This window comes from Sorex araneus, chromosome 11 (genome assembly GCF_027595985.1).
Source record: "Sorex araneus isolate mSorAra2 chromosome 11, mSorAra2.pri, whole genome shotgun sequence".
Classification (NCBI taxonomy): domain Eukaryota; kingdom Metazoa; phylum Chordata; class Mammalia; order Eulipotyphla; family Soricidae; genus Sorex; species Sorex araneus.
The window spans coordinates 22,167,608-22,311,786 of NC_073312.1; the positions used below are offsets into that span (position 1 = coordinate 22,167,608).

General features: G+C 41.2%; 2 protein-coding genes across 4 annotated transcripts; one reads left to right on the forward strand and one right to left on the reverse strand.

Annotated features, from left to right (window-relative positions):
• Nucleotides 1-6,173: 6,173 nt before the first annotated feature.
• Nucleotides 6,174-114,574, forward strand: CFAP43 (cilia and flagella associated protein 43). The gene is made up of 38 exons (XM_055119179.1): nt 6,174-6,253; nt 7,673-7,926; nt 10,416-10,512; nt 14,916-15,083; nt 17,801-17,951; nt 28,068-28,224; nt 28,824-28,894; nt 31,075-31,206; nt 34,414-34,533; nt 41,243-41,323; nt 43,917-44,065; nt 46,421-46,524; nt 50,520-50,657; nt 51,429-51,601; nt 52,654-52,803; nt 53,642-53,772; nt 61,970-62,105; nt 64,968-65,069; nt 65,249-65,326; nt 67,170-67,295; nt 70,043-70,147; nt 71,098-71,214; nt 72,619-72,849; nt 75,717-75,923; nt 76,863-76,952; nt 77,227-77,307; nt 78,256-78,381; nt 85,093-85,212; nt 87,715-87,822; nt 90,038-90,124; nt 91,713-91,801; nt 94,115-94,328; nt 95,568-95,680; nt 96,820-96,979; nt 98,684-98,848; nt 112,407-112,487; nt 113,983-114,136; nt 114,317-114,574. The coding sequence occupies exons 1-38, from the start codon at nt 6,174-6,176 to the stop codon at nt 114,481-114,483; spliced, it is 5,013 nt and encodes a 1,670-aa protein (XP_054975154.1). The 3' UTR covers nt 114,484-114,574.
• An 8,688-nt stretch (nt 114,575-123,262) lies between these two features.
• On the reverse strand, nt 123,263-127,417 carry SFR1 (SWI5 dependent homologous recombination repair protein 1). Of its 3 annotated transcripts, none has more exons than XM_055119477.1 (4): nt 127,289-127,417; nt 126,635-126,726; nt 125,729-126,133; nt 123,263-123,830 (listed from the first exon to the last, which is right to left on the reverse strand). In XM_055119477.1, exons 2-4 carry the CDS (start codon nt 126,698-126,700, stop codon nt 123,639-123,641), a joined length of 663 nt encoding a protein of 220 aa, XP_054975452.1. In that variant the 5' UTR covers nt 126,701-126,726; nt 127,289-127,417; the 3' UTR covers nt 123,263-123,638. The 3 variants fall into 3 exon arrangements, with proteins under 3 accessions (XP_054975452.1, XP_054975451.1, XP_054975450.1); XM_055119476.1 differs by having other exon boundaries at nt 127,200-127,411; XM_055119475.1 differs by lacking the exon at nt 127,289-127,417 and having other exon boundaries at nt 126,635-127,002.
• Nucleotides 127,418-144,179: the final 16,762 nt, after the last annotated feature.

Here is a 144,179-nt window from a genome sequence, read left to right on the forward strand (position 1 = left end):
AGATCGTGAGGATAAAATACATCCTTTTGACTAGAGCCATAGTACAGCGGGTAGAATGCTTGCTTGTTTTGTTTCTATATACTAGACCCTATATATTTGTGTAGATCTGACTACCCTCTCAGGAGCATACCCACACAAGACTCTTTGAAAGTGTACAATTACTCTTTGTAAACTTTAGAAAGAAATGATGCTACTCGCTCTTTGAATCTCGTGTGTATTATTCCTTTTCTTTGGCAGGGTTGGGAGAGGGTTGGGGCTACACACCGGGTGCTCAGGGCTTATTCCTGGAATGTCCCCAGATATGCTCAAGGAGCCATATGTAGTGCCAAAATCAAACTGGGGTCAGCTGAGTGCAAAGTAACTTTTACCATCTCTCCAGCGACTAGAAAATGAACTTTTAGCACATGAATCTTAACATATACATTAACCCTGGAGAGCTATTTATTTTGCTTGCTTTTTGAGCCTCTCTCCAACTAGCTCTCAGGAGACCTAGGGCCCCTCTTATTAAACCACGGAACCATTGAGCCGGGCCAATCAAGCCAATGGTCCAATGCAAAAGTCTGAGGACACAGCTGCATGAGTCCTGTGGTGTCCATGCCTGGGATTACTTGGGTGACCCCTTGTAGTGCTGGTTGCACAGGAAGGGGGCTTTAGGGTTACATCTAGAGATGGATCCCCAGGACTGACCACATGGAAGACATGAGCTATACCACACACACACACACACACACACACACACATATATATGTCTTCCACATATATATGTATGTGTGTGTATATATATATCCTTATACTTTTTTTTTTGCTTTTTTTTGGGGGGGCGGTCACACCCAGCGATGCATAGGGGTTACTTCTGGCTTTGCACTCAGGAATCACTCCTGGCGGTGCTGGGGATCATATGGGATGCTGGGACTCGAACCTGGGTCAGCCATGTGCAAGGCAAATGCCCTACCCCCTGTATTATCATTCCAGCCCCTATATCCCTATACTATTGTTCCTGTCTTCTACCCTGTACACTCAAACTCTTAAAATAAAACTTCTGACTGGTCATTGTTTGCTTGTGTGGAGGCAATATCCTTCTCCCACAGAAAGATCAAAATAGTTAAATGACCTCAGCATATGCTTTGCATTGGTAGAGGCTTGGGTCTAATCCCCAGTTAACACATCTGGTCTCCTGAGAACAGCCAGGAATAGTCCTGAGCACTGTGGAGTGTGGCCTCCATTTTTTTTTAAGTTAATGGTCCTATGTATAAGAAATAGTTTCTATGTCCTCTGCACCAGTTATCTTCTCTTGTAGGATAACATTCATTTGTCCTTTCTCCCTTGCTGCAGGGAGCTTAGTTTTATTGGGTTACATTCTTCACAGTACTCCTAAGGCACTCCTATTCCTCTGGGCTTAACCTCTTCTCTGTGCTCTGCCTCCCCAACCGGTCAATCACCTTTATCCCCAAATCAGACTGTTGATTTGTATTTGTAAGTAAAATACTGCTTTTCTCCTTTCCTTATGTCCTTCACATAGCTTATTTCAGAAATTGTCCTTTGTGTATGGACCAGGAAGATAGTTAATGCTATACTTTTGTAACTTCGGAGTTAATTGACTCCAAATTATATTCACTCCTGGGCATCTATTTTCTCAACTTCAGTCTGAGTTGCCCTTACTTCTTAGCACCCCAAAAACAGGGTCCCGACGAGGGAGTGGATGGACTCAGGGCAAGCTATTAGCTACCCTGGCATTGAAACAGGTCAGGCCAAGTGCCATACTACTTAACTATAAATTAAGATTGCAGTCATGGACGAATTCTGTCATGACCCAAAGAGTAACAACTGGATTAGGACCCTGTTTAGGGTTAGGAAAGACTAATATGGCCTTAGCAGTGTAGTCTGAGATCTATAGCGAGATATCCCCAGGAAGGTCACCCTATAAGCTTAATGTATCTCTTATTGTGTCCATACAAAATGGCTAACATTAAGAAGTAGAATTAAGATGAATGTTTAAATGGTTATTGGACTAAGGAAAGGAGAAACACACCCCCAGGTGGTATTTTGCTCTTGAGCAGATCTCTTGACTGCTGGAGATCTTTGTCTTATTGGAAGGAAGGGCTTTCATATGTTGATTGTGCTATGTGACCTAGGTGTAGTTGCTACCCCCAGTGCTTAGAGGTGGCGGTCTAGACAGGAATGAGAGGCAGTGTGAGACTGGGATGGAGTGCTTAGTGAGACTGGACCAGGCACATGGGGAGAATTGAATAAACGGCAACTGATCATCAACGATCCTGGTGGCCCTGTTCCCTCCTTCATGCGTCTGCTGGCGGTGGCGGTAGGATGAGGTGGGGAAGCAGCTCATGGCCACTGAACGCACGTGGTGGGTGAAAGAGACCATGCCACAGCTCACTTATTTATTTTGTGATTACACATGAATGAGTAAGTGAAAGAGTAAGTAGAGCCAAGTGAGATTAAAATAACATTGTAATCCTCACTCACAATAAAAAAATATACAAGAGTAAATGAAGAGTAAATGGTCCATAAAGAAAAGAGCATAAAGAGAGAAAAAAGGGTGGTGGGGTGGAGTGGTGGATATTAAAAGTGCATTGAAAGTAGAAAGGATAAATAAATTATGGTTGTGTTAACATAATAAGCAACTCTATATAAGTGAAAACACAAGCGATAGCTTTCAACATCAATATATCCCCCAACTTTAATATTGAGTCATAAAAACAAGTCATGAAATAAAATATGGGATGATGCTGACTCTACATGTATTAACTTTAAACATATGCAAAGTGAAGCAGAGGGACGCAAAGGCACATCATATGTGCTAATACTGAAAAGCAAGTAATAAACAGCATTCAGGAGGGGTGGGAGTCATAGTACAGTGTGCCCATGGCCACGTGGGTTCAATCCCTTGCATCCATATGGTACCCCAAGCACCACCAGGATTGATCTCTGAACACAGAGACAGAAGCGCTGAGCACATCTAGGTGTAGTCCTCCCCCCCAACCAACAAACCCTAAACAAACAAAAACAAAATTCAGAGGTGTCTACAGAGCAGTATTTACCAAAGTGTGTGATGGAGTTTAGACCAGGATGCAAGTGGGAGTCTGAGATATTTTCTATTTTCCTTGCTAAAGGAAGGTAGATTTCCAGGGAGGTGCTGAGTCATTTCCCTATTGAAGAGGGGCAGAGGGTGGGGGCAGGGAACATAGACCAAATAACAGTGATAGAGGGAGGGAAGAGAAAGAAAAGAAGGGTTTGAGGCAGGAGGAGTGCGGGGTCCTCTAAGGTTAGTCTTGAGCTCCATTTCTCCAGCTGGAATAGCTTCTGAATAGTGGGATCAGGCAAAAAGGGATAAAGTGGGAAGACAGGAGACAGAATCTGCTGTCATTTACAAACCCATCCAAACAGTGAGTTTTGGTTACTTCCAGAAGCTTCTGCTTCTTCCAAATAGAAAATTTACATTTGAAAATTTAATGCAGGAATTAAGGGTTTTGAGCTGTCACTCAGCTTAGGTTCAACTCAATTTCGCAGCTTGGGGAACTTCTCTTATCCTCTTTCCCACAAGAGCTCTGTAAAATAGAGCTCTAGGATTTTTAAGATATAAAAAAGTATGCTCAGAGCCTAAAACAATATCTATTGGAAAACAATATGGACATTCCTCAAAAAAACTAGAAACTAAGTTCCCATTTGACCCAGCAATACCACTTCTGGGAATATACCCTGGGAGCCCCCAAACACAGCACAGACCATCTGCACTCCTACGATCATTGCAGCACTATTTACAATAGCCAGAATCTAGAAACAACCTGGGTGCCTGAGAACAGATGAATAGATAGAGAAACTATGGAATACTATACAGTTGTTAGGAGAAATGAAGTCATCAAATAAATGGGTAGACATGGAGAGTATCATGTTGAGTGAAATGAGTCAGGAGAGGGACAGATATAGAATAACTGCATTCATTTGTGATTAAAAGACTAATATCCATGGCCAGAGAAAACACAGGCTGGGAGAACTTGGTCAGTTGTTGGAATCAAGCCAAGTGTGTGTGGGGTTGAGGGTAGGTAAGATAGAAAAGAGAACAGTTTGACAATAATAGCTGGAAATGGGGTCGGCAAAACCCTCCACGATATTGAAGATAAAGGTATCTTCCAAGATGACACGGAACTAAGCAATCTAGCAGAAACAGAGATCAACAAATGGGACTACATTAAACTAAAAAGCTTCTGCACTGCAAAAGATACAATGACCAAAATACAAAGACTATCTACAGAATGGGAAAGGATATTTACACAATACCCATCAGATAAGGGGTTGATATCAAGGGTATATAAAGCACTGGTTGAACTCTACAAGAAGAAAACATCCAACCCCATCAGAAAATGGGGCGAGGAAATGAACAGAAACTTTCCCAAGGAAGAGATACGAATGTCCAAAAGGCACATGAAAAAGTGCTCTACATCACTAATCATCAGAGAGATGCAGATCAAAACAACCATGAGATACCACCTCACACCACAGAGACTAGCACACATCCAAAAGAACAAAAGCAACCGCTGTTGGAGAGGATGTGGGGAGAAAGGGACCCTTCTACACTGCTGGTGGGAATGACGACTAGTTCAGCCCTTTTGGAAAACAATATGGACGATACTCAAAAAACTAGAGGTTGAGCTTCCATTTGACCCAGCAATACCACTGCTGGGAATATATCCCAGAGGAGCAAAAAAGTATAGTCGAAATGACATCTGCACTTATATGTTCATCGCAGCACTTTTTACAATAGCCAGAATCTGGAAAAAACCTGAGTGCCCTAGAACAGATGACTGGCTGAAGAAACTTTGGTACATCTATACAATGGAATACTATGCAGCTGTTAGAAAAAAATGAGGTCATGACGTTTGCATATAAGTGGATCAGCATGGAAAGTATCATGCTAAGTGAAATGAGTCAGAAAGAGAGAGACAGACATAGAAAGATTGCGCTCATCTGTGGAATATAGAATAATAGAATAGGAGTCTAACACCCAAGAAAAGTAGAAATAAGTACCTGGAGGCTGTCTCCATGGCTTGGAGGCTGGTCTCTCATTCTGGGCAACTCAGAGAAGGGAACACCAAGTAAAATGTGGTCGGAGGTCATACGGGGGAAGGGTGACGCGTGCTGAATGTAGACTAGAGACTGAACACAATGGCCACTCAACACCTTTATTGCAAACCACAACACCTAATCAGAGAGAGAGAACAAAAGGGAATACCCTGCCATAGTGGCAGTGTGGGGTAGCGGGAGACGGGACTGGGGAGGGTGGGAGGGATGCTGGGTTTACTGGTGGTGGAGAATGGGCACTGGTGAAGGGATGGGTTCTCGAACTTTGTATGGGGGAAACATGAACACAAAAAATGTATAAATCTGTAACTGTACCCTCACAGTGATTCACTAATAAAAAATAAATAAATAAAAATTAAAAAAGAAAAAAAATAATAGCTGGAAATGATCATACTGGACAAGAACTGAGTGCTAAAGGAAATAAAAGGATATTCCTGATAACCTTTCAGCATCTGTATTGCAAACCACAATGAGAGAGAGAGAGAGAGACAGACAGACAGAGACAGAGACAGAAAGACAGAGACAGAAAGACAGAGACAGAGACAGAGAAGAAAAGCACCTGTCATAGAGATAGGCTGGTGGGGGTGAGGGGGTGATGGGAAGAAAACTAAGGACACTGGTGCTGGGAAATGTACACTGGTGGGGGCTGAAGGGGTTTTGGAACACTTTTATGACTGAAACCTAATCATGAACAGTTTTATAAGGATCTATCTCATAGTGATTACATTAAAACAACAACAACAACAACAAAACAGAAACCCGTCTGGCCTGGCTAACCCTCCACTGTGCTTTCAACTCTTCACAGGTATTCCTACTATAATTACTTGTCCCTGCTGGACAGATCCGGCGCTCACCCACGGGCCCCGCCCTCTCGCTTCACTCGCCAATCACCCATTGGCCAGCCGGCTGCGCCTCCACCAATCCGCAGGGCTCTGGGGAGGCGGAGCCAATGGGCGCCCAGGGCAGGGTCTCCCGGGAGAAGGACGCAAACTGTGCCGCGGCCGGCCCGGCTGCCCAGCCACCGGCTCCGAGCGACCGTTGCAGAGCCGCGCGGGGCCCGGCGGAGAAAAACATCCCCCATGGCGCAGGAAAAGGAGCGCGACGAGGCCGCCAACACCGCCGCCGCCCCCTCCTCCCTCAGCCCTACGCTGTCTGTGAGGTGCGGCGCCCTCGGGCCCCGCGGAAAGCCCCTGGTGGCCGTCTCCGCGCCCTCCTAGACCCCCTAGGCCCGCTTCCGGGGCCCCGGGCCTCTCCTTCGCCCCCACCCCCGGTCCTCAGACCCCTTCCCGCCGTGTCCTCTTCCCCTCACCCCCGCCGCCCTGTTAGATGGCCACATGCGCAGGTGGCGTCCCGGACCCCGGCCGTTTCTCAGGCCGTTTCTCAGGCCGTCCCGTCTCGTCCCTCCGCGCTGCTTGCCTCCCCCCTCCGTCTCCGCGTCCCTGTCGTGACCCGCCCTCCCCTCAGAGGCCAAGAACAGGAGTATGCTTCCGCGTGTGACTGGAACTGTGGGTGTCCCCTTGACCTTTCTCACGGTCCCCCCCACCCGACGCCCAGCGCCCCATCCCACCCGCGTCGACTGGGGTGACTTCTCCCCACGCGACGGCTGTGGTTCCTGTCCCTTCCTCCCCAACTCCTAGCACCCAACTTGAGATTTATTAGCATTTGTGTCAGCCTTTGGAAAAATGCTGCACAGCACCGACGTCCAATGGCATTAGGGCTTTCCGTCCACATTCTAGAATGTTCCCCAAGCTCTGTTCCACACCGCATTGTGCAGCCCGGCCCTGGTGTCTCTTGAGTCTACTCATCATCCCAGTGTGCTTCCTTCCTTTGCCTTCTCCACCGTCTTTCTGCGTGTTTCTACTCTCCTAAGAGCTCAAACTGACCAGATTCTAGTACATAGCCACACTTTCCTTACTTAAAAGTATGGGTGTGTGTGAGTGTGTGTGAGTGTGTGTGTGTGTGTGTGTGTGTGTTCTCGTGTTCTTGGTGTTCTTTGCATTCCTGTTGACTTACTTCCTTTTATTTTTCTGCCCGTACCTGTATTTTTTAGATGGAAACTATGACTACAATGGCTTCATTCTTTGGAAAGCATCAGTTTTCCCACACAGCTCACACAGTTTGCAGAGCGTGCTATCCTACTCAGAGTTGATCTCTAATGTTCATTTTTTTTTTTTTCAAATCAAAACTAATCCTAAAAGGGTGACCCGGGGCTATGTCTTGTTTTCTGTTAGGAACCAGTTCTTTTCTCTGTCGTTTTCACTTTTTCCTTCAAGCATACAACACCGCGAAAGTCCTTCAGAAATGTTTCTCACGTTTAATCAAATGATTTGCATTCCCAACCAAGTCACTGGAGAAGGCTCTTGAGACCCAAGGAAATTTTGGTATACATTTAAAATTCGATAGTGCACAGACTGAAACTATGCTTGTGGCTGGCCTGTGTTCTTTTACTTCATAGATTGTTTTGGTCACAGAGGGGGTGAAAATGGTAGTGTTTCAAAGATTTTGATGACCTTGTATTTATTTATTTTTTAAGTATTTGAAATGTGCCTTATTGATCTTGCCATATCTTTTCCTAAAGATGGGTGCTAGGATTCCCTAAACAGAAAGTCCAGTTTATGAATGACAAAACCATTTGCTATCCTTGTGGAAACTTCATAGTGTTTATTAATATTGAGACCAAGAAAAGGAGTATGCTTCAGTGTATGAATGGAATTGTGGGTGTCACGGCAACGAACATTCCTTATCAAGTTGTGGCTTTTTCTGACCGGAAACTCAAACCCGTCATCTACATATACAACTTTCCAGAATTGACCAGAAAGATGAAATTGAAAGGTATCCTACAAGACCCTTCTTCTGCCCTAACTAGAGGATTTTGTTATAAGATGTGACCAAATATAGTTCTTAGAAATCAAGGGTTGGGAGGAGGGCCTCATGCATCTTATTTTTTATGATGTGCATTGTGAAAGGAGTCTGGCTGCTCACAGAGTACTTCATGCAGTGGGCCAGAGCCTTGCCATTCTAAGTCTGCACCACTTTCCTACAGTACTTGGACGCTGGCTATCCCTGCAGAAACTCTGCTCCCACTGGGATCTACTGAATCAGAATCTAGATTTTAACAAGGTTTCCCCAGGGTGATTCATAAGCATATTTGGCTGAGAAGCAATGGGGAAGAAGCTACCGAAGCATTAAATGCAGTTTTAAAAAAATTTTTTTGGAAATTTTTTTCCTTTCCTGATGATTGATGGTGAATTGATGGTGAATTGATGTTGAATCTTTAGACATAGTCCCAATTTCCTTTTCTGACTAATAGGGGAAATTCGGTAATGAGGGTAATGTGGTCGTAACTATTATTGAGACTTTGGTGGTGATAAGTGACATCTATCATTGTTACCTACCATTTGAAGTGTTATTGACTCATTTATCGATAACAGCTGACCCATACTGGGCTGATACTCATCTACTATTATGAGACTAGACGAGTCTCAGAATACTAGACACTAGCCCCATCTCATGATTAGATTGAAAACATCATGGACAGAAAGCTCTAAAAAGATTGAAGCTCTCTTATTTTTGTAGCCTATAGGTAAATAAGTGTTCAGTCATACCAGGGAATTTGACTGTAACTTGTAATATTTTATTTGTGTTGAAATTTGGTATTATAGTTTTTGATGAAGGTGGGAGTACAAATTAATATGGTCCTTGAGGGAAGTGACTATTTCCTCTATTTTACCAACTTAAAACTGTTTTAAGAACTACAGTTCAATTTTTAGGATATAATGAGAAATATTGAAATATTGGAAATAGTGTATATTTCCAGTAATACGAATATAATTGGGTAAAACATTCCACAGAAGGGGTATCATAAGAACATTAAAATCAATATTTCAAATATCTATTAAGTGTTAAAGGTAAATAAAAGCTCAATAGGAATAATGTTATATGATCCAATTTTATTTAAAATTAATTATGTAGTAATTCATTAATACTATATAACTTAGCAAAATTATATTAGAAGAAATAATACATCTGTAGTTTTACAAGCAAACAAACACAAACAGTAAGAAATAGACTAAATTTATTAATCTTATAAATGATGTTTTTCATTTTTTCCTCTTTTGTGTTTTTTTTGGGCCACATCTGGAGATGTACAGGGGTTACTCCTGGCTCTGCACTCAGGCATTACTACTAGTGGTCCTCAGGAAACCATATAGGATGCTGGGATAGAATCTAGGTTGAATATATGCAAGGCAAACGTTTTACCCACTGTACTATCGCTCCAACCCCTAAAAGATATATTGCTGTTCTTATGCTTTTTAAGGGATATTTTCTTCAAAAATGAATGTATTTTAAAAATTCAAAACAAGTGTAAAGAAAATATCAAATGACTAATAGGGGAAATTTGGTAAGGAAAGGGTAGAAAATCATTCTGCTAAGGCTGCTATATTACAGACAAGATAATTTTTGCACCAATTTACCAGTAAATATAGGTTGGTTTCTTTGTTGGATTATGCTAAATAAATTTCACAGATGTTAAACTTTAGCATTATATTCTAGTTAAAGTGAGAATAAGAGAGAGAGAGAGGAAGAGAGAGAGAAGGAGGGAGGGAGGGGAGAGGACAGGAATTAAAAAGTACACAAATTAGCAGAGTAATGAGGGTAAAAAAGACAGACTTAGGAACAGGCCAACTTGCCTGTAGGAGCCACCCTGCAGAGAAACCCAGGAAAGAGGGGAGCCAGGGCTTCTACATAGGGAGCAGAAGCTCTCCTTAACATCCTCTGGTGTGTGCATGCGCGGTATGCACAAATAGCCCAAAGCATAGAGGAGTAAATTATTACAGCTCTCCAAGGTATTTAAGAAACAAATTAAGCTATGGGTAGTATATTTGTGTATGTGTGTGTGTGTGTGTGTGTGTGTGTGTGCCTGCCTGTGCATGTCCCCAGGCATTGGCAAGTTATTACAGCTCCCCAAGGTATTTCAGCTGTCTTAATAACTTTTCTAATTACAGCGCGCCATATAGTTATGGACTTACTTGTAGTTCTGGGATTATTTCAAATCCTACCAGGACAGACATGAGGCCAAGTGATCATTTCTGTACTGAAGTCCAGACATAGTGACTTAATGGTCTTTATTCACTATCTATTCAAAACAGACCTTCACTTTGCTTGTGGTTTTCTGTTTATAGTCGGAAACCAGCTAGGAGATATCTTAATCCAAGAGCAAAATATTTTTGCATTCATGTAAAAATTATTAGGAAAATAAATGATGAAAAGCTGTAATCTGGATACAATCACTAAATCCTTGGAATGCATTTCTGTTATAGGCAATGTTCTTCTAGACTATACAATACTTTCATTCAGTTACTGTGGCACCTACCTGGCAAGTTACTCCTCTCTCCCAGAATTTGAACTGGCCATTTGGTGAGTTGGTATATATCTTGCACAGTTTTATTTTTTCCCATTGGGTTACAGTTTAACCTTGTCCTTGTAGGTTGTTTGTTTGTTTGTTTTTGTTTTTTATGGTTTGGGGCAGTGCTCAGGGGGTACCCCTGGCTCTATGCTCAGAATTACTCCTAAAGGGCTTGGGGACCATATGGAATGCTGAGAATTAAATCTGGGTTGGCTATGTGCAAAGCAAATGCCCTAACCGCTGTGCTATCACTCTGGCTCCTCCTCGCTCTAGTAGGTTTTATCAGAGGACATTATCTATGAGAATTCTGAAATAAGAAAGACCAAAAGAAATAAAAGCCCTAATAATAAAGTTTGATATAATTGCTACTTCTAAGCATAAAATTTGACAGGGCAAAATCTAGATGAGAGCTTAATTATAATCTTTATTCTTTTTTGTTTTTATTTCATCTTTATCTTTTTATTAAGGTATTTCTTTCATCTGGTAAAACATCATTTGAAAAATATGTACACATTCATCTTTCCCTGAAATAAATGATACCTTTGAGTTGTGTATTCTTCACTAGTGTTGAAATTAAGATGCTCTTAGAGCTCAGTTGGCTAATTTTTTTTCCTTTACCTTTCCTATTGTTATTGTTTTTGTGATGTTTAGGGACATGAGGCTGTTTCAGGAATTTGGCCCTTGGCCTTTGCCTGAAAGTCACCTCCCCCCCGCACCTCACTGAGTCATGTCCAAGGGGTCCTGATGGATTTCAAAGCTATTAGAATAATTCCATGTTAAAAGAGAGGAACATCACATCATGTTTGCCAGATGCATAGGAAATGTCTGTTAATAAGGCATAGCTCTGATCTCTACTGGGCCCCTCTGCCACCCATAGTAGAAATAATAATACAAACCCTGCAGGGCGAATTTAGGAGAAATACAAAATGTTCTAGGAATAAGTTTGGCTATACCTATACATCAGAATTCCCTATGTAAATGTAATGATGTCATTCAGAGTTTAGATTACACAATTTTTTTTTTTCATTAAAGAACAGCTTTATTGGGTTTGGAGCGATAGTACAGTGGGTAGGGCGTTTGCCTTGCACTCGGCCAACCCATGTTTGATTTCCACCATCCCACATGGTCCCCTGAGCACCACCAGGGGTAATTCCTGAGTGCAAAGCCAGGAGTAACCCCTGTGCATTGCTGGGTGTGACCCAGAAAGAAAAAAAAGTAAAAAAAAAAGAACAGCTTTATTGAGGGTATAATTGATATCTTATAAACTGCTCATATGTCACTGTCGCTGTCACTGTCATCCCGTTCCTCATTGATTTGCTTGAGCGGGTACCAGTAATGTCTCCATTGTGAGACTTGTTGTTACTGCTTTTGGCATATCGAATATGCCATGGGGAGCTTGCCAGGCTCTGCCTTGCGAGTGAGATACTCTCCGTAGCTTGCCGGGCTCTCCAAGAGGGGTGGAGGAATCGAACCCAGGTGAGCCACGTGCAAGGAAAATGCCCTACCCGCTGTGCTATCACTCCAGCCCTAATTTAAAACTAAGCTAATCATGTAATTAGCTAAGTTTTAAATTATGTATACATCTGTATTATAACCAGAATCAAGATAATAAATGTATCTGTATCTATCACGCCCCCCAAATTTTCTTGGGCTTCCTCAGATGCTTCCCTTATTGGTCCTGCCACACAGACATTTACCCCATCTACACCCCTTGTTCCAACATCCGCCTAAGGTTTTTCTGTCACTCTGCATTAGTTTTGCCATTTCTAGTATTTCATACATAAGGAGTCATACATTATATGCTCTATTTTGGTCTGACTTATTTCATGTGGCATCACAATCAGTTTGGGTTTTTAAATTTCTTTTGGAGCTACACACAGTGATGATGTTCAGGGGTTACTCTTGGCTCTGTGTTCATAGGTCACTTCTGGAGACACTCAAGGGACCATGCGGGGCTGGGATCAAACCTGATTGGCAGCATAATTATTTAAAAATCCTTTTATGTTTCTCTGTGTATCAGTAGTTGAGTCCTTCTGATTTCATGGGGTGGCCATTATCACACTTTGTTTTTTCACTCACCTTTTTTAAAAAAAAATTTTTTTTTTTTTTGCTTTTTGGGTCACACCCAGCGATGCTCAGGGGTTACTCCTGGCTTTTGCACTCAGGAATTGCTCCTGGCAGTTCTTGGGGGACCATATGGGATGCCGGGGATCGAACCCAGGTTGGCCGCGTGCAAGGCAAACGCCCTACCGGCTGTGCTATCGCTCTGGCCCCTAAAAAAATTTTTTTTTTGCTCTTGGGGTCACACCCAGTGATGCTCAGGGGTTACTCCTGGCTTTGCACTCAGGAATTACTCTTAGTGGTGTGTGGGATACCAGGGATTGAACCCGGGTCGGCCGCGTTCAAGGCAAACTCCCTACCAACTGTACTATCCCTCCAGCTTCTTTCACTCACCTGTTGCTGGATATACTTATTGCTGCAACCATTAACAAAGTGCCCAAGTAACCACAAAGCCAAACAACAGAAATTTCATAAGAGGCGAGGTGTCGGGGCTGAATCAATAGTACAACCAGTAGGGTGCTTGCCTTGTATGCAGCTGACCAGGCTTTGATCCCCAGCATCCCATATGGTCCCCTGAACACTGCTAAGAATGATTCCTGAGTCAGAGCATGAACATCGCCTGATATAACCCCCACAATGAGCCAGAAAAAATAGAAGTGAGGTTTCTATGACCATGTGTCAGAGAGGCTCTGTGGGGGAGCATGTATGAGAAGTTTAGAAGGATATTTTACTATGTTGGAGTAAAACCATACCAAATTACCTCATTTAACCTTGTAAAACCCTTCTTTCCAAAGATGGCCATATTTTGAGATATTGAATCTAGCAGGGGTTAACAAGTTTTGTCAGGCATCTGAGGTAGAAAAATTGGAAAAAACAACAACAACAACAACAACACAAAACCCTGGTAAGCAGGCTTTTACTCTTCAAGCTCATGTTCTCCCTTGAACAAGTATCTCACTTATCTCTATGTCTCTCTGCTTGCTTTTTCCATTCTGGAGAAGTTCATGTTATTTCTTGAACATGTGCTTTCTGTCCTTTTCTCCCCTCACATCTTTTCACATCTTTCTAAATAAGTTTTACTCGGTAAAGTCTATCTTACTTCACACACACACACACACACACACACCCTAGGGCACAGGAAATTGCATCAGACATTAATATGGCAGACGGACATTGTGATGGGGGTGACAGGAACAGGAGCCAAGGGACATGGTGTCTCCTCATCTTTCAGCTTCCTGTTCACAAGTAGAAGAGGAATCTTGTCTCCTGCATGAGAGTGAGAGCTAAAGCGAGTTCTTCCCTCTCCTTCCACAGAGAGCCCCCTCATGGAAAGGACTGAGAACATTCTCTCTAATGGGTGGGTGGATGACTTTGTTTAAAGTGTAGTACTAGGAAATTTTTAAGTGATCACTGGGAACCACTGTGGTTTTGTTTGGCTTTGGAGTCACAGCTAGTGGTGCTCGGACTTATTCCTCACCCTGCTCAGGGATCCTTCTGGGGACCATATGCAATGCTGAGAACCAAACCTGGGTAGATATTCAAAGGAAGCACCTTAACCCTTTCCTATCTCTCTGGCCCCAGTGGACACCATTGTGTATAGAATATTTACCCTTCAGAGACCCACACATATGCCAGGGCTTACTCCTGGTTCTATACTCAGGGATCACTCCTGGCAAGATCAGAGGACCATGTGGGGGGTTGAGGATTAAACCTGGGTCAGCTTTGTGCAAAGCAAGTGCCCTATTCACTATGCTATCATTCCAACCCTTTGAGACATCCTTAGTTTATAGAAATTGTTATCAAATAATTGAATAAATGTTCTTTTTTTTTTTTTTTTTTTTGCTTTTTTGGGTCATACCCGGCGATGCGCAGGGGTTACTCCTGGCTCTGCACTCAGGAATTACCCCTGGCCGTGCTCAGGGGACCATATGGGATGCTGGGATTTGAACCCGGGTCGGCCGCGTGCAAGGCAAATGCCCTACCCGCTGTGCTATCTCTCCAGCCCCTGAATAAATGTTCTTGAGACATGAAATCTAAGGGGCTGGAGAGACAGTACAGAGATTAAGTTCCTTCTGATTTCATGGTGTGACCATTATCACACTGTTTTTTCACTCACCTTTTTAAAAGAAAAAATTTTTTTAAAAGGGTCTGGGATAGGGTGTCCCCGGTGCTTACCTGATGTACAGCCAGTCCTAGTCCAATCCCTGGCACCATGTATGTTCTCCCAATCACTGTCAGGAGTCACTCCCCCTGAGCACTGTTAAGTGTGTCCTACTGTCCCCTTGCTTTCCCCCCAAAGAATGAGATCCAAATGAGGTGTTGTTGTTGTTCTTGTTTCTTTTTTCCTTCTCAGGGACTGGAAAATGAGTGTCATTCTGTGCAAGAAGACACAGCCTGGCACAGATGTGAACCAGATGACATTCAACCCCATGAACTGGCGTCAGCTGTGCTTATCAAGCACCAGTGCAGTGACTCTCTGGACCATTGAACGCTGTAACCAGGTGCATCATTTGAAATCAAAGTAAGAGCATTTGTTTCCACACAGAGTTGGTGTTCTTCACTGGTGTTCGTGCAAATGAGCACTTTGGTGAATTAAGTGGCTTTATACTTACCGTAATAATACATTTTCTTTTTTCTTTTTATATTTATTTGTGATTTATATTTTTTACTTTTGTTCATTTTTACCCCTTTTGCTAGATATTGGAAAGATCCTCCTCCTCACCCTGTGAAGACCATTTTATTCACTTATTAAATTTTTTCATCACAATATTATAGTTTACAATATTATTGAAGTCATCATTTTATAGTTGTAGCACCATCCTCCTCCCATCAATGTTTCTTCCTGTAGTCCCCTTCAGTACTTCACCCACCCAATTTCCAATTCTATTAATCATATTTTAGGATTTGCAGCAGTACTACTCCTCCCATCAATGTTTCTTCCTGTAGTCCCCTTCAGTACTTCACCCACCCAATTTCCAATTCTATTAATCATATTTTAGGATTTGTTTGCCATGAGGATTGTCTCACCCCTTTCATTGTTTCTTTTTTTTTTCTTTTTGGGTCACACCCATTTGGTGATGCACAGGGGTTCCTCCTGGCTCTGCACTCAGAAACTACCCCTAGTGGTACTCAGGGGACCATATGAGATGCTGGGAATCGAACCCGGGTCTGCTGCGTGCAAGGCAAACGCCCTACCCACTGTGCTATCACTCCAGCCCCTCATTGTTTCTTTATACTCTGCATATATACGTATATCTTAATTCAGAATTTTGGCATATATAATTATGTTGATATCATTTGCACTCTGAAAAAATTCTCTATGACATGATTTCCCCATGATTTTCTTTAAATATTGTCTTCCTAGAACTTTTTCCAACCATGTTTCATCTCCCAAATTTTGATGTATGTTTACTTCTTCAGAATATGCTCAGTGTATATAAGAGCTCTTTGCTATAAGTTTAATGCTCTGCCTAAACAAAAAAAGAAATTTTTAGATATGAAAAATATATAAATATTATTCCTTCAGTTTCATTATCTGTAATTAAAGGGTAACTCCAGATAATGGAGTCAAGGAAGTTACTTGCTTAAATAGAACTGGGTCAAAGAGAAATTATGCTATGAATGATGACAGTGGGTCCATTTATGAAAAAGAATTAAATGACTTAATGCTCTTGGTCTACTCTAAGAAATACCAGGCTAAAGAGATAGACAGTAGACATGTGCTTCCTTGAAACTGCAATTTTTGAAAAACTGCCTTTTTAAGAGAACGATAAAACCAGTCAATAAAGTTTTCTAAATGGAGGGTCCTCAGGAAGGCACTTATTCCTGGCCAATACACTTTATGTTTTCATTTCCTTTTTACAAGCACCATTGAACAGCCTGATCTGTCTCTAGGCAGAGTTGACAGCATAACCTGTTCCTGAACGGGGAGAGGGCTCGCCCCGATCCCTTAGGGGTGGGCAAGTCATCTGGCCCAACTTCTCTGCTCTTCCTTTCCTGGGATATTTTGTTCCAAATGTTGCAGAGTGATTTTTCCATGATAAATCAAGTGGAAGACAAAATGAGTGGGTTTCTGTGGTTTAGAAAGCAATGCAGGCTTCAAAAATATTTGCGTCTGAATTGGGGTAGCAGGTAATGTTTTCATGTCCTCATTTTTTTCCCAAATCATGCTACTTTTTTGAAAAACATAACCAAGGAAGTTTTGAATGTAATGCAGAGAGCCAAGAATTTTCCAAACTTAACTCTTTGCCTCATCATGATCAAAGAATTGATTGGTGGGACATTTGAAAATGAATCAAGACCAGAGTTTATAGAAGAATAACCTCCACACAGGCTTGTTTTAGTCCACAGTACCTTTTATTTTAATTAGTCACCAATGTGTAAATTTTGAGAATTTTCTAAGTATACAGATGAGCAACGGGATGACAGTGATACAGTGATACAGATTATGATTGTATCTTTGACATTTGTGATCAAAAACTCACTTGTTGGTAAACCCTTTGGCTGTGGCTACTGCTGCCTCAAGGGAAAACGGTTTCCCATTGGTCACAGTCCCCAGCTGGCAGACATTACCTGCCAGACCCTTATCAGTGCTTAAAAGTCTAATTTCTGCTTTAGACAATAACTTTGGACATTAAAACAAAAAATCCATATGGATTTAAGGAGCTGAAGAGATATAGTACATTGAGTAGGGTGCTTGCCTTACACACAGCTGACTGGGGTTCAATCCCCAGCACCCCAGATGGTCTCCCAAGCTCTGCCAGGAATGATCCCTGAGCACAGAGCCAGGAGTAAGTCCTGAGCACCTCTGAATGTAGCCCCCAAACAAACAAAAATACCTATAGGCTTAATTTATAACAGCATGTTACTTGGCCTTTAGTCTCTATTATCTCTTTTTGGGGAGTCCTCCCAAGAAGTTCTCAGGGGTTGGGGGTCATCCCTGGAGATAATTGATGGTGCTGGGAAATTCATTGCTCTGCTCTGAGGATGCAGAGCTGCTTGGGTCCTGCAGAGCTGGGGGACTCCAGGACCACACTGTGTTGCTTGTAGGACCATGTGGTACCCGGATTCAGACTTGGGTCCCAGAATCTGGAGCAAACACCTAGCCACAGAGTCTGTATTTTGGAATCTGCTACTTGGCTTTGTCTGGTTGACTGGTTGTGAGTGACATCAACTCCCACCTTGCTTACCACTCACACTTCTTTCTGTCAGTCTGATTATTCTTTTTCTGTGCTGCAGAGCAATAAAACTGCCTTTGGAAGATGGGAGCTTTGACAATGAGACAGACAATGTATTCCCCCAGTCGCTGCCCAAGGACCTGATCTATGGTCCAGTGCTCCCACTGTCAGCCATTGCTGGGCTCGTGGACAAAGAGGCAGAAACATTCAAGGTAATCACCTGGCCCCCTGTCCTGCCTGCCCTTTGGCTTCTCCCAGTCATCCCTTGAGACAGCTAGCTTGATAGCACCGTACTGGTTTTCAGTGGCTGAGTAATGGACTCTGAGTTCTAGCCTATGTGATGAGGAGAACAGGGTATCCAGGTGTAAATTCAGTTCTGAGAATCCCAACTTTGGGGTGTGGGGAAGGCTAGTCTGGTTGGGATGCTAGATGAGTGGTAATGAAGTGACTTGGTGTATGGCAGGAGGAGTCTAGGCTGGAGACACGTAGTCTGGGTCATTGCCCAGAGAAGATGGTGGAGTGCTGGGGCAGGAGGCTGGAGAGAGACAGGGAGGGGGTGGGAAAGGAAAGAGGAAGGAGGAAGAAAGGAAGGAAAGAGAGAAAGAGAAAGGAAAGAAGGAAGGAAGGAAGGAAGGAAGGAAGGAAGGAAGGAAGGAAGGAAGGAAGGAAGGAAGGAAGGAAGGAAGGAAGGAAGGAAGGAAGGAGAGGGACAGAGGGAGAAGGGAGAGAGTCTGGAAAGAAGTCCTGAAGGACAAGGAGACCTTCATCCTACCACTAACAGGGTGAAAGGGTGCCAGCAGAGGGAACTGTTTGTCCAAAGACCATGGGAAGAAATCAGCATATCAGAGGAGCTGGAAGTGAGAAAAGATCAGAGGCCTGAGCACAATCTTTGAAGGGAGATGAGGAGGAAGTGATGTTCAAGAGATGAGCATAGGTAGTACCTATGAGATGAAGTAAATGAGGTTGGTTCTGCTAACCTTCTGTGATCTGCTATACTGACCCTTGTATGAAAACTCCAAGCCATGGATGAAGCAGGCAGAGGTTCTCAAATGTGTATGACAATGACTCTAGATGTTAAAAATAATTCTTATTTGTGGGGAGAGCCTGGCAAGCTCCCCATGGTGTATTCATATCCCAAATACAGTAACAAATATATACATACCTCTCGGAGAGCCTGGCCAGCTACTGAGAGTATCCTGCCCACAATGACAGAGCCTGGCAAGCTACTCCTGGCATATCCAATATGCCAAAAACATTAATGATAGGTCTCATTCCCCTGACCCGGAAAGAGCCTCCAATCGTTGGGAAAGACAAGTAAGGAGAGGTTGCTAAAACCTCAGGGCTGAGATGAATAGAAACATTACTGGTGCCCACTTGAGTAAATCGAGGAACAACGGGATGGCAGTGATACAGTGATACAGTGGTAAGTAGTATGGTAATAAACTTGTGTTTAAAATCTCTGGCATAAGAGACTATATGCACTTATTACTTCCTTTAAAGTGGCAATCTCCTCAAAGAAATGGGGCAAGCACTCCTGAAATTCATATGGAACAATAAGCCCTGACGAATAGCCAAAGCAATTCTTGGGAAAAAGAAAATGGGAGGAATCAACCTTCCCAACTTCAAACTCTACTACAAAGCGGTAGTAATTAAAACAGCATGGTACTGGAACAAAGGCAGAGCCGCAGACCAAAGGAATAGGGTTGAATATTCTGACACCCCCCCCAATATATGATCATTAATCTTTGATAAGGAAGCAAGAAATGTGAAGTGGAGCAAGGAAAGCATGTTTAACAAATTGTGCTGGCAAAACTGGACAGCTATATGCAAAAAAAATGGACTCAGATCTCCACTATCACCATGTACAAAAGTCAGATCAAAATGGATTAAATACCTCAACATCAGATCAGAATCCCTAAAGTACATAGAAGACAAGGTTGGCAAAACCCTCCACGAAATTGTAGCCAACGGTATCTTCAAAGATGACACGCCACTGGCCAAGCAAGTGAAAACAGAGATAAATAAATGGGACTACCTTAAACTAAGAAGCTTCTGTACCTCAAAAGATACAGTGACCAAAGTACAAAGACAGTCTACAGAATGGGAAAAGATATTTACCCAATACCCATCCGATAAGGGGTTGATATCAAGGATATACAATGCACTGGTTGAACTCCACAAGAAGAAAACTGCCAACCCGATCAAAAAATGGGGTGATGAAATGAACAGAAACTTTCCCAAAGAAGAAATCCGAATGGCTGAGAGGCACATGAGAAAATGCTCTACATCACTAATCATCAAGGAAATGCAGATCAAAACAACAATGAGATATCATCTCACACCACAGAGACTGGCCCACAGCCCAAAAAACAAAAGCAACCGGTGTTGGCGTGGATGTGGGGACAAAGGGACTCTCCTTCACTGCTGGTGGGAATGCCGACTAGTTCAGCCCTTTTGGAAAACAATATGGACGATTCTCAAAAAGTTAGAAATTGAGCTCCCATTTGACCCAGCAATACCACTCCTGGGAATACATCCCAAAGAGTCAAAAAGGTATAGTAGAGATGACATCTGCATTTCCATGTTCATTGCTGCACTGTTTACAATAGCCACAATATGGAAAAAACCAGAGTGCCTGAAAACAGATGATTGGCTAAAGAAACTCTGGTATATCTACACAATGGAATACTACGTAGCTGTCAGAAAACATGAAGTCATGAAATTTGCATATAAGTGGATCGACATGGAAAGTATCATGCTAAGTGAAATGAGTCAGAAAGAAAGAGACAGACATAGAAATATTGCACTCATATGTGGAATATAAAGTAGCTGAGAGGTACAAGCTTACAATGTTGCAATTTCTGGTAGATATTTCTCTGGACTTAGTTATTAAAATACTAAAATACAGAAATCCAAACTCGTGTGGCTGCTAGTGCGGCCTTTCGACCTCATATCTCTTCATACTCAGCAATGGAAAACATTATCAGATGCTTTATTTTCAAAAGGTCGACTTTAGGGGGAGAAACTCCAAATCAATAATAGTGAATTTTTTGTTGAAATATTGAATGTAATCAAAGTAAAGTGAAAGTAAAGTGAAATTTACCAGTTATACATGCAGGGTGGGGGGCTGGGGAGGTGGATGGGAGGGGGGTATACTGTGATTCTTGGTGGTGGAATATGTGTACTGGTGAAGGGATGGGTGTTTGAGCATTGTATAACTGAGACTTAAACCTGAAGGCTTTGTAACTTTCCACATGGTGATTCTATAAAAGAATAAAAAATTAAAAAAAAAGATACAGTGACTAAAGTACAAAGACAGTTTACAGAATGGGAAAAGATATTTACCCAATACCCATCCGATAAGGGGTTGATATCGAGGATATACAAGGCACTGGTTGAACTCCACAAGAAGAAAACTGCTGACCCGATCAAAAAATGGGGTGATGAAATGAACAGAAACTTCCCCAAAGAAGAAATTCGAATGGCTGAGAGGCACATGAGAAAATGCTCTACATCACTAATCATCAGGGAGACGCAGATCAAAACAACAATGAAATACCATCTCACACCACAGAGACTGGCCCACATCCAAAAAAGCAACTGGTGTTGGCGCGGATGTGGGAGAAAGGGACTCTTCTTCACTGCTGGTGGGAATGCCAACTGGTTCAGCCCTTTTGAAAACAATATGGACGATTCTCAAACAATTAGAAATTGAGCTCCCATTTGACCCAGCAATACCACTCCTGGGAATATATCCCAGAGAGGCAAAAAGTACAGTAGAATTGACATCTGCACTTGTATGTTCATTGCAGCACTGTTTACAATAGCCAAAATCTGGAAAAAACCGGAGTGCCCCAAAACAGATGACTGTTAAAGAAACTTTGGTACATCTACACAATGGAATACTATGCAGCTGTTAGAAAAGATGAAGTCATGAAATTTGTTTATATACAAATTTCAATATGTGGATCAATATGGAAAGTATCATGTTGAGTGAAATGAGTCAGAAAGAAAGAGACAGACATAGAAAGATCGCACTCATATGTGGAATATAAAGTAGCAGAATGGGACACTAACACGCAGGAGTAGTAGAGATAAGAACCAGAGGTCTGCCCCAAAGCTTGGAAATTGGCCTCAGATGCTGGGGGAAAAGGCAGCAGAGATTGAGAAGGGAACACCTAGTAGAGAATTTTGGGAGGACCCACTCAAGTTGAAAGCTGCATACCAAAAGTAGACTATAGACTGAATATGATGGCCACTCAATACCTCTGTTGCAAACTACAACACCCAACAGGAGAAAGGAACAAAAGGGAATGCCCTGCTGCAGAGTTAGGTCGGGGTGGTGGGGATGGTGGGAGGGATACTGGAAACATTGGTGGGGGAGAATGAGCACTGGTGGAGGGATGTAAATAAAATGCAAACATGAAAGTTCATAAGTTTGTAACTGTACCTCACGGTGATTTATTAATAAAAAAAATAAAAGAGAAAAAAATTTTAAAAAATAAATAAATAAAGTGGCAGTCTCCAATCATCAGTCCATGGGCCTGTGCCAGTCCTCAGTCAAGAAAGGTCAAAAACCGCTTGTCTACAGCCCTGGCTATAGCTGTTGGTTTGTGGACTGGTATGCAGGGCAGGTTCTGGCATGAGGTGCAAGAAGGCTGAAGAATGCCACTTTGAAGGATGACAATTATTCAGTTGTTTAACTACAGAAAAACGACTTGTTCCTTGTCATAGCACAGATCTTAGCCATTCTTAGCCACACTGGGGCAGCAGAGTCCAAACATACATCAGACTTTAAACTTCTTCAATTTGAAAAAATGGCTCTGTGTTTAATGTTTGATGTTCAGGACCTCAATTTTTCAACTATCTCAAATATTTTTGTTTTTCTGCAGTAAATTTCCATAGGAGCCCTCATCTTTCACATGCTTATAAATAAAGGGACTTCCTGGGTATCTTGTACTCAATATATTTTAACTTTTTTCAAAAAAAATTTAATGTTAAAGTTTGACATCTCTAAATCACACAGAGGCTGGCATTTAAATTAGAAATTCATTTTGCTCATGTTATTTTTTTTTTGTGGATAAAGAAGAATGGCTCAGTTTTTTTTTTCGTTATGGGTCACACCCGGCAATGCACAGAGGTTACTCCTGGCTCTGCACTCAGGAGTGACTCCTGGCGGTGCTCAGGGGACCACATGGGATGCTGGGAATCGAACCCAGGTTAGTTGCAAGCAAGACAAACGCCCTACCTGCTGTGCTATCGCTCCAGCCCCTGACTCAAATTTTATTTATTTATTTTTTTTTGCTTTTTGGGTCACACCTGGCGATGCACAGGGGTTACTCCTGGCTCTGCACTCAGGAATTACCCCTGGCCGTTCTCAGGGGACCATATGGGATGCTGGGATTTGAACCCAGGTCGGCCACGTGCAAGGCAAACGCCCTACCCGCTGTGCTATCTCTCCAGCCCCCTCAAATTTTTTTGATTCTGTTCTTTCCTTTGAATGACATTTATGTGACCTGGACACCAATGGCAAGGAAATTAGTAATGACTTGGATTATATATATCTTAAAAATTGACAAACTGTGACTTTTACAAAATTATAAACATTCATGTTCCCATGACCACTTGAAGCTAGTATTAGAAGAGCAAATTATATAGGCATTAAAATAAGCCTGTGTTGGGGTGAGAGAGAGTGCAGCAGGTAAGGTTCTTGCCTCGCACAGGGCAAACCTGGGTTAGATTCTTGGCACCCCAGATGGTCTCCCGAGCACAGCCAAAAGTGATCCCTGAGCACATCTGTGTGTGGCTCCCCAAAACAAAAATCAATAAATAGGCCTCTGTCACAAGACACTTACTTAGGGGGAGAAACAGCATCCTCTGTGGAAAAGGGGAAATAAAAGATGTCACCTGGGAAGAAACTGTATCCCAGGTAATGAATCTCAAGTGTATGGAGTTTCCTTTTCTTATTGGCTTCTCCTGTCCCCAACATTTTAAAACAAGTTGCTGAGTAGAAATCTCTTTTATGAACTCCTGTTTTCAAGACCTATTCAGGTGCTAATGCATTTTAAAGCCACATGAAGGAGTTATACATCAATTGTTCATATTTAAATTTCAAGTGATCAGAATGTTTGGCTTATGATTTCAGGTAACTGAACAATGGAGTAGCATTTTCAACAAATATTCTATTACTAATCTCTCTCTCTCTCTTTTTTTTGTAATGTCCATACCCTTGCAGTGTGTATTTACTAAATAAAATCACTAAATAAAATTTACTAAATAAAATCCCGAGGTGGCTCTCTTTGTTCAGTAGTCTCCACCGCTTCCCCTACCCCAGGGAGGCCAATGGGGAAGGGAGGACAAAGGAGGGAATGAGGGCCAGGCTGGTTGGTGTCAGTTGCAGTTTATTCCAGTCTCCTCTCCATTCTCCTCTGATTCTCCCCTTCGTGATCCCTCTCATCCTACTCTTGGGTCCTACTCCTTCATCCTTCTCTTCCCGGCTTCTGCCTCCCCATTCTACTTCATTCACCTCCTGGATCCCACTTCAATCTCCTCCTCGCCTCCCCCCCACACCCACTCTTACAGTCTTAGTTAAATCACAAAGCATTAGGAGTTGGGGTTTACACATAGGTGTGGTCTCACAATCAACAGAGATAAAGTCCTTCCTCAGGGGAAGCTTCTTCTAGGACAGATTTTCATCCAATATAATGACTCTCCCAAGACTGAAATTCCAAGTATGGGTGTTTTTCTCCTTTCCTTAGTCCAACAAACATACATTCATAATATTAGTCATTTTGTATGGACACAGTGAGAGATACATTAAACTTATAGAATCGCTCTCCTGTGGCCATCTCAATCACAGACTACAGTGCTCAGGCCGGATTAGTTTTTCCTATCCCTAGCAGGATCCTAATCTCGTTGTTACTTTTGGATCATGACAGCGTTTATCCATGACCATGCTCTTATAGTTGAATATTGTGGTGCTTTGGCCTGGCCCATTTTGATGCCAGGGTAGCTCACAGCTTGCCCTGGGTCCATTCCGTCTCTTGTCTGGACACTGTTTTTGGGGTGCTAGGAACTAAGGGCAACTGAGGCTTAAGTTGAGAAAGCAGATGCCCGGGAGTGAATGTTATTTGGAATCAATTAACTCCCAAGTTACAAAAGCATAATATTAACCATCTTCGTGTGTCTACACAAAAAGGACATTGCTTTAAAGTAAACTATGCAAAAGACATAAGGAGAGGAGAAAGGAAATATATAACTTACAATACAAGTTCTGTGTTCTTAGAAGGATCTGACCTTAAAGTTAACAGAGTCTGATTAGGGGAAAAAGGTGGTAAGACTGGTTGGGGAAGAGAGCACAGAGAAGAGTTTACAGATAAGCAAAGGAATGGGAGTGACTCGGGAGCACTGTGATGGGTGGGTGTAACCCAATAAACCTAACCTTCCAGTGGCAAGGGAGAAAAGACAAACCAATGTTATTCTATATTGCAGGACCTAGCCTACTGATGCAAACTAAAGTTTGGACCAGTGGTGTTGGGAGACTCCCAATTCTATCCTCAGAGGTGTTCAAGGGGCCATGTGATGCCAGGGATCGAACTCAGGGTCTAGAGTGTATCAGGCATGTGCTCTTGCCCCCTCAATATTTCAACAAATATTTTATTTCAACAAATATTTTAAAACTAGATTGGCACCTCTTTTTTAGTGATTCTCAGAATTTTCAGAATTGACATTACTGTTTCTGATTACATAATATTGATTATGCTTCTTTCACCAGAAATCAGTTGCTTTCTCAATGATGTTCCCCTCCTGTATTTTCTAATTCTGGAATTTGTTGATAATATTTTTTTCAGTAGGGGTTATTCTACTGAGAAAATGGACCCTTCAATCTTGGCATATTGCCTAGTACATAACCAACAATTAATAGCTGTTAAAATTACACAACAGACTTATACAATTGAGAACCTAAAAATTAGAACTCGTTACTTTGGCAGTACTACTTTGGGTTTATCTTGTATCTAAAAACCTTCCCATGTTTTAACTCAGTATTTAATATTTAGATAACTTTGTATGTATTAGAAAGGTGGCATTTGCCTACTCTGAAGAGCTTCGAATAAAAAATTACAGGTTTCACTATTTTCCAAATCTGGAGCCAATTCCAACACTTCCTTTTTCTCCATAGCATTTTCAACCAACATTCTATATATTTAACTTCTTATTTTCACTCTGTTTCATATTACCACAAAGATGTAAGATCCTTGAAATTCATGATTTTGTGGTTGGTTTTCTTCACTGCTGATTTCCTATGCCTAGAATGTGCCTAAATGTTATGTGTCTACTATTTGTTGGATAAACTACAAACTGAAAGAATACAATAAACATGGAACACTCAAGAAATTTAAGACTCCCTGTTAATTTGACCAATAGCTTATTTAAATTCTTTTTGGGGCCAGAGAAATAGTATAAAGGTTAAGCACTTGCACATGACCGAAACTGGTTTGAACTCCCACAGTTTTATATGGTCCTCTGAGCACTGCCAGGGGTCACTCCTAAGTACAGAGCCAGGAGTAAGCCCTGAGCACCACCAAGTGAGACCCAACTTCCCACCAGTAGAATGTCTATGGTATACTAGAAATTCTATAATACTGTAAAATAATGATGGGTGACTGATAATAAATGGAGGGGAGTGCTTTCTTTTTTAATGGGCAAAGAATGACTAGGGTAAAAATAGACATGTAGTTAATGAAATTCTAAATAATAGTATACCACATTAGTAGCTCTAAATGTTATGGGAGAAGCAAGAAGGGAGGGAGGGAGAGAGAGAAAGAGAAAGAGAGATTGTTTAAGTAGAAAGAAAGGGATACCACGGTGCTAAAAATGTTAATCAAGGCCAGAGAGATAATACAGTAGGTATGGCACTTGTCTTGCAAGCAAACCTGGGTTCAATCCCCTGCACCCCATATGTGATCCTGGAGCACAGAGCCAGGAGTAAGTCTTGAACACCAGATATAGTCCCCAAACCAAGAATAAAATATTAATGCTATGACGGACACTGTCACTGTCATCCCATTGCTCATCGATTTGTTTGAGCGGGCACCAGTAACATCCCTCATTGAGAGACTTATTGCTACTGTTTTTGGCATATCCAATATGCACGGGTAGCTTGCCCGGCTCTGCCGCGAGGCTATGAGGGACACATGCCCATAATAGGTGCCACAGCTACCTAGAACTTCAGGAACCAGAGCAAAGTGGTTCTAGGAACCCCCAAAGGCCTGCCCTCTGCAGACAGAAAGATGGAGCAGCCTCTGCCTTGCAGGACACACTGGGGTATTGCCATGGAAGGCAGAGTTTCGTTCTTTTTGTTTTTACTTTGGCTTTTTAAAATTATTATTTTCCTCCTCTTCTTCCTCCTCTTTGCCTCCTCCTCCTCCTCTCCTTTTTCTCCTACTCTTTCCCTCCTGTTCCTCTTCCTCCTCCTCTTCCTCTTCTTCCTCCCCTTTACATTTCAAGTTAGTAAAAAAAAAAAAATGGGGGGTGAGTGGAGTAGGTCCACGCTCTTTTTTGTCACCTAGGCCAGCTTTTCTTTAAGCACATACCATATATATTTTGTACATTTATCTTTGAGTTTTTTATGGAGTCAAAATCAAGTCAGGGTCAGAATTTTAGGCACTTGTTTTGTATGCAGCTGACCCCAATTTGAACCCTGCACTGCAAAAACTCCAAACACTGCTAAGAGTGATCCCTAAGCATAGAGCCAGACTAAGCCCTGAGCACAGCTATTCCCCCCAGAAAAAGAACAAAATCTAGTCAGATGTTTCCTGAGCCTAATTAAAGAGATAGCAAGAAAAGGACAAGAAATTTTCTGTTCATGCTCCATGGAAACTACCCAGCAGGTGAAGGAGGCCAAGCTCTCCACAGAAACACAAGGAGAACCACATTCATCTCTGCCGAGAGCCAGGAGAGAAATGTTGACAGGTTTTCCCCAAAAGGGATGATTTTAGCTAGAAAATGACTTTTGAGATTGAAATTAATAAAGTTCACCAAGAAACAGTCTAAACATAATTACTCATAACTTTCACAAAAGTTTGTGACAATAGAACTTGATTTGTGGCAAGAACAAGGTTTTATTTCTGATGAATTAAAATGGGGGCAGAGTAGAGAAAGGAGAGAGAGGGAGCAAGGAAGTGTCTCCCTTAGTTCTGGGAGATAGCAGGACTCATGAATGTAAGTTCAAATTTATGTTTCTTTTCAGGAATCATTCTGATAGCTATTTCTCTGGTACTTAAACCATGATGCTGTTGTTAACACAAAATTTTTATCTTTTCCTGAAGCCTAAAGATGATTTGTTTTCTTTAATTCATCCTACTGTACATTGCTGGACTCCATCAAGCGACCTATATATTGGCTCTGAAGAGGGTCTTATTTTAGTGTTTAATGGAGAAAGCTCACAAGTGACTATCCTTAATATGATAGAAGAATCACAAAAGAGTAAGAAAATGCTTTATTCATTTGCCCAGAAATGTAGCCTACAGTTGATGATGGATGTTTTGTTCTATATTTTTCTCTTAAAGACATAGTTATTCTTCCTCTTTTATTCTATACTTAGTTGCCTTCTCCTGTAAGTCTTCTTTATAGCTACTTAATGTTTATTAAGTGTTCTGTGTTCTAGGCATTCTGATATTCTAATTGCATGTTTCATGTAATCCTCAAAATAGTCTTATAAGGAGTTAAAGTTTTGGGGAGGCATATATTAAATTTATTTCATTTACTTACTACTTGCAGGTTGATAATGTAGTTTTCGTTTTACCTGACCTGTTAAAATTTGAATGTTTACCTAAAAACTAAAAATGCATGTATTATGTAATTCCACAATGTTAGTTACACAGATCTGATGAACTTTTAAAAACTCCTGTGATTTGTGTAAGAAGTTTTTATTATTCATTAGATGGAATACATTCTACATATATTCTTAAATGAAGATGATTTTTGAAATGAAATGAATATTTCTAGAAAAACAAATGAAATGAATACTTTGTATTGCATTTTTAATTCCATGGCACCTGTTTGACCTTACTTTTCTTTTCCAGATCTAGGTAGAACTCTGATAGCTCCAGTGACTATGGTATATCAGAAGGGAGGAATGCTTGCTTCTGGACTTGTAATGTATTTTTAATTCAAAAAATTCTAAATATGTATATATAATTTAATTTGCTGCCATATACAATCATGAGTCTGAATTTGGAATGTCAGATTCTGCAAATGTATTAATTAAAGTTGTTTTTTGTAGGATGGTATGTCAAATTTTTGTATCATAAATTTTAAAATAATGTAAAAGAATGTTAAAATGAATGTCCATATACTTATTTTTTTTGCAAGTAAATAAAAATAGAATTTTATAAACCTACATGTACCTCTGAGTCTCCAAAGATAGTATAGTGAGTAGGGAACTTGTCTTGCATGTGACTGACCTGGGTTCAGTTCCTGGCACTCCATATGTTTCCCCAAGCTCTGCCCGGAGTGATCCCTGAGTGTAGATACAGGAGTCAGCCCTGAACACTGCTGGATGTGCCCCCTCCTCCCCAGAAAACAACAACAAAGCTTACAAAACAAAGCTAACACCCAGTATCTGTCACTCAATGACATGCCTGATTGTACATTTGATATTTGAGTTCAGTCATAATGGGCTTTTTGTCTAAACTTCAGTTTAGCCACTTGTACATGCTCATTTAACTCAATGTCCCATCTGTTTTAGAGTTTATAGTCTTAATTGATATTGATAGCCTTCATCTTCTTGTGCCAAGCAACAAACTTGGTGCTTTGTTTAGTATTCTCATTGGTTCTCCCAAGGATTATGTTAAGTCAGAATTGGGGAAGATAAAGGAACCAAGTCTCTCAGTCTTTCCAGCCAATTAGTAGAGAAGCTAGGATTGAACTGAGGAGTGTCAAATTCCAAAGTTTTTGCTTAGATTTGTTAGAGCACATAGTTTCAGTAAGCAGTAAAGGGGGCCATTCTTATTACTTTTCCATGCTCATGTCATCCATTGTTGCTGAGGTTTGTAGTGGACCAACCAATACCCAGGTCCACTGGCATCTCTCTAGAGACCCCTATTTGCTTTGTCTCTAATGTGCATATCATATTTCCAGGACTCAGGGATGCCAGGCATGTAGTCAAGATAAGAGTCATAGTTCCACCAATGGGAAGCAATCTGGAGTTCATAAACTTAACTCATTATGAACACTAACTCACACAACCTACAAGCACCCCATATTGAAACAAACTACCTTCCCTATTTGATCTGCATTTGTGGTTTTTATGACTCTTGTCCTCTGCAAGGCTATGCTTGGTGTTTGATTTTAAAAAGTGTTCGCATTTATCTGCTCTAACGAAGAAGGAAGGGTGGTTGTGAGTGTCACAAAAGTATCTTGCACTTATTCTCAATCCTCAAGTCCTAAATGCCTCAACTGTTCTGCAAATACTATTATTATAACAGGGTTTGTCTGATCGGTAAATTATGGGTGAATTTGTCCAAACCTTCTTCACAATTTAAATGTTTGCCTTGCATGTAGCCAACTTGGGCTTGATCCCCAGTATTCCATATGGTTCCCTGAGGCTTCCAGCAGTGATCCCTGAGCACAGAGCCAGAAGTAAGCCCTGAGCACCACCAAGTGTGGCCCAAAAACAAAACAAAACAAAACAAAAACCCGAAAAACATAATAAATAACATAAAACCCCAACCTGTCCCCCTTACCCCCAGCCGCCCCCCCCCCAAAAAAAAAACCCACCACACCTTGAGAGTAGTTTCAATCAACTTAAATCTCCATCTGTATTGGACATTTGAGCTGATTTTAGCTGTGTTTGAGAATAGATTAGGAGAAAACTAAGGAGCAAATAGCATACTCCCTACCTTCAGGTCATCTAGGGAGATAAGAAATGCACATAGTAGTAATTAAATAACAGATATTAACTAGTGTCCTTTGAAGTGAGGTGACTGTTCTGAATAAGCCATGATAAACTCCCTCTTTCAGTCCACCTTCTGTGTAATGAAGGATACAGTAAGATAGATGCTAAAGAAGTCTCAGAGAGGAGAGTTCAACAAAATTTTAGGTACTCCAAAAACCGTATCACTAAAGAGATAAAATTGAAACTTAGCCATATAACATGGTTAAAAGTTTCCTAAAAAAGGTAACGGCACAGCACATTCTGGACCATGCAAGCATAGATGACAATTCCAAAAACAAACAATAAATAGTGATCAATAAGTCCTAACTTATCTGATAAGAAAAGTATAATATTCTTTTGACTGATTTTCTGCATTTATCTCATTTTTTTGTCTCTAGGATGGCTTAGTATATTCTTGTACTATTAAAGATTTTAATTGTACTGTCAAAGATTTTCTTGAGATTGAAGAATCTTTGCAACATATGACATTTTCTCCTAATTACAAAGTGCTTTTGTTACAATCAAGTAAGGTATGCTAAATAGTGATTTCTTTAAAAAAAATAGTGATTTCTTGAAATAAATTTTTCAGTTATTTTATTGTTATTATTACTAATATAATTTCTTTTTTGTTTTGTTCTGTTTGGGAGCACGGGGGGGTGTGGCTCATGCTCATGTCAGGGGTTACTCTTGGGTTTCTGTTTAGGAATTGCTGCTGGCAGTGCTCAGGGGACCACATGGGATGCCAGGGAAAGTTCCCTACCCACTCTACTATCTCTCTGGCCCCTACTATTACAGTTTCTGAGGAATGAACTCATGGTGCATACTCTACTATTAACTATCCTTTCCTTCAGACATTGTGACACATGAAAGTAGAGTGTGTTGCATGATTTCCTACTATCTAGAACTTCTTAGGCTTCATATGACAATAAATAACCCATTGAAAAGGCTAAATAACAAATGAATTTTGTTTGTTTTGTGCTTGTAATTGATATTCATAGAACAAGGAAGTTCTGTGAACCCAGATAGCTACAGTGCAGCCACTTACCTAATTTTCTTTGTCATTTATTGCCTGTTTTTCTTATCTGCTGCCTCCCTTTTCATGCACACACTTCGGCATGGTATCAGGAGAGACTCCTGAAAACTCCCCAAACTCTATCCTTTTAGTGACCTGATGAAAGATGCCTTCTGGAAAATAAGCCCTGGAGCCTAGGCTCATTATAACTTGAAGCACTTCTCTTACTGGTGGGTCAGTTCAGGGAGATTTTAAGCCCTAGGTGAATCAAACCTAAGTCACCTGCTTACCTCTAGATTCTGGGACGACTTAAAATACCCAGAGACAGGCTGTGATTGGACATATAAAGATACTTCTCGAAGGAAAACAGTCTCTATAAGAGAGGAAGAGTAGAAGGGTGGGAGGTGGAGGTGGAGGTTGGAAATAAATCAGAATAAAAACTTAATGCTCACCTCAATTATACCATTAGGAAAGCTCCTAATTAATGATATAATCCTCAAAGGTCTGGGTGAGTAGTACTTTATATTGTTAGGTAAATATTTTAGCTGTATTGCAAATAAATGTGAATAGTTTTCCACCTAGAGGAATTTTAAGCATGGAAAGATTTTAGTTTCAGATAGTCTATGCTAACTAGGCCTTGATAAATAATGAGCTCAAAATATCTATGGTGAGTAGGAAACAATAAAAAAAAACATTCAAGTAAAAATTCATAGAAAAATGTACTAAGTTATAATTAAATGAATATGTTTAACAGAAGAATGAACATAGTTAAAGAATAAATGAGTTAGATAATGCACCAGAAGATGTTTCCAGAATGTAATTCAGAGATAGGAAATATAAGCGTGTAAGAAACATGACAGTTAACGGTGAAAAGATATAACATGTTTGATTGGAACCTCAGAAAGGTGAGATAACTGATTGCATGAATCAACAATTTAAGAAAATGAACCAATTCAAGGAGGGGTTATAAAGAGATATCTATACTTTGGATTAAGCAAAATTTGTTGAAAATTAAAGACAGAGAGGAATATCTTAAAAGCAAGCAAATGGCCAATAAAACCCCCAAAACCATGGTTATTTAAAGGGCTTTAAACTAGACTAACAAATGACTTCTCTGGTGTAGTAATGTCAAAAAGAGAAAGGTCAAATGATAGTTTCCATAGAGTGGTCATCAGCAAATTATGTCTTCATGGGTCAGAAACAGTCTGCTGCTTGTTTTTGTAAATAAAGTTTTATTTGAGGCACATTAAAAATACATTTTAATGTATTTTCTTTGTATAGTTAAGTAGTTGTGACAGAGTTCACATATTCTGCAAAGCTTAACACATCTGTTAATTTATAGACAAAGTTCACTGACCCCCATGTAGTGAAATAAGAGAACAATCACCTGGACTTCTATACCCATCTAAAAATACCTTTTTTTTTAAAAAAAAAATAAGTAAAAGGAAGAAAAAAAGGAATTTTTGACTTGGATCTGTTTTGTCCAGATTTTAGAACAATCCCGAACAATAACAAATAAAACATGAAAACCAGCAATTATCTACCAATTTGGAGATGCTATGGAGTTGTAACTTTTAAGTAAGCAAGAACAAAGCTATTTATTTTTAACTCATGAACTGAAGAACTCATGACTGGTCAAGAGCAGACCTCTGATTGCCAGCGCAGTGATCATATCACATAGCATAGTTACTTGGTAGAGATGATAGGATTTTGCCAAATGATAAATTTAGGATCTGAAAATAATGGAAGTAAAAAAGTGACAGTTTCAGTCATACCACAGTTTCCACAGAGACTTGTTAAAAGTTTACATTTGTGCCCACCAGGCTTTAGTATACGATAGGATTTGGTTAATCTGAACAACTTTCCCGATGTTCTAGATTTTCTACATAAATAGACAATTATTTTTGAAGTTCAGAACAAAAGTGTTTTATTCTGTTTTATAAATTAAAAATAGAGTTGAAAACAAGAAAGTTCTATATTCTTTTCACCGATTTTTAAAAAATGATGAATGAGTAGATAAATGAATCAATAAACAAGTTAAAATCTAGGTTCTATGTTCTTCGTGGCCAGGGACTTCTAGAGTTGAAGTTTGACTTCCCATCATCAATTCCATACTGCCTTGCTCACTATCACTATCACTATCACTATCACTATCACTATCATCCTGTTGATCATCGATTTGCTCGAGCAGACCCAGTCATGTCTCCCTTCGTCCTAGCCCTGAGATTTTAGCAGCCTCTCTTTACTCATCCTTCCCAACAGTGCCACATTAGAGGATCTTTCAGGGTCAGGAGAATGAGGCCCATCATTGTTACTGTATTTGGCATCTGAATACTCCACGGGGAGCTTGCCAGGCTCTCCCGTGCGGGCAGGAAACTTTCAGTAGCTTGCCAGTTTCTCTGAGAGGGAGAACTAGGCTATAAGATGTCATGCTGTCGCAAAGCAGCCGTGTGCACTTCCAAGAGCTTGGTTTTATAGTCTCTGGATATTGGCTGTTGATGGGATTACAGGGCACCAGGGGCAGTTTGTGGGTGTGGCTTCCTAGCTACTGGAAAATGGGGGATCTGCTCACAATAGGCATTTAATGAATAGAACTACGTACATAATTATGTTTTTTTTCCTCCCTATGTCTCTGTGTCTGTGTCTGTGTCTGTGTCTGTGTCTGTGTCTGTGTCTGTCTCTGTCTCTCTCTCTCTCTCTCTCTCTCTCTCTCTCTCTTTTTCAGGGATGTGTCTATATCTGCCCTGTGACTGAATCAGAGCCAGTCCTTGATAAAATCCTAGACTCTTGTGAAGATAAGTTTCACTCAGTCGACTTTATCATGCCTGGAAATGAATTCTTCTTGGTAAGGTATATACTGTTGCTTCACAGTAGGATTTTATTTTTTTATTTTTATTTATTTTTTTTTGCTTTTTGGGTCACACCCAGCGATGCTCAGGGGTTACTCCTGGCTTTGCACTCAGGAATTACTCCTGGCAGTGCTTGGGGGACCATATGGGATGCCGGGGATCGAACCCGGGTCGGCCGCGTGCAAGGCAAACGCCCTACCCGCTGTGCTATCGCTCCGGCCCCTCACAGTAGGATTTTAAAGTCTACTTTTTTGTTGTTGTTTTGTTTGTTTGGGGCACACGTGGTGGTACACAGGGATTACTTCTGGCTCTGTGCTCAGGTTTCATCAAACTGGATGACTGCATGCAAGGCAAACAACCCCTGTGCTATCACTCTAGTACTACAGTAGGATTCAAAGATGAAACTTTGTAAGTTTCTGTGCAACCTAATTTAAGTAGGAGGCAAATATGATAGAAATGTCCATCACTTCCATTATCAAATCTTACTCTCCAGTTAGAGTCTTCATATTATGACTTTATGAAAGCGAGTCTTTTAAAACGGCCAAAATAGTTGAAATTTTAGACACCATTCTGTTTGGTATCCATCATCTAAGCTTTTCAAATCTGATATTGAAACATTCACCAGAGGACACTTTTTCTGATACTCAATTGTTTGACTTTGGTCAAATTTTTAAAAATCTTTAACTTTAAAGATTATTAACAAATCCACTAAGATTGGGAGTTGTAAAAAAATACATAGGCAATAGAACAGATAAAATTTAGGGCTTCTTAGAATATTGAATCCTGACTATATGATTTTTTTCTTTGAGATGTTCACTGATAAGAATTATATATGTTTGGGGGACTGGAGAGATAATACAAGGGATATAGCATACTTGTCTTGCATGCAACTAGCCCTGGTTGAAATACCCAGCACCTTTTATGGTTCCTTCCAAGTACTACCAGGAGTCACTCCTTAGCACAGGTCCAGAAATAGTGTCTGACTACTGCAGGGTTGGCTAACACATCTCCAAAGAATGACTAATTATTAATGATTTTTTAGCTAATAACAAAAACCCATACAAAACTTTTATGTTTAGGATTTACATTTTCGATTTTGATCCTCATTTTTCTTCTATCTTCTGTAGTATTCAAGAAATAGCACTTAAATAGTATCCCATTGCAATTACTTTGAGCTGAGTTCAGTCTTGATCCTATAAAGAATAAAAGGTATTTTTAAAAGATAACAATATGAACTATGGATTTCTAGTCTGTCAGGTAAGAAACCTCATAACAGAGAAAAAATCCTGCACACTCTTAAAATCGAAAAGCTTAGACTCACCAGAGAATTGAGATTGTTCGGCAAAATACTTTCTACAAAATGTTAGAACAGACAAACTCACTGAGGAATGCCATCTCCAACAGCAAATGCCCAGAAATAGGAATTTCTATTGAACCAGGGGATTACAGCAGAGGGAAACTGCACATCTGAATCTTTATATGGGTAATCTCATGGGAAATGTAGTAACAAGAAGGGAAGTAAAATTAAGGACTCCCAGGGGCTGAAGTGATAGCACAGCGGGTAGGGCGTTTGTCTTGCATGCGGCCGACCCCCCGACCCGGGTTCGATTCCCAGCATCCCATATGTTCCCCCGAACACTGCCAGGAGTAATTCCTGAGTGCATGAGCCAGGAATAACCCCTGTGATTGCCGGGTGTGACCCAAAAAGAAAAAAAATTAAGGACTCCCAGAGGAAATTTTAGCTCTTTACACTAAAAATTACAACTCAGAAACAAAAACCATAACACCAGACAACACTTATAGCAAGTAGAAAATTCAACTTCTCAATATGTGTGGGATTTTGTACGTGAGTAGTATTTTGAGAGAAATTTATAGCATTGAATACTTGCACGAATTGGAAAAGAGACTTTAAAGTCAAGGATCTGGGGCTAGAGAGATGGTACAGTATGTGGGGTGCTTGCCCTGCACAAGGCCTGCCAGAGTTCATTCCCTGCATCCCATATGGTCCCCCGATCATTGCCAGGAGTAATTCCTGTGTACAGGAATAAGCCCTGTGCATTGCTGGGTGTGGCCCCCAGACAAAACAAACAAACAGAAATCAATGAAGGGGGAAATCAAAGTAGAAATGAAAAGATCCCTCAAAATGAACAAGGATGAAGGTACAAATGAAGTACAAGCTGTCATAAACCATGGAACACTGTGCGGCTGAGTGCACAGAAGTGTAGGTTTACATGAAGAAAGGGAAGAAGATAACTCAAATCAATGAACTAACCTCGCAGCTTGAGAAACTAGGACATGTACAACAAAACCCAAAGAAACTAGAAGGAAAGAAAATAATATAAACTGGAGCAGAAATTAATGACATATCAATTAGAAAACAATACAAAGGGTTAATAAAATCAGAAGTTTTTTTTTTTAAATAAACAGGATTGCCAAATTCTTCTTTAGGCTCAAGGGGGAAAAGAAAAAACTGGATTAAGGTAAATGAGGAAAAGTTACAACTCAGAAACCAAATATTATAAGAGGTTTCTATGAGTGACATATCTTTAAATTGAAGAACCTAAATGATGTGGATGAATGCCTAGAATCATATGTCCTACCAAGACTGAATTGGGAGGCAGTGGAAAACCTGAACGGATTAATCACAAATAAAGAAATTGAAATAGTAATGAAATTTTTTTCCAAGAACAAAATCCCTGGTTTAAATTAGTGACTTCTACCAATACAAGGAAGACTTACTACCTATACTCCTTAATTGCTTTCAAAATATTTAAGAAGCAGGAATCTTTCCTAAGAGCTTTTGTAAGGCCAACATTACTATAATACCAAAAGCAAGACAGATATTACTAAAGCAGAAGATTACAGACTAATATCCCCAATGAACATTGATGCAATGATCCTCAACAAAATTTTAGCGAATCAAATCCAACATTATAGCAAAAGGGATTATTATACTGTGACTAATCATTCCAGGAATGCAAGGATAACTCAATATATGCAAATTAGGTGATGTAATATGCCACATCAATAGGCAAGGTAAAAATCATATGATCATATCAATAGATGCAGAGAGAAAGCTTTTGAGAAGGTTCACCTTTCATGATAAAGAAAAAAAAAACTTCAACAGGCCAGAGAGAAAGTACAGTGGGTAGCCTTGCATGCGGATGACCCAGGTTCAATCTTCAGCATCCCCTATGGTCTCCTGAGTCAGCCAGAAGTAAGCCCTGAGCACTGCTGGGTGTGGCCTCAAAACAAACACCCCCCCCCAATAAAAATTTCAACAGAATAGGGATTGAAGAAAGGTACCTCAAGATAGTAATGGTCATTTATAATAAACCAACAATGAACATAATGCTCATTGGTGAAAAACTGAAGCCTTCCCTCTCAGATAAGGCACAAGACAAGGATTTCATTTCTCCCCTACTATTTAATATGGTTTTGGAAGTCCTTGCAGTCAGGCAAGATAAATTAAAGGCATCCAAGTTGGAAAAGAAGTTAAACTATCAAATTAAGAAGTTGTTAAACTATCACTATCTGCAGCAGTAGTGGCTCATCAGTATGCAGCAAATGTCTGGGTCCAGGATGAACTCAGTGGTAGAACACCTGTTTTATGTGTATGAGGTTGCAAATTTGATCAGAGGCTTAACCATACATCACTAAGTGTGATCCCCTGCATGAGGTCTCTAGGTCACACCAAGTTCAGCCCTCAACAGACAGCAACCAAATCTACAAACAGCAAACCAGGGTACAAATGCTGCTACCAAATGTGCAGCCCCCAGCACAATGCAACCAGGTGTTCAAGCACCAACCCCCCGGATATTGGAAAAATTACTGCTGCCAACACCACAAGGCAGGCATAGAACAAAGGGAAGGGGAAGGGAAAATAGAGAAATTGTGAAGGTGTGTGTGTATCTGTGTGTACGTGTGTGTGTGTGTGTGTGTGTGTGTGTAAGAGTGGAGAATATAAAACTCAATTTTTCTCTCATCTTAAAACTTACCTTTAATGGGGCTGGAGTGATAGCACAGCGGGGAGGGCGTTTGCCTTGCACGCAGCTGACCCGGGTTTGATTCCCAGCATCCCATATGGTCCCTCAAGCACCGCCAGGAGTAATTCCTGAGTGCAGAGCCAGGAGTAACCCCTGAGCATCGCCAGGTGGACCCAAAAAGCGAAAAAAAAAAACCGTTATCTTTAGAATGTCAAGAAATTAAAAATGTAACTGTATAATTTCATATTCCTGGCCTCTGTCACTAAATAGTAATCCCATTGAAATTCCAAGTCACTTTTATCTCCAGTATGTTACACTGAAAGGCTTTAAGCTTTCTAATATTAATGTTTTTTTATATGTCATTAAAATATTAAAAATAATGTTTAAGGGGGTATGATGCCACCAGCAGGTCAACCTGTACCTGCAGAACCAGTGCACCAGCAGCCTGATGGTGCCTTCAGGCTTCCTGATACCCCAAAATTGCTGCTGTGCCTTTGGCCAGACCCCAACAACTTGAGGCCAAATTTACCAAAAATTAAATGGCCAAAAGTTTGAGGTGTGTGGAAGCCATACACACAAACCATCTCCAGCTCAGCTATACAAGCTCATTTATTGGCCTTATTTCAGAGAGCCATAAATAAATCTCGAAAGAGATCAAAAGCCGCAGTTAAGCTTGAACCCGTGCATGACTGAACAGACTGGGGTTAGTCAGAGGGAAACAGGTTGGCCTGTGCCCACCCAATCAGAGCAGCTGGCAGCCACTAGCTTCCACAGTCCAAAATCACCGCCATATCCCCAGCCTGACTCCACCATCTCAGGACGGACCCCACCAAGATATAATCTGCTGGAAATTTGGGTATGCGGGTTTTGTGATTGAAATCTCCAGGCTTTCTTTGGGTCAGGATCGGCCACTTCCCCCCACCTCCCTGTACTTCTGGAAGCCTCAGAAGTCACATCCACATTTCAAAGCAGCCACCCAATTGAAAAGCTACTCCAGCCTGACTGTCCCGATAAAAATACTGCATGCCCTGAACAAACACTATGATCTCTTGGCACCTGTACTGCAGACCATAATGCACAAAAGAAAAAGGAGAGAGAGAACAAGAAAGAAAGTGCCTCCTATAGACAGGCTGGGGGTGGGGAAGGCGGGGGGATGTTGGGGGATGGTGTTAGGGAAATGGGACATTGGTGGTGGGAAATGTATACTAGTAGAGGAATGGGTGCTGGATCGTTGTATGACTGAAACCCAATTATGAATAGTTTTGTAATGGTCTATCTCACAGATAATTCAATTAAATTTTTTTTAATGAACATCTCAATTTAATGAAATGACTGTCCACATGACTCAGCTATAGGAAATTCTCGTTCCACTGTACCTCTCATTCATCCTGTGTTTCTGTTACTTTCAGGAGCAGAGAGAACATATGCTCTCTCCAATTGCTTTGTACTTGCTGGAGGAGAAAAATTTGTTAATTTTTTTTTTATTTGGCAGTGTTTTTAACTTTTTTTAAAATTAATTAATTTATTTTTAATTAGTGAATCACCGTGAGGGCACACTTACAGATTTATACACTTTTGTGCTTATGCTTCCCTCATACAAAGTTCGGGAACCCATCCCTTCACCAGTGCCCATTCTCCACCACCAGTAAACCCAGCATCCCTCCCACCCTCCCCAATCCCATCTCCCCCCACCCCACCCTGCCACTGTGGCAGGGCATTCCCTTCTGTTCTCTCTCTCTAATTAGCTGTTGTGGTTTGCAATAAAGGTGTTGAGTGGCCACTGTGCTCAGTCTCTAGCCCTCATTCAGCCCGCAACTCCCTTCCCCCACATGGCCTTCGACTACATTATAGTTGGTGATCCCTTCTCTGAGTTTCCCTTTCCCCAGAATGTGAGGCCAGCCTCCAAGCCATGGAGTCAACCTCCTGGTACTTATTTCTACAATTCTTGGGTGTTAGTCTCCCACTCTGTTATTCTATATACCATAGATGAGTGCAGTCTTTCTATGTCTGTCTCTCAATTTCTGACTCATTTCACTCAGCATGAAACTTTTCATGCCAATCCACTTAAATACAAAATTCATGACCTCCTTTTTTCTGACAGCTGCATAGTATTCCATTGTATAGATGTACCAAAGTTTCCTCAACCAGTCATCCGTTCTAGGGCATTCGGGTTTTTTCCAGATTCTGGCTATTGTAAACAGTGCTGCGATGAACATACATGTGCAGATGTTGTTTCGATTATACTTTTTTGCCTCTCTGGGATATATTCCCAGCAGTGGTATTGCTGGGTCAAATGGGAGCTCAATATCCAATTTTTTGAGAATCGTCCATATTGTTTTCCAGAAGGGCTGAACCAGTCGGCATTCCCACCAGCAGTGTAGAAGGGTCCCTTTCTCCCCACATCCTCTCCAACAGCGGTTGCTTTTGTTCTTTTGGATGTGTGTCAATTAAATTTTTTTTAAAAATTAAAAAGTAATGTGGAGTTCATACCCAATTCAATCAGCATAATCAATAGCTGATTAAAAAGCATTACTCCTACATTTAAGAAATGTTTATTCAAATCAGTATTGATGTTGAAGTTGTGATTATAATACAAATGAGTAAAATGAATATTTATATTAAGCATCATTGTGACTGACATACTTGAAAAAGGGAGATAGACTATGTTTGTATAGCAAAAATTTGTTTTACACCTGGAATTTTGTTTTTTCTTTTACAGACCCTCACACCTATTGGGGAAGTTTCTGTTTGGAATATAGAAGATGCTTCAAATGTTAGCAAGATTTGTCTAAATACCCCAGTAAGTGTTTTAATAAATGGATTTTTAAAAATACTGAATTCAAGTATAGTGACACTCCCCGCCTCCCCTTCACTGTATCACTGTCATCACTATCCTCCTGTTGTTCATCGATTTGCTCAAGTGGGTGCCAGTAATGTCTCCATTTGTCCCAGCCCTGAGATTTTAGCAGCCTCTCCTTACTTGTCCTTCTCAATGGGGTCATATTGGAGGCTCTTTCAGGGTCAGGGGAATGAGACCCGGTATTGTTACTATTTTTGGCATATCGAATATGCCACAGGGAGCTTTCCAGGCTCTGCTATGCAGGTGGGATACTCTCGGTAGCTTGCTGGGCTCTCCCAAGAGGGGCGGAGGATGTATATAAGAGAATGCAAGAAAGTATGTTAAAACCAAACACATGTGTGCTGCTTTAGGCACATCAATGGGCTAGACTATAAGAGGTTGTGCGGCCGCAAATGTGGCTGCATGCTTCCAGGAGCTTTGTTTTATAGTCTCTGCATCTTGACCATTGATGGGATTACATGACTGCCAAGCTATTGGAAAATGGGGAACCTGGGTGGAGGAGGCCCAGTCCCAATTCAAGCAGGCTTGGAGATCTTAGCCCTGGGTCCCATACCTGGGTTCCTCTGCCGGTTCCTTTATGTGTGAGGCTCATCCGACATGTGGAGAGTGGCCTTGAGCATGGCTGTGGTTGTGTTCTGGAGGTTTTCGACTGCTGGGGTTCTTCTTGGGGCTGGGAGGGAAACTCAACCTGCCCCCCTCTGAGGGGCCCCAGTGGAGACAGCCAGGTGCGGGGGCAAGAGATTCTGCATCGTCGCTCTCTTCTGGATGCTTTGTCTTATAGTCTCTGAATCTTGGCCATTGGTAGGATTACATGGCACGGACACCAAGCTCTCAAGGTTTTCAGTTAAAAAAAAGACTACCATTTCATTTGCACTGAGGTATCGCTAGATTCAAGCTAGGTAAATTTCAGAAAATAAACTTTTAAAATTAAAATAGAATGCTTTTTAGTTTGGAAATTACATCGTAACAAGGCAGGACACTTGAGCTTGATCCTGTACTCCATCATCAGCCATGCGGTTCTGGGGCCAAAAATTGCTGTACTTTTCTTGGCATCTACTTTCTATAAAAATCTATTCTGCGAAGTGATACTCTGTTAAGATCTTTCTGTTTGGGGGGCCCAGACCAATAGTACAGTCGGTAGGGCATTTGCCTTGCACGCAGCCAACCCAGCTTTGATCCTTGGCACCCCTTATGGTGCCCTGAGCACCGCCAGGAGTAATTCCTGAGTGCAGAGCCAAGAGTAACAGCTGAGCATCACCAGGTGTGGCCCAGAAGTAAAAAAAAAAAGAGAGACCTTTCTATTTCTAATGTCCTGTGAATTTATTCAGAAAGACTTATAAGTTGTCATTACAGAGGAAAGGACACAGCTCCTTAACAGTACAAAAGCACACCGATCTCAGAGAGCATCTTGTTCTGTAAGTGATTGTGAGATGAGCAAGAACCTGTGAGGCTCTTTTACTTTTTTAAGTGACTGACTCCAGAATCCAATGATAGGTTTATTTTTCCTTAAAAACTTTTTATTATAGTACTATAATTTACTACCAAGTTGTTTATAAAACAGTTGTTTCAGGCATTAAATGTTCCAGCACTAATCCCACCACCAGTGTGCTGCCCTTCCCTCTACCAGTTTCCCACCTACCACCCCAGCCTGCTCCCTGGCAGGCACAGACAAATTTACTGCATATTTTTGTCACAACACAAAGGAAAATGGAATTATCGAAACTTAGATCAATAAAGAGTCAATTTACTATCATTGTTACATTGTTACATACACAGTGGTGTTACTGCAGCCAGTGCCTGAGGATCTGCGGTGACGCTAGTGCTAGTGGAGTCTTCAGTGTTATTGTTCAGTGCTCATCGAGCTTGGTGGGCTTTTATGCAACTTCCCATCAGATTTGCTGTGAGCCTACTGGGCTGACATTACTAAGACAAAATTTGGAGAGGTTGTGCGGCCCCATATGCAGCCAAGTGGTCCAGAAGCGGTAGATCTAGAGCAATCTGGTGGCTTGGCACTTTAATCAGGTTCGATTTGTGGATTTGTGGATCTATGTTGGAGGGTATCAGGTATGACTGCAGGCTGCTGTGCCTTCAGGCAGAGGGGAATCTGCTGCCCCTATTCCAATTTCTTTATATTCTTATTTAAATTTGAGGATTCAAGAAGTTGATGTGCAATTCTTGTGTTTTCTTAACCAATCTATTAGCGTGGGAATGTTGAGCCACTACTCTGCAAGAATTTACACACCAGAGATGGAGAGGGAGCTCAGTGGGCTGAGCACACACTGGGCTTGCCGGAGGCCTGCGTTCAGTCCCATCACGGTATGGTCCCCTGGGCACCACTGAGAGCACTCTCAAGCATTGAGCCTGGAGTCACTTGGGCATGGCCCAAATTTAAAAAAAGAAAAGAAAACAAACAGCATTTGTCACTCTTCCCATTCCTCAGGATTTACAAGTCAACTCTAGAAGTCCTCTGTAGGAGAACAGGTTTTCCCTTCTGGTGCAATGAAGTGAAGGGTCTTCGGGTTTCTTTCCACAGACAAGAGTCCTGGCGTGCTCACCCTCGTCCCTCTCAGCAGCTGTAGGAACAGCAAATGGCTTTGTCCAGTTCCTTGACCTCCGTAATACCAGATCCCTTAATATCATTCACAAGATATTTCTCTCCAGAGAGCCTGTGGACCACCTCTTGTAAGTACTCTCCTGGGAGCCTGGTTTCCTTGTTGGTATTTGGGACACACCTGGAAGTGTGCTAGGATAGAAACCTGGGTTCCCCTAGACAAAGCAGGTGCCCCAGCCCTTTGAACTCTCTCTCTCTGACCTTAATCATCATTTTAAATTTCTTTACTTTTCCTATTTTTTATTTAATTAATTTTATATTTAAGGCATCATAATTTATAATAATTTTGATGATATGTAATAAGTTCGATGATAGGATTTCTTGCTTATAGTATTCCAACTCTACGCTCTTCACCATAGTGCCCATTCCCTCTATCATATCTCAGTCTTCCTCTGTTTTGTGAACCTCAGTTCTGTACACCAATTCTTGGGTTCTGAGTCTTTGGCCATTTTTTATCCCCTTGCTATGATTCTTTATAATCCCACATGTAAGAGAGATCATGGTATTTAGAGCTTAATGCATAAATAAGCAAAAAAGAGAGCTTCATTTTTATATATACAATTTGTACAAGCACTTAAAAGTATGGCATGCACTTTTGTTGAATTAACTTGGTGAGCAAGGTACTTCTTATCTGTCACACAGGTGAAAAAGATGAGGCATAAAGAATTTTAAGTTACTGAGTTACCATCACAGACAATAAATAGATCAGAATTTGAATCCAGATATTTGGGCTCCAAAGGGGTAGCAAAGCAAATAATTTTCTGTATCTCAGAGTAATGAAATTTGCTTATAAATGGATAGACATGGAGAGTATAATGCTAAGTGAAATGAGTCAGAAAGAGAGGGACAGACATAGAGGGACTGCACTCATTTGTGGAATGTAGAGTAGCATCACATGAGGCTGGCACCCAAGGACAGTAGATACAAGGGCCAGGGGGATTGCCCCATACCTGGAAGACTGCTTCATGAGTGGAGGGGAGAAGGCAGATGGAATAGAGAAGGGATCACTAAGAAAATGATGGCTGGAGGAACCAGTTGGGATGGGAGATGCATGCCGAAAGTAGATAATGGACCAAACATGATGACCTCTCAGTGTCTGTGTTGCAAGCTATAATGCCCCAAAGTAGAGAGAGAGTATGGGGAATATTGTCCACTTTAGAGGCTGGGGGAGGGTGGGAAAGGGGGGGTATACCCGGGATATTAGTGGTGGGGAATGTGCACTGGTGGAGGGATGGATGTTTGATCATTGTGAGATTGTAACCCAAACATGAAAGCATGTAACTATCTCACAGTGATTCAATAAAATTTAAAAAATTAAAAAACAATTTTTCTGTATATCTCTCTCCCTCTCTCTCCTACTCTCCCTCCCCCTCTCTCTCTCCCTCTCTCAATCTTCCTCTCTCTCTCTCCCCTACCTCTCCTCCTTTGAAATATGTGTCTTGGAGAATGTTTTCTATCCACACTTAAAGTTCTTCAATTTCCACAATTGCATAGTGTATTCCATTTTATGAGTCTACCATCATTTAAAAATACTGTATATGGATGGGCACTTTGATTATTTCAGATATTTAGAAAGCACAGTTTAAAGAAGGCACACAAAAATCCTAGATTTAGCCTTGTATTGTTGCCATTAGCATTCTCCCATTCATTCATTTTATAATTCCAGGATGAGACATTTGTGCCTGCTCTCAATCTGAGAGGCAAATGTAACCCTCACCCCTTCAGTCAGAGGGGATCCTTCATATGTCAGGGATCTCAAATCAGGAGGTCCAGTTCAGAGAGGTAGGAGGGGTGTCCATAAAGACCCAGCTGGCACCTGGAGGGCCAGCTTTCTGCTGCTTATGCTGTTTCTGCTGAGCCCACCTCCTGGATGGGGGAGGGCCTTAGAGCCCCCCTTCTTTACAGCCTCTACCTGTGGTGCCATATCCTCTTTCTCATATTGGCATCTCCTCTTTGCTCCTAATTAACATTTCCCACTTTTTCTAATTTGACTCATTTCTCAACAGTATTGAGGACTCCCTGGGCTCCTGACTTGGTCCAGGACCACTGGACCCTTATTGCAAGGTCCTGGGAGGATAAAGTACTGGTACAGAAATTCTCTTTTCTGCATGACTCATCCCCACTTGAAATATGAAGCAAACTACACTGTCACATTTCATTCCTCTACAATGAACAATGGCCTGTTTTCACTGGCTCTCTTGGCTGTATACTTGGGGGTTATAAATCACATTAGCCTAGAAAGTAATGATCACTTGTAATCATCTGGCCTGCTTTAATAAATTTGGTTCATACTAAAGTTCACAAGCCATGAGAATGACTGACTTTGGATGTATTTCCATGCTGTCCTTCAGTAAATGTGCCAACCATTGACCAGTTTATTAGGGAAATTAGTACAATTTGCTTGTTGGCTTTTTTTCCTTTTCTAGGTATGATCAACAAGGAATGTACCTATTAGCTGGAACATCAGAAGGCCATGTCTTTGTTATCAATGCTCATCCTTCCAGCCTCTTTAAGATTCTTGGATTTGTAGGTATGCACGGAATGTTTACTAACTTAAATTATTGATTATTTTATTTCAAATATTTAGGGTATCAGAATGGGGCCAAAGTGAAGCAAATATTTGCAGCATGCTTTCTAAAGAATAACGATGTAAAAATACAAATCACTGTTGTGTATTTTTAATTACTTAGAATAATTCCTATAGCATATACAAATGTTTCTGGGTACATAGTTGATGCTAAATTATTTTTCTTGAATCAATTTAAGAAAAGTCGAATGATCTTTAGTACATAATAACTTGGGTTGTTGATGAAATAGTTGAGATAATATTTAATCTCTAACAATGGTATCTGAATGAGATTACCTGTATCTTTAATGCTTCTTTATTTTTTTAATGCTTCTTTTTTTTTATTTTTGGGTCACACCTGGCTTTGTACTCAGGAATTACTCCTGGCAGTGTTCGGGGGACCATATGGGATGCTGGGAATCGAACCTGGGTCGGCCAAGTGCAAGGCAAATGCCCTACCCGCTGTGCTATCTCTCCAGCCCTTAATGCTTCTTTTTTAAACAAAATGATATTCCACCCTTTTCAGTAATGTGCTTCCAAATTTCCAGGGAGATCTGGTACCCAGCTCACCACAGTTATAAAGACAAACAAGCACTTACATAAAAAGCACTAATACTTTTCTGTCTAGCCTTAAGTATCAAATATATAAGTACTTCCTCTAAAATATGTATTTAAACCCATTAATTGACTTTTGAATTTTACTGAGGACCTAGTTAGTATAAAATGCTAAACATAGGTCCTGTCTCCATAGATCAACGAGACAATTTGGCAGAGGAGCAATAGCAGAGAAGGCTCAGAGGAAGAGGTAGTTCTACCAGAAATGAGTAGAGGAATGAAATAAGGTGTGACATCAATAAGGGATGCAGAGGATTGGGGGAGAATATTGTGCATGGTTTAAAGTAGCAGATGAGGGGCTGGAGCAATAGCACAGCTGATAGGGCGTTTGCCTTGCATGCTGCTGACCGAGGTTTGATTCCCAGCATCCCATATGGTCCCCCAAGCACCGCCAGGAGTAATTCCTGAGTACAGAGCCAGGAGTAACTCCTGAGCATCGCCGGGTGTGACCCAAAAAGCAAAAATAAAAAAAAAGTAGCAGATGAGAAATATTTGAGAGAAATATTTGCACAAAGGAAAGGTTAGTATTCTGTATAGATGTATCAGTAAGAGAGTTCACTAGGTGACAATCACAGCAATGAAATCTGTAGGAGACAAAGTCTTTTATATCATATCAAGAAATTTTGACTTTGTTCTGAGGCTACTGAGAAATCATCAGAGGTTCTCAGGATGGGACTGCATGATTTGATTTGCTTTATAGAATATCTCCGGCATAGCAAGTAAGAAAGATGGAACATAACAGAAAAAAAAAGAAGATAAAAGATGAGTTGGGAAATAGGCAATAGAAAGGATTGACTTCATAACAGTGACTGAAATTTTTTGAGGGATTCCTCACTATGATAGTCATTATCCTAAGCACTTGGCATGAGTTAATTCATTTAATTCTTACAGACAATTTTTGTGAGGTAGAAGCTATTGTACCTCCATTTTGTCGATGAGACAACTGAGGCACAGGGAGATTGCATGCATGTTCAAAGTCATACCACTAGAAAGTAGGTGGTGGAGCCTGGACTGAAACTTTTTTTTTTTTTTTTTTTTTTTTTTTTTGCTTTTTGGGTCACACCTGGCGATGCACAGGGGTTACTCCTGGCTCTGCACTCAGGAATTACCCCTGGCCATGCTCAGGGGACCATATGGGATGCTGGGATTTGAACCCGGGTCGGCCGCGTGCAAGGCAAACGCCCTACCCGCTGTGCTATCTCTCCAGCCCCTGGACTGAAACTTTTATAGATTGACTCCAGGACTTGTGGTTTGACCCAGGATGTGCAAACTCACTCAGAATCAGAAGATCTTGTTCTCCTTTATCTTTAACAAAGAGAGGTCAGTAGTGACTCCAAAATTTCCAGCCTGGATGGTGAAACTATATGAAGGTTTATGATAACGGAAAGTAAGGAAGAGCTTGAGAGAAAAGGAAGTTGAAGATGGAAAGTGAGAGGGATAAGCTCTTTAGCCTTAGAGTTAATAAACTCTTCCTAAAGGGAAAATGTGCCATATGTTTGAAGATGCACATTTATTTCTCAAGACTTATGTAGAATTCTGATCTTGAAACTGATGGCTTAAGTAAAAAGAGTAATTCAAAGCAAATTTTAAAAAATTTACTTATTTTTTTCTTTTTGGATCACACCTGGCAATGCATAGGGGTTACTCCTGGCTCTGCACTCAGGAATCACTCCTGGCTGTGCTCCGGAATCCATATGGGATGCTGGGAATCGAACCCGGGTTGGCCACATGCAAGGCAAACACCTTCCCCACTGTGCTATCGCTCCAGCCCCAAAACCAATTTCTTAGTGAGACCAAATAGATCATATAAATGTGTACTTGGATAACAGCAAGTATGCTGGCCCATAGGGACTCTAAGTGGCTTCAAGCCCTAGCTAAAACTCCCATTTTAAAAAACTTGTCTGGTGAGTCAGAGAAGAGTGGGAAAAACTTGGGCCAAACCCCTTCTTGAGCACTCTTAACTGAACTTGGGGACAGAGGAAGAAGAGGTAATGAACTAAACTGAGTATGGACAAAAGGGACTAGGAACCAAAAGTTCTCCCACCCTGAAGGAGCTTAGAATGCCAAAGGATGGTAGATTCTGTGGCCCAGGTATGGGGCTAGGATGAGCAGCCACTCCTAGATTTACCACTGGGCAGGTAGTCCCTGAGAGAATTCCCTCTTCGGAGAAGGGAGACAAAGATATCCCAAGGGAATGGTTGTCTGCAGATGGAGTCAGTAGGCAGTCAGTTCCTTTTGGAAGCTTGCAGAGGAGAGAAAAATTGTGGGTAATTGCAGGAGAAAGAAGGATGAAGGAAACTCATTACTGGGAAATGAGGGAGTCTGAAGAGCTAAAGACACAACGAAATAAAAAGATAACACACACAAGAAAATAAAAAGAGTTCATTGATAGCACATGTCCAACAGGAGGTTAGAGGCACCGGCTCAAATCAAGCATTCTGTTCCACACAAAAACATTAGGAAATAAAGGGCTTTGGGAACAAAGAGAAAATACAGGATTTGGATGAGAAATCTCAGTTTATTTGTGTCAGATGCTCTCCAAGTGTGGTCATCCAAAGAACAAGTGAGGGTAAGAGCTGACATTAGGGGTCCGAGAAGTAGACACAGACAGCACCCCACCCCTTCACCATGAGAATCTGGGAACAAATGATGCCTGGAAGCATGCAGATTCCCTGGGGTGAGAAGAACCAGGCTGGAGCAATAGCACAGTGGTAGGGCATTTGCCTTTCACATGGCCGACCCGTGTTCGATTCCTCCGCCCCTCTCGGAGAGCCCAGCAAGCTACCGAGAGTACCGCGCCTGCACGGCAGAGCCTGGAAATCTATCCATGGCGTATTGGATATGCCAAAAACAGTAACAATAAGTCTTACAATGAGAGACGTTACTGGTGCCCGCTCGAACAAATCGATGAGCAACGGGATGACAGTGACAGTGACAGAAGAAGAACCAACTCGTAATGTGTTAAACTTAAGGGGCAATACCTTGCCCTCTGATGCCTGAGTTTATTCTTGATTAGAAGTGGGAAAACCAGTCAGGGTGACTTTCAAGGGGACAAAGCTTGGAAATGCTGCTGAGTAGGGTGGATACAGCGGCTCTGAAGCCTCCCTGGTTGCCAGTGGTGAGCTGGGCTGAACCTGCCTGCCCAGTCCTGTAAGCAGGAGACTTTCCCCTCTATTCATTAAATGTCACCATCACTTGGGCTTAAAAGTAACTGACATTTAGTATATGAATTTGGATCAAAAGATTTAGTGAAGGCAGTTCTAGAAGATGGTGTTTACCTTGAGAAGCTAAATATTGCTTTAAATTTATCAAAGATCTCTTTGTTGGTCTTCAATTGCTTTCAGAGGTGGCCACAAACGTTTTGCAAATATCTACAGTGTCTCTTTTGGAAACAGACATAGTGGAAGTGATGGTGATGTCCATGCTTCCAAACAAAAGAACCAGAGTGGAAACATTTCTTTTGCCCAGAATATTACCACAAGGTAAAGAAAAAATAAGCAACCATTTCTGTCTTGAGTCCAGAGAAGGATCCTATCCCCCACCTCCGGGATATATACCCTCCCCAGCCACCCCACTGATAGTATCTTTCCCTATTAACCTCTGAAGAGGTAAAATAATCCATGTGCTAAAATGGTATGAAATATAGACTATATCCCTTATCACTCATGAATATTATTGCTAAAGAAAGAAATAGGGTCAGGAAAAAGAGAAAAACATCATCAGAAATACAGAAAATAAACTGACACTTTTGCCAAATTGATTTGTCATTTTATGGCATCTGTAGTTTTGTAGCTTTATGTGTATGTAGTTAAACCCAGGTAGGTTTCTGTGTAATTACTATCATGATAAATTATAAGGAAAGCTTTCTGGGTAAAGTAGTCTGGTAAAATAGATACCCTTTGTCTTAGATAATGAATTATGTGAGTCATACTTTTGCAAATGTATATTTTCAGGGAATGAGTACTTTTATGTTTTAGCTAAGAATCCCTAGATTGCCATGAATTTCTTTTAAGGCTATGCCCCTCCGTAATTGATAAAATGAACCAAGGCCTTACAAAAAATATTTTACTTGCATTTAATGCTCAAGTATTTCTTATGAAATCAAGTTTTAAGGTTCTTTTTATCACCAGATTGCCTGCGTATTGATGGTTTGTTTTGTTTTTATTTTGCTTTTTGTATTTGTTCATCATGGTTTAAAAAGTGAAAATATACCTATGGTGCAAATGATATCTCTTCTTCTCTGAATCTGATAGTTACTGCGGGCCTTGTTGATGAAAGAGGAAGGATGAGAAAAGAATTAATTCATACATTCCTGTATGAGATTGAGCACTCCCTGTCCTCGGCAGTGCTGGATTACAAAAGTCACCGACTCTATGGCTTCTGCTCAGACGTGCCGTACATTTGCAGCTACGAGCTCCCAGAAAATGTAGGTCAAGTCATATGCCTGCTGTTATTTATCTTAGCAGTCAAGAGTGACATTCGGCATTAATCACGTGTGACCCATCTTTTAACATTACAGTTAACAAATGGCTTTATTACAGTAACATAATTTTCTTAAGAGGGGTAAGTATTAATACAACATATTAATCCATCACAAAACACATTTGAAGCACCTCACACTGGTACCCCATACATCAGAAACATCAGATAAACACACAGATGGCACAAATAAATAGGCAACTGTGTTTAAAAAAATATCTAGAGTTAAAAAATCTATTTCACAAGGTTCAGAAACTTGCAGCATTTGTAGTTTCAACTACCAACTATGGAACTTATGATTCTGGCATTCCTTTATCACACCCTCTCCACCTTCTCCTCTATCACGTCACTTCCTGCTATATAGGTCAAATTATCAACCCACTTCTCTTGACCCTTCAGTAAAAGCCCTTCTCTCCCAGCGTAGATGATATGATCAAGATATAAGACACAGAAATTCAGAAAAGGACGAAATGACTTAGAGTAAGGGAACCAGGGGAGCGTGTCAAGAGAAGCTGCAAGGATGAAGTAGTATTTCAACTGGACTTTGATGAGTAGGTCAGACTTAGATGAGTAGAAATAGTGGGTACAGTTTGGGGTTGGGGCTGCTTCAGTGGAAGGAAGGGAGGTCATAAGATTAGTGATGGGGTGAGAAAAGGACAAAGTCATAGCATGCGGCATGTGCAGAAGTGAGGAGGTAGGAACATGAGATCTTAGGGAATATTGACTCATTTGGTTTTCAAAATGAGCAGGGGGTTAGAGGAAAATAATCAGTGAAAAATAGACAATCAGTGTCAGCTAAGATGTTTGATAGTAATGGAGATACAGAGAAGGCATTTCTTACTTGGCCCAAATATTTATTTGCAACCAAAGAGGGGAAATGTGATATGACACAGATGCCCGCTTTATTTATTTATTTTCAATGACTGAGTTTAGAACTGCAAACCTGAGATGTCAGACCCCTAGTCTTTTCTACAATGCGGTTATTTCTTTGATTGGCAGGAGCATGTTGGTATTCTCATTCTGAAGCCATTCCAAAAAATGCCAAGCCGACATTATGGATCTGGAATACTCTCTCTGTCTCCACATGGATTGTGGCTCCTCTCAACAGCTAAATGTGGGATCCTGTCTATCCGAGATATTCAGACTTTGGTAAACTTCTTTTCCTTTAGAAACTTGATTATAGTTTATGTAAGTTGACTACAATAATGTCAGAGTGTATGGGATTGATGCGCTAGATTACTGTACTGCACCACTTGCTGACCTCAGTGCCATCAAGGCCATGACCACCCTGACTTCCCTGTTTCTCCGATTGAGAGGGAAGTAAAATGAATTTCTTTCACCAAAGGATGGAAGGTGCTTTTACAGATTCTGAGACAAAAAGTTGTACTGGTCATCAAGAATAATGCACTGCAGTCTATGGTTATGACTTAGGAGCCACCTCCATCTGACACTGCTCTTCCAAGGCCCTGCTCATGTACACAGCATCCCCGCTCACCTGAGCAAGAATGCAGTTTTGTACATGTGTGCAAAACGGGCAGTCCCTAGACATGAGTTTTCAAATGATTAATCAGCAAACCCACTTCACGCAGAAAGATATCCTGCTTGATTCTTGAAGGCATCAGCACTTACCCCCTTGATCATATCCAGGCCACTCCTCCACACCTGAGGTCCACAGGAAATCCATTCACTGCTTCATGTCTGAGTTTCTAACTATAAATTAATGATACCAGTTCTCTTCATTCTATACAGCACAAATTGGAGCAAGAACATTAGTATCAGTGGAGATATTTTGAACTAGGTACTGTCAGTGCTGTGTTGCAAACAGCTGTGTGCTGGCTACTTCCAGGCCAACTGAACGCTCCAAGCCAATAGAAAACCATACCCCCAAAGGCATAAAACCTGAATATATGTATGTAACCTGGGTGGGAACACCTCAGTGTTGAATTGCATTTGTGATTTTCTGTGCTTTGTTTCTAAAACTATGAAGGAAACATTTGCTCGGTTTCGGAGTCATTCTCACCAGAGCCGTGGGATCCAGTCAATGAAAATTTCCATAGATGGACAGAGCATTCTGGTGTATGGGAAGAATGATGGCACCCTGGTTAACCTAAAATGGAGGTATGTACGGCACACAGTAGGCAACTTTCCCTGGCGTGCTGTTTTAAAATAGAGGTTCTGCTATAAATTGGGCATAGTGAGACCTCAATATGAAAGGAGACAACTACCATTGAAAAGAATTTGTTGTGCTGTGATCCCAAAAGAAGGATTTTACTATGTCCTGGGGAGTGTGTGCATGGGGAAGGCACCGGCACGGACAAGGAGACAAAAGATCAGCTTCCATGGTAGGAAAAGGCAGGCTGGGCAGGAGAGTTTGGATCATTATACTGGATTCTGGACACATGGGCTGTTTCTCTTTGGATACCCTCATGGGATGCCCACATGGGATAACTAGGATAGGGAACCAGTGGGCCTGAGTATGAAAATCCAACAGGAGGGGACTGAGGCTAAAGGATATAGGTGAATTGGCTTGCACCTGAAAGTGGGGCTAGTTGCTCTCTAGGAATGGCCAGTCCTGCAGGTGCCTTCCCTCCAGGGTGAGAAACCAAAGCATCAAACAGATGGATGATTGCTGGGGTGAGAATAGGCTGAAGGAAAAAGGGGAGAGAAAAGAGCAAAATGGAAAAAAGAACGCTCAGCAGCTGTTATATATAGGCGCACACTGCCTCACCTTACTCCTCTCCTAATGATGAACAGAGCGATTAGCCAGAAGTGATCCCTGAGCACACCAGGAATGACCCATGAGGCCAAGCCAGGAATAAATTCCGACACAGATGGGTATGACCCAACCTCTTCTCCCTCCCCAGGAGAGAATCCAAGTAGACAGTTATACTTATTAGAATGAAGAACTCTGAGTAAGTCAAATTTCTAACCTAACATAAAGGAGACATAAGGCAAAACAAATACTTGTTTTTATTAAATGTATAAGGCATAGCACAGTGGGTAGGGCATTTGCCTTGCATGCCGCCATCCCGGGTTTGATTCCTTTGTCCCTCTCGGAGAGCCTGGCAAGCTACCGAGAGTATCTCGCCCACACGGCAGAGCTTGGCAAGCTACCCGTGGCATATTTGATATGCCAAAACAATAACAACAAGTCTTACAATGGAAACATTACTGGTGCCCGCTCGAGCAAATCGATGAGCAATGGGATGACAGTGATACAGTGAGAGTACTGAATATAAAATTTATCCTTACCATTTAAAGGAAAAATAAACTGTAGCCCATTACCCAATTTAAAAAAATCATTACCAGTGTCTTGACAAGTTTGAGTTCTTTTTTGCATGAGATCAAGAAATTATTTTATTTATTTTTATTTTATCTTAGTCACTTTGATTTACACATTGCCAGTGACAGGGAGTCATGCATACAATGTTCCAAAACCAGAGACCAGAATGTCCGTTTCCTTCCACCATTGTCTTGGGTCCCATCTTGCCCACTACCTCCACCTCCATGGTAAGCTCACTTCTGTAGACCAGGTCCCAGATTCTGTTGCTTTAAGCCACTTGTCATTCCCTTCCTATGCTACTTTATATCCCACATAAGAGAGCAATAATCTCCTCATTGGCCACCCTCCAGAACTCATGGAAGGGAGCATAAAATGAGGCCCCCATAACTATGCCACTGGGTTCTGAACCAGGGGTGGGTGAGAGTCCCTTCTCCCCAAGAGACCCAGCTCTGGCAGCCGAGATCTACTACCCAACCGCCATCATGCTCCAGGCCACTTTCCACACGCTCAGGCGGAGCCTCACACATGAGTGAATGTATTCCTGGACCTCGCAGCAGTGGGTCCAGGAAATATATACATATGCCTCTCGGAGAGCCCAGCAAGCTACCAAGAGTATCTCACCCCACGGAAGACCATGGCAAGTTCCCTGTGGCGTATTCCATATGCCAAATACAGTAACAATAACAGTTCCATTCCCCTGACCCTGAAAAGAGCCTCCAATTGTCAGGAAAGACGAGTAAGGAGAGGCTGCTAAAATCTCAGGGCTGGGATGAATAGAGACGTTACTGGCACCCGCTCAAGTAAATTGATGAACAACAGGATGACAGTGATACAGTGAGAGAGATCATTCTGTATTTTTTATTACCTTACTATGGTAAAATAGGTATATGTATATGTAGTTTGCTTTTTTTCAGACAAGATCAATAGTCATTTTAATATGTTTCTAGAAATCTCATTTTTAATGTTGGACATCTTGTTAAATATCTGAATAAAATTTTTAAAGAACATTCTAGGAGTGAACACCCAAGTCAATTAATTATGCTAATAATGCATGTTTATGTTAATTAACTCTGACCCTTTCATGGATAACATTCTTATACAAACAATACTAAAAGGGAACTGCCTGTTCACAGATGTATTTAAATTTTATTTTTATTAAGACACTAATTTACAAGGTTGTTTATAATAGAGTTTTAGTTTCAATACCAGTCTCAGCCCCAGTACCAACTTCCTCTATCAGTGTCCCCATTTTCCCTCCCACACCCTGCCTGCCTCCCTAGCAGGCACGAGTTTTAAGTTTGATTATTACAGTTTGGATCTCATGCTTTCAGTGTTGTTGACTCTATGGTTTAAATAAATACATTAGCCGCACCTCTACACCACCCATACACCAGGACCCCATACCCCTTCCCTGTTACCCCTATCTGCCTCTTCTTGCTCCCGCACTTGATATCTTACCTTTCCTGTCCTCATTTTTGTAATCTAGGTTCAAGGGTAATCAAGGTATCCCCCCTTTGATATACCAAATATTCCCTTGTCCTGTTGTTCTATACACCACAATAAGTGTAATCATCACCCAGAATTTGTCTTTCTTCTGACTTACTTCATGTCACACGATATCCTCCAGTTCTATCCAAGCTGCAGCAAACCGCATGATTTCATTATTCTTTGCAGCTGCATAATATTTCATTGAATGTATATGCCATGACTTCCTTATCCATATATCTGTCCTGAGAAACATAGGTAGATTTTTAAAAATTTTTTATTTTTATAAAATTGTTCACAATATTTTTTTTTTGCTTTTTGGGTCACACCTGGCGATGCACAGGGGTTACTCCTGGCTCTGCACTCAGGAATCACCCCTGGCAGTGCTCAGGGAACCATATGGGATGCTGGGAATCGAACCCAGGTCGGCCGCGTGCAAGGCAAACGCCCTACCTGCCGTGCTATTGCTCCAGCCCCTGTTCACAATAATTTGTTACGTTTAATATTCCAACACCAATCCCACCATCGTTATACCTATGCACCACCATATTTCAAATGTTTCCACCCCAACCCCCAAACCCTGCCCCCAAGGCAGGACCTAAATAATTTATTTTGTATTGCTTGTTATGAATAATCCACTAAGGTGATCAAAAAACTTTCCTTAGAGGAAATTATGTGAAGATTGTTGTATTTCACCATGGCGCCGTTAAGCTCTTATATATGAATGAGGTGTCACACAGCCACAAATGCAGTTGCGTGCTCCAAGAATTCTAAAATTTTAAGTATGGTTATACAGTTGAGGTTAATTTAGTTGTTTTTTTTTTTTTGATTTTTGGGTCACATCCTGCGATGCACAGGGGTTGCTTCTGGCTCTGCACTCAGGAATTACCCCTGGCGGTGCTCAGGGGACCATATGGGATGCTGGGAATCGAACCCGGGTCGGCCACGTGCAAGGCAAACGCCCTACCCACTGTGCTATTGCTCCAGCCCCTAATTTAGTTTTTTTTAACTGGATTATGACTTTGAAGTTCAGAGTCATCTTTACGGTGTATCGTTCTGTGCTCTCTTCTGAGAGATTTATTTCTGAGTCTCTGGATCATGGCCATTAATGAGATTATATGGTGCCAGAGGCAGCTCCTGGGAGTGACTGCCAGGCTACTGGAAACACAGGAAGATGTGGGTGGAGGTCACCCATTTCCAACTCCTTGAGAACCTGGATATTTCACAAGTTAACCTGGGTAGATTTTATATCCTGGCTGTGTAGAAAGTGCTGCAATGACTAATGATGTGCACAAGTCCTTTTAAATGAATGTTTTGTGTCTTGGGTGTAGATAACAAGAAGTGAAATTTCTGGATCATTTCTATTAATTTTCTGAGAAATATACATACAACTTTGTATATGGGTTGAACAAGACAACAGTGAATGAGGATTTCCCTTTCATCATATCCCTGCCAACATAGATTGGTTCAGGGTTTTTGATATGTACCATTCTTATTGCTATGAGATTACATCTCATTGTCATTTTGATTTTAATTTCCCTGATAAAAGTAAAGATGAGCCACTTTTCATGTGCCTGTTGACCATTCTTCTGTTTTGTTCAGAGAAGTGTCTGTTCATATCCACTTCCCATTTTTATGTAGGCTTTTGGATTTTTTTTGATTATCAATATTTGTGAGTTCTTTATATATTTTTTGCTTTTTGGGTCACACCCGGCAATGCACAGGGGTTACTCCTGGCTCTGCACTCAGGAATTACTCCTGGCGGTGCTCAGAGGACCACATGGGATGCTGGGAATCGAACCCGGGTCAGCCGCGTGCCAGGCAAATGCCCTACCCGCTGAGCTATTGCTCCAGCCCCTTGTGAGTTCTTTATATAATTTTGTATATTAACCCTTTAGCTGATGTATTGAGTGTGAATATTTTCTCCCACTCAGTTAGGTGTTTTTCACTTTTAGCCCATGTTTATTTTGCCATTAGAAAATTTTAAATTTGATGCAGTTCTGTTTTCTTATTTTTGTTTATTTTGTCATTGCTGATGGAATTATAGCATTAAAAACAATTTTGAGGTTCAAATCTTGGAACATTCTGCTTATATTTTCTTCAGTGATTATGGATTCTGGTCTGATCTTGATGTCTTAATCCACTATGAATTAAATTTTAAGTAAGGTGTGAGATATTGATCCAGCTTTATTTTTTAACGTGGTTATTCAGTTTTCCCAAAAGCATTTGTTGAATAGCCTATATTAACTTCATTTCATATACCCAGCTCTTTTGTCAAAAAATTAGTTGACCATCATTCTGGGGATCAGTCTTTGGGTGCTCTATTATAGCTTATTGATCAGAGATCTATCATTATTCCAGTACAATGCTGTTTTTATTATCATAATTTTATAGCATAGTTTGACATTAGGTAACAAGAATCCTCACAGTTTCTTATTTCGTAGTATGACTTTGGCTATTCAGCATGTTTTATGATTCCATGCAAACTTTATTTTGACTGTTCTAAGTCCTTAAAGAATGTCATTGGCATTTGTGTTATTCCATTGAATGTACATAATAATTTAGGTAGGATGGTCATTTTGACAGTATTGATTCTTCCAATCCATGAACATGGAATATTTTTCCATTTTGTCAAGATTTTTTTCTTTATTATTTATAAGTTACTTATTTTTTCATGGTATACGTATCTCACACCTTTTTTTTTCTGGTTCAAGATACCTAATTTTTAAAATTCAAATTTATTTATTTTTTAATTAGTGAGTCACAGTGAAGGTACAGTTACAGATTCACACATTTTCGTGCTTGTTTTTCCCTCATGCGATGTTTGAGAGCCCATCCCTCCACCAGTGTCCATTCTCCACCACCAATGAACCCAGTATCCCTCCCATCCCCCCCAAGCCCATCCCCCCACCCCACCCGCCTCTGTGGTGGGGCATTCCAATTTGATATCTCTCTTTCCTTTTGGGTGTTGTGGTTTGCAATAGGGGTATTGAGTGGTCATCCTGTTCAGTCCCTAGTCTACTTTCAGCACGCATCTCCCTTCCCGCACGGGATCTCCGATCACATATTACTTGGTGTTCCCTTCTCTATCTGGGATGACTTTCTCGCAGCGAGTGAGGCCAGCTTCCAAGCTATGGCGCCAATCTCCTGGTATTATATACTACTATTCTTGGGTATTAGTCTTCTACTCTGTTATTTTATATTCCACAGATGAGTACAATCTTTCTATGTCTGTCCCTCTCTTTCTGGCTCATTTCACTTAGCATGATACTTTCCATGTTGATCCACTTATATGCAAAGTTCATGACTTCATCCTTTCTAACAGCTGCATAGTATTCCATTGTGTAATGTACCAAAGTTTCTTTAACCAGTCATCTGTTCTCGGGCACTCGGGTTTTTTTCAGATTCTGGCTATTGTAAATAACAATTGTAAAAAACAGTGCTGTGATGAACATATAAGTGCAGATGTCATTTCGACTATACTTTTTTGTTTCTCTAGGATATATTCCCAGAAGACTCGCACCTTTTGTTAACTTGATATTTTTGGACTACTTTTGAGTAGACTCTTTGAAATCTTTCTATTCTAGTTCTGTGTTGACTTTTGTAGCTGACTATTTTGCTGTATTGGTTTTTATGTTTCTAGGAGCCTTTTAGTGGAGTCTTTAGGGTCTTCTCTGTACATTATCATTTCTGTAGCACGGTAGCACTGTCATCCCATTGTTCATCGATTTGCTCAAGCGGGCACCAGTAACGTCTCCATTGTGAGACTCGTTGTTACTGTTTTTGGAATATCAACTATGTCACAGGTAGCTTGCCAGGCTCTGCCATGAGGGTGGGATACTCTTGGTAGCTTGCCAGGCTCTCCAAGAGAAATTGAACCCGGTGCAAGGCAAACGCCCTACCCGCTATGCTATTGCTCCAGTCCTATTATTATTTCATTTTCAAATAATGATAATTTAACATATTTTACAATAAGTGGATACCTTATTGTATACCTTTTATTTCTTTTTCTTGCCTGATTGCTCTTACTAAAACTTCTAATAGTGTATTGAACAGAAGTGGAAACAGTCACTACCCTTGTCTTATTCCTGATCTCAGAGTGAATGCTTTCAGTTTTTCATCATTGAGAAAAATACAGTCTGTGGAGAAAGCTTAAATTAAAACCTAAATATGTCTTAAACGTTTGGAGAAAGAACAACAAATCCCAAAACTCTAGTATAAGAAAGAAAATAACAAAAACTAGAGCATAAATTAATGATATAGAAATAAAAAAAAGTAATACAATGAGCCAATGAACCCAGGAGGTGGTTCTTCAAAAGATAGAATAGAGGCCAAATAGAACCTTTGGGGCTGGAGCGATAGTACAGCGGTTAGGACATTTGCCTTGCATGCGGCCGACCCAGGTTCGATTCCCAGCATCCCATATGGTCCTCTGAGCACCGCCAGGGGTGATTCCTGAGTGCAGAGCCAGGAGTAACCCCTGTGTACTGCCAGGTGTGAACCAAAAAGCAAAAAAAAAAAAAAGAAGAATAGATTAACCTTTGACTAGACTCATGAGGGAAAATTCCTAAATAGAGAGGATTAAAGATGAAAAGAGAAATTATAAGAGATTCCTCAGAAATTCAAGATGTAATGAGAGGGCACTATGTTCTTAAAATTCTCTTAGTTCTCTGGGCTCACTGGTGAGTTCTATCAAGTCTTCAAAGGTTTACTACCTTTGCTCCTCAAAGTCTTCCAAAATATTGAAGAAACAGGGATCCTTCCAGCAGCTTCTATAAAGCCAACATCGCACTAATACCAAAGAAGATAGTGGTACTACTTAAAAAGAGTTTTTCAGACTAATTTCCTTGATGAACATCTACACAGAAATCCTCAACAAAATCTTAGTAAACCAAATCCAATGACATATTAGCAAGATCTTACATCATAGCCAAGTGGGATTCATACCAAGGATGTAAGGATTGTTCAACATATGCAAATAAATTAATGTAATAAACCACATCAATAAAAGGAAAGATAAAAATCATATGATCATATCAATAAATGTAGAGAAGCTTTTTAACAAGATCCAATACCTATTCATGATTTAAAAAGAAACAAAACTATCAACTAATGGGGTAGGAAAGAACCATCCTTAAGATGGTAATGCCATTCTATAATGAGATCAAGAAATTCTGTAAGTTCTCTTTTTTGTTGGGGACTGGGGAGGGATATCCTACACAGAGCCTCTTCCCAGTGATTCTTGTCACCCCACTCCTTTATGATTTAAGGAGAGGGCCTGAGTATATGGAGTTGCTCAGGCTTTGTGGTGCAGGGGATTACCTGGGGCAGCTCAGAGGTACTCAGGGTCTTAAGAGCTGCATCTAACTATCCTTGGGGAACCATATGTAGTGCTGGGTATATATAGCACTGGGGTCAGCTGCATGCAAGGTAAGTGCATAGTCCCTGTATTATTTCTCTGATCCCTAAGTGCACTTTAGGAGATAAAAAATTAATTGTAATTTTTGTAGTCATTCAAAAACTTATTATTTTTTAAAATCAATATAGGCGGTTAGGAGGAAGCTTGACCATTGAAGCTCTGGACTATAGCAGAAATCTTTTAAATTCTCTGAAAACGATCATGGAAAAAGAGAATCTTTGTTTAGATATGTCACCAGGAGAGAACCTTGAGCCCTCTGAAGAAGTGAGTTTCAATAGTTCTCTTTGGTTTGTTTTTTATTCTCTCACTTTTGCTCTCTCTTTCTCTTTCAATTCAGTTTTCAGTTTGTGGCTTTTCTCTTAGTACATAGTAATATTCCTCTATATCTGGGTTTCCCACAGTTTTCATGAACTACATCTGAGAAAAAAATATCTAGACTTCCCCCAAGTAGTAACAAATATTGTATCTCAGTCTTATTTTAACCATGGGATTTTAAAATTTTTTAAAAAATTTAATTTTTTAATTTTTTAAGAGCTCTTTAAGTTATTTTTTTCTTATTTTTTAATCCCCATTTTAAAAGAATTTTTTATTGAATCACAATATGGAACGTTACAAAACTTTCAGACTTAAGTCTCAGTTATACAATGCTCAAACACCCAACACCCATCCCTTCACCAGTGCACATATTCCACCACCAAGAATCACAGTATACGCTCCCCCACCACCACCCCACCTGTGTAGCTGATAAATTCCACTTTACTTTCTCTTTACTTTGATTACATTCAATATTTCAATAAAAAACTCACTGTACTTTGCAGCTGTTAGAAAAGATGAAGTCATGAAATCTGCATATAAGTGGATCAACATGGAAAGTATCATGTTGAGTGAAATGAGTCAGAAAGAAAGAGACAGTCATAGAATGTACTCATATGTGGAATATAAAGTAGCAGAGAGGCACAAACTTGCATTGATGCAATTTCTAGTAGAAATTTCTCTCGACTTAGTTACTAAAATACTAAAATACAGAAATCCAAAACTGCGTGGCCGCAATAAGCGACCTCATGTCTCTTCATTCTCAGCAAAGGAAAACAAATTATCAAATGCTTCCTTTTCAGCAGGTCTGACTTTGGGAGGGAAACTCCAAACAATAACCATGGGATTCTTGCCTGTATAAAACAAATTTTGAAATACTGGTGTTTCAAAACCATTCTCTTTAGACTTTTAAATCACATGCATTATTTAGAAAAGATATAGTCAGAATAACATTCATTCAATCGGTCATTTAAAAAATATTTACCAAGAGGACAAAGAGATACTAAAGGGGTTAAGGCATTTGTTCCCCAGCACCACACGTGGTCCTCTGAGCACTGCTAAGAGTGATCCCTGAGAACAGAGCCAGGAATAAGTCCTGAGTGCCACTGGGTATGTCCCAATACCCAGCCCTAATAAAAGTTTTTTAAAAATGTATCAAAAGCCGAGGAAATGTAGAGGATGGAGACATGAATAAGAAGAAATTTTTAATACCTTCATAGGGTATACACTGTCATTAGGGAGAGCAAAGAGAGATGAACAGGAGCAAAGAAAAAGAAAAAAATAGTAACAAGTAAAAGTGCTTTGGCATTAAATGAAAATGTTGGGCTAGAATAGCTGGTCCAAGAAAAATATTTTTACCTGAGATCTGAATTAATTAAAGAGGGTACCAACAAACAATGGACAAAAGTACTTGAGGGGGAAAGTGTTTGGCATTTTTGAGGGCCTGTAAAAAAATACTTGAGGTTTGTAAAAATACAAACAAAAAACCCTGCTTATTAAAGTGAGCAGAGGAGAGTGAGTGGTAGATGGGACTGGGGAAAGACCAGGTACAGGAATTACTCTTGGCGGTGCTCAAGGACCATATGGGATGGGATAGAACCTGCATGCAAGGCCATCATCCTACCCACTGTAGTATCACGTCAGCCCCTTATTTAAAATTTTAAAATTATGGTTTGCCTCTATGTAGAGAATGTTTTCTATAGAATCAAAGGTATCAGCTGGGTGTGTAAGGCTAGGGCCAGACAGTAAGGCAGGTGGAGAGCATTGTAAAGAGGAAAGAAAGGGAGATTTCAATTAGGTTTCTTCTTTATTGTTCACTGAACTCACTCATGGATTGAACATGAAGGGAAAGGCTGACAACTAGATTTTGTACTTGAACAACTATATTCATGATGGTATCATTCATGGAACTGAGGAAATAACGGGGAGAGGAGGTCTAAAATGTCCAGGAAGTCTAATATGAGTGTTGCCTGCTAATTTTCAAGACTAGTCAGACATCCAGGCAGAGATTCCAAGCAGGCCATTCAGTAGGGGCCTTGAATTCTGGGCAGAGTCCAATACGGGAGAAATCGATTTGAGAGTCAAGTCTTTGGATGGAATTTAAAGCTGTAAAACTATGGGAGGGTCATCGTGGGCAAGCAGATGTCCAGAAACAGCAGAGAGCAGAATAGAGCAATCAGTAGGGATGCTGGAAAAGTCAGGATGACAAAGGAGGCTATGAAGGTTCCTTTGTATATTTACAGGGAAGTATGCTTACAGAGAAGCATGATAGCTAAAATTCCTGGGGGACATTTTGCTAAAAGTGAGGGAGCATAGAAGATGGTGGTAGTTAAGGGAATTGTGGTGGTTAGTAGAGAGTAGATTTCCTAGAATGGGAGATATTGGGTGTGTTTAGGAAGGTTTTGTAGTGTGTTTAGGAAGGTTTTGTAGTGTTGGGAAAGAGTAGGAGGAGGAGGAATGATGCAGATGTACAGTATGAAGGACCAAAAGATTTTGATTCTAAACACAAATGGTGGGACTGCGCTTAACAGTACATGTATGTACAGTAAGAGGAAGGCAGAACATGAGCCTGTGAAGGTAGGACCTGTCCTGCCCATCACTTCTGCTTTTACAGTGAAAAGTGTGACTGACACAAAGTTAGACCAGCAGGAATTAAATCAACAAAAACATTACAGCTTGGGGTAGGCTGCTGTGTGGCATTATAAAAAGAAATGTAGTAAGTGCAAAGGGATTCAAAGTTACCGTACGAAGCGGGGGCAGAGTGGGACAGAGAACTTGATGGATGTGAACTTTAAGGGATGCCTGTCTTCTAAGGAATCTCCGGCCCTGTCAAGCACAGAATCATTGCAAGAGGAGGAGCCACGCCAGTTTGAAAGCATGGAGGAAATTCCCTGGTTAGAAAAAAAAAGTCAGAAGGTATGTGTAAAACGTGGGAGATGCTTGAAATAATTCGTTATGTGCCAGATTAGTTTCCTGTGAAGACTCATTAGAAAGTTGGAAAGCAGGATGAGATACTACTTCACAGAACAAGCATTCCGTCGGTCCCCTCTTACTTCCTCGCTGGCTTATTTAAGTGATACCTTGTTCCATTTCAGGCCATCCAGAAGGAGGTGAGACTCTTTTCTAGTAAAAGAAAAGAGATTAAAAAAGGAATCAAAGCTTTGACTAAAACCGTAAGTGTCCATGATTTCCTAATTTGACCCTCAAGCCAAACAGACTTCTCTCCTGGTCCCTCGGCTTTGCTGGTGGTGGTGTGCAGAGCACAGGGCCCCACTCCAGGTCTCGGAGTTCCCTGGCCACGCCCTTGCTGCTCTGGGCTCCAGGCACTGTGCCCAGGGTGCTGGTGTCAGGAATGAGCAACTGGCCTCCTCCTGCACACAAGGCAGGTGACTCAACGACTGAGCTGCAGAGCCAGGCCTCCCAATAACTCTTGTTTCGTGCATCCAGGAGGAACTGACTAGAACCATTTTTTACTTCCGCCCGTAGGCTCGGTTTTCTGGGTCTCCACTACCGTGTTGTATTCGAACAGTGTCTTTTGTCTTTCCCCAAATTCTGTCTCTTCTTGCATACATTGTCACTCAATGAATTCAGTAGTCCGGGGTCACAGAGTTAGGGGTCACATCTCTCACGCAGCATCTCCGCCTGCTTAGCCTTCTTCATTAGGACCTGAGTGATGGCCCAGAGAACTGCTGACAGTTTTCCCTTGGGTCCGCTCCCCTGTCTGGACCTGGTCTTCATACCGCTGTGACTCAGTAGACCAGCGGCAGCGCTTGCTTGGACGCTGCCGGGACACAAGGGAGGGTTTCTACCCTCTGATCCCTCCTCTACCGAACACCCATCGATCCTTGTCCCACCCTCCCAGTCCAGCCCGTGTGGTCTGCCGTGGCCATGGTTCCGGTTTTCCTTCTCCATGCTGGATTTTTCTTGAAATTAGTAACGGCTCTCGTTCTGCTATGAAGCCTGTCTATGATAGAAGTATTGTGGAGTATTGCGGAGGGGCTTCGCAGTATTGTGGAGGGGCTGAGACTGTCAGTCTTTCGGTGCAGAGTGCAATGTAATAAATCCAATGGCCAGTATTATTTTATCCATATTCTTTGTTCCCCCGCCCTGATTGAAATCAATCTTAAATATCGTATTATTTTACCTTTAAATCTGTATCACTGAAGGATAAAAATTCAAACATATATTTCCTCATGTACTCACAATATCTTCAGCACACATAAATATCAATTTCTTTTCTTTATTTAATGAAGTGACTAATATATTTTGCTGGTCTCTAGAGAAATGTGTTTTTCAAAATTAAAAATAACTACTATAATCCTGTCACCTAATTATTCCCTAGACAATTTTTTAAAAATTTAATTAAAAAAATCAAAAAAACTTTTCCCCACTTTATTTAGACACCATGATTTACAAGTTGTTCATATACAGCTGATTTAGGCATTCAATGTTCCAACACCAGTCCCACCACCACTGTCACTGTCCCTCCACCATTGTCTCCATTTTCCCAACTACCCTCCAAGTCTGCCCCCATAGCAGACCCACAATAATTTATTTTGTATTGTTTGTTACCACTGAATGGCTTATCAATAAACAAAAAATACTTCAGTAAAATAAAATTAATGAAAATTGTTGTATCTCACCATGCGGACATTAAGTCCTTATCTGACGGTTTACTAAGCTGTTGTTGCTAGTTAAGCTGTCTGTGTTAATGTTTTTGTTAGTGCAGAGTAATTGGCTTCTACATTATATTTCCCTCCAATCTGTGTGCTCCTACTAGGATATTAGTTCACAACTGCACTCCAGAAAATCCAGAATATTAAACTGGGTCTCAGCCAGGACCAGGTATCTGATAAATTTTCACAACTAGTTGATATTTTGAGATTTAATTATGAATCTTATGTTCTATTTTTTAAAAGTACATTTTATTGACAACTGTTTGAAGATACTTGGAAAATTATCTCTTTCTTGTTTTATTTTGTACTTTTCTCTCCCTTCTTCCCTCTTAAAAATCAGATTCAGGAAATGATGGAAGAGAATGATACACTGGAAAATATATCAAAATTAGAGCAACAGGAATTTGCCTTGGATCTTGAGGAACTAGAGAATCTTCACCATCAAAGTGAGGAAGAAGTGACAAAGGTATGGGCAGCCAATGTAAACTTAGTCATAAAGGTCTTATGAAGGAAGTCGGAGGAAATCAGGAAGGGGAATTTCCAGATAATTCACATCTTCAGATACTTGGCCAATGCAATGGGAATAGAACCAACTTGGTGTGCAAACATCTTTGAAGATGTCTTTAGCTTCAATGTTGTGGAAGGTTTTGCCTATATTTTCTTCCATGTACCTTATGGATTCAGGTCTGATGTGGAGATATTTAATCCATTTTGAGCTGACTTTTGTGCATGGCACTGTAAAGCGGTCTGAATTCATTTTTTTACATGTAGCTGCCCAGTTTTCCCAGCTCCACTTGTTGAGGCTTTCTTTATGCCACTTAATGCTTCTTACTCCTTTATAGAAGATTAAATGATCATGTATTTGAGAGACTTTCATGATAGTCAACTTTATTTCATTGGCCTGCAAGTCTGTCTTTATTCCAATACCATGCTGTTTTAATTATTACCACTTTGTAGTACAGTTTGAAGTTGGGGAAGCTGATGCCTCCCATCTTCTTTTTCCCAATGATTGCTTTGGCTATTTGTGGTGGTTTATTAAGCAAGAGAATTAAATAGAGCACTTAGGTGCTTTGTAAATAATTAAACATTTATACCAAAAGGAGTTGGACTGGGGCTGCAGCACCAAAGGTGTTTGCTTTGTACATGACTGACCCCAGTTTGATCCCCATCACTACATATGAATCCCTGAGCACTGTCAGGAGTGATCCCTGACCACAGAGCCAGAGGTAAGTCTCAAGCACCATCACATGTGGCCAAACATCCCCTACCCACAAACAAAAACAAAAGGTTTATTATGTTGTTGATATATCTATGAGAAAATTTCCCACCCTATGAATTCCCTAAGACCCTACCCTATGAATATTTTTATTTATGATGGGATAAAGATATGAAAATAGGGCAGATTTGTCAAACTGGTGAATAATGTAAGGCTGAGAATAAGAGGAAATAAATGGGTGACAGAGTCAGCTTGACAACTATTCATTTATTACTCGTTTGTTCAGCATTATTTCTAAACCTCTTTTATGTGCCAGGCACTGTTGTAAGGTTCTGAAAATAGCTCCCACCCTCACGAACCTATCCAGGTTCGTGAACCTAACCAACCTAACCAACAAAAATAAACAAATGGGATTACATCAAACTAAATGTTTCTGTACTGTAAAAGAATGACAGCTAAAAAAGGCACTAAGTGAACGAGAGAAAAAATTTGCACACACCATATAAGCGACAAAGGGGTTAATGTACAATGGGCTAAGACACTCATAAAACTCAGTAGCAGGAAAAAAAGTAACCCCTTCAAATATTGTTAGGGGAGAAACTGGAGAGATAGTACAGGGGTTAAAGCTTTGCTTTGCATGCAGCCCACAGGTGTTCAATCCTTGGCACCATATATGGTTTGTCAAGCCCCACTGGGAGTCATCTCTGAACACAGAGTCAGGAGTATGCCCTGAGCACAGCTGAATGTGGCTACAAAACAAAATTTTAAAATAATATAAACGGGGGAGCACTAAATAGATACTTCCTCAAAGACGTCACATTGATGACTCTCAAGCATATGTAAAATGTTCAAAATCAGTTATCATTGGGAAAATCAAAATCAAATCAATAAGATGTCTGCTCACACCAAATGAGAATGGCCTATTATTTTTTGAAGTCCAGAAGTATTTAGTACTGATGAAAACATGGTGAAAAGAAATCTTACATAATTGGTAAGAATGTTATCTGGTTCATTCAGCCTCTGCAGTAAACAGTATAGAGATTCCTCAAAATAATTTTTTAATAAAACTTCCATATCACCCAGTGATTCCACTACTTGCCATATATCTCAAGAACACAGATGCATCAACTTGAAATGTTGTATGCATACGTGTGTTCATTTCAGTGCTCAGTACAATAGTCAGGATACGAAGGGAATGCAAATGTCCAATAACAGATGAGTAGAGGAAGAAATGTTGGTATAAATACACATGCCACTGCAAGAAAAGAAAAAAATCTTGCAGTTTGCTGCAATTTGGGTAGAATTGGAGGACAACATATTAAATAGAGGAAGAAGGACTGATGACTAATGCTGGTGATCTTACTCATCTATGATTTGTAGAGAAACAAAGAAAATGAAAAATACAATGTCCAGTGAAACAAATTTTGAGCTTGCCAACAGAATTGAGGAGCTGGAGAGAAACTGGGAGTGTGGAGGGCTGGGATGGAAAGCAGCTTTAAAAAAGCTCCAAAGCAGAGAACATGAATTAGCACTTTAAATATGCATCGACGGGAATTAAGCCAACATTTAAATATCCAGTAACTTAATCGATACAAACTTGAAATTCCACTAACAAGACAGGATGGCTTAGTCTAGTGGGCTCTGTGACAAGTTAGTGACCTGTCTACCATAGCTGGGCAACTGTCCTCAGAGCAACTGGCCCTGCACAGGCATCTCCAGCCATTAGAGGTGACCGTAGGCATATAGGGGCTCAGTTAGAGGGGTCCCAAGTCTTCATATCAGACAGAAGAGAATGCTCTTGAAACCAGGGCTGTGCAGCTGTTCAGAACGGCCCAACTCTATGTGGGGCACAGGGAGAGGAGGAAGGCGAAACCCCACCCCTAGGTGTGCCATCACCCTAGTTAGTGAATTGACTGTTGAATTTTTCTTTTTTAAGTGCCTGCATTTTCATTTTTTTCATTTTTATTCTCTTTTTTGTTTCACCTGTTTTCTTCAAGATACGAAACAATGTAGAAATGAGTAACCTCACCAAGAGATATTTGTCTGAACTTATCAAAGAGGAGTGCTGGAATTCCATGGCTGTGAAAGGCCGCTCTCTCAAGGTAGCAGCTCCGGGACAGCGCCGTGGCCCCCAAATAGTCTCTTCAAGTCTCAGTGCAGAACATAAGACTCCATGTTTTAAAAAGACATTTCATACAGCTGTTAGTACAGGATAGCTTAGGGGCGGGACGCAGGGGCTCAGGCCCCAAGTTTGATTCCCAGTACCACAAGACCCCCTGGACTCCACTGGATGTATCCACGGGGACTCTCCCCACCCCAATCGTGCTGGGTCCATGCACTGAGTCATCCAAACAGACTGTTCCCCAGCACCCTGAGCACTGCTTGGGAGCTCCCCATCAAAAAAATCTCCACATAGAACAGCATTCACAGTCTACCTTGCTCCTCCCCACTCTGAAAGGCATTTTCTTTCTTTTATAATTGAATCACAAGTGAGATACACAGTTACAGAGTTGTTCATAATTGAGTGTCAGTCATATAATACTCCAACACCCATCCATTCACCAGTATACACTTCCCACCACCAATGTCCCCAGTTTCCTTACCCCACCCCCTGTCCTGCTCACCACCACACCCCCGCCTCTATGGTAGACATTTTTCCTCCCTCTCTCTCTCTCTGCTCTCTCTCCATCCCTCCCTCTTTCTCCTTCTCTCCTTCCCCCTCCCTCCCTCCTCCCCTCCCTTCTTTCTCCACCCCTCTCCCTTGTTCATGAACAAGAACATCTCCAGACATTGCCAATGTGCCTGGGTGGGTAGGGGTGTGGGGTAGAGGGCAGAATCACTCCAGAGACAACTAAGGGAACAATCCTTCACAAAAGCACAGTATTCCATATAATTTAAACTAATATTAATGGTATGCATTATTCTAAAGAAAACTTCATCATAGATCTCACTCAGGGAACCTGTGAATTTTTAGCAGGATAATTACTTCTTGCTCCTCCCCAGATACACAAGATTATGCTGAAAATGATTTTATTTCATCTTTTTTTTCTAGTGCTTTCATATCCCCTGTGTGGTTGAGAATTTTCCAATGAAAGCACGCACGCAGGAAGAACTGACAGAATTAAACAGAGTTATAAATCAAAAGAAGGTTGAAAACGAATGTCTTAAGGTATAATTTAAAATGTATTGGGTTGAAATGAGAACAGGTGGTAGAGTCCTTGCCTTGCATGCAGTCAAATCCCTAGCACCACTTATGGTCCCTCAAGCAATGCCAGAGGTCATTCCTGAGCACAGAGCCAGCTGTGTCCCAAAACATAACCAAAATATTTTAAAATGCACTTAAATGTGTGTGTTTATGTAAATGATATGTATTATTTCAGGGCCTCCATAGATATTTGAGTTGGGAATACAATTTAAATAAGTTTAGATATTGTTTGTTGTATTTTTTATTCCTAGTTAATTTGTAGAACAGACTCTAATTGATAAAGAAGCCTATTTCCTACACACTAAATCAAAAAATCTATCCTCTGCACAATGCTAGCAGCTGTCTGATATGAGGATATACTTTGAAAAAAATGAGATTTGGGGGTTGTTCCTTGTCCTTTTTTTCCCCATTTATAATGTTCTTTTTCACGGGTAGGGCGTTTGACTTGCACATGGCCGACCCAGGTTCAATTCCTCCGTCCCTCTCAGAGAGCCCGACAAGCTACTGAGAGTATCCTGCCCACACAGGAGAGCCTGGCAGGCTACCCGTGGTGTGTTCAATATACCAAAAACAGTAACAAGTCTCACAATGGAGATGTTACTGGTGCCCGCTTGAGGAAATCCATTAACAACAGGATGACAGTGTAGTGCTATAGTGCTTTAATGTTCTTTTTATCTATAACTAAAGGGCTAATATTTTAGGATAATTTACCAAGGATGAAGTAGTATGTTTAGTAAAATTGAGGAAGATGGAGAGGGAAAGTGAGAGGGGGAGAGGGAGAGGGAGAGGGAAAAGGAAAGGAGAGGGGGAGAGGGAGGGGAAGGAGATGGGGGAGAGGGAGAGTTGTTCCAGAGAGAACATGGGCTTGAAAAAAGCCCCACAGTTTTTTTTTTTAGCAAAACACTAACACTGGCTCTTTGATGCCAATTTGTTTTGTCCAGAACTTTATGCCCATGTTTTTCTGAAACATAAAATGAAAGTGTACTTCATTCTTCTTAAGCTGCATTTCCCCAATCCTATGCAAATAAACTCCTTTCAGAATTATAAAGAGAAGATATGTTTTTTAGTGCTTAAGTACCGAGAAAGACTCAAGATATTTTAATGCAACTGTCAGACTGACAAAAAAAATATAAATGTTATATATCTGTATAAAGAAGAACTTTGATTCTTTTGATGTAGTCAGAGTTTATCAGCTTCTAATGTTTTCATCTCTTCTGTAGCCATTTCAGGATATACCACTTTTAATTCACTCATTGACAAGACAAGTTAATGTCTAAAATGATTGTTGAAAAAAGTTGTCACAAAACTATCTCTTTCAATAACTCAGATGATTGCAAAACTTCCATGTCATCTTTTTCTATAATTTAGGTCCGGGAGGAAACTATAGAAATCCAGAGTACAGTTTCCATGGTAAAAAAGTTTCAAGATGAGGAGGATGAAGAAGAGGAAGAAGAAAAAATTAAAATAAGAGATTTTAACTTGCCCAATTATCTACTTGGCAGTCTGTGTACTGATTTTGGGATAGACACCTCTTTGTTGTCAAGCCAATTGGAACTTCATGCCAAAGAGGAAAAAATCAATCAAATAATCTTACTGAAAGTAGGTGGATTTTTTAAATTTATGCTAAAAATGTCTCTAAACCCCCTCCCCGTAAAATGTCTTTCAAAGGCTCAAATTGAAATCTAATGCCAATTAATATATTTCTTGTGTTTCAAATATAGAGAGAAATAATGTTCATCTTCTTGAAACAGCTTATATACAAGAGTTTCTTTCATTTATTTTAACTGAATTTTAAGATACTAATATTCTAAAACCCTAAATTAACTGACACCTTACGCTTCCACTGTTTAGATCTTAAGTAAGCTCAAAGATTAAAGAAATCCTTGAACACCATCTTCTCAGCATCTCAGACAAGATGTTATCTCCTCTTGGGGAGGAAATACAGCTTTCTGCCTGTATTCTGCACCCCAGGGATAAACGTGGCATCCATCAGGAACTGTCTAATCCTTACTTTCTACCAAACCAGTCAGTCTCAGAAAACTTCTGTATTTGTCCTCTGAAGCTTTCAGAAGATGAAATGATTGAGGTTACACCATTACAAATGGCTGGAAATTCAATTTTGGTCACTTTGGGGGGGTGCTGGGGAGCACGCCCCATGGCACTCAGGGTTTACTTCTAGCTCTGCACTTAGGGATCACTCCTGGTGGGCTCAAGGGGATCAATGGGGTTCCAGGAATTGAACCAGGTCAGCCACATGCAGAGCAAATGCTCTTCCTGCCATACTATTGCTCTGGCCCCCAAAATGGACCATTCTTGTTCCTGCAAACCCTTCAGCCATGTCTGCGGGTGTAGGTCTAGCCTTCTGCCATGTTTCTCTGCTCTCTTCCTAGTATTTCCACTTCACCTCATTCAACCCCTGAAATTCCTTTGCATTTACACTCAGCACAGTTCATCCTTTGTTGCTCAGATTCTGCTGACCCAGCCCTCAGGGTCTCTGCTTCCTGTTGCTTTCTCAATGCAGTTTCCCAAAGAGAGTATATCAGTCCCCTCCCCCAAATTCTAGTGTTAGCTGTCGTAATCATTTTCTACCCAGTTTTGAGTCCTCTGTTCAGTTGGACAAATAGATTGAACTCTGGTGGGAAAATCAAAAGTACTTCAACTTGTTATTCTACTCACTACTAGAGGTGGGAGTGGCCCTCATGAAGCCATTGCCATAGTTCCTCATCAATTTGGGCAGCTTGAACCCTCTTCCTTCCTGAAAATGACCTGTCTATCCAGTGGAGTGTGGTTCATTGTATTTTTCTGGAGACTCCAAATAATCTCCATTGGCCATCCTTTCTTTATCATGTTCCTCACCCCTTAAGGCTCAAAAGAAAAAAATATTTCCAAAATTAAATCCCATTTATTTATTTTCAAATAATTTATGAGGTGCTCTAAATGAACATACATGAAAGAAGAAATAATAGCTAAGAAACATCCACGTAGCCCATCACCAGCTTCTCAGAGCACTTATCAGTATACCTGCACTTAGAGTTTCAATTTACATTTGGTGAGATCATTGTTATGCTTCGACCTTAAGCCTAGCCATGTTTTACTGGTCATTTGTAAAAGTGTTTTTTGTGGCTTTTTTTTGTAGGGCATGGGGTCATGTTGCCAGTACAACTACATGGTGTTGAGTCAGGAGAGGAATAGACATAGAATGATTGCACTCATTTGTGGGATATTAAAAAACATAATATGAAAGAACAGTAGAAACAAGGGCCAGGAGGATTGTTCCACAGTTAGCAGCCTGCCTCAAGTGCTGGGGGAGAAGGCAGTTGGGATAGAGAAAGGACTACTATGTCAAAGAGTTGGAAATAATCACTCTGGATAAGAACTGTGTGCTGCTGTATGAGTGAAATGCAGACACAAAAGTTCATAAGTTTGTAACTGTACATCACAGTGATTCTCTAACAAAAAATTTAAAAAAACCTGTGTGCTGAACATCACTCTATCACTGTATCACTGCCATCCCATTGCTCATCGATTTGCTCAAGCAGATGCCAGTAACCTCTCCTTTTGTCCCTGTTGCGTTCAGGGTCAGGGGAATGAGGCCCATTATTGTTTTTGGCCTATCAAATACGCCATACGTAGCTTGCCAGGCTCGACTGTGTGACATTCTGCATCACTCTGTTTAGCTCTCTTCTGGAAGCTTGTTTTAAAGTCTCTGGATCTTGGCCATTGATGAGATTACATGGCGCGGGGTTGGGGGTGGGAAGTTTGTGGGTGTGACTTCCAAGCTGCTGGAAAGCTGGGGATCTGGGTGGAGGAGGCCCATTCCTGGTTTGAGTGGGCTTGGAGATCTCAGCCGTGGGTCCCACATACCTGGGTTCCTCTGCCGGTTCCTTCATTGAGGCTCGTCCGAGCGTGTGGAGAGTGGCCTTGAGCATGGCTGTGGTTGGGTTCTGGAGGTTTTCAGCTGCCAGGGTTCTGCTTGGGGCAGAGAGGGAAACTCAACCCGCCCCCCTCTGACGGGACCCAGGTGAAGACTGCCTGGCTCGGGGGCAGGAGATTCTGCCGTGCTGAACATAAGTAAAGGAAAAATATGATAACCTCTCAGTATCTGTATTGTAAACCATAATGCCCAAAAGAGAGATAGAGAGAAAGAGAGAGAGAGAGGAGAGAGAGAGAAGTGCCTGCCATAGAGACATAATGCCCAAAAGAAACCATAATGCCCGAGAGAGAGACAGAGACAAAGAGAGAGACAGAGACAGAGAGAAAGGCAAGAGAAAGAAGTGCCTTCCATAGAGACAGGATGGTGGGAGGGTGATGAGAGAGAAACTAGGAACATTGGTAGTGAGAACTGTACACTGGTGGAGGGAAGGGTGTTGGGTCCAACAACGGACAGCTTTGTAACTCTGTATCTTACTGTGATTCAATTAAAAAAAATTATATGGTGTGTTTTCAGTAACATCTTCTTGTTTCAGGATATTATTTACCAGGTAAAAACTGCTTTCAACAATGATTTTGATGCTGCATATAAACAAAAGGAGTTTGAAATTGCACGGGTGAAGGAAAAAAATATAAGGATTCAAGAAATCATTATCGATCTGGAACTGGACGAATCAGTCTGGACTCCCAAGTTTGATGACACTGAGAAGCCAGAGAGAACACTTGTTGTGGAATTTAGTGAGGTACTGGTTACCTGGATCACCCCTTCCCTTCTTAGAACATTTTCCTGAGCTCTTAGTCATTCATTTTCTTGTTGAGTCTACTCGAAGCAAAACATTAGATAGCATTCTCCATTTCAAGTTCTAGGAACAGTTCTGTAGTCTCAGCAGTAATGAGGATTTCTTTCATCAACGCCATGAGATCCAGGGAAGATGTAGACCCTAAGCCTAGAAAGAAGCAGGAACCAAAGACCAGAGCCTTTCCAGGAGTCCCGGAGTCTCTCTGTCTCTTAGCTGCCTGTTCTCTGCATTTCTGTTTTCTCTGGAAACTTCTCCTTTGCATCTCCTACACTCAAACCAGCAGCTGATCTGAATTAGAACTGTTAGTTCCGATTCCAGATTTGCCTGGAGAGTTTCTCCTTAGTCCAGTTTGGGCCCTGGGCCTGCACTCCTGGAGGTTAGATCTCCCTGTGAGAGTCAAGCTGATAAAGATCACTACTGTCTCTGTGATTAAGATTTTTATCTCAGTATGGATGCTAGAGTAAAGACGCTTTCTTCAAAGGTGTTTGACTCAGAGGCAGCTGGTTACAAATCACTGTTTAGAGAAAATAAGATAACCATGTTTCATTTCTGAAAAGTGAAATAATGCTGGAGAATACTCATGGAGGGCCATTCACCTAGTGGGGTGTGACTCAGTGGCAGGAACTTGCCTTAGAATGCTGCCGCCAGCTGCCCTCCCTCCACTGAGGGAGGACATGCTCGCCTGAAACCATCTTGATTACTTGGGGGCGAAAGAAAATGGCCTTTCTTAGAAGTAACAGCAAAGGAGTATTAGGCCCCTGTTATAAATCAGGCGCAGAGAGCCCACCTTAAATCATCTTAATATATTCTCCTGGAGTGGGGAAGGAAGCAAGTGTGGGTTTTGTAAGAGTGGCCACAGAAAATGATATTTTCTCTTTGCAGATCACAGCGCACAAGTTCATACCCCCATGGCAGCGAGTCAGAGCAGATATGTCTACAGTCCAGGAAGTTGGGAACCTGCTTCAGAATCCGGTGCGTGGCTTTGCCTCGGCTCTCCCTAAGCCTGGCTTTAGCCATCTCTGTTCCTCCTCTGGAGGGAGCATCCTATATGTGTAGTCCACAAAGGAAAGGAATCAAGGCCTTTGCTGCGGTCAGTGGACCTCAGAGCCCCACAGCCTCCTCCTTCCCCAAGGCTGCTTGGCCTCCCCATCCGAAAGGCAGCGGTTGTCCATTGTCACAGGGGTGGGAAGAGTCCCTGGGGCCACTGGAGAGTATCCACAGTCTCTGTGACATGGCTCTTGTCCAGGCCTTGGAGACCAGACGACGAGCACTCATGGACATGATGGGAGGCGTCCTGGAGATGAAGAAGGAGGACATTCTGAAAATGGTGAGAGTCCTGGGTCCCTCGGGGAAGAAGGAGGACTGCAATGGAAAGAGTTGCTTCCAGGTGTCTGTTTGATCCCGAGTGTTAGAAATTCTACAGCAGCAAAGTCTCCCAGTCCCTTAGAAGTCTAGCACCACACCAAGCAGCAAAGGTATCTGAAAGCTAGGCTTGCCTTCCCACCTGCCTGAGCACAAAGGCCCCGAACAAGCCACCACCTGGTTGCTTTGTTCTGTCCAGAAGGCAGAGGCAATGCGGCAACTGTGATTCTCCAGCTACAGCAGGTAATGTGGCCTCCTTGAGCTCTAGTGTAGGTGTTCCTGGAACTGAGTATAACCCTGTGGCACTGTCGTCCCGTGGTTTATCAATTTGCTTGAGCGGGAGCCAGTAACATCTCCATTGTGAGACTTGTAACTGTTTTATTTATTTATTTATTTATTTTTATTTTATTTTATTTTTTAAAATTTGTTTTTACTGGTTTTGGCATACCAAATATGCCACAGGCAGCTTGCCAGGCTCTGCTGTGTGGGCGAGATACTCATGATAGCTTGCCGGGCTCTCCGAGAAGGATGGAGGAATCGAATCCGGGTTGGCCACATGCAAGGCAAACTACCCTCTGTGCTATTGCTCCAGTCCTACCTGAAAGATATTTTAACACTTAAGAGTCTGGGTAAATCCCCAACTGCCCACCTTCATGCAAATCACAAGAAATTAGAACGTGTGTGTGTGTGTGTGTGTGTGTGTGTGTGTGTGTGTGTGTGGTGCCAGGGACAGAGTCCAGGACCTCACACTCTACCTCTGAGTTACATCCCTGACCCAAACTACTGCCTTTTAAAAGGATTTTTTAAAACCATAATGATAGCTCTGAATTTTCACTAAAAATTTTTAATGAAAACTTTGCTGCTGCATTTGTGTCAACTAGAGTATCTATGAACTTTCCTTTATATCTTTCAGGTGATTCCTCAACCTGATTTCATGTTGAAACCTGAGGTCTTGTGGTCTGAAGAGGAAAGGAAACAATTCAAAGATTATGAGAAAAAAGTCAAGGAGTTAAATGAAGAAAGAGACAAATACAAAAAGGTTAGAAGAGCAAAAACTGAATATAAACTACCTTATCCAGATTTTTTTTACCTTATCCAGGTTTAAAAAATATATCTTTTTAAATTATTTTTTCAGCATCCTTAGTCACCTAAGAATAGAGTTTCAGCTTCAGTTCTCACGAAAATTCGAGCAAGTGGATGAGACAATTTAAAGCATTGAGTAGTTTTTTCCCTAGTTTTTGGATTCTGGGTCACACCTGGGCAATGGTTAGGGATAACTCCAGGCAGAGCATATGGGTTACCAGAATTGAGTCCCAGTCAGCTATGTGCAAGACAAGCTCTCTATTTGCTATATTATATCTCCAGTGCCCAAGGTGTGAAAACAGTTAAAAACAAAGAACATATAGCAATTTTTAAAGTTCTTCCTGACTTCAGTATTTCCACAATGTAGTCATTCATTTTGTCCTTCATTTATTCTTCAAATGTTTCATCCACACCCATTAGGGCATGTTCAAGATACTACTGTATATTGTCTTCATTAATTTGAGTTCAGCAATATTTTGCTTGATTTGTTCTCAGTCTCAGGAAAGGATTGTAGAGAAAAATGAGACAATGCAGCATTAGAATAATGTCCAGTTCAAATCCAAGGATTTTGCAATGCAGGTCCACTTTTTTTTTTATCTCATTCCATCTAAAGAAATATCCCCACATTAAAATTGTTTGAAATTTTAATAGAGATGTAAAAGATGATGGAATACCATCAGATAAATGTTATTTATTCCTCTGCAATGAAAGTAAAATCATACCATCATTTTAGGCAGGCAGGCAGGCAGAAGTTGTCAGTTTTATAGGCCATATCTCATGAACAACCTCTTGAACCTATTGTTGACCTGTCCCTGTTTTTATTCGCTGTAGCCCTCTCTCAGGCCCTTACAGTTTATTGAGCACAGTGCCAAAATAAGCAGCAGTCTCGAATGCAGAAAAGTTGCAAAGGAGGAGGGCAAGCTAGAAGCCTGCGGTGTTGGGACTTGACTCTATGATCCTGCTCCATAAAATAGTCAACCTAAACCCCGCACTTCCTTGCTCCTAGATCCCTGTCACCTGGTGAAACCCCACCTTTGATTAGACCCAGTACGCAAACTTAACTGCACCTGTGCCACACTGGTGGGTAAAAGGTGAAAAGCCTGACAACGTTCATAATCTCTATTGCCCTGAGAGAAACTCAGAGCTGCATTCCATTCTCCCTTAGCTGGGTGTCTGTTGCCCAGAGCATCGTGTTGAAAACCTAGGTTTGCATTCTGCCACTGAAGAAAGGGAAGAAGGCAAGAGTCTCCTAATAAGTTTCTAACAAGCCCTCACCCGAGAGGTCAGTGGAGAGCAAACAGCAAGTTCATGCACACTTTCTTCTCATCCCCAAACCTAACCACACATCCCTACCCCAACTAAACCCACATTTGCCTTTTTTCCAAGGTGCTCGAGAGGAGAGGAACTCAAAGGGATTTTCCTGGCCTTTTGCCTGACACCAACCACCCTCTTACACAGAATCCAGAGTTCCCCTTTCTCTGCACAAACACCCCTCCCCCGCCCCCCGTGATTCCAGGCTGACAGAGCTCTGCATGAGGGTAGAGTTTTCAAATTTTTGAGAACCAGTCAGTCTCCTTGACCCAAAGCTCAAGAGTTCAGCAAAGACTCTCCTGCCACACTCCTGAGAATCAGGCCAAGACTGCACCGCCTGAGAGCACATCACTGCCAGGTCCTGCTGCTTCCTTGGACGAGGAGTCGGAGAATGCCCTCCAGAAGCCAGAAGAACCCTGTCCTTTAGGAGGGTCTTGCTTCTAAGGCTCTGCACAAGACCTAGGATAAGAACCCAGGAAGGCTTCCTTGGGAAAGTAGCATCTGGCTTATGTTGGAAGAATGAGAAAGAATGGGTGGGTTGAAGATTGGAGAACAGACAAATGAAAAAGCAAGTAAGAAGGTCCCACACGGAGAAGTAGGCCATCTGAAGAACAAATTAAATGGTGTCTTTGAGGAGTAGGGAGAGATGCAAAGGCAGGAGTATATGCTTTACGTGCATGGAGACCACTGAATGGCATCCACCAGCACTGCCACATGTAACTCTGAAGTTCCCTGAGAAAAGCCAGGTGTGACCTTTGAAGCAGCGAGCTCCGTGGAGTGCCCCTGGTGGTCTCCAGGCACAGCCTGAGCAGTGCTTCCTCTTCAGCTCTAGCATTGAGCCCGCCAACCCCGTTGATCATGTATTGTTGTGAGCGGCACTTGACCCTAGGGCACTGCTTAAGAGAGCACACCTTCCTCAAAAGTCTGTATTTTTTTTTATGTTTTATTTTTTGCTTTTTTTGGGTCACACCCAGCGATGCTCAGGGGTTACTCCTGGCTTTGCACTCAGGAATTACTCCTGGCATGCTTGGGGGACCATATGGGATGCCGGGGATTGAACCCGGGTCGGCCTCGTGCAAGGCAAATGCCCTACCCGCTGTGCTATCATTCCGGCCCCAAAAGTCTGTATTTTTAGACAGATTAAAAAAAAAAGTCTTGAAGGCCTCAGAGCCTCAGAAGCCTGGAATCTCTGAAAGAAGGGTTGGGGAGAGGGGGACACTTGGACAGTGTGGCCTAGCAGGCTGAGCTTTGGCTGTTTGCCACATAATGGTGCTTCCATTATCCAGGAGCATAATCTTGATAAATAGCAGTCAGGGACCACAGTATGTGGAACTTTTCCATGAGATAGTGAGACATGAGAGAGAGAGTTGCATGCCAGCAAGGATGGTTTATATCAGAGCTCTAGAATTACTAAGTACTGGCAGGGATGTGGTGACGAACTCTCATTCACTGCTGGTGTAGGATAGTCCCTTTGGAAAAAAGTTTAGAGACATCTCAAAAAATTAAGAGTAGAATGTCCATCTGACCCTGTGACCCCATTCTGGTCACCTGCACCCCCAAAACAGAAGCATTCATTCAGGAGTACACATGCACCCCTGTGATAAAACCATTGTTTCTTATAGCCAAGACCTCCAAACCACCCAAGTGCCCAGTATTTGAGTAAATATAGAAAATGTGATACATATACTCCATGGAATACTACTCACAGGTTAGGGAAATGATGAAATCTTGTCATTTGCTGCAATTTTTATGGAATTGGAGAGTGTCCTACAAAGTAAACTGAGTCCAACAGAAAATGACAACTGTTAGGTGATGTCAGGCATATGCAGAAGAAAAGTTGAGAAAGGGACTAGACAGTCCCCAGTGGATAAAAATCCTGCACTAAAGTCAACAGAACTGAATCAAGGAGACTAATGCAGGAGAGAGAGCCCTTGGGGCAAAGGTGGAAGGATCGGGACACTTTTGCTGGGTATGTTATTGTACGGCCGCGAATATCCAACGCTGGCTTCAGTGCTGCTGTTACCAGAGAGCTTCACAAAGAGTTCCACGAATGGGACCAAGAACAGGCAGCACTGGAGAAGTATGAGGGACACCCTCTTATAAATGTGGACTTGACCTAGCTATTGCCCAAAAAGGATAGAGTCCCAGGTGTTTTTTTTTTTTAAACATATGCAGCATTGCTTTTGGAGTGGAAACATTTTTCATTTAATATATTCAATGGTTAGTATCACTGTATCACTGTCATCCCATTGTTCATTGATTTGCTCGAGCGGGTACCAGTAACGTCTCCATTGTGAGCCTTGTTGCTACTGTTTTTGGCATATCCAATATGCCACGGGTAGCTTGCCAGGCTCTGCCGTACGGGCGAGATACTCTCGGTAGCTTGCCGGGTTCTCCAAGAGGGATGGAGGAATCAAACCCAGGTCGGCTGTGTGCAAGGCAAACACCATACCCACTGTGCTATCGCTCCAGCTCAATGGTTGGTACAGTGATTAATATGATTTGTTTCAGCTTCCATTACTTTTGTCTCTGTGGCTTCCTAATTCCTGTTCACACAATCTGATCAGACTTGTTCACTTTTTCTGTTTCTCAGTTTTTGTCTTTTAGGTCACATTTCCCAAGTGCTCAGGGCTTATTCCTGACTCTTCACTCAGGGGTCTTCACTCAGCCCACTTCTGGTGGGCTCAGGAGACCAAATGGGGTGCTGGAGAGCAAACCCCCAAGTTTGCTGCATATAAGGCAAATGGCCTACGCACTGTACCCTCTGTCCAGCCTCTCATTTTTTGTTCTTGTCATAAATTCATGATTCATCTCTGCTCAGCTCCTAGAATGTGTCACTCAGGGGTCCTGCTCCAGATTTCCCCTTCAAAAACAAAAAAAATCATACTAAGCCTACCCTGAAATGTTCTTTCTTTTATATGAATATTTCTTTATTACTTAATTGAATTGTGTTTCTTCTCACATTTCATACCATTGTGCTTTTGGGTAAACTTTTCCCCATCATCTTGCCAGGGTCTTTCTGCCTTTATTTACCAATACAGAAGATCCTTTTTTTTCATTTTTTAAAAAATTTATTTTATTGAATCACCATGTGGAAAGTTACAAAGTTCTTAGGCTTATGTCTCAGTTAATCAATGCTCAAACACCCGTCCCTTCACCAGTGCCCATATTCCACCACCAAAAAAAAAAACCCAATATACATCCCACCCCTCACCCCCCAAACCCCCTCCCCCGCGTAACTGATAAAGTTCACTTCCTTTTCTCTTTACCTTGATTACATTCCGTATTTCAACACAAAACTCACTATTGTTGTTGGAGTTTCAACACAGAACTCACTATTCTTTTTTTTTTATCTGGACTTTATTGATCAAATAAAATTACATTAAGAATTGAAATGAATTATACATTATTGTGCTCATGTTTCCCCCATACAAAGTTCGAGAACCCATCCCTTCACCAGTGCCCATCCTCTACCACCAGTAAACCCAGCATCTCTCCCACCCTCCCCAATCCTGTCTCCCCCCCCACCCCACACTCCCACTATGGCAGGGTATTCCCTTTTGCTCTCTCTCTCTGATTAGGTGTTGAGAACTCACTATTCTTGTTGGAATTTATCCCCCAAGAATACAGCCCTATTGACAAGGAAATATTTGATAATTAGTTTTCCATTGATGAGAATGAAGAGATAAAAAGTCGAGTGGCCGCGGTATCGGCCAGGCAGTTTACAATTTCTGTATTTTAGTAATTAAGTCCAGGGAGATTTAAGTTGGTAATTGAATCAGTTCCCTTCCTGGAGCAGCATGGAGCAAAAGCTAAGTTCACAGTCTGGATACATGGTTGCAAGCACTGGCTGGAACCCCAAGTCATATAGCTGGCTCTGGATCCTGCTCGTTCCGCAGCCAAGCGGCTGTGCAAAGGCATGGCCACCCGGGTCGAATCTCGGCCGGAGCCCGAGCTCCGGTCCCGGCCCGAGACTGCCCAGGCATCCCACTGTTTCAAGTTCAAAGCACTTTTTTTTTTCCGCGCCACCAAGTTCATACCTGCTCAAAGGTCCCATAAAATGTTGGACACCACACCTCCTCCTCCCGGAGGGAAGAGAGACCAAGGAAGAAGGATATTTCCTCTGTTAGCCAGTGTGGGGCAAAAGCTTCTACAGAAGATCTTTTTAAAAAATAAATTTAAACTGGGGCCGGAGCGATAGCACAGTGGGTAGGGCGTTTGCCTTGCACGCGGCCGACCTGGGTTCGATCCCCGGCATCCCATATGGTCCCCCGAGCACCGCCAGGAGTAATTCCTGAGTGCAAAGCCAGGAGTAACCCCTGAGCATCGCTGGGTGTGACCCAAAAAGCAAAAAAAAAATAAATAAATAAATAAATAAATTTAAACTATTAATGGTATTTTGACCATCTAATAAATGTCTGATTCATATAGAAATTCACAATAGTTGCTAAAACTGATGAGTATAAGTTTATAAGAAACAAGAATACTGTCTCAGCACTTTCTCACACATGAACTAAAAATAGAAAAATCTTAACTCTGTAATAGAGAAATGGGAAGACATTTCTCAAGCAAGCATTGTTCCTGGTTAACAACTAATAAGGAAACCAAGCAACATTTGGTCTCCTGGTGTGATAAAATTGGAAGGTTATTATGTGTTCTGTGCAGTATTCCTGCCAGGAATGTGTAAGCATATAATCTGGTATGAACACAAGAAAACATCAAACAGAGCCAAACTGAGTGACAATTTACAAAACAATTGGCATATATCCAAGTACAACTTATGCACAAACATTGAGAAAAAAGACAAGGCACCTGCCTTGCATCCAGCTGACTTGGTTTTGATCCCTGGCACTACATATGGCCCTCGGAGCCCACCAAAAGTAATCCCTGAGCATGAGCCAGGAGTTAGCCCTGAAGGCAGGTGGATGTGACCCTTTACCCAACTCCCCAAAAAGAGAGAGAGAGGAGAGAGAGAGAGAGAAAGAGAGAGAGGGGAGAGAGAAGGGAGAAAAGGAAAAAGAATAAGAAAGGTGAAATAATTTTTTAAAATTATGTCAGAGAATCAGAATTTTCTGGAAAAATTTGCTGTGGTTTGCTTTACCGGCCTATTTCTGCCAATATATTGTTAAACATAGTGAGTGACTTATAACCTACTTTACAGCACAGCCTCAGACACAAAATCTCTTCAGGAGATCCCAAGGAAGGCACCTCTGGCTGAAGGGATGGAGGGCCAGAGCCTCCCAGGGCTCATGGGGCAGGGGGGCAGGGAGGTGGGACTCTCCTCTCTTGTGTAAAATAGACATCCCAGGAGGTTTCATGCACTTCCCAGTTAACTTGCCTGCTCATTTCCTTCTAGTCTCTAGAGGCAGAGCTGAGGAAACTTCAGAACGCTATTCAAGAAAGCACGCAGCATTTCGATGAACTCTTGAAAAGACTCTTTGACAAGAGAGTGAAGGCAGAGATGGTTGTGAACCAGGTAAATACATTTCTGTAACTTGATTGTTTTAGAGCCCCTCCAGCGACTTCTCATTATTCTGCAGGTGAAGAGCTGCCTCTGACTGGCACCAGTGCAGCAAGTTCTGACCCTCACTTGCTCCTCGATCTTGTCCGTGTCACCCTCCCCCTCACTTGCTACTCTCCCTCCTCCAGCACCTGGAACTTACCTGTATCTGTCTCTGTCTGACAATGTTTCCCACTGGCCTGTTTTCTCTCAACTCTATGGGCACTGACTTCCCCAGAACTAGGCTCGACCTTCCAAGTATATCTGCTTCCAAGTATATACCTTCCAAGTATATCTGCTCTTTGACATCACTTTCTGCAACTGAATTTGAATTGATGTGAGTTCACTGTTTAATATTCCCAAGACTACCAACTCCATGACAATAGGGACTGTATTGGTCTGGTTCATTCCTATATTTCCAGCATCTAGCAATGTGTTTGGCTCAAACTGTATATTGAAGGAATGATAATTTGTATGACCTAAAAGAGCATTTGGTTCAGCAATAAAAATATGAATGAAGTACACAGTAACTACAAATATGAAAACCCAGGAATAAAGTCTTTGCATCTAAGTGAAAGAATTATTTCTAATATTGGATTCTATGGCTGGTCCAACTATCATTATAGTGTAAAAGGAAAATTAGGATATTTTGAGAAAGACAGGGTCTTAAAATTTCATGTGCACCCATTCTCAAGAGATATTGGCAAATGTCTTACCAAAGCAAAAAAAGTCAACTTAAATAAGATGGAAAAGTTAAGAAACTCTCCACCTGTCTCTCCAGGCGTCCATTGGAGAGATGATTTGAGAACCTCTCTCTCTCCCTCCCCTGATCCAAGCCCCCCCTCACTCCCTCTGTTTTGGGGGCCATAACATGACTGGTGATGTACTGGCTACACCAGGCCCTGCACTCAGGAATTACTCCTGGCAGTGCTCAAGGGGCTATATGGGATGCTGGGGATCAAACCTGGGGTTGCTGCATGCAAGGCAAATGCCTGACCCATTGTACTACCTCTCTGGTCCTAATGAGGGTCTCTTTACTGAGGTAATGGTTGGGTTTAGAAACAAAAGTATCTGGAATAAGCTCTTAGAGATAAAGACAATCGACAGGAGCTGAATTCCTCCGACCTGCACCTAAGAACTTAATAATGGTTTAGTGGGAGGGGAGTGTGTGGGTGTGGTAGTTGGGTGGGGGAAGATTAAGAGTGAATTATGCAGTTAAAATAGCTGCATTAGTCATGTAGCGAGAAAGAATCCAGGTACCCAACAACTATAAATGAATAAATAAATTATGGTTGATTCATATGATAAAATACTGTTCAACAATAAAAAAAATTGTTGGAGGCTGCAACATGGATGAACCTTGAAAATATCCCAATTAAAGAAGCCAGACATACGATTCCATTGAATGATTACATTGAATGAAGAGTTCGAGCAAACAATTCCTTAGAGTCCGAAAGTTGGATCATGGGCTTCCTCCAGCAGAAGTGGGAGGACTCTGGGATGTGTGGGAGGAAATGGAAAATGACTGCTAAGAGATTTCTTTGGTCAGAATGATAAAATGTCTTAAAATTGTGCTCATTGTGCTTATTGTGCTCATTGCCAAAGGGATCAAACATTATGTATCTGATTAGACCTCTGATCCTGCTACAGTTTTTCAGAAAATGGATAGGAGGAAGGGCCCCAGTAAAGTGCAACATAAGTTCGTAGCTAGTAAAGCCAAGACTGGATGAAGTTTCATATAACTACATAGATCTGGGAGAAAACATAAAAAATAGAAAGGGGGCTTGTGGACTGTGGATTTTTTCCCTTATATACTCTGTTTTAGATTCTTCTCAAGAACAAAACCAGTTTACTCTTTAGTCTCTGAGCTACATGCATCCTATATTTTTCTCCTGTATTTTCCCATTCAATCTGAGATACTGTTATCAGTTAGGCAGGAAGCACAAGGACATACTTTTTTTCTCAGATCTGTAGTGGAAACCTGGCAGCAGATAAGCAACTGCTGTGGGTCTGTCAAACAGATCCATTTATATACTATAGTACCTAAAGCATACTAAATATCAATATGTTTCTAAGTACTATAGCGTGACTTGTATTAAAAAAATTAGATGTAGGGGCCACAGCGATAGTACAGTAGGTAGGGCATTACCTTGCATACGGCCAACCTGGGTTTGATCACTGACTCCCCACATGGTCCCCCCAGCCCCTCCAGGAGTGATTCCTGAGCACAGAGCCAGAAGTAAGCCCTGAGCACCACCAGATGTGGCCCAAAAACAAAAACAAAAAAAGTATATATATGTATATATATATACATATATACTTCATATAAAAGTATATATGAAGAAACAGAAGGCAGTGACCACTATAGAAGTCATCACAGTGGTTATTTGTATTTCATAAACTTGCCAATTCTATAATTTATAACAGAAAAATTTTTTTGGATATGAATATTGATCTCCTTTAAAAATAATTTTACAGGAGGAATTGAAAATAAACAACCTGCTTTTTTCCCTACTGTTGGATGAAGAACTATGCTCCAGAGAAGAATACCTAAACAACTATCTTTTAAGGAAACAGGAGGAGAAAGTAGGTATAAAACCCGATATGAGTGTTCCTGACAATCTGACACATGTGCTTCTTGTCTGAAAAGAACTCTCTTCCCTAGTTCTAATGCTCCATCTCACATCCCCACTCAGTTCTGTGTGTCTCTTCTGCCCTCTCTGGGACTTAACTTAGCTGCAGGGTCAGGTGAAGTACCGACTCCAATCTATTGCTAAAATTACCTGATTCTGTCTCTGAAACTATTTCTTCAAAAGAACCATGAAACTTTCTTGTGACAGAGTTTCACTGTATCACTGTATCACTGCCATCCCATTGTTCATGGCTTTACTCAAGTGGGCACCATTAACGTGTCCATTCGTCCCAGCCCTGAGATTTAACAGGATTTTAGCAGATTTTAGCATCATTTTAGATTTTCTCTCTGTACTCGTCTTTCCCAACGATTGGAGGCTTTCAGGATCAGGGGAATGAGACCTGTTATTGTTACTATTTTTGGCATATCAAATACGCCAGGTGGAGCTTGCCAGACTTTGTCATGTGGGTGGTCCAGGAATATATTCACTCATGCGTGAGGCTCAGCCTGAGTGTGTGGAAAGCGGGCTAGAGCGTGGCAGCGGTTGGGTAGTGGAGGTCGGCTGCCAGGGCTGGAGTCCTTGGGGTGGGGAGAGCTCTCACCCGCCCCCCTCTGGGGCGCCCCAAGTGGAAACAGTCTGGCACGGAGTCCCAGACAGAGTGACAGAGTTTATAAACTAAAATCATAAACTTTGTGGATGAAAGAACCTGTTTACCTAACCTTTGATTAGCCATCATACCTTAAGAAAAAAAAAACATATAACCTTTTAGGCTGTCTTTTAAGCTCCTCTTCAAGAATGTGGCTCTCTCTGGACCATTTGGCACTGTAAATTTCACTAAACATGTAATAAGTTAGCTTATAGGGAAACAAAAAAAAAAGCTGTTATGTTGTCGCTAGAAAGTCAATCTAATAAGTGGGAGCTTGGTTAAGTGTGTTTCATTAAAGAGGTCATAACAACACATGTAAAAAGATTCTATCTTTTATTAGTAATATTAATAAAGTTTGAGTGACTTAGAAAGTATCATATACAGAACATAGCTTTTCTTTTTGGTGGGGTATGAGGGATGGAGCCACACCCTGTGTTACTCATGGCTTACTCCTGGCTCCGTGCTCAGTGAACCCTCCAGGAGGTGCTCAGGGGACCATATGGGATGCTGGAGATCAAACCTGAGTCAGCAGCATGCAAACAAGTGCCCTACCCAGGGCTCTGTCCCCACACCTTTCCTTTTTCTTTTTTTCAAAGTTTGTTAAATAGCATATACAAAACACTTTCTACATACACCCCTCCTCATATCAGCCCTGTGTCCCCACTGGATACTGAGATAGGAGATATGATACCCCTTCAGAGAGATTGATAATGTACCTAAGTCAGCCAACAGCATGAAACGTAACAGGAATCAGGCTGCAGAAATAAAGATGCCATCCAGTGAAAACATGCAGACACTATTCAGAACTTGATGTAGTAAAAAAAACGGGTCTCTTTGCTGGTGTTTGGCAGACCCCGGACAGCTGCCAGGGGGCTGGAAAGGTTTCACAGTGAAATAAAAGGAGGGCTTTCAGTCTTCCCTAACTCAGGCTATTTTCATGGGGAAGCTGGAGACAAATGATCAGAGTCTGGGCGATCTATAGGATTGGTCTGTGGAACATACTTGACTCTTTCTGGTTGGTCCTAAGTTGGAAATAGTGGGGAAATTGGGAACTCAAACCAAATCAGGAGACCAAACACTGACAGTTTGGGATGCATTGCTAGGGACAGAGTGGCTCGGCTTCCTGGCTGTTTGCAGGAGTGGTAGCGGCGGAGTTCTGTTACTATAGAAAATCTGGCTCTTGCTTTTATATATTCAGTCTCTCAGAAGCCAGCTCTGTACAACTCCCAAGCTGTACATTGTTACCATCCACACAGCCCTACAAAAAAGTCATGAGCTCCATAGGCATTAACACAATCAGGCAGAGCAGATCTAGACCTGGGACAGGTGACCCAGTGAATGCTTATTCCTTCAGTTTGCAACTGGTTACTTTCTTCTAAAGTGTTCTTATCTGTTTCTTGATCCTTCACTGACAATTCATCTTGTACTAGGAAACCCCTTGTTCTTTTTTTAGCATCCAGTATTGCTTGTTTGTTTACCCTGAATAGTATCCAGTTCCAATTGGTTATTGTTGTTGTTATAGAGTCAGACTTCAACAGCCATCCTTAAAGCTAAAGAAAACCTCGAAATGTACAAGGAGCAGTATGACAACTTACTGGCAGAAGACAAAGTGAGCCGTTTTCTTACCTACTCACCAATGTGACAGTTGCTGCTGCCTGGATTGGGGGAAGATAGTTCATTTCCTCACAGATTTTTTTCTATTCTAATTCTCAGTTATGGATGAATTTGATTATTTGTTATGTATATTTTTTAAAATCACTGTAAAATTAATTCTTGTAAACGTATCTGGTTTAAGCTTTCTCAAACCATAAAAAAAAATCAAGAGACCTCCTAGAATTTAGGACTTTTGAAATAAGTTGTTGTTGACCCCATTAATCATGATATCAATTTAGAAAGCTCTCATCAAGAATAGGCAAGACCAGGCTGGAGCAATAGCACAGCGGGTACGGCATTTGCCTTGCACACGGCTAACCCGGGTTTGATTCCCAGCATCCCATATGGTCCCCTAAGCACCGCCAGGGGTGATTTCTGAGTGCAGAGCCTCGAGTAACCCCTGAGCATCGCTTGGTGTGACCCAAAAAGAAAAAAAAAATAGGCAAGACCTTCAATTCTATCCACTGTGGAGTTGGATCTCTCATTTAACACCAACTACAACTAGCTAATTCTTAGCTAGAATCAGTAGTGTTGGGACACCCTTTGCATTTTAGTGTATGGGACTTGCCTGAAAAGAGGTAGGATGCCTTATAGTTGGAGTTTTGTGAAAATCACTTGGAGAACTTTATTCTGATGATACCCTACAAACTACGAGATAGTAAATGGAGTTGTAAAACCCTAAACAATTAAGCATCCTATCTCAGTTTTGGAGATCACTAATAGCGTAATAATGGGAATGCTATGCTACTGCAGGCTTAGACTACTGTTTGTTTTCTTTAGACAAAGGCACTAATGTTGGTGAAATCTAATAACCACAAGTTATATGCCTACTTTTGAACTTCATGTCTATGCGTTTATGTTCTTCAGTTTTATTTTTCCTCATTATCATGTTCTTGGAATTTTTTAACATTCCCTATTGATCTGTATAGTTAAAATTATATTTATCTTCAGTTTTAATTAGTATTTTATTGTTTTTATTCCCATTAAACATTACAAACAACAACAACAAAAAGAATTGGCAAGAAAAACAAAGAAGACTACATAGATAAGAAATAAATGGAAGGGGGCAGAATGAAATAGAATAGATTATAAATGTTGTTTTGAGAATCTTCCATTCTGAATGTTTTTAGTTTTTGTTGGTTTTGTTTTGGAGCCATTCCTGGTGGTGCTCACGGCTTATCCTGGCTCTGCACTCAGAGATCATTCTCAGTGTGGCTCTGGTGATGATCCCAGGATTAAACCCAGAACTGCCACATGCAAGACAAGTGCCCTACCCTCTGCACTATCTCTTTAATCCCCATCCTGAACCCCTTTCACATGAGATAATACTTTTTATCCTCTGAGGTGCTTCTGATTCAACCTTGAATCTTCAAGAAATGTTTTTGTACAGTGCTTACCTTCTTAGGAAGTTTACTTTTTAATAAAGTTTTCACAGATTTACAAAATTAAAGTGTTATAACCGGAGGCTGTATTTTGAAGAGCAGGGCAGAATATAAAAGGTTTCTGAACAGTTATAAACCCAGAAATACTATGTTTGTTTTTAGGTTCTGGAACGTAGCTTTAAAAAGGAATTTTCTGAAGTTTCTAGTCATCATGTGGAAATACTCCTCAAGCTTTTTAAACGAAGACCAAGGTTTGTTTTCGTTTCATGTCTGGTTTTTCAGACATGAAACATGATGCTGATATTTCAGTATCAGAAACATATACTGATATTTCAGTATATGTTTCTGATTTTTATTTCTAGATAAGTAAGATAGTTTTTATTGAATAAAACTTACTTAAAAAGATGGGAGTGGGGTTGGGGGAAGGAAGGAATACGTGTTTAAGAGAAAACACTAGCTTGAAAGAGCAAGCAAGCAATGAGAAACCTAGAGATGAGAAAGCAAGGTTTCTCTGATTTTAAGTTTGCAAATGAGGAAGATTGGTATTAGATTTTAGCCTTTTATCCCAATTATGGTGGGAATAATTAATGCAACATCTTTATATGGAAATGTTCAAATGTCTTCATTGCAATTCAGTATTTCTTATATAGTGCTTTCACATTGCTTAATGAAGAATCACTGTCACTGTCATCTCATTGCTCATCAATTTGCTTGAGCGGGCACCAGTAATGTCTCCATAGTGAGACTTGTTGCTACTGTTTTTGGCATATCGAATACACCACAGATAGCTTGCCAGGCTCTGCCATGCGGGCGAGATACTCTTGGTAGCTTGCCGGGCTCTCCAAGAGGGGCGGAGGAATCAAACCTGGGTTGGCCGCATGCAAAGCAAACGCCCTACCCACTGTGCTATCACTCCAGCCCAAGCAATGAATAATAATTTCATTATTTAAAAATAGTTAAGCATGAAGCCATAGTTCTATTTTATACATGAAAGTAGTTCCTCATGTTATGGGAGGCCCCCAGGTTTATAGACACTTTCTCCACAAGATACATCATGGCAAGTATGAAGCATTGTGACTTTGGAATTACCTGTGAACGCTTCCAGCCTAAAATAGTTTGGGACAACACTGGGATAAAGCAAATTAAAGTGTACTTTTATGGGAAAATATCTCAGAACTTGTCTTGTTCTTCATATCTTCAAGTGTGAGAAATGGTGTTTTTCAAACATATATGACTACAAATTTCCTCAGAACATCTGATGTGATTGTGTTCAATAATGATGTAAAAAAAATCCATTATCTTGATAACCTTTCAATATCAATATTGCAAACCACAATGCAAAGTGAGAGCGAGAGCGAGCGAGCAAGAAAGAGAGAGAGAGAGAGAGAGAGAGAGAGAGAGAAGAAAAGCACCTGTCATAGAGGCAGGCAGAGGGTGAGGGGTGGGGGGTTATGGAGGGAACATGGGACACTAGTGCTGGGAAATGTACACTGGTGGACGGATGGATATTGGAATACTGCATGAATGAAATCCAATCATGAACAGCTTTGTAATGGTCTGTCTCAGAGTGATTCAATAAAAAAGTTTTTAAAATTCATTATCAAGAGAATTCTAAAGTACATGTTTTTTTTTTATAAATTGAGGCTGTCATTATTAGAATTACATTTTTCTGACTTCCAAATATTTATCAGTTGCCACAGTTTTCTGCCATAAGTGCATAGGCCCATTGGTGTCTGAGTTGCACGCTTGTTCTCTGACCTTTGGCAGGTTTATATGCAACCTTGGTGGAGGGATTCAACATAAAACATGCCTCATATTTGGTTTCTTTTGCTTTAAAAGATAGACTATAATAAACCAAGTGTTATGTTTTTCCCTTGTGGACTAAAAACAATTAGGAAGACCTCCACATATTGGGAGATAAAAGTGGGAAAAGCACATGCTTTCCTGTCAGACAGAATTAACTTCAAGTCCTACCTCGACCATCTGTCAGACACAAGGTCTCCAAGAGTTCCTCCCCAAACTTCACGTTCATCTAAAGAAAACGAATAGCAGTAGCAGCTTCAGGTCTGCTGTAAAGCATTTTAATAACAAGTGCCAGGAACAAATCTTTCTTTCCTCCCTTCCCTTCTAAGTCACAGTCCAAAGTAACAAAACAAATCTATTAATGCAGGTAGACACAGGGACTTCTCCTGTTGGAAATGTATCTGAACATATCTCAGATACTCACCTGCAAAGATGATAACAAAAAGGAGGTGTGGCACAGGAAAAGTCTCACTTCTCTTGGGTAATCCTAACTTCCTGCCTAAATTACGTGAGAGATTTTCTAGTAGAGGTAATGCTACCAGTGCTGACAATAATTAGAGATGACTATATAGTCCAGTCATGTTTATATTAGGGATCTCTAGAATATAGGAATATATCAGAATTGGAATAATACATCTCCCAGCCCCCTTGTATCAAAGGAATGCTCATCCAATGTCATACTTGTGCTAAGGATCTTTTTTCTTAGCATTGATTGTGTGTGTGTGAATATGAAAGGTTGATGGTTTTTATTGGTAATACAGGGTTCACAAACTGAAACCACAACTAGAAGTAATTACTAATAACCCTTTTGGAGATCGACCAGGATCTGGGAAATTGGCTGAGGAAAGCTTTGCCCTATTGATGAAAGCCATGGATGAGCTGGACAATTATAATAATATGCCAGAAGGCTTGGATTTCGCAGTCTGGTCACATTTCTGCACGGTTCGACGGACAAAAGTGGAAAATGAACAAAAAGTAAACAACATTTCTTTTATTTTACTCGTTTAGTGTACTAATGCTGAGAATATAGTTTACAGGGGTTATTATTTTTTTAAAAAAACAATTATTCAGATTTTTCTGCTTGGATAGTAGTAGGAAATACTAATATTTATGATGATAAAATAAAATATTAATCTTGGTGCTATTGAGAGCTAGATATAAATATAAATGGATAAGCCTAAATTTATATACTCATATGTCCAATATGGTGACCACTAGTCATGTGTATTTAATGTTTACTTAAAATAAATGTCACCGGTTCTGAGACATACTGCAAGTAGAAAAGACACAAATTCAGAAGTATGGGAGCGGGGTTTGAAAATGTCTTAATATTTTTTATATTCACTATGGACTAAAATACTTTTACTATACTAAATTAAATAAAATTAATTTTATCTCACATTTCATAATGTGACTGCTAGAAAATTTTAAATTAGTTATGCAGCACATTTATGATTTACATTTTATGTCTTCTGGACAGCACTATTATATAAATAACTGCTCTTTTTCTCTGCCCTGAGCTTTTGAGTAATCCTGTCTCTTTTTAGATAAAAGCTATGTTTTACCAGATGCAACTTTTTTGAATTTGCTAGTGTATTCGATTGTAAAGAGGACCATTCCCGATGCATCTGTGCACTCTGGTTTCCTCTCCCCACTATTCCCTAAATGTAATGCCATGTGCATCTGACTTGCTTATGCTTTTTAAAGTTAAGTATTTATGATTATGATGATATGAATGAATGTACTTTTCTTTGTTTTACGTTGTGGCTGAATCTGTCAGTGCTCTTGGGCTACTCCTGGCTCAGTGCCTGGAGTCACCCTCAGCAATGCTTGGGGAGCCATGTAGTTCTAGCCATATAGCCATGTAGGCCTCTCCCAGGAAAAAACATGCTCGGCCCTCTGAGCCATCTCCCCAGTTCTGATTTTTCCATTTCATCTAAGATGATAAAATTTAAAGAACCAATTTAAAAATAAGATAGAGTCCTATTGGACTGATTGCATATTGAAGCCTATCAAGAAGCAAGCCAGATAATTTTTTAAATCACTTATGGCAAATACTGTGTAAAATTTAGACTCTCACATTGTGTAATAACAGAGGTTATTTTTTTCCTTTTTACTCTCTTAGAAAGAAACTTGTTAAAGTTTTCTAAACTTAATTTGCTTTATTTCTAAAGTTTCCTGTGCTCTGAGATAACTGTTGGTTGGTTTCTTCAGGTAAAGCAGAAAGCAGCTGGCTTAGTGGAAATGACAGCTTTCCTCCGGAAGAGAACTGAAGAAGATGAGAAAGTGCAACAGGACATTGAGAAAGTGTTCCATGAACTCATCCTGTAATGTGAACCTTCCATGACTATGCATGTAGTACAAGTTTTAGCCAGGGTTTCCTTCTGTGTTGTGGTCATGGGAAGGGAGAGGGTACAGAATTCCCATTTGAATTCACATTTCTGCACAGACTTACTTCTCGCAAGCTTTTTAACTTCCCTTAGTGAAAGTGCATTTTTTTAAATTTCAGAACTTATTTTGTAGTGTAACTTTGCCCATACTGCACTGCTCTTAATACAAATGAACTAGTTGGGAGGCTATGGAAATCTCAGTGTTTTTTTCAACATGTCCTTTCACATAAGAATTTGTTTCTGCCATTAAGGACTTTGGGGCTTAAGCTACACGTAAGCAAACTCATGTGGAAAGCTAACCAGATATCCAAGAAATGTTCATATAGACACCTAATGAGCTAATAATCTTTCTTATTTTTCTTTAGAGGAGCTCATATTGTTTCTGAGAGATTAGGGTACTGCCACTTTAAGTCCCTTTTCCACTTTCGGGCATATTTACTTCCACCATGGTCAGTGTTTCCCCAAATCACCGTATCACTGTATCACTGTTATCCCGTTGCTCATCGATTTGCTCAAGCAGGCACCAATAACAACTCCATTGTGAGACTTGTTACTGTCTTGGGCATATCAAATATGCCACGGGTAGCTTGCCAGGCTCTGCCGTGCGGGCGAGGTACTCTCAGTAGCTTGCTTGAAATCTTGGTTGATAGAAGAAATATGAATTGCCTACAAATAAATTTGATAAGTAACATACGGATTAAACATCACTGATATATTATCAGAAGTTAACACATAACTGTTTAAAATTTGAATATTCAGTAGTATCTCTTATTTTCTTCATTCTTTCTTTTATTATAATCAAAATTAACATTTTTAATAATATAGTAAAAACCTATGAGTGTATTTATGTGCATGTTATTCTTTGAGCAACTCAATTGTTAATTCCATGACAAAACAAAGTCTAATTTAAGGGACCTGTAGAGAAGCTCAACATTGGGAAACTTTTCTGCATTAGTTTCTAGCATGTCTTTTCCTTAAGCACAAAGAATATTAAACTTGAATTTTATGTTCTCAAATAGTAGGTACAATTGGAAATGCAAACTATTGTTACTATTTACTCTAATTTTTCGACTTAGATTGCAAGAAGAAAAAGTGAAATACCAGTTGAATTTGACAATACAGATTCTCCTTAAGCAAGGACAAATAGAACTGGAGAATTTCCAGTTTCTTTTGGAGTTTTCTGATGTAATTCTCATCAACAAGAACATAATTGAAGAGTTGAATTCAGTGATTCGGGTAATTATCATTTTTAGGAGGAAATAAACACCTGCTCTACTCATCATTTTCACGATAAATTTCTATGATAAATCATTCACATTCAGTTCAATTTCTATGATAAATCATTCACATTCAGTTCAATCAACAGATGTTTCTTCACTAATCATACATTAAAAACACACAAGGAAATTTCCAAATGTGTCCAGATCCCAGCCCAAGATTCAGGTACTCTTTTAAATTATAAAAGAGACTGAAAGCAAGGAGTTCAGGATTGTGGGATTATGCTTATTCTATTATGCCATCATTTGGTATGTTCAGTGTACTACTCACCTGATGGCAATCTTAAATAAGCTTAGAGCAATGATTTTCACACCTCGCTTATTTTCTACTATAAACATGTACTGTTATGAATTTCTCTCTAGGTTCCGGTTTAGCTGCATTCTATACATTTTGATGTTCATTTTAATTGTCAAGAGATTTTTAATTTTTGCTGAGTTTACCCTTGGGATGATATCTTGATTTTATAATAGAATGTGATCGAATGGAAGTCTGTTAGACATTCATCTTAGAGACATAGTGGATTTACCAATAACACCAAAGTTCATGAAAATATTTCTGAACTTCATGTAGGAGATTTAAAGTGAAGTGCAAAAGATCTAGGTATAAAATTAATCTGTATGTTACTTACCAATATTTATTTTTAGGCAATTCTTATTCCTTAGAATGTTTAACCATTTTCTTTTTTTCCCCACTCCACAGTCTACCAACCAATACTAATGAACCTACCAGCAATATAGTCTTTTATCTATAGCATCAGCAGGCAGGACAGTGGTTAGGCTAAAAATTCATGCAAACTAACAGATCAATCGATGATGGCAAAGGAGTTCCTCCTAATCATTGACTTACATTAAAGTAAATTTACCATGCTCTTCAAATGCAGGCTTTATTAGAAGTCAGATTTTGCTCAAGAAACAATTTTTAAATGTTTGCTCCTCTCATTTTAAAAACATCATAGTTCTTTTAAAAAAGATTAGTTATAATAGCATCAATATTAATATTTTAAACTTACAGTGCTTTGTATCATACCCACTGTCAGAGACCCAAATCCCTCCACCACTGTCCCTATTTCCCTTATTGCTCCACCTCCCTCCGCCAATTTTCTTAGTTCTATTGGTAATATCTCAGGGTTTATTTTAGTTAACCTCACTTTCTTTCTTTATACTATACATCTGGTACACGAATTTACTCTGATTCACTTCATTTAGCATGACACTTATGTACAGCCTCCACTTATGTATAAGTTACAAATATTCATCTGTCCTTATGGCTGAGAAGTATTTTATTGTGTAAATACACCACAGTCTATCTGCTCATCTTTCTGGGAACAAGTTGTTTTCAGATCTTGGCTATCATAAATAGTACTTCAACGAATATTTTTATGTTCTTGAAATAGATGCCAAGGAGTATAATTGCTGGGTCACATGGAAGTTCTATTTGTAATATTTTGAGAAGTCTCCATACTATTTTCCATAGAGACTAAATCAGATAACAATCCCATCATGTAATTGAGGATTCCTTTTTGCATCCCTGCCAAATGTCTGTGACTTTTAAAGCAAGGATGTGATTCCAGTGTGGTCGTAGAATAAAATTATTCATCAAAAATTTCATATTCTGAATGTAATACTGTTATGCTAATATTGTAAAATACCTTTTTTTAAAAAGACACAAGGACAGAAGAAAGTTGCTAGCATGATGGAAAGTAAAGACTTTCACAAAGGAATATTTCAGATTGAGTGGGAACATAAGAAAATGGAGATGGAAATGGAAGATCTAAATCAGAAGGCTTGGGATATTCAGATGCTATTTTTTTCAAGAGACCGTCAGAAGGTAATTTCTTCCAGCACCCTTATATACTTTTTCCTTCTTTTTTTCAAGGTCTATTTATTGAACAAAACTTGCTTAGAAATTTGTGAGAGGATAGAAAGAGGGGAAATACATGTTTAAGCGCAGACACCTGCTTCTCTAGAGTGAAAATAAGCAAAGAAACAGAGACAAGCAAGCAAGATAAAGGGAGAACATGGGCTTGAAGAGCAACCCCGAATAGCTCTTAGGAGGAGCTTTTTTTTTTTTGTACAACTCCTTTTTTTTAATTTTTAATTAGTGAATCACCGTGAGGGTACAGTTACAGATTTATACAATTTTGTGCTCATGTTTCCTTCATACAAGGTTCGAGAACCCATCCCTTCACCAGTACCCATTCTCCACCACCAGTAAACCCAGCATCCCTCCCACCCTCCCCAAACCCATCTCCCCCCACCCCACCCTGCCACTGTGGCAGGGCATTCCCTTCTGTTCTCTCTCTCTAATTAGCTGTTCTGGTTTGCAATAAAGGTGTTGAGTGGCCACTGTGCTCAGTCTCTAGCCCTCATTCAGCCCGCAACTCCCTTCCCCCACATGGCCTTCGACTACATTATAGTTGGTGATCCCTTCTCTGAGTTGCCCTTTCCCCAGAATGTGAGGCCAGCCTCCAAACCATGGAGTCAACCTCCTGGCACTTATTTCTACAATTCTTGGGTGTTAGTTTCCCACTCTGTTATTCTATATACCACAGATGAGTGCAATCTTTCTATGTATGTCTCTCTCTTTCTGACTCATTTCACTCAGCATGAAACTTTCCATGCCCATCCACTTAACTACAAAATTCTTGACCTCCTTTTTTCTAACAGCTGCATAGTATTCCATTGTATAGATGTACCAAAGTTTCCTCAACCAGTCATCCGTTCTAGGGCATTCGGGTTTTTTCCAAATTCTGGCTATTGTAAACAGTGCTGCGATGAACATATAAGTGCAGATGTTGTTTCGACTATACTTTTTTGTCTCTCTGGGATATATTCCCAGCAGTGGTATTGCTGGGTCAAATGGAAGCTCAACCTCTAATTTTTTGAGAATCGTCCATATTGTTTTCCAAAAGGGCTGAACCAGTCGACATTCCCACCAGCAGTGTAGAAGGGTCCCTTTCTCCCCACATCCTCTCCAACAGCGGTTGCTTTTGTTCTTTTGGATGTGTGCTAGTCTCTGTGGTGTGAGGTGGTATCTCGTGGTTGTTTTGATCTGCATCTCTCTGATGATTAGTGATGTAGAGCACTTTTTCATGTGCCTTTTGGCCATTCGTATTTCTTCCTTGGTAAAGTTTCTGTTCATTTCTTTGCCCCATTTTTTGATGGGGTTGGATGTTTTCTTCTTGTAGAGATCAACCAGTGCTTTATATACCCTCGATATCAACCCCTTATCTGATGGGTATTGTGTAAATATCCTTTCCCATTCTGTGGATAGTCTTTGTATTCTGGTCACTGTATCTTTTGCGGTGCAGAAGCTTTTTAGTTTAATGTAGTCCCATTTGTTGATCTCTGTTTTTACTAGATTGCTTAGTTCCGTGTCATCTTTGAAGATACCTTTATCTTCAATATCATGGAGGGTTTTGCCGACCTTGTCTTCAATGTACCTTATGGTTTGTGGTCTGATGTTGAGGTCTTTAATCCATTTTGATCTGACTTTTGTGCATGGTGTCAGGTCAAGGTCTAAACCCATTTTTTTGCATGTAGTTGTCCAGTTGTGCCAGCACCATTTGTTAAAGAGGCTTTCCTTGCTCCACTTCACATCTCTTGCTCCCTTATCAAAGATTATATGATCATACATTTGGGGTTGTGTGTAGGGATATTCCACCTTGTTCCATTGGTCTACGGCTCTGCCTTTGTTCCAGTACCATGCTGTTTTAATTGTTACTGCTTTGTAGTAACAATTTGAGGTTGGGGAGGGTGATGCCTCCCATCATCTTTTTCCCAAGAATTGTTTTAGCTATTCGTGGACGTTTGTTGTTCCATATGAATTTTAGGATTGCTTGATCCGTTTCTTTGAAGAATGTCATGGGTATCCTTATAGGGATCGCGTTGAATCTGTATAATGCTTTGGGGAGTATTGCCATTTTGACAACATTGATTCTTGCTATCCACGAGCAGGGTATATGTTTCCATTTCCTCATGTCCTCTTTTATTTCATGGAGTAGCGTTTTATAGTTTTCTTTGTAGAGGTCTTTTACCTCCTTGGTTAAGCTGATTTCGAGGTACTTGATTTTCTGGGGCACGATTGTGAATGCGATTGCTTTTTTCATGTCCCTTTCCTCTGCCTCATTGTTTGCGTATAGGAAGGCCATGGATTTTTGGGTATTCATTTTGTAGCCTGCAACTTTACTGTATAAGTCTATTGTTTCTAAGAGTTTCTTAGTAGAGGCTTTAGGCTTCTCTAGATATAGTATCATATCGTCTGCAAATAGTGAGATTTTGATTTCTTCCTTTCATATCTGGATGCCCTTAATCTCTTTTTCTTGTCTAATAGCTATCGCAAGTACTTCCAGTACTATATTGAAGAGGAGTGGTGAGAGTGGGCATCCTTGTCTTGTGCCTGATCTTAGAGGAAAGGCCCTTAGTTTTTCCCCATTGAGGATAATGCTTGCCGTAGGCTTGTGGTAGATGGCTTCGACTATCTTGAGGAAAGTTCCTCCAAACCCCATTTTGGTGAGGGTTTTCATCATGAAAGGATGTTGGATCTTGTCAAATGCTTTCTCTGCATCTATTGATATGATTATATGGTTTTTATCTTTACTTTTGTTGATGATGGATTATGTTGATTGATTTCCGAATGTTAAACCATCCTTGCATCCCCGGGATGAATCCCACTTGGTCATGATGTATGATCTTTTTGATGAGTTGTTGGATCCTATTTGCTAATATTTTGTTGAGAATCTTCGCATCACTGTTCATCAGGGATATTGGTCTATAATTTTCTTTCTTAGTGGTGTCTTTGTTTGCTTTTGGTATTAGGGAGATGTGTGATTCATAGAAACTGTTTGGGAGAGTTCCTGTTTTTTCAATTTCCTGGAAAAGTTTGAGGAGAACTGGCAACAGGTCTTCTTTAAATGTTTGGAAGAATTCACCAGTGAAGCCATCTGGGCCTGGGCTTTTGTTTTTGGGGAGGTTATTGATTACAGTTTCAATTTCCTTAACATTGATGGGTCTATTCAGGTATTCCAAGTCTTCTTTGTTCAGTCTTGGGAGATTTTAGGAATCAAGGAATCCATCCATTTCTTTTAGGTTCTCCTTTTTTGTGGTGTATAGACCTTCAAAGTAGTCTCTAATGATCTTTTGAATCTCACTGGTTTCTGTTATGATGTCCGCTGTAAAATAACACGCAACCCGGAGATTCTTCTTGCAGCGATTTATTAAGAAACCTTCTCATGCAAACGGAAAAGAGGACGAACGAAGGATGGACGAAGGACGAACAAAGGAAGAGGAACCAGGGGGGAACCCACTAGCTAGGCAGCTTCTCTCCTTATATACCTCTTGCTGCTTGTTTACGCCCAAGTGTCTGCAGCTGATAGGCTAGTTACACCTTGTGGGCGTGACAGGACATCCTGTTTTCAAAGCACGGTGAAATTAACAAGAACAGGTGTTGTTTATGAAGCACAAGGTCCTGTGGAGGCTCTCCACAGTCCCCCTTTTCATTTCTGATTCGATTTCTTAGGGTTCTCTCTCTTTCTTTCTTTGAGTCTTGCTAGTGGTTTATCAATCTTATTTTTTTTTCCGAAGAACCAGCTCTTTGTTTCATTGATCTTTCGTATTTTTTTTGTTTCGATGTCATTAATTTCTGCTCTAATTTTATTATTTCTTTCTTTCGGTCTGGTTTGGGTTCCTTTTTCTGGTCCTTTTCTAAGGTCTTGAGTCTTGAAGTCAAGCTATCTATGTGGGCCCTTTCTTCCTTCCTGAGGAATGCTTGGAGAGCTATAAATTTTCCCCTTAACGCGGCTTTAGCTGCGTCCCATAGGTTTTGGTAGCTCGTGTCTTCGTTCTCATTTGTTTCTAAGTATTTTTGGATTTCTTCCTTGATTTCCTTCCTGACCCACTTTGTTCAACATTGAATTGTTTAATTTCCAGGTGTTTGATTTGATTCTCCGTATCGGTGAGTGGTTAGCTTCTATCTTCAGCGCATCGTGGTCTGAAAAGATGGTTGATACAATTTCTATTTTTCCGATTCTATTGCAGTATGTTCTGGGGCCCAGTACATGGTCTATTTTAGAAAAAGTTTCGTGTGCACTGGAAAAGAATGTGTATTCTTTCTTTTTGGGGTGTAAAGCCCTATATAGGTCTATTAGGCCTCTCTCTTCAATTTATTCTTTCAGAGTCAGTGTTTCCTTGTTGAGTTTTGTTCTTGTCGATCTATCTAGAGGCGATAAGGCCATATTGAAGTCTCCAACTACTATTGTGCTGTTAGTGATGTCCTCTTTGAAGTCTGTTAGGAGTTGTTTTAAATATTTAGCCAGTCGTTCATTAGGAACATATACGTTTAAGAGTGTGATTTCTTCCTGTTGTACATATCCCTTGATAAACAGAAAATGAGCTTCACTGTCCCTTTTAATCTTTTTCAACCTGAAATCTATGTTGTCGGATACCAGGATGGCCACTCCAGCTTTTTTAAGGGGGTTGTTTGCTTGGAGGATTGTTTTCCATCCTTTGACTTTGAGTCTATGTTTACTCTGTTTGTTCAGGTGTGTTTCTTGCAGGCAACAGAATGTTGGGTTTAATTTCCGGATCCATTTTGCCACTCTGTGTCTCTTGATAGGTGCATTTAGGCCATTGACATTGAGAGAGATTATTGTGATGGGGTTTTGTGTCATCTTTCTGTGGGATTTGTTGTTCTTATGGGGCTCCTCCTTGTCTTACAGTAGCCCCTTTAGACCTTCTTTCAAGTTTGGTTTTGAGTCTATGAAGTTCCTGAGCTGTTGTTTATCCGAGAAATAGTGTATGGTTCCTTCGAGTTTGAGTGAGAGTTTAGCCGGATAAAGTATTCTTGGTGAGGCATTCATTTCGTTGAGTTTTTTCACTATGTCCCACCATTGTCTTCGTGCTCGGAGGGTTTCCTCTGACAGGTCTGCTATAAATCTGAGGAGTGCTCCTTTGTATGTGATTTCCTTCTTTGACCTTGCTGCTTGCAGAATTGTGTCTCTATCCATAGCATCCATCATTCTGACTATGATATGCCTTGGAGTCTTTTTATTCAGGTCTGTTTTTGCTGGTATTCTTCGGACTCCTTGTATCTGGATGCCTGCCTTCTCCAGTTCTGGGAAATTTTTAGCAATGATGTCTTTGAATGTGTTTTTTTCATTGGGGTTACTTCCCTGTGGTTCTGGTACTCCAATGATTCTTATGTTGTTCTTCTTGAAGTCATTCCGCAGGGCTCTGATTCTCTCTATAGCCATTTTGAGGTCTTTAGCCATGATTTGTTGTTGTCTATAAGCTTTCTGCAGCTCAGCTTCCAGGTCGCTGATTCTGTCTTCGGCTGTAGTCATTCTACTGTTGAGGGCATCTAGTGAGATTTTTAATTCATCTACTGATTCCTTTATTTGTGTGACTTCCGTTTGTAGGTTTGAGATTTCTGCTCTCATTTCTTCCTGCATTTTCTTGGTAGACCGTTCCAGTGCTTCATTCATCTCCTCCCTTAATTTATTGGATGTCTGTTCCATGCTTGCTTGGAGTAGGTCGACTCTCCTCCAGATTTCCTCTCTGAATTGTTTATCTGAGAGGTCGTAGATGTGAGTAGCCCCTGTTGATGTTTCTGGAATCTTTTCTTCTCCCTCTCTTCGTGGAGGGGATTTTCACTGCTTCTTCATATTGTTACGGAAGTATAGAGTTGGAACTTTGTAGTTATTTATTCCTGTTCCCTCTTGTGGAAAGGAGGGGCTCTGATTGTGCTAAACTTCCCTTATTCACTGACAGCTTTTATAGTGTCAAACTAAGCTAATGTATATTTTGCGTAAGTGTTTGAGATCGCAAAAGTAAATTTTCAAAGAAATACACAGTACCGATTGCGCTGAGGTAACAGATAAGTTATGACAGGAGGCCACGCCCACCTTGAGACCACGCCCACTAAGATACCGGCCACGCCCCCAGTGTCTTCCTGTTAGAGAGCCAGGCGGGCGGGAAGCGGGTGGGGGGACGGGAGGGCGTGGCCGAGGGTTGGTCTTGGTACCTGGTGGGCGGGCGCAGTTAGAGAGCCAGATCGGAAGACAGGGTTCGCAGGGCGCGTGGGGGGCGGCTGCAGGAACTGCTTTTTTTTTTAATTTATTTTTTAATTGAGTCACCGTGAGAACAGTTACAGGGCTTTTAGGATTGAGTCTCAGTCATACTATGCTCAAACACCCATCCCTTCACCAGTACACATGTTCCACCACCAAAAACCCCAGCATACACCCTCCTCCCACTCCCCCTCTGCCTGTGTGGCAGATGATTTTCACTTTACTCTTTCCTTACTTTGATTACATTCAATTTTCGACAGGGAACTCACTATCATTATTTGGAGTTTTTCCTCCAACAGTCAGACCCGTCGGAGGAGAAGCTTTCATGTGGTTATTCCAAATAGATTTATTTTTCTGCAACATAAAAGTTAATCTGGGTGTTGTCACAGGAAAGCCTCTCACCGTTGGTGGTCTTCTCATAATCTTATCCCGACTCCTGGCACTTTTACAATGTATTGATCCATTCGTTCATACATAATAGAAAGTCCTTATGATATAAAGCATATTCAAAACCAGTGGTATCTCATAATGTGTATATAAATTCTTTCTTCCAGCAGTTTATGTTTGTAGTTTTTAGTTCTTCATGACCCACTCAATAATACAGATCTTTCCTCCAGAACTATAGATTTTCCAATTGTCAAATCCTGTGTTCCCCTTCTCCAATAACAGATCCTTGAATTCCCTGTAGCCTTTGACCATCCTATTGCTCATTCCTTAGACTTTCATCATTCTGGTTTCTCTTATTTTTCTTATCACATGTTAGACTACCCTTTCACTGTTTTATCTTTTGCTTCTAATTCTTTAATTTTGTGATTCTTCTAGATTCCACCCTCAACTGTTTGTTTCCTTCTATGCCCTCTCCTTTGATTAATCTATTTTTCCTAACATCTAAAAGACTAACCTGTCCAAATCCCAATGCATTTCAGATTCTAATCCAAAGTCTCAGATCTTGACCTCCCTCAGGCTCTATTCTTATTTCCTGCCTCCCAAAAGATTCTCATGAATTGCTTATTTCTCCTCTTTCCAGCCCCTCATTCAAACTTCAAGGTATCATTCTCTTTGATCTTCCTCTTTCATTTGCTCCCAAGACTTGAGTACCATGTTTGTTTGTTCCCTCATTCTCTAATTCTCACTGCCACCTTTGTCATGGTTCGCTCCTTTATTTTAATGGTTTTGGCTCACTCCTTTATTTTAATAGTTTAGATTATTTTATGAAAATCTCCTAACTGGTATCTTGACTTTATGTCATTCTCTTTTCTAATCTATATTGGTGTCAGATTACATCCAGCTCTAGCAATATCACTACTATGTTCAAACATTTTATTTATTCTAAATTTAATTTAATTTAATTTGCAATGTGGAAATCAAATAGAGTCTCACAAATGCAAGTGAGCGATCTACTGCTGAACTTTATTCCTGGTCCCCCTTTATTTGGGGGAAGAGGCCTCCCAAGCAACGCTCAGGAGGGCCTGAAGGTGCTCCTGCTGATACTTGACCAACTGGCCAGGAGATGACATACTTGGGGCCAAGGATACAGAGCTTCTCAGGAAATGAGACACTGGGGACAACCAGGGCCACTTAGTAGCACTTGGGGACCTCCAGAACCATACTTGATGGTGCTAGAGGGGTCTTCAGAGGCATGGGGTGTACTGTGCCAGGTTTCAGACTCAGTCACCACCACACCTGCAAAGTATGTGCTCCCGAGCTATCTTCCTGTGTCAGCTGCGCATACAATTTTTTTAAACTTTATTTGGGAAGACTTTCTCAGCAGTCACTATTTTCACTTGTATTCCCGCTGATTTTCAATTTGCTCGAGCGGGGGCCAGTAATGTCTCCATTTGTCCCTGTTGCGTACTAGTGTAGCCCAATGTTATCTACTCGAATCTGGAACAGGAAGAGCCACAAACCGTTCATTCAGGGTTTTGATGAAGAAATCTGACCATCTCCTTGGTGGGCGGCTACGCGGTCTTTTGACTTCCCGTGGAATCCAGTCGGTAATAGCTCTAGTCCAGCGGTCGTCTCTGAATAGCATTACATGTCCAGGCAATCTGATTTTTGATGTCTTGGCAAACAAGACAGTGTCCCTGATTTTATATTTTTAAAAAATACAGGTACTGATAAGGTATTTTTAGTTTGGGGGTTTTGTATCTGGCAGTGCTTAGGATTTATTCCTGGCTCTGTGCTCAGGAGTGACCCCTGGTGGTGCACGGGGAACCTTATGCAGTACCTGAGGTCCAACCAGAGTCGACAAGCTCCTTAACTCCCTGTACTACCTCTGTGGCCCTCACTTCCTGTGCCAGTAATCTTTCTCACGAATCCTCATTTACCAAGTGTTACACTTACTTACATTGCTCTGACTCTTCAGCTTGATCACTGGGCACAGGGGTGTAGCCAAAACAAAACTAGTTGCTGACCTTTCTTCCCCTTTGGCAAATTTGCTGCTCATTAGCTTTTGAGATTTTTTGGCTATACATTAAAAAATTGAGATTCATTTTTTTTAAAAATTACAAAATGGGGCCAGAGAGATAGTACAATGGGTAAGGTGCTTGCCTTGCATGTGACTGACCTGGGTTTGATATCCGGCTTCCCATAGGGTCCCCCAAGCCCACCAGGAGTGAAACCTGAGTACAGATCTTTGAGTAAGCCCTGAACACAGCTGTATATGGCCCAAAAATCAAAAAGGAAGAAAAAGGGGGAGGGGATTTCTTTTGTTGGCACTTGTAATTAAAATAGTGCTGCCTATAAAAATTGTCAATGTCTTCCAGTTGCCAAAATTCTTTACTTTAAGGGTTTTCTACAGAAGTATCTATGCTGCATTTTTGCTTTTTTGTTTGTTTTGGGGCCAGAGCCTAGCATGGGCACTGCTTACTCGGTATGGTGCTCCGTTATCAGTCCTGGAAGTGCTTAGGGACCCTATGGGGTTTCAGAATCAAACCCCAGTCAGCCTTATCTATACTATTTTTCTGACCCCTTTGGTCACTTTCTTTCTTTTTCATTTATTTTTTGTTTGTTTGGGAGGCATACCTGGTGATGCTCAAGGTTTTCTCTTGGTTCTGCACCTGGGAATTACTCCTGGCAGTGCTCTGGGGACCATATTGAATATTGAGGACTGTACCCGGGTCACTGCATATCAGGCAAAACCCCCTACCTACTCTTCTATCTCTCCGGCCCCTTTCAGTCTACTTTTCTACTTAAAAGCACGAGATTGCTTTCTTAAAACTTAGTACAGAAATTGCAAATGATTGCTATAATACATCTCAAAATTGTGGTTAATCAGAGTTACCAGAAAATATACAGAAATGACATTTAGTAATAAAAACCTATCACCATATAAGTACCTTCTTATCTTTTTGGAAGTTTTGAAGCCACACCTTGCAGTGCTGAGGAGTTATTCCTGGTTCTGCATTCAGGAATCCTATTGGTGGTCCTCCAGGGATCATATGGGATGCCTGGGGTCAAACCCAGGTCAGTTATGTGCAAGGCAAGTGCTTTACCTGCTGAACTATCTCTCTGGCCCCAGTTTTTTTGTATTCAAGACTGAAAGATAAAACTGAGGTGTTAATTGACATTTATGTGAGAATATGTGTAGACCTTTTTAAAAAAATTTAGGTACATAATTTGCAACACTGTCAATAATGGAACTGGAGCTTTAGCATATCGGGTAGGGCATTTGCCTTGCATGCAGCCGACCAGGGTTCGATTTCTCCGCCCCTCTCGAAGAGCCCAGCAAGCTACCAAGAGTATCCCACCCGCACGGCAGAGCCTGGCAAGCTACCTGTGGCGTATTTGATATGCCAAAAACAGTAACAACAAGTCTCACAGTGGAGACGTTACTGGTGCCCGATTGCGCGAGCAAATCAATGAACAACGGGAAGACAGTGCTACCGTGGTATTTAATAAACACCAGGGTTTGCAAAGTTGTTCACAGGGGCTAGAGAGAGAGTACAGCAGGTAAAGTGTTTGCTGGGTGTGGCCCCAAAACAAGCAAACAAAAAAGTTGTTCATAATACAGTTATTACAGGTATTCAATATCCCAACACCAGTCCCACCACCAATGTGACCTTCCCTCCACCATTGTCCCAAGTTTGTCATCCACCCCCCAAGCCTGTCCTCTGGATAGGAACAAAATAATTTATTTTATTTTTCTCATTACAACAAAATGATAAGTAGAATTATCAAGAAATAGTTCAGTAAAAGAAAACTTGTGAAAGTTCTTTTATCTAACAATGGTGCTATTAAAGTCATTGCCTGAGGGCTGGAGTGATAGCACAGCCGGTAGGGCATTTGCCTTGCATGTGGCTGACCCGGGTTCAATTCCCAGCATCCCATATGGTCCCCTGAGCACCGCCAGGAGTAATTCCTGAGTGCAAAGCCAGGAGTAACCCCTGTGCATCACCAGGTGTGACCCAAAAAGTAAAAAAATAAAATAAAATAAAAAATTGGGCGCCATCTTGATGCCACAATCCACAGAGAAGCTGCAGGCATTCTGGTGAGCAACGCGGCCCGGACAATGCTCCGGACCCGAATCGGGGCCAGCAACACTGGGGGGCCGGAGGGAGGAGGTGCCGCCAGCACACCTTCTCCAGATGGAACCCTGGCGACACTGAGCAGCAACTAACACGGCTCCAGGATTCGGGACTGGGACAGATCCGAGCCGCGTGGCCACTAACGCGGCCGCGCGACCTTTTCTAAAACCTGAAAACATACAATCTTTGAATGGAAAACTAATTATCAAATGCCTCCTTATTAGGGTTATCTTGTTTGGGGATATAACTCCCACAACAATAGTGAGTTTTGTGTTGAAATATGGAACGTAATCAAGGTGAAGAGAAAATAAAGTGAGGTTCATCAGTTATACAGTTGGGGTGGGGGGCGCGGGGTATACCGGGGATTTTGGTGGTGGAATATGGGCACTGGTGAAGGGATGGTGTTTGAATACGGTATAACTGAGACATAAACCTGAGAACTCTGTAACTTTCCACATGGTGCTAAATTTTTTTTAAAAAATAAAAAATAAATAAATAAATAAATAAAATAAAATAAAAAATTAAAGTCATTGCCTGAGAACTTACTCAGCTGTTTGTTGCTAGTTGAGCCTTTGACATTACTGCTATGTATTGACTTAGTTGACTTCTGTGCTACTTACCCATCTTATCAGCTGTGTGGGCTGTCAGTGGTGTGTAATTTGGAGGTGTCATGACTGTGTGCTCCAGGATCTCCACAACCTGTAGACTGGGACGATTCTTGGCCTCCCCCAGTCCTGGGAGGTTCCAGAGTTTCCAGTCCAGAGACTGCTGTACCTGTGCCTTTCATCAGCTTGGCATCTCTTTCTAGATTAGTTGTGAAGCTGGGCTATTTAACTGGTGCAGCTGTGGCATATGGGTGTGACTTCTAGGGCTTCTGGCAGTATTTGGACAGAGCAGGTGAGGGAAAAGGCCCCAGAGTTTGCAGCCTGAAGGTGAGTCTGCCTGGAGCCTTTTCAGCCTCTGAGATGAGTCGTGAAGCAGTAAATGGGGCGTTTGTGTAATGGGGGCTGGAGGGTGTGGGTGCAGCTGCTGCGGCTTTGGCAGGTCACAGGCTCCTGAGGAAGTCCCCGAGTTTTCAGCCCAAAGTCTGGTGTACCCGTGAGTTTCATCAACTTGGTTTGGTATCTCTTCAGAACTTAGTCATGGAGCTGCAAAGCTTGGCCGTTTTCATCTATTCATACATTTTAAACTGCTACTTCATATCTGGAAAATAAATTAAGACCTTAACTGAACATTCATTTCATTTCTACTATTCTACTCTACATCGTTCCAATTTTAGTATATGTGCTGCTGAAGCAAGCACTAGTATTCTACTCTAGACACCAGTAGTTTCAAGTCACTAGAATTTCTTGAATTCTACCTCAGTTTCTTTGTTAACATTGATTCTTCTTTCTGGTTAATCTTTTCTCCTATTTTTTCATATCTCAGAGTCTATTCTAAGCTGTAGAATACAGCTGCACTTCTTCAATTAGGCTTTTGTTTTTCTCAGTCTAGAGAAACAATGTCTCAGTTCAATCATTTGAACTTACATTTCACACTTTATATCTGTAGACTGCTAATAACATCTACATGTTCTCTTTTCTTGAAAGTTAGGGTATCGTTTATCTTAGTATCTCCCTCTCACTCTTTAACTAGTGTGCTTAATTCAGGGCTCAAGTGAAGCAATAAATATTTGGTGAGTTGAATTAATAAATGAATAAGGAAATAAATTCTAGACATTTGTGATTATTAGTGTTATTATTATTATTATGTATCACTGTATCACTGTCATCCCATTGTTTGTTGATTTACTCGAGTGGGCACCAGAAACATCTCTATTACACTCAGCCCTGAGATTTTAGCAGCCTCTCCTTACTCGTCTTTCCCAATGAATGGAGGCTCTTTCAGGCTCAGGGGAATGAGACCTATCGTTACTGTTTTCGGCATACTGAATACGCCACGGGTAGCTTGCCAGGCTCTGCCGTGTGGGCAGAATACTCTCGGTAGCTTGCCAGGCTCTCCGAGAGGTATGTATATATCTCTTATTGTATTTGGGATATGAATACACCCTGGGGAGCTTGCAAGGCTCTCGCATGCGGACAATAGACTCTTGGAAGCTTGTCAGGTTCTCCAAGATGGAGAACAAAGCTATTAGATGTTCCAGGAGCTTGGTTTTATAGTCTCTGGACGTTGGCTGTTGGTGGGATTACACGGCATTGGGGGAAGTTTGTGGGTGTGGTTGCCAAGCTACTGGAAAATGGGGGGTCTGGGTGGAGAAGGCCCAGTCCCAATCTGAGCAGGCTTGAAGATCTCAGCCCCGGGTCCCACACATCTGGGTTCCTCTGTCAGTCCCTTCATGCATGAGGCTCATCCAAACGTGTGGAGAGTGGCCTTTTTTTTTCTTTTTTTTTTTTCTTTTTGGATCACACCTGGCAACGCACAGGGGTTACTCCTGGCTCTGCACTCAGGAATTACTCCTGACGGTGCCCAGGGGACCATATGGGATGCTGGGAATCGAACCCGGGTTGGCCATGTGCAAGGCAAACGCCCTACCTTCTGTGCTATCACTCCATCCCTGGAGAGTTGCCTTGAGCATGGCTGTGGCTGAGTTCTGGAGGTCTTCAACTATCAAAAATTATGTAATCATAAATATTAGTAGTAGTATATCAAAGGATAAATGTAAGAAATATATGATACAGAACCAAATCAAACTTACTATGATGTGATGTTTTAAAAGAAACACAATTTAATATTTATATGTTGAAAGAAATAGAGAAAAATATTCTTACATGTATTGTTTTTTTCTCTCTCTAAGTTCCTAAATGAACCAAACTACGAGTCGCTGATTAACTTTCAGATTGGAATAATGGAGCAGACCATTAATGTTTTAGAAAAGGTAGGCTCAGCAAACATTGATCATTATCATTTCAACAGTTGTGAATCATTTGAACAAATAATAGTGTTTCAAATCATGAATTCAAATAGAACCTAATAAAATCTTTATCTCATTGATTCACCAGGTGTGATTTGATGCCCCTGGATAGTGTAACCATAACATGTGTAGTAGACTCAAGTGTTTCTTTTAGTATTAATGTGCAATTACCATCGCATATCTTATGATCTATATAATTATGAATTTTCTCTTTCACTTTAGGTTATGATTTATGTAATGAAGCATTGTTAGACTTCCTTTTCCATTATAAAGGCTTTTTTTCTCATACCTGTTTAATACTTAGTTTTTATAGTTTTTATTGTATAGCAAATAAAAATGTAAGATGGAGGGGCTGGAGCAATAGCACAGTGGGTAGGGCGTTTGCCTTGCACGCGGCCGACCCGGGTTCGATTCCCAGCATCCCATATGGTCCCCTGAGCACCGCCAGGGGTAATTCCTGAGTGCAGAGCCAGGAGTAACCCCTGTGCATCGCCGGGTGTGATCCAAAAAAAAAAAAAGAAAAAACAAGATGGAGTTAAAGTATTCCCAAGCTTTGTGAGGTTTTTAAAAATAAAAATAAATTCTCTCATTTGGGGCTAATACAGCAGGTAGGGCATTTGCGTTGCACATGGCTGACCAGAGCTTAATCCTTGGCACCCCATAGGGTCCTCTGAGTCCCTCCAGGAGTGATTCCTGAGTGCAGAGCCAGGAGTAAGCCCTGAGCACCACAGACTGGTCCAGAAACAAACAAAATTATTTCTTTCATTAATTTTTTTTGGAGGGGTGCATTTTGGGCCAGGCCCTGTGATGCTCTTGGGCTACTCTCAGCAGTATTCTCACAACTATACCAGGCTAGGGGTCAAACCCAGCCCTTTGAGCTATCTCCCCAGCATCTTCTTTCCATTCTAAGAATATTCAAGACTTTTTCTAAAATGTGGCATTCACATAGAATAGTCCACCTTATTTGTGGTTTTATGCTCCCACAATTTGTTATCCAGTCAACCACAGTCCAAAAACATTAAATATTTTGAGGAGAGAACACATTCATATAATTTTTATTCAAGTATGTTGTTACCATTGTTCTATTTTATTATGTTATTGTTCTATATTGCTGTGCCTTATAAAACTTAACTACAGGTTGTGTATGTGGGGGCAATTTTATATACATACATAGATAGTTATATGAGTCAGTACAATTTTAAACATTCACTGAGATCTCCCCACGAGATAGGGAGATCTACTGCAGCATTCTATCCTTCAACAAATAATTTAAGTCTCTATTATGCATCAACATTATGCTAGGCACTAAAAATATGATATCTTAATAATAATAGTGAATTTGCTTTTTAAGAATAATGTCTATAGGGGAGTGCCAGGTGGATATATGGAAAAGAAAAGAATTATGTCTATAAAATATCTTAATTGTTTTTGTTGTATATCATGGAAATAAAAATTTTAGACCCACAAAAAGAATGTGGAAAATTGCAAAAAAATTCTTATGAAACTGGGAAAGTTCAGCAATCAAAAAGACATAGCAAATTATCAGCTAAGCTGCAATTTACGAGAAGAGTTAGTGGCTGTTTCAGAGAGAAAAGACATCTGTAATGCAATGGGTAAGATATTTTTACTTAACCCTAGGGGTTTTTTTAACACTACTCAATATTGCTAAAAATTTATACAACTGTTTTAAAATTATCAACATTTTCTCATATGCTTAATTGATTCTGAGTGTTGCATTCTGCATTTCAAAGTATAAATAATCACTGATTCTTTTCATCTTTATTTTGGGATAGGGGCTACACTGACTTGTGAAAAGATCGCTAAAGAACGATATGAAAACCTGATTCTACAACAAAAGTTAACACATATTTCAAGAGAACAGGCTGCAGAGATTTCCGTACTGGAGGCTGAAGTTGAAAGATTGAGGATGAAAACATTTCCTGCTCTTACACAAATGTAAAAATGCTGGTGGCAAAGACCAGTGTCAGTTAATCATTTAAAGAATAATTTCACTTGATTAAGATAATTTTGTTTTCTTTCATATTAACAAATTTAGCCTCATCTTAGTTACATATTTTGATAGCAAATTATTTTATTTGACTTAATCATCATAATAAATGTCCTATGTGAATAAATTTGTAAATATCATGAATTGTTTATATTTAAGAATGAACAAGATTATAACTCAGAATATCTTGAAGATCTTGTTTTATTCATTGTCTTAATATGATCAAAAATTATTTTCATGGTTAATTCTATAGAAAGTCTTATAGGCTATATATTATACATATATGTTTCTGGTATTTCTAATTTTATAAAATTTCTAGAAGAGCTAATAGATTATGAATGATTTTTATCTTTTATACTTTAATATAGTTCCCAAATTTTCTTCAGTAAGTTTCCATAATCAGAAGTTTTCAGAATGTTTAAGATTATTCTCAGTTCTAATTATGAAAGCAAAGCGAATTCTTTACTTTTACCAAGCATTAACTCATTTGTTGATCCCAAAACATTTGTCTTTCACATAAGCATGATATGATTTCCTTTATTTCATAGATTTTGTAACAGAACCTAATTTTATGCCCCACCCAATCAGATTTGACATACAAAATTTTTTATTATGTGTTGGGCTGGAGCGAGAGCACATCGGGTAGGGCATTAGTCTTTTTGTATGGACACAGTAAGAGATAAACTTATAGATAAAACTTATAGAATTGCTCTCCTGGGGTCATCTCGATCTCAGACTACAGTGCTCAGGCCAGATTAGTCTTTCCTATCCCTAGCAGGGTCCTAGTCTCGTCGTTACTCTTGGATCATGACAGCATTTGTCCATGATCAAGTTCTTAACTTATAGTTAAGAATCATAGTGCTTTGGCCTGGCCCATATCGATGCCAGGGTAGCTCACAGCTTGCCCTGGGTCCTTTTAGTCCCTCGTTGGGACACTGCTTTTGTGGTGCTAGGAACTAAGGGCAACTGAGGCTTAAGTCGAGAAAGCAAATGCCCAGGAATGAATGATATTCAAAGCCAATTAAATCCCAAGTTATAAAGCATAATATTGATTGTCTTACTTTGTCCAAACAAAAAGGACATTGCTTTAAACTAAACTATTCAAAAGACATGAGAGGAGAAAGGCAATATTTCACTCATACATATAAAATCATAAATTTCTGGACTGGAGTGATAGCACAGCGGGTAGGGCATTTGCCTTGCACGCAGAATCGAATTCTGGTTTGATTCCCAGAATCCCATATGGTCCCCTGAGCACCACCAGGGGTGATTCCTGAGCGCAGAGCCAGGAGTAACCCTTGTACATCGCCAGGTATAACCCAAAAAGCAAAAATAATAATAATAAAATAAAATCATAGGTTTCTGAGGAATCTGACCTTACAAGTTAACAGAGTCTGATTAGGGGGAAAAACTGATTATCTGGTTGGGGAAGAGAGCATAGAGAAGTGGTTACAGATAAGCAAAGGAATGGGAGTGACTCAGGAGCACTGTGATAAACCTAAACTTCCTGTGGCAAGGGGAACAGGACATACCAATGTTATCTTAAATTGTTTAGAGATTATTACCAGATAAACCTAAACTCTTTGTGACAAGGGAGGAAGGACAAACCAATGATATCCTACACCACTCTATCTTTACTTATGGGCATTGTGGTTTGCAATACAAATAATGAGAGGCCATCATGTTTGGTCCTTTCAGCACACATATCCCATCCCAAGCGATCCCTCCAACCATTATTGACTTAGTGATCCCTTCTCTATCCCAGCTGCCCTCTCCCCCAGCTCATGAGTCAGGCTCAAACCATGGAGCAATCTTCCTGGCCCTGTCTCTACTGTCCTTGGGTGTCAGTCTCGTATTATGATATTTTATATTCCACAAATGAGTGAAGTCATTCTATGTCTCTCTCTCTCTCTCTCTCTCTCTCTCTCTCTCTCTCTCTCTCTGCCTCATTTCTCTTAGCATGATACTCTCCATTACCATTCACTTATAAGCAAATTTCATGACTTCATCTTGTCTAACAGCTGCATAACATTCCATTGTATAGATGTACCAGAATTTCTTTAACCAGTCTTCTGTTCTTGGGCACTTGGGTTTTTTCTCAATTCTCGCTATTGTGAACAATGCCGCAATGTACATACAGGTGCAGATGTCACTTCTACTGTGCTTTTTTATACCCTTGGGATATATTCCCAGAAGTGATATTGCTAGGTCAAATGGAAGCTCAATTTCTAGATTTTTAAGGAATACGCATATTGTTTTCTAAAATGGCTGGAACAGTCAGCATTCCCACTAACAATGAGAGTCCCTTTCCCCCTACATCCATGCCAGCACTGGTTGTTCTTGTTCTTTTTGATGTGTGCCAATCTCTGTGGTGTGAGACAATATCTCATTATTGCTTTGATATGCAAAGCAATATCAAATATCAATGATTAACAATCACTGTATCACTGTCATCCCGTTGTTTGTCGATTTACTCAAGCGGGCACCAGTAGCCTCTCCATTACACTCAGCCCTGAGATTTTAGCAGCCTCTCCTTACTCGTCTTTCCCAACGATTGGAGGCTCTTTCAGGCTTAGGAGAATGAGACCTATTGTTACTGTTTTTGGCATACCGAATACGCCACGGGTAGCTTGCCAGGCTCTGCCATGCAGGTGGGATACTCTTGGTAGCTTGCCGGGCTCTCTGAGAGGTACATATATATCTTTTACTGTATTTGGGATATGAATACACCATGGGGAGCTTGCAAGGCTCTCCCATGTGGGCAATAGACCCTTGGTAGCTTGTCAGATTCTCCAAGAGGGAGAACAAGGCTATTAGATGTCACGCAATATGAAGCATTTTTTTCATGTGTCTTTTGGCCTTTGTATTTCTTTTTTGAGGAAGCTTCTGTTCATTTCTTCTCCCCATTTTTGATAGGGTTGGAGGTTTTGTTCTTGTACAATTCTACTAGTGTCTTATATATCTGGATATTAACCCCTTATGAGATGGGTATTGGGTAAATATTTTTTCCCAGTCCATGGGCTCTCTCTGTATTTTGGTCACTGTTTCTTTTGAGTCTCTTGCCCGCACGCCTGGCTGTCTTCCCCGGGGCCCCTCGGAGGGGATCGGCTCCAGCTTCCCTCCCCACCCCGAGTAGAGGTCCCGGAGGCCGAAGACCACCAGAACCTAGCTGCAGCCATGCTGGAGGCTCCTCTACACGTTCAGACAGGCTCATGCATAAAGGTACAAGCAGAGGAACCCAGGTGTGTGTAATCCCATCAACGGCCAACATCCAGAGAGAGACTTAAAAGCAAGCTCTCAGAAGCGATATATTTAGCCTGCTTCTCCCTCTGGGGGAAACTGGCAATCTCCTGAGAGTTTCCTGCCCCCATGGAACAACTTTGCAAGCTCCCCATGGTGTATTCATATGCAAATCCAGTAACAAGCTGGATCTCATTCCCTTGGCCCTGAAGAGCCCCCAGTGCAACATCGTTAGGAGGGCCAAGTCAAGTCGAAATAGACTTCTAAGATCTCAGGGAAAGGACGAAATGAGATGTTACTGAGCCCACCCGAGAAATCGGTGATTAACGGGATATTGTGACATTGTGTGTGACATTTCTTTTGAGGTGCAGAAAATTCTTAGTTTAATGTAGTCCCATTTGTTTGTTTTCACTTACTTGGTCAGTGGTGTTTCATCCTCAAAGAGGCTTTTTTTTAGCTCCAATGTCATGGAGGGTTCTGCTTACCTTTTCCTCTATGTTTCTTTTTTATTTTTTTTAAGTTTTTATTTTATTGAATCACCGTGAAAAAATACAAAGCTTTCAGGTTTAAGTCTCAGTCATATAATGATTGAACCCCCATCCCTTCACCAGTGCACATGTTCCACCACCAAGAATCCAAAAATGCCCCCCTCCCACCCAGCCCCCACCTAAGTAGCTAATGATCTTCACTTTATTCTCTCTATACTTTGAATGCATTCAATATTTCAATAGAGAACTCTCTATTATTGTTTGGAATTTTCCCCCAACAATTAGGCCTGCTGAAAAGGCATCATTTAATAATTTCTTTTCATTGCTGAGAATGAACTCTATGAACTCGCGCGGCCGCAATAGCCGTTTTGGATTTCTAATATTTTAGCTCAGTTCACAGTCTAGATGCGTTTCTGTAAGAAGCCAAAATGGGTTAGAAGACCTCTGGGATCATAGTCTTTAGGAGCAGAGGGTCCGTTTCGAGTTTGGCAGCTCCGGGTCTTATCTGGGCCAAGGGCATGCCGGTAACGCCCACTTCCCATGATCGCCTATGAGCCACAAAACTGCAAAATTCATATCTCTGGGTTGGGAGTCTTAGAGGGTGGCTCTCGCCACATGGGTGTTGCTGCCGCCACCATTTTCCACGCAGAAAAACAGGGTGGGGAGGAAAAATCTTTCCCCGGCTGGCACGGAGTTGCAACACAGCTCACAGTCTAGATGTATTTCTGTAAGAAGCCGCTCTGGATGCCAAAATGGGTTAGAAGACCTCTGGGATCATAGTCTTTAGGAGCAGAGGGTCCCTCTATGTTTCTTATAGATTCAGCTGACATAGATTTTTATATTAATCCCCATTTCAGGCACAAAGAACCCAAAATACTTGAAATTTCCTTTGATGAAACTGATAAAGATTTCTTTTGTTAACAGTATTTCCTGATTGCAACTATGGATGTGGAGATGTCCACATTGTTGCCAGGAGAACCAATCATGTGATTTAAAGGGTCAGAATTTTGTCTCACCTACCTGACCTCAGGGGAGCAAAGTGGGGCCAGAAAGTGAATCTGTTGCAAATAACCAATGAATTAGTCAAACAAACCTATGCAATTAAGCCTCCATTAAAATCCAAAAGGACAACACTGAACATTTCCAGGTTAGATTTGTGGAGATTGGAAGAGAGTGGTAAGCTTGAGAAGACTGTGAATACTCCGTCTTGACTCCAGATCCCTCTCTGGTAGGTGGCTGTTTGAGTTAATATTCTTTTGTAATGAACTAGTAGTCTGTTATTATGGCATATTTGTTGGAGTTCTGTAAGCATGCTAGCTGTTGAATTTGAATTGAATTTGTCGAATGATTAAAGCAAAGTTTTAGTAACACATTTTGTATAAATAAGGGAACAAAATCCATAGTCTATGCAGTACCTAAAACGCAATTTAGTGCTCTTTGTATTAATAATGAGCAAGAGTGAGTTTTACGTTGTATTAGGAGGGGCAGTTCAGAATCAAGCCATGGTTAGGGGACTTCCTTCTAACGCTAACAGACCCTGTTTCCTACAAAGATATGTAAAAGCTGAATTGAAGGATGTTTGGTATGTGTTAGGTTTCCTCAATAAATGTTAACTTGAGTCAACCATAGAAATACTAAGATTTCATGGTGATAAAAAAAATTTAGCAACTAAATTATCTGCTAGTAGTCAAACTCATAAATTTCACTAAATAATGCTCTCCGGATACCCACATTTTAAACTGAACTGAGTGTGTTATTTTCTATTTCTTGGTGTTCACCTCGGATGGCTCTGACAAAGTACCTTAAATGCCTCCACTTTGCATCAACTCTCAATAAAGGTGTGTATAAAGTGGAAGTTTGCAGGAAATCTCTTGCCCTCAAGCTGAATAGTAAAGTATAGCAGCACCTTTCAACTGGAGATGGTCTTTTACTTGAGGAGTTGGCAGGTGCTTTTGATGCATCAAGGTCCCCAGGTGGTTTATATAAGCGCAGAGAGAGATGGCAGCCTCAAGAAGGGTATCTGCCACTTTCTCCCAGTCCACCTCTGCCACCTTGGGACCAGCTGGGAAGTCTAGGACTGATAAAGTCTGTGATGAGCTCCTGTATGGCATGGACCTCAATTCCTGCCAGCCCCTCTCGGTAGCCATCAAGCCACATCTGATATCCACTTGATCTGCGCAGCATGGGAATTAATCCCCACCACCCAACTTCTCTGTAAGCCATGGGCTCAGACTGGAGTGAGGATTTACTGTTTGCAAGAAAGGAAAGTAAGTCCTAGACCTGGTACCCAGGCCTTTTGGGTCCTTCACCATTCTCACAGAAAAGAATTACATGGGCTTCTCCAAAGGTGGAGAGAGCCCCAATACATATCGCAGGATTAGCTATGAAAGTATGAAAGTACACATCTCGAGGAGATGCAGCTGACACATGTGCTTGGGCACCACATGTGCTCAGCCGCAACACATGGGCACAGGCAGCACCGGGGCTTAGACAGTATGTGTGTGCTTTGTTCAAGTTGAGTTTTATAGGGTTTCTCCAAGCTGCACCATGTGGGGCTTTCTACCTAGCTAAGAGTCTGTTGGTAGGGTGATTGCCACGCAGGTAGAGATGGACGTAGTTGATGGTCTTTGAAATTCCTTTCCCTTCCTGCTGGAGCTTCTCTAATACCAGGTCCAGCCTTCTCTGGATCTGCTGCTGGTGACAGATGAAGATCTTATCAAGCCTTAATTCCTATGGCCACAAGATGGGTCCTGAGAGCCCTGGGGCTGGGGCCATTGGTTTTATTATTTCCCAGGAATTCCATTGCCATGGGGCCCCTTTCCTGTCTACTTGCCTGTCTCACTTTGGAAGGGCACAGAGGTCATGCAGCAACCTTCTCAATATTATCCATGCTACTAGTTTCTTTCACTTCTAAATAAATAGCAATGAGAAAGGAGAGGCCAGGTAAGACCTCCCACTGGTCATCACAAAAACCCAAAATGTGTTAATGTAGGTTACATTTGGGGGAGGGTGGCATATGTGATCTGGTGTTTTACAAAACCTTGTGTAGGGCATAATCAGAAAACAGAGCAAGAAGCAGGGATAACTTATCTAACTTGTGCCATGCCCAGAAGTCTATCAGATTTGGGGCAAAGATGGACAGGGAACAACTTCTTTGTTGGGCGGGAGTGGTGATTGGGACCACCCCCAGCCAGGCTCAGAGACTCCTCCTATCTTTGTGCTAAGGACCCTGTGGTGCTAGGGATAGACATGGGCCTCCTGCATGCAAAGCATCTGCTCCAGTCTATTCAACTATCTCTCTTGGCCCTGTTATAAAGATGTTATTTAGTGAGTTTTAGTACATGAATCCCTTTAAATGGTGATCACTGTCACTGTCATCTCGTTGCTCATCTATTTGTTCGAGCAAGCACTCTCATTGAGACTTATTGTTACTGTTTTTGGCATATCCAATACGCACGGGTAGCTTGCCAGGCTCTGCCATGCGGGCTCCATACTCTCAGTAGCTTGCTGGGCTCTCCGAGAGGGGCGGAGGAATCAAACTCGGGTTGGCCGAGTGAAAGGCGAACGCCCAACTGCTGTGCTATCGCTCCAGCCCTAAACGGTGATATTCAACAGAAATCATTTTTAAAATGCACTGCTTCGTGGCTTCCCTATGCTTTTTCCCATAAATCCCATCCATGTTCCTGACTCACCTCCTGTTTTGGGAGTGCCCTTTGTATTGTTGGTTCCCACACCCAGTGAATGCCTTGGAAATTCCCATTACTGACACTCTCATCCTCTCTGTCCAGCTGTTCCAAAACTGGAATCCTAGTAAAGCTATAGTTCCCCCAAGTGGACACTGAAGGGTGACTCCAAGGATGGTCGACTCAGCAGTGTCGCTGCAGTCTCAGATCTAGATGGTACCATACATTTACCCACAAGAATGCCAATAACATCACCTGAGAAACTGCTTCCTCTGCCACACATAGTCTGGCTGAGAAACAGTGATGGAAGCTGACACACAAAATAGGAGAGTTCCCCAGAGGTAGTCACAGAGGAATGCCAGGACCAGGGAGACCAGGTAAGGTCTGGGACAGTCCTCTTGGGTTCACATGAGTATTAAAATGGAAGTTGCTGTGTAGCAGATTTAGTTTATGCAGAGGAGATACTGGCACAGGTACTAACAGACATGCTAGAACATTCTTCATCTGCTGAACATCAATGAGAAGGGACTGAGTACACTTGGGGAATGGTGGATCTGCATAGTAGCTATTTACCATTCAGTAAGAAAGTTGGCTTCACCCTTAGCATGGCACAAGAGCAGAAAACCAGAAAGTTCTTAAAGTCTAGAAACTTAGATCAAGAAACCTTGACCCAATTTTTTGTCCAGCTGTCGTCTCTTGCCTTTCATTTTACGCCACCCTTATCAACAGTTTTAATGATGTGTTTTCTGCTTCCACATTAAATACAACAGCTCCCGCAAGAGACCTGAGCCCAATTCCATATTTTCAGGACCTGGGCCAACTTGGATCTTATCTATATCCAGGATGACAGATTATGGTACATGAGAGCCAAATCCCAGTGTACTGAGAGTGGGTTTCTGGCAGAGGAGACACTGTGAATACAGTTAAAAATAACAAAAACAAAAAAACTCCTAAATTTAATGTTTCACAGATAAAACTAGATAGGCAGATAAATGTATTTTGTAATTTGAGAAGATAAGGATGTGTTTTTGTAAGGAACAGCCATTTCACAGTTGGAGAGACAGTGCAGGGTTAAGGCACTTATCTTATACACAATAACCCTGGCTCAATCCCTGGCACTGCACGTGGTCCCTAGAATATTGCCAAGAGTGACTGAGAGTCTAGAGAGTTTCTTGAGCACCTCAAAACATGGCCCAAACTCTCCTTCCACTCCCCCAACTCCCATCAAATGGTCATTTCACTAAGTGAGAACTACAAATAACACATTTGAAGAGTCAAGGGCAAATACAAATTTGAAGATGAGTTTAATTATCTGCTGAATCACCTAGATGAATCAGGTGGTAACGGATGGAAACAAGGGTCATAAACTTAGGAGAGGCAGACATTTTATACCAATTTAGGTTTAGACATTCACCAGATTTTTTAACATTTAAAATAAAACTTTTCACAATAGAAGATCAAACCATATATCCAGAATTATCAAAATTATTTCTTAAATGTGATTTAAATTTTTTTCACACTTTATTGTCTACTTTTCTTCGCAAATTTATTCAGTACTAAACCTTAATTTTGGATCTCAGTTTGTACTTATATCCAAACACCCTTAATGCTAGCTCACCAAGGTAAGTTTTCTTTAAAATGTGTTAGAACCTTTTAACTAAGACGCTAGCAATGATATTCTGGAAAGAAAAATGAATTAAACATCGATAAATTCTTCTTCATTTCTGTTATAGTGTAACAATTTATCATCTAACCCATAGTGGTCTATCAATTGAGTAAGGCTTAGTTTCTTGTTCTCCTCAGATAGAGCCGACTGCAACTCATAGAGCAAGCGCTGGCTACAGCTTCTCCACTTCTTTATTAACAACTGTAACTGAGATAGGTCATTCTGAAATAGGGGGAGAAAAACAAATTTATGTCAATAGCTAGCAAACAGTCTATTATACTCATTAAAATTTCTTAAATCAGTCAATGACTAGATTTAATGAGAACATACATGAACAAGAATGGAACTACACAAAAGTAGAATGTGTCAGTTATCTAAATTGAGCTTTATGGCTATTTTGTTGGTTCAAGCTCTGAGCCATCTTTACCTTCAGAAAGGGTTCAAATTATCAACTAGGTAAAAAACTTTATTGAGAAACAATTTTTAAAAATAAATTTTTCAGGGGCCAGGCAGGTCAGTGTTCAGGGACAAATGCAGAGTGATAATGCATCCTCAGGTCATAGTATTTAACCACCCAGCCCAGTTGGACCAGGAATGGCCCCCAGGCCCCTAAGCACCGGATGGGACCATTTCCCACCATCACCACAAAAAATATATTTATTTTGGGAGCCAGGAGATGGCTAAAAGGGCTGAATGCATACTTTGCATGTGGGAGCCACCAGTTCAATTTCCAGCACCACATGCCTACCAGGAGCAACCCCCTAACTCCCAGCAAGGTAGCCCCTGAGCATCACTAGGCCTGGTTACAACAGAAAAAAAGGAGGGGGAGGTTGAAAATCCATTTATCTATCACAGCTGAATTTAAAAAAATTAAAATATTTTCACATTCACTAACAGAACAACTAGTGATATTTAGAAAAATCCTAAGAATTCGAGAGCAAATAAGAACACTTCCATCATATACTCCACAATGCTAGGGAAGAGAGCACATGAATATACATATACAAATAGTTATCTTCTTCAAGTATCCAAGTTCTACTTAATTCAAGCCATCTTACTTGAAATCTATTTGTGTTCTCAAAAGAAAACACCTGGAATTCTTTTTTTTTTTTTTTGGTTTGTGGGTCACACCTGGCAATGCACAGGGGTTACTCCTGGCTCTGCACTCAGGAATCACCCCTGGCAGTGCTCAGAGGACCATATGGGATGCTGGGAATCGCACCCGGGTCAGCCGCGTGCAAGGCAAAATGCCCTACCCGCTGTGCTATCACTTCAGCCCCGCACCTGGAATCTTTAACAATTTGTTTGTTTTGGCTCTTTGGGTCATACCCAGTGATGCTCAGGGGTTACTCCTGGCTCTGCGCTCAGGAATTAATTACTCCTGGCAGTGCTCGGGGACCTGGGTCAGTCATGTGGAAGGCAAACACACTACCCACTGTACTTTCTCTCTGGCCCATAATCTGAAGTGAACACAAGACCATTGCTAAAAACAGCTTTTAATTGTATTCACTGCCCACTTTTACCTCTTTTATTCATCTGCTGTCCTAACTGTACTTACCACCTAATATTTCAGACATCTGATAGCAATACAGGCTGGAAATGAGAAAAGGAATGAGAAAAGAGGAGAAAGGGTCTGATTACAAGTGGGAACTGGGATTTTGCGAATTTTATCTTATTTAAAGCAGTTGTCCTCAACCACAGGGTGGAGAGAGGTTGAAAACTTCTAATCTACCTCTTTGGTTCTAATTGCCAGTGTGGGGGCCAATATGCCAGACAGGTACTACGGGTAAGTGTACAAGGTTGAAGAACACTGGTTCATGGAGTTGGAGCAATAGTAGAGCGAGCAGGGCACATGCCTTGCCTGCAGTAGACCTGGTTCGATTCCCAGTGTCCCAAATGGTCCCCTGAGCCCTGCCAGGTGTGCCTCTCCACCAAAATCAAAGAATGTTAGTTTAAAGGACTCTTCTAATAAATCTATGACATACATGAACTGAGCTGAAGTTGCTGAAACTTAAGTTTCAGGATCCTTGAATAACTTTGTTATGCTGAAACTACATTTAAAATTACTTTCCCATCCTTCTAAACATTAAATTCTGCAATGATTATGAAATTCTTCTCACCTTTGATCTATACATTTTGACTAATTTTAGCCTCCGAAGAAGTTCTTCTTTCTCCTGAATCTGTTTCACCAACTCTGTCTTTTCTTCATTTAATCCTTGTTTAGGAAAATTCTCATTAGAACAGTCATTCTGGTGATCACTGCGTGGTCCACTGTCAAATGATTTAGATTCACATGCAGTGATATTCTTGGAACTATTTTCCAAAAGGGCACTTTCAAATGCGTTGTCTATGGGCTCAAAATGTTCACATTCAGAATGGCTCTCCTCTGTTGAAGATGCCGGCTTCTCGGCAAGGTTCGGCTCCTCCTCAGCATCGTGGACTCTAAGACGTTTAACCACGCAGTAAGAGGAACTGAATGAAGACCTCGTTTTCTGTAACCGTTCCCTCAGGGTCCCAGGCACACGCTGAAAAAAAGGGCACAGAACAGTGAAACGCGCTAATTAGGAGAAACACCATGTGATGTCAATAAATCCTGAAATAAGGCCTGTGGCTTCTCAGGCAGACACCACTAGATGGCCGTCTCCACTTATCTGAAGCAATCCTGTCCCTTCCTTTAGCAAATCGACCATTCAGCCAAGAACTGGGTTGAGAAAGTGATGCCAGTGATCGCAAACCTACTTCCCCAGGTACGTCTGATTTAAAAACCAAGGTGAAGACCTAGGTCATGGCATTGTTCCCTCCTTCGTTTGCACCTGATTGATCGATTATCAGAGTCCAAAGGAATAGAAATGACCCAAGGTGAGAATTTGGGTGGGGGTGGGGGGAGTTGCATAAGAACAAAGGTGCGTGAGTAAAGTTCAAATAAATATTTGGTTATTCGTGCCACACGTTCGTGAGGGGCGACTTTCAGACTTCAAACCATCAGTTGCCTTAACTGTAGGCAGTGAAGAACCGAGTTCCCATACTTGGCTACTGGTGCAGGACGGCGAGTTGCAAGGTAAAGCCACAGATGAGGCGGACGGGCTTTCCATCTTGACCGTGAAGCCCCGGCTTAGCTCTGAAACACACACACAAAAAAAACACATCCAACCAACCAATGAGAACCACCTGTCCCGCACCTAGAGCTACTCCGCGAACCGATCGCAGAATTTGGCGCGAAAAAGCAACAGTCGTCAGTCAGTCCCCGTCGTTGGCGGTCACTGGTTCAGCCTGGCTCTTCCTGCAGTTTCCAGTCCCCGAAACAGGCTCCCGTTTGTTCTGATCGTAAGGGCGTCGATCAGAACACCCTTAACATCTGCAGAACACCCTTGAAACCGGGGAACGGCGGAGTCGAGTCCCGCTTCGTAATAAACAGAAATACATTCGCAATCTTAATAGGCGTCATCGGACTCGTCCTAACCTAAACCCTTAACACTGTGTGTCTTCAGGAATTAGAAACAGGGGTGTTGAGGGGTGGGGTGGGGTGGGGGTGGGGGTGGGGGGACGAAAAATCATGCCAGACCGTTCGGCTGAGAGCCCAGAGTTGCTCACAGGGAGTGTCAAGAAGTGTGTGTCGGCCGACAAAGGAAGAAGCCAGAGGGAGGAGTCCTCCCGTCCTCCCGCCATTGCCGAAAACCCACATGATGCCTCGAGAAAGGAGGCCTGAGGTGGGCTGAAAGAGTCCCGGACCGCAGAAAGGGAACGCGACCCCCGACGAAGTCCAGCTCGCAGACAGGCACTAGCCGCCCGGGACGCCAGCAGGATCCGCCATATCCAGAATCGAGAAAGCGCGCGCAGCCGAGTCCCGCCCCCGAAGCCGGGCCGCGAGGAGGCAGAAGAGGCGCGCGATTGGCCGGATTAATTGACGCGAGCTGGTCGGCCACGCCCACCTCCGAGCGCGAAAGGATTTCGCGGGCGCGCGCGCGCGCGCACGACCGAGAGCTGCTCCCTCCCGCTGAGGGAAGAGAATGGGAGGGCCAGACTCGAGGCGACAGAGGAGCGCGATTGGCCAGATGGGACGGGCAGTCAGGATTCTGCTCCGCCCAGAGCGCGAGGGCGCCTGCGCTTGAGCTCGAGAGGGCGGGCTGTTCTTCCCGCAGCTTCCCGGCTCCGCCCCCGGCGGCTGCGGCGTGGTTTTCTGCGGTGGTGACGCTCCGCCTGATCAGCGCGGGCCTCAGACTCGAGGCGCCCCAAGGCCGCGGCTGTGTGTGGTTCTGGGTACAATTAGTGGGAACGCGCCTAAGCCAGGGCTGCGCCAAAGAGCACCCGTGAGGCACCTCTCTGGCCTCTCATCCCAGGATGTCGACCGGGTTCAGCCTCAGAGTCTAGACTTTCCCGAGCCGGGCGCCGGAGCTGAGAGGACCCGCGCCCGCGAGCCGTGGCGAGGGGCCCTGTGGCCGCGATCACGCCCAGACCGTGTTGTTGGCCCCGAGCTCGGGGAGGGCAGATGTGGCGCCTGCGGCGTGACTGCGGCCGCCGTCATCTAAAATGTTGTTAGATTTGTTTCCTGTGGCGAAAAGTGGCGTTGCCGGGCAACCGCGGAGTTGACTGGGTGGCGCGCCGGTTTGGGGGACGGGCCGTTGAGTCATTTCTGAGTCAACCTGGAAGCGGGGATTCGCGAGAGGCGGTGTGTCCAGTCGGGAGAATGGCCTCTTCGCGAGAGCGCTGGGCCAGAAGGAAGACCCTGGAGACCCCACTAACGCAGCCACTTGACATATAAGCGATCGGGTCTCGTCCCCTGGGTTCAAATCCCGCCCGTTATTTCCGGGCTCTGTGGGTCCGTTTCCTTGTCTGTGAAATGGGGATAATAGTTTTCTTCCACGGACTGAGCATCGAAGAAGTCGGGACAGGCCTGGAAGAAGAATACATCCCATCTAGGAAATAGTAAACAATTGTTCTTTCCCTGATGCGATCGTCTCCCAAGGTTTTTTTTTTTAAAGATTTGTTCTTGTTGAATCATCGTGAATTAGAAAGTTACAAATATATATAAAGTCACAAATATATTTGTGATTGAATTTAAGGATTGTCCACGACCCTCCACCAATGCCCCCAGTTTCCCTCACACGGTTGCCCTCCTCGATTGTCCTAGTGTTCCTTTCCCCAATTTATTCCCCCACCTCTCTCCCCATCTCCATCCTCCGCAGTAGACATGCTTCCCACTGAAGACCATATCTCTTGCTCTTCTTTTCTATTGCCTTCTGGCATTTGCTATTCCCTTGGGAAGATTCTGCATATCCCACGTATGAGAGCAATTATTCCAAGTCTTCGCCTTTCCCTCTGATTTCACAACTAAATGTTTCTTCCTAGAGGCTGGGGATGTGGCTTAGTGGTACAGGAAGCACGTGCATGTGTGAGGTCCTGGTTTCAATTTTAAGATCCTGGCACTGAATGGTCCGGGGAACACTAGCGATGTCCTAAAAACCAAGCTAGGAGTACCTACATGTAACGGATGTTAATTTCCTGAACATTGCATGATGCAGCCCTAAAACAAACTACAGAAGAACAAAAAGTTTAATCCTAGAGATACAATCCCAGGGGGTTAAAGGAATCCACAACAATTCTTTTACTTCTCTTACCTCTATGCCCCAAAAGGAGAACAATTTTTTTCTTAAAGATCCTTAGATCTGTGAAACACCTTCTGAACCAAAGGTAGCAGCAAATGTAGGGTCTCTGCCTATACTACCCCCACCATCTATGTAAATTGAACTCAGGAAATTTGCAAAATGAGAGAGAAGGTGATTTCATGATAGAGATGTTATTCATCTCAGTCAATTTACTCACCAGTACATTGATTTCTCCCATTACTCTTCTGGTTGATTTGGTTACTCACCTTGAAAAAAGCAGGATGATTTGTCCTTGTACTCCAAGCACAATGCAGATTCTGCATATTCTTTCTAGCTTGGGGCATAAAGGTTGGTCTGTTTTTACAATTCTCAGAAATCAGCTGCTCCAGATTCCTTTTATTATTACAAACTAAGTTTAGAGCTATGATTTTGCTAGCTGCCTAAAGGAAAACACCATCTTGTCTTGCAAGTGTTCTGACTTGCTTATTATGTAAACTGGTATATTAAAATGGGAGATTTGGCCAGATTTTCAAAGAACTATAGAATGCTCAAAAACCTGTATTTCTGAGGAGAATTTTGAAAAAATAAAATCTTGTGTTTGCTTTATTGGGGGAGGAGGGCATTGGTTTAGGGGGCTACACCCAGTGGTTGCTCAGGGTCTGTTCTTGATTCCCTGCTGGGCTGGGGCCAAAGACTATACTTTGTGGGAAATCAAAACCTGAATTTAACACCAAGGCAAACGCTCTACCAATGAGCCTATTCCTAGTGTCTTGACCTTTTTCTTTGGTTGACCAGCATCTCTGACTTCATGTGTTAGAGTTGGATGATCATACCATACTAGATTTGTGTTTTATTCTATCAGATATCGAAACAGAAAACACACCTTCCACTCTGTTTATCGTGAGAAATCTGGGCCATAGCCTCTAGGGACTTTCTTTTTAAATAAAGCCTAGCAAATCTTTCTGTCCTGATTAGGTGTCTGAACTCTATTTATTGATCTCTATGGAGTTTGGTATTTCTCACACAGGACTTGTGTGTTTATATGAAACTGTTCAGGCAGGGAAAATTGCTTCTTGAGAGAGGAAAATTGCTACTTAAGGAAGCTGAAAGGCTAGAATTCCTTACTATGCCACAGGGAATAATTTGAGCAATGGGATTTAATAAAAACAGTCATTAATAGCTGCCTAAGGCAGGCTTTCTCTCTTGTCATTAAATTTCTTCAGTGCCCGGTTGCTGTTGTTCACCCCTTTGTTATTAATCTGGGAGTGGTATAATGCTCTTTCTTCTTGACTGTGTTTATTGTTCATGGAATGATGGCATAGACCTAAAACGGTTTATAAGGTAATAAAAATTTTTAAAGGCTGGTGAATATTTTCTTCATACAAACATATGCTTTAAGGCCACACTTTAAAATTTTGTTTCAGTAGATTTATTTTTAAAATCTTGGCTTTAACATTTTTAGAATTGTATCTTGTTTGAGGGATGATGGGGGAACTACAGCTGGTGGTGCTCAGGGGCTACCCTTGGGATGGTGCTCGGGAATAGCTACTGTGGTGCTAGAAGGAGAATCTGACCAGCATTATCCTGGACCCTCAGAATGCCAACGTTGTGCACTAGAGCCCGTTGAGCTATCTTTCCAGTCTCAGTATGTTAACACTATTCAAAATAAACTTGGCCTTATTAAACTCCATTCTATTGACATTTTTAAATTGAAAAAAAAAATTATGTAGACATATCTAAAACCCTAAGGTATCCTTTTAAACAATTAAAATATTCATTTTTAAGCCATATTTAAGCTCCTGTTTCTAAGAGATAGTACAGGGGTTGGGGTACATACTTTGTATCGTATCTAGTTCAATTCCCCAGTACCATACAGTGTGGCCCTGGAGGTGCCCTGAGCACTGCCTTGGTGACCCTAGTGATCCTGGGCATGACAGGGCCTGAGCAGCACCACATCCTCTGCGCTTAGCACTGAACACCTGACTCAGTAGGCATTATACCACCGGGAGTGAACTCTGGTACAGAAAAGCACCCCCCCACACCAAAAAAATGGGTGAGGAATTATACAAATCTACATGATTAAAATAATTTATAGTGTCCATTAGGATGAGTAAGATTAAATTTAATATAGATTTATAACATCAGAAAACTACCAACTTCTCTTAGCTGACTTTTAATAATTCAAACCATCTACCTATAAGTTGAAACTTGCTTTAAGTTACCACAAATTCAAGTCTCATCTTGTAGACTTATTCATGGTGAAGTATGTGTTTTGGTGCTATCATCTCAAATTTCCCTGGGCAAATTAATGGCATTATTACCTAATCATCTCATGGATTTCTAAGATGTATAATTGATTCAGTTATAGAAGGGTTAAAGACTTTATCAAAGAGGTAACCTTTGAGAGTAAATTGTTTAGCACTTTTAAATCAAGTTAACCAAGAAAAGTTTTCCCTTCAATCTCAAGATGCCTATTAGGCATGCCTGGAAGGTTGCATAGAGCAGCATTTCTCAACTATGGACCGTATGGACCCTGAAAATTATATAAATGTGATCATGGCATAGTACTAGGGGGCCAGTCAGTAGAAAGGGGAGTAGGGGGAAATCACAGGAAGGAAACAAAGTCAGAAGAGGGCTATCATAAGGAAAAACTTGAGAAGCGCTGACTTAAGAGCATGGAGATATGGGTAAGGTCCACATTATTAGCATAATAAAACCCTTTCTACCACCAGATAACTAGAAAAGTAATCTGTAGTTAACATTGAGGGTAATAGCACAGGATCCTAAAGAGCTCTTTCTGTCTTGAATTCCTGTTCTTCTGTTATATCAGATTTGGCATTTTGTCAAATCCATTAGAGACTAGAGAAACAAAAGTGTATGATTCACTGCTATTACTGGGTGTGTTCCCATGGAGAAGAATAGAATGATTCAGGTTAGATTAATAACGGTGAGGGAGGGGAGCATATGTTTTGCAGAGGGATGGGTCATGGAAGAGGAGTTGATTATGGAAAGGTAATGGAAATAAAGGTATTACTCAAGGTCACATCCTTCTCAGATCTTGTATTAACTCAAAATAAAAAAAAAAAAGACATTACATGTCAGCAAATCCCTAAGCAACATAACATCTTATAATCATCTTTACTCACCCGAAGATAACAACCTCCAGGATAATTTACAGTATAGAAATCTTTTTGAAGTATCGGCGAGTGTTCTACTCTCCTCTCATTATTTCCGTCTCGAAAGTATAAAATGTTTTTTCTTGGGACTTGGAGAGAGTACATTGGCTAAGGCACATGTCTGTCTGATCCAGGTTCGATCCCCAGCAGCCATTTGTTACCAAGATTTACCAGGGGCAGCCCTGAGCAGGATGGCAGTCTCAGCCCCTGTCTTGAATTGCCAGCCCGGTTAGCCTAGAATTGCAGGAGGGAGCCCAGGCCTTCGAAGTATTGCTTAGGAGCACCCCACCCCAAATATGATAAAATGTTTCTTCTTGGTGATGTTTTTTAGATAGGAAGTCAAGGGTATAATCAAACAGCACCAGAAGATTAGTTACCATACTGCTATGTTCTAGGACATAGCTTGTCTTTACTGCTTCTGTTCTCCCACCCCTTAGCTAATTGTGGGGGAAATCTGTGAATTAATCAATAAGGAGATTTCTGCCCCCGTTTAGAGTCTAAGAACTAGACTAGCATATAATTCCTTTTCCATCACTCTCGAAGGCAACAGATGTCTTTGAAGTGGGACTGGAGAGATAATACAGTAGGTAATTGCCTGCAGCTGGCCGGGGTTCCATGCCCAGCAGCCCCTATGGTCCCCCAATCCCCACCATGAGTGATTCCTGGGCTCAGAACCAGGGCTAAGCCTTGAGCACAACTGGGTGTGGCCCCCAAAACAACAAGTCTTAGATTTTCAAATCCACTGAATGCTGGGTCCCTGAGCTCCAGGACAGCTGAATCTTTATGGCAGATCCACTAGAGAGAAATTTCGTCAAAACACAGCAGAGGGGAAGCTGGGTTGAACAAAGGTTCCTCTTCCTGAGCCTCTCCTTCCCGCTACAAGATCGTGCCTAGTGTCCATGTTCCCTGCATCACGTGTAAATTATGTCAAAGAACTGGATAATGTTTAATGATCATACTGATGACTCTCAATAGGCAAATGATACTTTTGTAATGAAAATTTATCTTTCCCCTGAAAAGATCCTGGAAAACTAGCATAGAATACAGCTACATTCATCCTGCTATTGTCCTGCAAAACTTAATTCTGCATCTTAAAATATGTTAACAAAAGTATAAGACAGACAATGCATTCCCTGGAATCATGTACATCTTTAATTTAGATTCTTCACAGCTTTTCCACCTCCCCAACTTTTATCTTATATTCCTTTCTGTTATTATAAAATATATTGTTTCATTTATCTTAGTTATTTTTCACTTACTGTAACTTACTTTCATTGAGTCAAATGATCCTTTTCTTACAGGCACCTTTAAGTATTTTATTTTTTTAATAAAAATATAGTTAATTATTTTCTAATGCATAGTATTCAGGGATGATGACTTAGTTTGGTTCCATTGCACTGTTCGGTCTCCTTATGCACTGTTGTAACTTGTGAATCTATGTCCAGTCATGCTGGATATTGAAAACCCAATCTCTGTGTTATTGAAAAGTTTCTATGAGTATAATTTTAAAGCAAATAAAGGAATAGCATTCACCAACGAAGACAGTTTTTGAAAATCTATCATTCATCACATAGTATCCCACAATACAGAAGAACACATGTTTGGCATTTGGAGGGGAGCCAAACAATCATGACCACATTTGTTAAGCAAAATCCTATGAAATTATAAATTATAAGGTGGCCATAGTTGTTGTTTTTAAGCTTTACTACAATTTGAGATGATCTAAAATGCTTTCCTAGCCTGATTCTGAGCCATTGAAATAGGTTATTTTGAACCTGTATGTACAAGTTTAAGATTTTTGTAAAGCTGCCAAGTCTTTAATATAACAGTAATTAGCATAAAGCTTGTGCAATTAAGATGCACTAAAAGGAATGAGTTAGAAACTTTGGCAAGATCTTCCTCTTTTTTCAGAATTAGTTTCATTGGTACATATTATTTTCATTCCAAGCTATTTTCCCTAGGTTTAGAAGATACATAAAGCTGACTCTGTTTCATTCCAATCATTTTATACAGCAATATCAATTTATTTTCAGCCATTATTTTTCATGATGAATCAATTAACCAGTTTTACCACTAGTATAAGCTTGTATGATATGTTTTCCATTTCTATGGTTTGGAAGTCTGTGGGGATGTGGCTCAGGAATGGAGCATTTTCCTTGCATGTGTGAGTCCCTAGGTTCAATGTCTAGAAGGAGAAGAAATAGGAAGAAGGGTTAGGAGGGGCTGGAGCGATAGCACAGCAGGTAGGGCGTTTGCCTTGCACGCGGCCGACCCAGGTTTGATTCCCAGCATCCCATATGGTCCCCTGAGCACCGCCAGGAGTAATTCCTGAGTGCAGAGCCAGGAGTAACCCTTGTGCATTGCCGGTTGTGACCCAAAAAGAAAAAAAAAAGGGGGGGGTTAGGAGTGGTAGGGAGTGGAGGAAGCAAAGAAGACTTAATCTTGATTAAAGTCCTCTGAATAAAGAACAGGATAAAGTCCCCCAGAGGAACTCAAGAACGGGATTTCATTTCAGAAAAATAAGTGCAATAAGACCAAACAATAGCTACAGTGAGCCAGGACCTGAGGTGACTTGATTTTCAGAAGTGAAAATTATATTATCACAGATTTGGAAGATTACAGGTAAGAATTATGTGGCCCAAGGAAGGCTGAAATTAAACATTTGCATACTAATTAGCAGCTCTCAAGACAATCCTGACAAACTCATCACCTTTAAGTCAGAAATTGCTCAAGCTAGGATTATGGGAAGCTTTCCTGGACCAATACATTCATAACTGAAGTTGCCTGTCGCAGTTCACTGAAAACCTGGACTTTGAGGTCCAAGTATTGTATCAAACACTATGAATCCTAGACACATTTTATGTAGAATAAATTATAAGAAAGTCATGTTTTCTTCCATATCGAAAAAGACATAGTTCAACATGTTTTAGGACCTTTGGCTATAATTGAATAAAATGATTATGGAAGTTTAAGAATTTTTGATTAATAAAGATGCAAACATATATATATATATATGTTGGACATGTTGGCAATATATATCTTTGGACTAATATTATAAGTCAGGTTTAAGACTTAAAAGTAGATAAGTCAAAAAAAAAGTAGATAAGTCATATTTTACGTTCACTGAAATTTTAAGTGAGTAAAGTTGTAAAGCCACAGACCTTACTGGTTTGAATTGTTTGAGTTTCAAGCCCTTTCATTGTTGACTTTTGTTGCTGAATCAGATAAACGGGGAATGAAATGGGCTGTGGTCACAATTGGGAAGGCGAAGTTGTTTAAAACTGTACTAAACAAGATAATCATTGGTTGTAAGTTTAACTTGGGGGAAATCATTTGGAATTTTTTTGTTTAAATACAAGTTTTGGTGAATACAAATGACACACTGATGTTCACAACTCTTTTCCCTCTGATTCATTCATTCTGGCAGAAGCATTGTGGGGATAAGAGTGAATCTGAGAAACTGAGTTCTTTCCAGCTATGCCCCACCCCATTTCATTCCCTTTTCTGCTACTGTTATTGCAATACCTGGGGTCACACACACAGAGCTCTGGCTGTTCAGAGGTTTATACTCTCTAGCTGTGGGACCTGCATACTTTCTGGTTGTGCTGCCAAGTTCTTCACTGACATGCCACCAACAATTGACATTCATTGTGACTTTTCCAAGTGCAGTTACGTTCAGTGGTTTGATAGTTACATCTGTGAATTGTAAAAGGAAAAAAAACTTCAACTGAGTGTCTATAATTCCACCTTTTAGTGCCCATCAAATTATCAGTTCCCACTCTGCTTCAATGGAGCGTTCAAGTTATTGATCCAATTTCCTATAGAAACAACCATTCTGATGACACTATGGAAGATATGCTAGGTGCTGAAGATAGAGAGGTAAATATATTTTTTTAGGAGTTTACAAAGTCAAAACAGACATGTTGGTAATTATCAGGTAGATTTAAGCAGGCCAGTTCTGGATAATACTGTTTTAGAGAAAATCTTTTTTCTTCATTGATGTCTCTTCTTTACAGCCTTTCTTCATCACCTGAGTTCATCTCCTAAGTCCAGTCTTTAGGCTTTAAGCCTTACTACCATCCACTGGTTGTTGCAGGACACGCTGTTTCCTTTCATTCTCATCTTCTGGAACTCATGCCCTTGCCTTTCTGTGCATTTGACAGTACCAAGGGTATAAAAGATATGTGTTTGAATGGATGGCTTTAAGGATAAATGAATGAGCTAATTATTTATTCCCGGACTCACAAGGTGAGAACCATGAAAGATGGGAGAGCAAGGGTGCCAACGTAGCAAACTATAGTTGGGGAAGGGGACATGTTCTCAGCAGGCAGAACTTTTACTGGGACCCTAAATTAGCGTCAAGTCACTACTTAAAAGATGAAAAAATAAGTAAGCACAGTATATACAAGCAAAAGGACTCTTTAAGCATGATGAAAGTAGTTTAGGAGAAGCAGTCACACGCTTCTTATGAAAAAATCCTTTATTTGGTTGTTTGTTTTTATTTTGTTTGGGGATACACCCAGGAATGATAAGGGGTTAATTCTGGCTCTACATTCAGGGATTATTCTTGACAAGAATCAAGGATTGGTGAACCGTATGGGATGCCTGGGATAGAACCTGGACTGGCTGCGTGCAGTGCAAGCATCCTACTCACTGTCCTACCTCTCTAGACAGAAAAATTCAGAAAGAAACTCTTATAATACTGGTGGGAGTGTAAAAACTCTATTTTTAAAAAAGTGTATTATCGGAGCTGGAGCAATAGCATAGCGGGTAGGGCATTTGCCTTGCACGCAGCCTACCTGGGTTCTATTCCCAGCATCCCATATGGTCCCCTGAGCACTGCCAGGGGTAATTCCTGAGTGCAGAGCCAGGAATAACCCCTGTGCATTGCCAGGTATGACCCAAAAAGAAAAAAAAATTTATTATCCAAAAGAACTGGAGCAATTAGTGCTGGCGTGAATGTGGGGAGAAAGGGACTCTTCGTTGTTGGTTGGAATGCTGACTGGTGCAACCTTTGTTGGTTTTTTTTTTTTTTTTTTGCTTTTTTGGGTCACACCTGGCGATGCACAGGGGTTATTCTTGGCTCATGCACTCAGGAATTACTCCTGGCAGTGCTCAGGGGACCATATGGGATGCTGGGAATCGAACCCGGGTCGGCCGCGTGTAAGGCAAATGCCCCACCCACTGTGCTATTGCTCCAGCCCCTGGTCCAACCTTTTTGGAAAACAATATGGACATTCCTCAAAAGACTAGAAATTGGGCTCTCATTTGACCCAGCAATGCCACTTCTGGGAATATACCCTGGGGGCCCAAAAACTCTCAGCACAAATAATCTTTATACCTATGTTAATTGCTGCACTATTCACAATTGCCAGGATATGAAAACAACCTGAGTGCCTGAGAACAGACAAATAGATAAAGAAACTGTGGCACATCTACATAAGGGAATACTACGCAGCCATTAGGAGAAATGAAGTCATGAAATTTGCCTATAAATGGATGGACATGGAGAGTATCACGCTGAGTGAAATCAGAAAGAGAGAGACAGGTATAAAATGATTGCATTCATTTGTGGTATATAAAAATTATAGAAGATGAATATCCATGACCAGGAAAACAGGGGCTAGGGGCTAGGAGGACTGGCCAATGGTTGGAACCAATCATAAGTGTGGGGGGGGCGGAGGGTAGGTAAGATCGAAAAGAGACCAGTGTTACAGTAATAGCTGGGAATGATCATGCTGGACAAGAACTGAGTGTTAAAAGTAGGTAAAGGGATATACCTGCCATTCAGTATCTGTATTGCAAACCACAATGCCCAAAAGGAGAGAGAGAGGGGCTGGAGCGATAGCACAGCGGGTAGGGCATTTGCCTTGCACTCGATCAACCCGGGTTTGATTCCCAGCATCCCATATGGTCCCCTGAGCATCGCCAGGGGTGGTTCCTGAGTGCAGAGCCATGAGTAACCCCTGTGCATTGCCGGGTGTGACCTAAAAAGAAAAAAAAACAAAAGGAGAGAGAGAGAGCACGAGAAAGAGAGAGGTGGGGAGAGAGAGACAGAGAGAGAGAGAGACAGAGAGAGAGAGAGGAAAAGAAAAGTGCCATAGAGGCTGGGGTGGGGTGGGGATGATGGGAGGAAAACTTGGGACACTGTTGCTGGAAAATGTACACTGGTGAGGAATAGATGTTAGAACATTGCTTGACTGAAACCTAATCATGAATCGCTTTGTAAGGGTATATCTCACAATGATTCAATTAAAAAATAAGAAATAAATTTAAAAGTTTATTGAGATTCTGCAGTTTGCACCTCTATTAATAATACAGATGCTCAACTACAGATGAATGAACCAAGAAATTGTGGTATATATACGCAATGGAATACTATGCAGCTCTAAAAAAGACCAAATCCAATTTTAAAAAATAAAGACTAGAGAGATTATACAGTAGATAGGACACTTGCTTTGCATGAAGCCAACTTGAATTAGATCCCAGGCATCCCATATGGTTCCTGAGCACTGCCAGAAGTAGTTCTCAAATGCAGATCCAGGTGTAGCTGAGCATCACTGTTCTGGCCCACCTCCCTCCCCATAAAAGAAAAATTCAGAAAGAAACTCTTTTAAAAATTTTTTTTATTGAATCACCGTGAGATACAGTTACAAAGCTTTCATGTTTGAGTCTCAGTCATACAATGACTGAATACCTATCCCTCCACCAGTGCACATTTTCCACCAATGTCCCCAGTAACTCCCCCTGTCCCACTCCTACTCATATCTCTATAGCAGACAATTTTCACCATATTCTCTCTCTACTTTTGTGCATTATGGTTTGCAATACAGATAATGAGAGGCTATCATGTTTAGTCCTTTATCTATTTTCAGCACATATCACCCATCCTGAACAATACCTCCAACCATCATTGACTTAGGATTCCTTTTCTATTCCAGCTGCCTTCTCCTCTACCTCATGAGGTAGGCTTCCAACCATGGAGCAATCTTCCTGGCCCTTGTCTTTACTGTCCTTTGGTGTCAGTCTCATATTATGCTATTTTATAGTCCACAAATGAGTGCAGTCAGTCTATGTCTGTCCCTCTCTCTCTGACCCATTTCTCTTAGCATGATACTTTCCATGACCATCCACTTATAAGCAAATTTCATGACTTCATCTTTCATGACAGCTGCATAGTATTCCATTGTCTAGATGTACCAAAGTTTCTTTAACCAGTTTTCTGTTGTCAGACACTTGGGTTGTTTCCAGATTCTGGCTATTGTGAACAGTACTGCAATGAACTTATAGATTTAGATGTCATTTCTACTGTGCTTTTTGGGACCCTTGGGATATATATACAGAAGTGGTATCGCTGAGTCAAATGGAAGCTCAATTTAAGGAATGCCCATATTGTTTTCCAAAACATCCGTGCCAGCACTGGTTGTTCTTATTCTTTTTGATGTGTGCCGGTCTCTGTGGTGTGAGATGATATCTCATTGTTGTTTTGATTTGCATGTCCCTGATGATTAGTGAAGCATGGCATTTTTTCATGTGCCTTTTGGCAGTTGTATCAGAAAGAAACTCTTATATTAATATAACTGGTGGGAATGTAAAATGGTATGTCTACCACTGAAAACAATATGACAGTTCTCAAAAAACAAAACAGAACAATGAAGGGTAGAACTGCTATATAGTAAGTAAACAGAACACACACACACATACACATACACACACACATACACACTCACACAAACATATGGCCCTGGTTCCTAACAGAAAGTTTCTGGAACTCATATGATAAGATTGTCAGAAGTACCTCTTGTTCTAGTCCTCAGTTTTCCGATACTGTGTCACTGATTCAGAGCTCCCAAATCCTTGGACTTTTCTGGACCTTAAGTGTGCTGTCTTCTTTTCTAATGAAGTGACTCTGAGTTGGCTTCCAGGTGATTCCAAGACCAGAGCTAGTCACCTAGTAGGACAAGCCATGATTAGAAGATGCTTGGAATTTAACTCGAAATGGTAGGGATTTGGAGAGATTCCAGGTTAGTGACACACCCTACCCCCCTAGGAGAAAGTCCTTCCTAAACTCAGGACTCTCCCAGAATTCCCTCTTAGTATATCTTCGTCTGCTTGTTCATCTGTATGCTTCAACATATCCCTTAATAAAATTATAGACATACATGCTTTCATGAGTTCTTTTAGTTGCTCTAGCAAATAATTGAATCTAAGAGGAAAACTGATAGGAACTTCCAATTTGTAACCAAATTAAACAATTTGTGGGTAAACTGGGGATCTCCTATTTGCGATTGATAAGAAGTGGTGGGTAGTGTCATGGAATCAAGCCCTTAGTTTATGGAATAGGATGCTGGTTTCAGGCATGTGGAGTCAGAACTGAGTCGAATTGCAGGACACACAGCTGGTGTCACTCAAAAAGAGTGTCGCATGGGAAAAGTACCCACACAGTGTGACCAGAAGTCTCAGAGATGTGAATGTGTTCATCCTGTAAAAATAAAGGACACACAGGAGAAGAGAGGGGATTTTTTCCCCCTCCAAACTCACATATAACCTTTCTAAAACCAGCAATTCCACATTCTGGTATATCCTCCAAAGAACTGAAAGAAGTTCACATGGGTTTTTGTACACTCATGTATACCAATGTATTTCCAATGATCGAAAAGGTAGAAAACCAAATGAATAGTATTTGCCTTGGGATATTTGCCTTGCACACAGCCGACCCAGGTTCGATTCTTCTGTTCCTCTCAGAGAGCCCGGCAAGCTACCGAGAGTATCCCGCCCGCACGGCAAAGCCTGGCAAGCTACCCATGGCATATTCGATATGCCAAAAACAGTAACAACGAGTCTCACAATGGAGACGTTACTGGTGCCTACTCGAGCAAATCAATGAGCAATGGGATGACAGTGATACAGTGATATACTACAGAGGAGAATAGTTAAGCTACAGTCAATCAGGGTGAGCTAATAGTAAATCTTTAGACATTTATGTTAAGTGAAATAAATTAGGCACAAAAGGACAGATACCATATGAATCTATTTCTCTCAAAGTATGTAGAGAAGACAAGGTCAGAGAAATAGCAACTGAAATTAATGGTAACCAGGGGCTGAGGATACAGGATTATGGAGAGACTTTTTGAAATGGGTACAGAGTTTCAGTTTGAAGTGATAAAGATCGAGTGAAGGATGTTGATGTCATGATGGATGAAAAAATTCCATAGCACTAGTGTTTTTTTTTCTTTTTTTCTTTTTTTTTAGGGGATGGAAATGCTTATTTTTTTATTTTTTATATGTTTTATTTTCATAAAAGTAGTTCACAATAGTTCATTAGTGATAATATTCAAACACCGAGTACCTTCCTACCACAATAAGAGGGAAGTGTGTGAAAGTTGTTGTACTTCATTCTGGAGCCCTTTTAAACCCGTAGATAAGAGAATACAAGCACGTATATTAAAACCAAACAAATGTGTACTACTTTTGATAAGTAAGTGAGATAGAGTATAAGAGGAAATTCTGTATTTCTCTCTTCTGGGAGCTTTAGTTTGTAGTCCCTGGGTCTTGGCCATTGATGAGATTACATGGCGCTGGGGGCAGTTTGTGGGTTTGACCGCCAAGCTACTGGAAAATTGGGGAGCTGGGGGAAGGAGGCCCAGTCCCCATTTGATCAGACTTGGAGATATCAGTCACAAGTTCCCACATACCTGGGTTTTTCTGCCATTCCCCTCTTGGGTGAGGCTCGTCCGAGCTTGTGGAGAGTGGTTTTGACCATGGTGGTGGTTGGGTTCTGGAGATTCTGCCAGGGTTCTGCTTGGGGCGGGGAGGGAAACTCAACCCGCTCTGCTCCAAGGTGCCCCGAGCACTAGTGTTCTTATGCTATGAGACATTACACTCAAAAGTTATTAAGATGGTAACATTTTTATATATATTTTTACTACCATCTCTGAAAAAAATCTTCAAGGAATACTCTTCTTTGGCATAATAAAATATTAAATGGTATTTTGGAGGGTAAAACTGAGCCTCAACTTTCATCCAAACTTTCTGCTGTGTATTTTCTTATTTCTTAATTGCTGCTATCATTGAGCCGAGGAGACTGCATTCCCCACAGTAGAAATAGGCATGAGGGCTGTGTTCACTTTCTGGTTGATGCAATGGGCCTTTTGAGTTGCTTTTTCCACAGGAGACAGGGCATAACAGGTCTGTCTTTCCTGCCCCTTACACAATCCTCTTGTGAGAGGCAGTATAATTTGTAGTCTGTGTAACTAGAGGAGAAAAGGCGGAGTGAGGTTCATGGACGTCAACCCATAACTTTAACTTGAGGGTGACAAATTGGATAGTGCAGCAAGAAGTAAATACATATTGGGGGAAAGAATACCCATTTTATAAATCCCACTTCCTGTGTCATATACCAGTCGTAAATCTGTGAGAAAGGTCAAGAGATGAGATCCTTCTCAGGGATAATATAGGGAGGTATCACTGTATGTCACTGTGATCCCATTGCTCATCGATTTGCTCGAGTGGGCACCAGTAACATCTCTATTGTGAGTTGTTACTGCTTTGGGCATATCGAACATGCCATGCGTAGCTTGCCAGGCTCTGCCGTGCGGGCAAGGTACTCTCAGCTTGCTGGATTCTCCAAGAGGGATGGAGGAATTGAACCCAGGTTGGCTGCGTGCAAGACAAATGCCCTACCCACTGTGCTATTGCTCATAAATTTAATTAAAAATGCTGAGATGATTTTTATTTTGCCATGGATGCAACTGGAGGGGGTCATGCTAAGGCAAATAAGTACAAAGGAGAAAGACATGAGAGTTCACCCGTAAGTGAGGTATAAAGATACAAAGCAGGGCGCAGGCAATCCCCGTTCTTTTATTGCCCATTGATGACTTGTCTTGCACTCTGAAACATCACATTCACCTCCTAAGCTCAGGTCAGATGTCCCCCAGAACCCATTGACGGCGTCCTGCATGCCAAACTTGGATACCATCCCATTTCTCATGCCCATCCTGTTCTCAACATTGCTGCCAGCACCATCTTTCCCAAGATCTATAGATCTTCCAAGGATGCCCAACCCTTATCTGGACAAAGTACAGACTCCTCCCTAAATTACTGAGACATATTTTCCCAGCTTGCCATTTCTCAGCACACGCCCTGTGCACAAGCCTTCTCAAACTATGAACTGGCAGGTCCCAGAACAGGGCAGCTCTTATCATCTTGCCTGGTTCTTCTGCCTAGGAAATACAGCACACATGAGTAATATGTATGCACAAACATAAATAGCTACATCTGCTTAATCCTCTACTTCCCCCAACACACACACACGCCCCCCATATGGACCAAGGATCCCCTCCCTCTTTCTTCTCCCCAGGGGCCTACATGCTCCTTTTACATCCTCACCTCCACCAAGCCTTCTAGCTTGTGTTTGATGCCTTTCTTGCTCCACAGCATGTTTCCATATCAAGAGACTAGTTTTGTTTGTTTGTTTGTTTGTTTGTTTGTTTTTTGCTTTTCGGGTCACACCCGGCGATGCACAGGGGTTACTCCTGGCTGTACACTCAGGAATTACTCCTGGTGGTGCTCAGGGGACCATATGGGATGCTGTGAATTGAACCCGGGTTGGCCGCGTGCAAGACAAATGCCCTACCCGCTGTGCTATTGCTTCAGCCCCCTCAAGAGACTAGTTTTAATGCAAACTATTTGAAAGCAATAAGTGGGTCTTTGACATCTGTAGCCCCATCTATTTGAAGGATCCAGTCAAGTAGATAAAGTGGTCAGCACTCAGGGAAAGTGAGAAAATTTTA

Coding starts and splice junctions, on each gene's coding strand:
- CFAP43 (XM_055119179.1), top strand. CDS start 6,174: ATGGCGCAGGAAAAGGAGCGCGACGAGGCCGCCAACACCGCCGCCGCC. Junction 10,513..14,915: donor GAATTTGAACTGGCCATTTG/GTGAGTTGGTAT, acceptor TTTCCTTCTCAG/GGACTGGAAAATGAGTGTCA. Junction 87,823..90,037: donor TAAGGAAACAGGAGGAGAAA/GTAGGTATAAAA, acceptor TTGTTGTTATAG/AGTCAGACTTCAACAGCCAT.
- SFR1 (XM_055119475.1), bottom strand. CDS start 126,754: ATGTGTTTTTTTTGTGTGTGTGTTTCAGAGCTAAGCCGGGGCTTCACG. Junction 126,134..126,634: donor CGTCCTGCACCAGTAGCCAA/GTATGGGAACTC, acceptor CCTTTTTTTCAG/CGTGTGCCTGGGACCCTGAG. Junction 123,831..125,728: donor TCAAAATGTATAGATCAAAG/GTGAGAAGAATT, acceptor CCCCTATTTCAG/AATGACCTATCTCAGTTACA.